Genomic DNA, 118641 nt, shown 5'->3' on the forward strand with positions numbered 1-118641 from the left:
TTGCAACTTTTATCAATAATTATTTCTCGGGGGGCTGCATGTCTAGTGTAAAACTATGATGATGATTCTAATTTTTATTTGGGAGGGGGTTAATTCACAAGTGTTAATGGGTCCCGATCAATATGGCAAGGTAATCCTAACTCGGATGGCCACCAAGTATTTTGTGATAGTTTTCACAAAAGACAACCGGGGTTTAAGGTTTTGCAGCCATTCGAGGTTGGGCTCCTGTCTTACACATGTTGTAAATAAAAGAAATCATTCTGAGCCCTATGGAACACACATTCTTTATAGAATTGGATGGAAATTTTGTTATTTAGCACGATGATTATGTTGTTTTACTATCACTATTTGTTTCTTAGTGACTAGGATTTATTCATGTGATATTCATTTATTTGACACACAACCATCTAGCATTACTTTCATGTGATCTTCGCTCAGTTTTCTTTGTTGGATTAACCCCCTCGGCTGTGATGATGGAAAAGCCTCACGGGGACACAAGAAATGTGGTATATACCTCCATGGCATGATAACTCGGACGGCTAATAAGTAGTGGCAACCAGTTGTTGCAGCCATTCGAGAGTACCAAATTTCCTATATGTTACCATTCGATTCCTGAGCAGGCTAGCAAAATAACGTCTTTATTGTTCTTAATTGCCTAACATGTCTACCAACTGTTGTGTGTCTATAATTTCTTAGAGATGGATTCATAAGATCATAGACATATGTACTTCACCAACCTCCTCAGTCAAGATCCTCAAATCGACCCCACTTACAGTAGTCAAAGTGGACAATCTCTTATAATTGTTGATGACTTTCCACCCCTACCTCATAACGATCCTATTGCCATAAGGAAATCATCCAGGGATGTGAACTTCACCCTCGAAGAAGACAAGTTACTTATCTCAGTATGGCTTAACTGTAGCATTGATACCGTCCAAGGAACAAACCAAAAACACGCCAAATTTCGAGAAAAAAATAGTCAATACTTCAATGAGTTTAAAGAAAGTACAACTAAGCGGAGTATAAAGTCCTTAATATATCGGTGGTTGTCCATGCAAAAGGCGACCAACAAATTATGTGCTAAACTAGCCCGAGTCGAAGGGTTGAGTCAAAGTGGCATGATCAAGTAATAAAGTATGACAAGTTACTTTTATATGCTTTGGCATTTTATTTTTTATAATGATTGTTTCCTTTATCTGCTTTGTCATTAATTTTGTCCTTTTTTCGTTTAAATGCAAGTTTGACAAAGTAAAGATTATGTACCAATCACTAGAGAAAAACTCCTTTCAATTCAAGCATTATTGGCACCTGTTGAAAGACCAACTCAAATGGATTCAACATTGCATAAAGGAGGGTCTAAAGTGAAGGTCGACGATGTCCTTGACCCCGACTTGATGTTTGGGGGCTACTGTAGATTTAGTTTATGATCTCGAGGTTGAGAATGTTCTGGATGATGTCATTGACTTGGAGAGACCAATGGGAAGGAAAGTTGAAAAAAGAAAACGTAAGGCCCAAGGCAGGTCAATAAAGGAGATTATTGTGCTGAGCAAACTCAAGTATACTCTTCTGGAGGAGACATGCACTCAGGAGAAAGAGTTTTTTCGGCTTAAGACTAAGAAGATGGAATATAATCAGGAAAGAGAGGGAAATAAAATTCGATAAGAGAATGAGAGACTAAGGTTAAAGGCCGAGAAACTAGAATTCACCTAGAGGGAAGCAGATGGGAGAACAGATAGAGACCGGTTAGAGAGAGAGATGAGCAAATAATGATGATCGATGTGAGTACTTTGCTTGGACTACAACGGATATATTTCCAAAAACGTCAAAGAGAAATCGTGGCGAGACATAATGCTGAACAAGACTGATTTTTTTTTTTTATGAAATATATTTTTTATTGAGGCAAAGTACAATTTTTATAATTTGTATAATTTCTTACTTAGTCTGAGACTGAGGTTGGCTGTTATTGAGACTGAGACTGAGATTTTTTTACGAGGTTTAACCATCTATTCTAGAAGCTTAAAGATGTTGCTTTATGGATTTTGTGCATGGATAGAATGAAAAAGGAAATTGGGCATTACAACTACTCAAACTATTATAGATAATAAACATATTACAACAATAATTTGCACGTTTTTAAAGAAAACATGTTTAAGGGAATGAAAATTGGAAAAGTAGGAATATGTAGTCACTACTAATTAGAAGATAAAATAATGGATTGCTGTTAGTCTACTTTTGGGAATACAATTTCCATTGATATTCAATTAGATCTGCTTGGAGCTGATGATGTGCCGAGCTGTCTCTAATTTCATGATGACACTGAATGAAGTCCATAATTTCGATTGTAGGATTGCACGAGAGTTATGGAATATCATCGTCAATTTGATCATATTTGATGTTCGGACCTTGATTATCATCACACTCGTCTTCGATGGTCATGTTATGTAGAATAACACATGCTTTCATTATATTTGTTAGGTCCTTGATCTTGAACATCATGAAGGTCTATGAATGATTGCAAATCGTTGTTGAAGGACCCCAAATGCACGCTCTACATCCTTTCGTGCTAATTCTTGTGCTGCTGCAAAATTTTTCTTTCTATTCCCTTGTGGAGATGGAATCATCTTTACAAATGTTGACCACTTCAATAAATATCATCGGCAAGGTAGTACCCTATAGTATAGTCATTACCATTGATTGAGTATTTTATTGAAGGAGCACGACCTTTGGCCAATTTCGTGAAAATAAAAAATCTATCTAGCACATTTATATCATTATGCGAGTCAGGCAATCCAAAAAATGCATGTCATATCCAAAGACCATACGAAGCAACCGCTTCTAAAATAACAATTTGTTTATGACTGTGGCCAAAGTACATACATTTTCAGGTAGCGAGACGGTTTTTCCACTTCTAATACATGCAATCAATACTTCCGAGCATCCTTGAGAATCCACGTTGTTCACTAATCGCGAGCAATCGAGCAATATTATTAACATTTGAAAATCACAAATATTCATTAGAAAAAATATTTACTATCTTTTGCATAGAAGATAAACTCCAGCATTATCTATTCTTTGGATGAAGTAGGACTCATAAGCCTCAACCTGATGTTGAATATGAAGAAATAGCAAACGATTCATACGAAATCTCCTTTAAAAGAGATTCGAGGGATATACTGGTACTTCTGCAAAATAGTCACGAAATAGCTGTTCATGCCCTTGAATATGATCGTGCCAAATATACTTACGACGTTGGCGATTGCCACCACACCTCGAGGTTGATCTGTCATCGTCATTAAAAACAACATCTAACTCATCTTCAAAGGATAAGTTAAGCAACAACTTGCGAAAAATCGAACAAGCCATTTGATGAAGTGAGTGGAAGATGAGGTCGAAATTTGGAAATTTCTCTTTAAGCTGAAATTAGGCTTAGGTTCATGAAAATGTGAATGAAACCAAAAACCATATTTAAACAAAAAAAAAAAAAGTTACCGTTACATTAGGACAAAAAAAAATGTTACCATTGAAGAAAAAACAAAAAATGTTACTGTTGAAAAAATAACAAAAAAATGTTACCGTTAAAGAAATGATAACAAATATTACAGTTGAAGAAAAGACAACAAATGTTACCGTTGGCAGAAGGACAAAAAATGTTATAGTCGTCGTGCAGAGAATGTGTTACGATTAGAAGGGAAAAAATATTACCATTAAATAAAAGGACAAAAATTGTTACCGTTAGACAATGCAAATCAAATATTACCGTTATATATGCGAACAAAAAGATATTCAAAAATATAATCGCATTGGAAATCACACATTTAAAAAAAACTATTCGTAATACTGTAATAATTTAAAAAGTATTGTTGTATCTGGAAAAAAATTCGTATAAAATGTTTACAAAATTAGTAAAATGTGATATTTGAAAACAAGAGAAAAAGACAAGAGTTAGTAGTTAAGAATGAAAATGAAAGTGAGAAAAAACTAATAAAGAAATAATAGAAAAAAGTTATTTTAATAGAATAGGGAAATAATTGAGAATGAAATGTAGGAAGTTTTTGAAATATGGGTAAAATTTAAGATAAAATTTTAGGAATGGTGTTTTAGTTAAAATTTGGAAAATTTTATAGGGAACCGGTTGAGAATGCTCTAAGTAATGCAGATTTTAGATTCTATTCATCGACTCGAGAATATAATAACTCAAGAACAACCCAAAGAGAAGTCGGGATCTAGAAACCACGACAAGGAATGAAGTAACCGAGTGAGGAAGGTTATGGCAAGGAATGGGCAAGGAACAAAGGCCATTGACCGCAAGGCTGGGAGTACAAACGACCTAGTTAGGAACTTGAGCGGAGCATAGCAAGGGGGCAAAAAGGGCTAAAGGGCAATGGAGGTCCCATTAAGAAAGTTAAAGAGCAATCAGAAACAAACATGACGAGATTGGAAGCCATCAACAAGTAAAAGCAATCAACTCCAATGAACCCAACTAAGATCAATTGAACCCCCTGCACGTCTCATTATATGCGCACGGTGAAATGACCTATAATGGATGATAGCATTTGATGACATGAAAAATGATCAAACATTTTGCATTATAGTTCAAAGTTCATCCTATAAACTTGAGCCTCGAAGACTTCTTCCATCACATGACACCTCTTCTATTTCCTTGCAGGCTTGAGACGATGATCGAAAAAGTGATTATTGAGGTTGACAGGAAACTGTTTCAACACAAGCATTTTTTTTATGCCAGTCGATATAATTTCTCTCTATATTTACATGCTAGTGTATGAACATGCTACTCATTGTGAGATCACAATTATAAAAAGTTAAAGATTCAAATACAAAATGCTTTAATATGCCAACCGATGTAACAACTTTACATGTCACAATGTGTTTAACATGTCAATAAGCTGATTTGTAAACAGATTTTCTTTCACTAAAATGAGATGAGAGACAAGTGGCTTTGCTCGGTTTGGATTGAGAGGAGATCTCAACTCATCTCATCAACTTTTACAAATTCTCACACAAAATATAATAAACAATTCAACATTTTCAAATCACAAAACAATAATAATATTAAAAAATAATATTCTAACTATTTTATTCAACTTTTGTCTCATCTCAACTCACTATCCAAACCTAACTTAATGTTTAGGAGGCTGGCAAGTCACGAGGCTTACTATAAGTTGATTTGGCGATCCATGGGGCGATGATAGTGAATCTCTTGCAAGTGATTCGAATCGCCTTTGTCTTGACAGATTTCATACCTGCCTGGACCGGGCTTAGGGACTTCCCATTCCTAGGGACTTAAAACACATAAAAGCACAGTACTCACGCTGCTTGGTAGTGTGAGTCTAACACTGTTATAAAAGCTTTGAATTTTAATATCCCCTCCAGTTTAAGCCAATCCTGTAATAACTTAAACACAGTACCCAGAATACAATCCCTGATTATAGTGACGCCATCTCTATTTTTTAGAAATAAAATCAATGCATTGAGACCAAATTCAGAATCAGTAAGGCCTGCTATTAGCATATTATAATCTTCAACAACAGGCTGAAACTTGATTGACAGGGTAAAACATAATGGAAGCTTAAAATTCTACATTTTTAACGACTTCAAATGAATCCCAGGCTCAAATATAATGCAATCACTTTTTTCTGATCTCCTCAATAAAAACACTATCACACTGTAACACTCATGAGAAAATAAGAAACTTCCAAAGAATTTTCTTTTTAAAAAGAAAATAAAAGAAAAGAGAACTCTTAACTGAGTGTGTCTGGTATGTTTTTGGATAACGGTCATTCTGCTACCCTATTTCTATCTTCACTAACTATCAAACTCATGTCAATGAGTTTGTGTTCACAATGGACAGAGACTACCAACAGAAACCTCAATAAATTGGAAGGATCCCAATTGTGCCTGCATCATCGACCACCTATTTTTTAGGAGATGGCCCACGTTTGAACTTTATGTGAACATTTAATAATTCTACATACCATTACTTCAAACTTAGTCCCACAGTCCGGCGTACTCCAGCCATGTTAGTCTTCAATCACATCTAGAGATGGAAAACATCCAGTGACGAGGTATTCCAGTTGCATAATTACATATATTTATAGAATGAAACCTTCATTTCCTCAAGCCAGATTAAGAATTTTTCCATTGAAACACATGTTTGAGAAGCATAACCTGGATTTCTTTCCAACATTATAACATGGAGAGGCTTTCCAACATCAACTATCTCCAGCCAATTCCTATCTTATACAACACCTAATGAGCAAGCACCTCACAATTTCAAGACGTTTGAAGTATCTGCAAATAAATTCCAAACCTTTACATTACCTTTTTGTATAAAACAAATTTTACTAATACTAAGAAAAAGGGTTAGCCCAAGTACACAGGTAGTACATAAGAGAAAACACGTATTTAGGAGTTAGAGATAAATACAAGGAAATTGTGAAAACTAACACCATTGAACAAACCATTACTAACATCCCTCTTCCATATTAGGGATTTCCATAGTAGAAAAAAGCTTCAAACTTTATTATTGAGATCAGTGAAGATATCCGGCATAAGTAATTTAAATTAATGGTACATGTTGCACTTATACATATTTTTGTTTTTTGCTCCACCGACATTGTAATCATATACAACGAAACCCATCGATGAAGATGAATGCATTTCATACACTTGGACACTCTCCATAACATCCAATGTATGCATCCAATCTTCTCTTCAAGCGAAATAACTGAATTGTGGAAATGAACAACTACGACCCCCCCCCCCCCCCTCTCTCTCTCTCTCTCAATTAACTATTATTAAAACTATAATTGAGATACACCTTAGTTGATCAAATACTAAGACAGCAGCTTAAAGTAAAATGAAAACAAGTCACTCATGAGTATGACTAATGCGTAATAACGAATAATTCCCAAAGTACTCAATCTGCTAAACCTTATACTTAGGTAGACCATATGAGGTTGATCAAGCATTCAAGCCCAACCAAGAATTTGCATTATAGGGGTGTCAAATTTGCTCAGTTCCCAGGATTTCCAAGCTTAATTCAACTCCTAAGTTTCACCAGAATCAGCATCCAAACAGAGAAACCAAAAGTTCCTAAATCTACATACCAGTGGTATTAAATTTATATATAACTATGAAACACAGACATACAACAAAAAAAAAAAAAAAAACACCAAATCAAAAGGAAAAAGCGAATCTGGCAGAATCACCGAGTAGGAAGAAGTTTCTATTTATGGGGCGGAGGGGCGAAGAGGCGGGCGACGTGTTGTTGTTGCTCGCGGAAGCGTCGTTTGAGGTAGGTCTCGAGGATCTCCATGACGGAGACAAAGCGCTTCATCTCCTCGAGGCGGCGGCTGAGCTCGGCTTCGCGAGCCCTGGCGCGGGCGAGCCGAGCCTCGGTCTCGGCCAGCCGGCCCCGCAGTGTGTCCACCGCCACGACGTTGTCGGGGTTTGGCGGCCCGGCGGGTGGCGACTGGGTTAGGCTGTCCCTGGAGAAGGGTCGCTGCTGACCGTAACACATCGTGAAAACGACGACCACGTGATCAGGATGATCGAGAAAATAAATGCGTCGCAGAGAGAGAGAGTGTGTGAGAGAGAGAGTTATTTCTTGGCTTTTGTTCTCAGGAATTAATGGCTGACAACGTAAATAATGGGCGATGAAAATTAATCTGAACCGACGAACCGTAGACATACGGCCTACCCCAATCTTTTAGATATAAATTTAAAAAAAAATTCTTTTTATAAAATATTATTTATTATTTCACACTTTCACATTTTAAGAAAAAATATTAATAATCTATAAAAAAATATCCTCACATCTTATAAAAAATTTATAGATATAAAATATGAAAATAAATAGTGACTGATGCATAAAATTTTTCTAAATTTTATTCTAAAAATATACATGTAACTTAATATATTATATAACATATATTTCATAATAAAAAAATATTTACAATTTGATGGCTCAAGGTAAATTACGTTAGTATGTAAATATTATTTTTATAAAATTTGTGTGCAAACTAAAGATTTTCTTAAGCCTCGTTTGTCTATATAGATGAGATGAGAAAAAAATTGAAAGTTAAATAAAATATTATTATAATATTATTTTTTTCAAAATTTAAAAATTTAAATTATTTATTATATTTTATGTGAGAGTTTAAAAAATTATAATATTTATATGAAATGAGGAAATAATTTAGTTTGTATAACCAAACCAGTTTTATTATCTCAACAATCCTTCTTAATGATATGAAAATACTTCTTAATGTTACAGATTTTAAATAGTTTTATGCACTAACTAGTTAAAATAATTGGCATTTTTTTTTAACAGTGATATTCTCTCTCAAACCCCTGAAAATTTCTTACAAGCCCCACGAAGGAGGAGAGGAGCTTCTCAAGGCCTATGGCCGCAATGCCGCCTCCTTACTCTCACCTCTCTCCTAGGGGTATGCAACTGGATCCGGATCCGGATTCGGATATCCAACCATGACTGGATTTGGATTTGGATTCTAAAAACCAGGCGGTTATTTGCCCGGATTAATCCGGAAATAACCCGGGCGGATAACTGAATTCAATCCAGATATCCGGATTTTTTATCTTTTCTAGCTATTGTGAGATCTTTAGTTTCACTTGATTTTATCCTTATTATTTTAAGTGTTATTTTATTGTATTAATTAAATATGTTATTTGTTTTGGTATTTTATTTTAATTTAGAGAATTTTATTTTAATTATTTGTATTGTTTTTATTTTTGGACTTGTGTTTATTTTTAGGCTTTGCTTGATTTTTATTTTGGGCTTTGTGTGTGTGTTATTCTCTGTGGGCCGTGGGTGTGTGTGTTGGTGACCCGAAATCCGGCCCAGCCCAGCAAGGGGGCCCAGGCCTTGTGCGGAACACGGCCCAGCCGTGCGGCCCGTGAGTGCCCAGCCACTCATTGCGGAACGACGTCGTTTTGGATGGAGCCCTAGCTCCATCTTATTTCCCTTCTCTCGCGCCGCACTCTGCAATCTCCTTCCCGATTCTTCTCCTTCCTTCTCCTTTCTTCTGCATTTCTTCTCCACGCAGCTGCTGCCGATCCCCACGCAGCTATTACCGGAATAAATCCCAGCCGAGAGCCACCTCCACCTACTCGTGTCGTTCGGCATGCACCCCGATGGTTTGCTATCAACCCGTGGCATCGCACGGTCGCTAGCATTTCCGCAAGCATCTCGGTGGCGTTGGGCATGGGCTCCGAAGGTGCTGTCGTCGCCGCCGCTCCACACGTCCGCACGAATGCATCTCAGTCCTCCACGACTTGATGCCGTTTTTATCTTCTCTATCCGTGGAACACGTAGCTCTTCAAAACCGCCATTGTTGGTCTATTTATAGTCCACGGGTTCCTCAGATTTATTTTGGAGATCCTCATCCTCTTTCTCTCGTCCAAAGCCATTTCACCTCTTTCTATTTTGTGTGTTAATTTGTGAATTTTGGGGATGAACCCGAGTGTTGTATGGATTGAATCCGAGAGCTGCAAGTCTGGAATTTGTGAGTTTGGGTGATTGAATCCGTGAGGTGTTATTTGCCGAACTCTTTGTGCTTTCGAATCTTGTATTTTGGTTGGGTTGTAGTTGAGTTTTTCATCTGTGTTGTTCAAACCGTGAGTTGAGAGAAACGGTTTCCGCCGTGAGACGCCGTCGCCACTGTTGGCTGCACTTCCTTTCACGTGATCTTCCAGATTTTTTATCAATTTCATCGTGTGTATGTAATTTTCTCTTTATTTAAATATTATTTGTAATTTCTCCATTTTATAAATAAATTGTTGTATTTATTGGCTTTATAAACTGTTGTTTATTTGTACATTATTGGTTTGATGAAAATGTATTGTATTTGTTGAAGTATTGGGCTTTAATGGTATTGTGAAAAAAAATGGGCCTTGGGCCGTCAAAGTTGTTGGGATTTTAAATGTAATTGGGCTTTGGGCCAGATTAGCGGATGGGACTATGCGTGTATTTATGAAATTGTGTTTCGGCATTTATTGAGAACTTGTAAAATGAATTATTTAAATGTGTATTCTAATAAACTGTTGAAAAGCATAAATTATCATTTTGTTAAAATTATGCGGTAACGTCACGAAGTCTGTTGCATAATGATACTGTTGCGTGAGTGCGTGTGTTTCACGACCCCAAGCCAAGATGGGGCATTATCTCGGTGGAGCTTCTCTGGTCACTCGGAAGCGTAACAGACTGACGTGACATCCCCTGAGTTGTCGCAGGGCGACGACGGGAACGGACGAGACGGTAACGCTCTCGTACCGATTCCGTGACCTTTGGCTGGCGAGGTTAGAGGATGCTTGGCCATGTACGCGCTGGGCGCGGAACTGAGCATCGCTCGTTACGAAGTCTCATGCACGGACGTTACCCGTGATGTGACGAAGAGAGCCAGGATGTGCGGACGGTCCATAGGGGAGACCGTGGTGCATGCGTAAATTCTTAATAAATATGAATGGGACAAAATGGGATTTTCGAGGTATAGTAATACAAATGATATTTTGGGAAAGAAATGTAATTTGTTATTTGTCCGCATGGGAACACGTGTTGTATAGATATGTTTTAAATCTCTTGGATGTTATTTTGGTTAATTACTTGCTGAGATGTCATAATCTCATAGTGGTGTTTACCCTACGGTTCCGTTTTATGGTGCCGTAGAGTTTGACGCAGAGCCCGAGTATGTACCTGAAGGACCGACTCTGCCAGAAGCTTAAGTCGCTGTTTTGTTGTTCAGCGTTTTGGGACTTGTTTCCATTATGTTATTTGCTTTCTTTACATTATCTGACGGAAGACTGTAAAATGTTTGTAAAGTTATTTTGCTGTTTTATGAACAATTCTGGTACTTAATAAAGAAAGACCCTTTAATTTTCACCGCTGCGAAAATTACTGTACATTTTATGTATGTTGTACACTTTGAGCACTGAGAGTTATTGGGGTGCGTGATCCGTGTGGTCATCATTCCGGTGTCACGAACTCCATAAAAATAACATGTGGGGTCGAGGGCGCCACAGCTATAAATCCGGATATCTGGATTGTAACCAGATTTAATCTGAATTTATATGTCCGGATTGTAACCTGATTTAATTTGAATTTATTAATACTTTAAAAAAAACTCTTTTAAACTTTAAAAAAAATTATAGCATTTTTTTTGAAATTATGATATCATGTTTAAATTACCCAGATTTTTTTAAAAAGTAATTTTAACACTTTTAAAAGTTTTTTTTAAAAATAAAATAAATAAATATGTAAAATAAATAATATTGTTGTTACATCACAATGTAAAATATTAATTTACAAAATAAATTATTGTTGATCATCAATTTTATCCACTTTTTTCTTCTGGAAGCCGTTAACACCATGGCGGTAGAGGTAATGTTCATTGTTGGTACTCTTATGCTAAGAAAAGCAAATTTGGTGATTTTCTTGAATTCTTTCTTCTTCTTCTTATTCTTCTACTTTTTTTTCTCTTTTTTTTTTTTTTTTTTTTTTTTTTTTGCGAATGAAAGATCTATTCCTTTAGGGTTTATTACCTTTTCTCTTATGGGTATTACTCTACACATTTGATTTTCATTGTCTGGATTGGATTAACTTGATCGGAAGCAAAAGCTTTGTTTCTCTTGTTTTAGAAGCATGAATTTAAAAAAAAAAAAAGAATCCGATTACAAATACCCTAGTCACAAAACTAGATCCGTAACTTGATCCGTTTATGTTACCTGCCCAGGTTTAGTTCTGGCGGATAACTGCCCAGATGCAACCAGATTTTAGGTTTCGGACCGGACCAGAAAAAATTCAGCCCCTAGACCCCTACTCTCTCCTCCTCCTCTTCTTCTTTTATTCTCCCACAACACTCTTGTACCATTTTCTTCTAGTTTTTTTTTTCCTTCTATCTTTCGTCTCTTTGGATGGTTGATAATTCCACCAAACTTCAACATGCAACATGTGCCTTACTGCCATATTTACCAATAGTTGATCCATCATGATCCATAACCAATGCACCATTCCAAGCCGCACATGGGTTACACACGCCGTTGAAGTCATGCATGTAAACCATGTGCCACCTCATCTCCACTATAACAAAGTCCGCAAGCTACTCATCCCATGTTTTTTGATTGTCTTATCAATCTTTTAAATCCAATCACCAAATCCTTATTCCTCATAGCGAGTGCGCTCCACATACGAGTATAGTCGTGCAACCTCTTTTAAAGTTTTTGGAACCTCGATCCTTCCATTATGCATCCTTCCACTATGTTGTTACTTTAAAAAAAAAACAAAAAAACAAACTAGAAGTCCTCGTGCTCCCATAACTAAAGAGGAAAAAAATGAGTTCTTCCACAATTTTCTTGCTACAATCTATAATAATGCATCCCTTGTTATGATACAAAACGACGATAAACAAGTGAAAGCAAACACAAGTAAATCAATTACACGACATAAAATTAATATGATTCGATAACGTATCTACGTACATAGAATTGTAGATGATTTTATTATACTGAGAAATCACAAAATATACTTTTTGACGAAATCTCACTACTCAAAACACTCAAGGCGTACTGAATTGTTCATTAGAAACATATTTATAGTGTCACACGACAGAACTCCTAATTTTCACTTTTGTGCGTTATTCACTTGAGTAGAGTGTCGAGCATGTTTCAAGGGAGATCTTTGTCTGATGCTTGCTCGAGCTACTTATCGAGTGAGACTCGAGTGACCTCTCTGACTGAGCTTCGCTTAAGGCACCCGTTGCACAAATGTTGAATGAACTTTCTTTTGACGCTTTTTCTATTCGTAAACAATGCCAAATATTTTCCTTGATTAATTTGGCTCCATTTTCTAATTTGTCTTTTAATTTATTTTCTTTTTATTGCACTCTCATGGTATAGTAAGGGAATTATTGTCGTGGCTCTCCATCCTCTATTCTCTCAATTAATTTAAATTTACCTATACAAAATAATAATCACTTAATGTATGTCACATGATAAGTGTTATCGAAGATAATAAAATCAAATATGAAAAGCAATATTTTTCTTTATTTATATTTATGGCAGTGGCTAAATTGAGAGCAATCTTTAGTTATCATGAGTCTCACATTGCTTAAGTATGAAATATGTATTGTCTTGACTTCTTATATAAAGGTTATTAGAGTACACTATAACTTGCACACAAACATGAACTAGTAAATTTAAAAATTGTTATTAATTTTTAAATTATAGTCATATTTACAAATTTAAATTTATAATTTGGATCTAAAAAAATTACTTTTGATCACTTTCAGACCTAAGAATAATTTTTTAGCTTGATGGGCAGAGGGTGGGGCGGATGAAGTGTTCGACCTTGTGTGGGGCTGCAAATCCCGCACCCATGCGGGTAACACCCCTAATTTTTTTTTTTTTTAAAAAGAGTTGGTTTAATTGTTTATAAATAATAAGAAAAGAGGATGAGAGTAAATGAAAGTGTATTAAGTGATATAATTCTTAAAATTATTTGTTTATCAATTAAGGGAATATACATTTGATAAACAGAACTATTAAAAACTAAATGATTCTCATATATTCAAATGATGTTTGAAAGTTTATACTTCAACTCAATTTGAACAATCAAGTTACTTTCAGCCCAATTCAAATTGAAGAGTAGCACGTGCCCTCATTTTTTCCCGTATTTTTCCCTCGTGGAGATCCACTCATTAGAAAATTCTCAAAATTTTTGAAACACTTTTCAAATCTTTTAATTATCAATTATATTTTTACGTTTCTCTCAAATTTTTTTAGGCAAATACAAGTTTGCCTTCTGGCCGCTAATGCATTTTAATATTTTTAAAATTTTAAAGAAAGTTGTTATTAGTAAATTTATGTATTTTTCTTAAATGTTTAAAAAATATTTAAAAAAATGAGATTACACAAGGTGGCACGCCCAACCATAAGAGTTGGCCGGCTCAATAAAATGATCCATTTTTTAATCTCCTTACTAATTACAATTTTTCTAAAACATAAAAAAATCATTTTATTCTCAAGTCGATATGTAGAGCATATCATTCACACCACTTAAATAGTAAGATTTGATTTGTAGGATTCATATTTTAAAATTTATCTTCTGAGTACATGTTTGAGATTGCGGTGAGAAATACAACTTACAATCTTAAGGTTTATAAGTTATAAGCTTAAATAATAAGTTTAACAATTAAAAAACTATTTACTATTTGGTAATTATATGTTTAAAGCATTTTAAAAAAATGTTACATTTATTTGAAAAAAAATTAAAAAAATATATTTTTTAAGGTAAAAATGACAATTATTTGATTTTTTTTAATATTAAGATCATTTTCTTAAAAGTTTGAACGTGTAATTACATGAAAATTGCATCGGTATTTTTGCCTATTGACATTCTTTTTAAAATTTGAACTACATTACAAATTATTTGAAAAAACAAATTTGAGGAAATTCTTAAACATACTTTTTAACTTATTTGGATTTAAAAAGTACATTAATATGTACCACCCAAACAATTTAATTTTTTCATTGAAGAGCTTTTAAAATTATTTAAACATTTTTTTAAGATTCTTAACACCATATCAAGGCAAATTATATTATGTAAGTATTTTATTAGAATTTTTAAAATAAATGAATAAATAGGGGACTGAAAAGACTCCCTTATTTTTTTTAAAAAAATTCTATTTACAATCTTTCACTTAGAAATTATATGTGTAGTCTATTTATTAAATAAATAAAAATATCATTTTAAAAAAAATATTTTTATAATTTTAAAAAAAAATTACCTAAACTTGCATTAGATATACCATTTACTCTTTTTTAAATGTGCGCACAAATCATTATTACTCGACATTCTTATAAATTATCATTCTGAAGTTGTTTGTAAACGACAGCGTTTCATTTGGGGCCCCATGACTCTGAATAACCCGAACATTCATGAAAGCAACAGAAGCTAGCTAGCTAGCTAGTAGCGAAGTGCCCCTCGCGCCGGAGAACATGGCCGCATCGTCGGAATCCGACATCTTGTCAAACCAGAATTCCCGGCTTCCAGACGACACCGTTTTCTACGCAATCTTCCCAGACTTCTCACTGAACTCCAATCCTACCCCTGATCTCTCCTCCTCCCTCCAATCCCTCCACCTCCAAGTCCTCCAAACTATCTCTTCCTTCACCACTGACTACCTATGGCAGCACGAGCCCTTCGCTCTCTCACTCTCTTCCCTCCCTAAACCATCCTGCTTCTGCTCCTCCCATCTCCCCCACCTCCACGGCAAGCTCCGCTTCGGCGACAACCTCGACGACGAGTGGTTCGCCGTGTTCCTCCTCTTCCATATTTCAACGAGCTTCCCCTCCCTCTCGATCCGAGTCTGGGACACCGACGGCGAGTTCTTGCTCATCGAGGCCGCATTCCACCTGCCCCGCTGGCTCAACCCCGAGAACAGCCTCAACCGCGTCTTTATTCGGCAGGGCCATCTCCATATCGTTCCCAAGGACCGGATTCCGAGCCCAACCCTGGAAGACTCCCTGAGATTCATCTTCAATCGCGGCGAAGAATCGAGGGCGTCGGAGACGATTCAGTCCTCGGTGAAGAATAGAATATCAGATTATCCGGAGAGAGCCACGAGGAACATGCATTCCGTTAGGGTTAGGGTTCCAGTGTCCGTGGCGCAGGTCTTGAAGCACGAGCCCTGCTTGATTTCCCTGGCGGTGGAGGGGTTCTACGATCGCGACATCGACGCCATGAAGCACGCGGCGAGAATGGAGAGATTCTTGCCCAAAGGAAGAGAGGAAGAGCTGGTCTGCGTTTCGGTGAAGATGTCAAGGGCAATGTACGCTCAATTGGTGCAACAGACCTTTCAGGCACCCAAGTGTTACCCTATGCCTAATAGGACCGATGCAGCCGCGTATGCAGAGGCCGAATTGGGGCTGAAGATCGCCTGCGGGCTTGAGATGATATATCAGCTGAGAAAGCGGGAGGGTTTGGAGGGGAAGGGGAGCACATGGGAGGCGTATAGGGAGAGTTTGGAGAGCAGTGGTTACTTTCAAGGGTTACTTCCCGGGTCCAAGGAGTATCAGAGGTTGATTGACAATGCGGAGGAGTATTACCGAAACAGTTCTTTGTTTGCGAGGGCCAGGTGCGTGATTTTTCTTTGATTTTCCGTAACCTGTTTCTGATTATTAAATTCTTTAATGGTGGCGGGGTAAGAATTTTGCTTTTAGATTTCAATAGTTCGTTAATTTGAATATTCTACGCAACTTTCTAATTGTGCAAGTTGAAAGTCCCACAAGGATTTTTGAACGACGAATGTAATTTCTTTTTTTTGCTGGCTGCTGTTGTTTTTACCCTTTAGTGACATTTAGTAAGATTTAACTCTTGTTGCAGTGGAATGTTGAGTGCTCCAGTAAGACGAATCGATGAAATTCTTGCTTTACCCCACTCAGCTGATGATTTTAGCAGTCAGGAGGTTCCTCCTTCTGATGATGATACTTGGCTTTACAATGGAGAAGATGAGTTAAACTCTGCTCTTTTTGAGAGACAAAAGGAGATGGACCTCTATAATTCAAAACGTAAAAAGAAACAGAAAGGACAGGAAGATACTGATCCTTCTTCCAGTTCGAATCTAGATGAGGCCGCTCTTGGTGATATAGCAAAAACCATGCAGGCTTTTGTCCATAAGGTGTCAAGTTACAAGGGAGCTGAGGTTCCTGAAAACAGGTTCGGCGAAACTTTATAGTCATCTCATTCATTCATGATTTAGTCACCCATCTTAGTTTTCACAGATGCAAATGCATACATGCATACATTCTCAAAGGCCTCATGGCTAATTTGGGGGCTAGGAGTGGATGTGAAAGCTTCAGCCATGGCCACAGAGTTCAGACCCTGTTCTTTCTTTATTTTACTCAATTTGGATTTCAGCTCATGATCTCGTCACTGAGAAGGTCACTTCAGCACAAATAAGTGGGTGGATCGGAATGTGTCACTGAATCCATTGGCAATATTGTTTGGGTTCGAAGGCCATACAACTCTTTGTTGGCTCAGCCTTGACGAGTTGAGTGGGCTGATCCGTTATGTTCCTTCCCAGGAGAATTAGGAAATTACCAGCATTTAGTATCATTATTTAGAGTTTGCACACTATACACAACATAATATCAATGCAAATAATGGATTCCCAAGTCTCATGTACAGTTAGCTATATATCAAGTATGGAGACCTCAATTTCACTGTCTGTAGGATAAGCAAATTTCTTAAATGTATTTTCTCCTCTTGTAGGAACCTAAAAGAAGTGGACCTTAATGTTGACCGTTTCATTAAAGACATCGAATCAGTAATGAAGCGCCAAGGTTTTGAAAATGCTGGCAGTGATGTTGATGTAGAAGGGTCGTCATCTGACTTTGATTTGGGTAAGTTATGCACAATCTATATTAAAATAAATATGCGTGTGTATATATCTATATCGGTTTCATAAATTGTTTATTTTATTAAGTTCATGAAAAATAGGGAAACCTCTCTCTCTCCATATGGTTTCCCCATGTTATTCTCTACAATAGTTCTCTTTTGAAGAACACAAGTTCCACCATTATGGTTACTTATAAAAAAAAATTGTTCCACCATTATGTTGTTTGGTTGCTTGGTCTCTTTAATAACCTTTGACGTCTAATTTTGAACTTTTACAAAAATCTTAGAAATGAGGCAATTTAATTGAAGCCTCAGCTTAGAATAAATGTATGAAAAATAGTTCAAACAACAACAGAAAATTCTCACTTTTACCAACTTTGTGCCATAAATTGATTGCCAATAGAACCTAGAGAAGTTAATTAATATTTGTTGATTATCTGGATGTGCTGGTTTGCTGTTAATCTATTAAGTGTTTTACTAGTCTATTTTACAATAACGATCGTTGTGGGAGCATGGAGTAGCTTATGGTTGGACAAGATGTGTGAAAGATGTAATTATCTTCATTCTAATATTAGATATGGTGTGCAGAGACTTCGTTATCTGGTACACACTGGTGATGAAATCTGTCTAGGTTGCATGAGTAAAGCTGCATTTGTTTCCTACTTCCATCTTCATTATATATATATATGCATGCCAATAACACTGGCTGTACCTTGTACCTTGTTTTTTAAACAGTATGTTTTCGCTTACCAGAAGTTACTGATGCCTCTAATTCAGTAGTATGTAGAAAGAAGCTAAATTTTAGCCTTAAAAACGTTTGAGCAAGCTGTTAAATTATGAAAACAACATACTTGTATATATAAAAAAAAATTATGAAAACTACATCTTTCATTTCTGTTTTTCTGCTGGTTCTTATGATTACCTTGATGATCTTCACAGATGACTCCGAGGATGAGAGTGATATTGCAGAACCTTCTGAGGATAATAAGGATGGGGAGGATACTTTCATGCATTCCTATTCTGATGTTATGAATGAAGAGTTGAAGACCACCACCCTTGAGAAAAGTTTTGTTCGTGCTAATGAGCAAGCACCAAAGAAAGCTGAGGTATATTTTCCCATCTTGCATGTGAAGAGGCTATGCTGAGTGTTTTTTTCTTCGTTGATAATAACAAAGAGTCTTCTACCATCTCAAACTGCTGCCATGCCCCTATTGGGGGCAAAAAGATGATATCCTTTTATGAAGTCCTTTAGATATTAGGAATGATGCCTCAATTTTTGTCATGGGTGATTGTTTCATCCTGATGTAGGAAAGGTTGATCATGTAATGACCCATGGGAAGCCCAAGGCACATCTGGGTAGGGGTGGGCTCCGACTCCGACGGAGTTGAGTGGCCACCTCCGACCTCTGACTCTGACTGGAGTTGGAGGTCATCGTGTACTTGGACTTTGACTCCTCAGGAGGTCATCGTGTCCAGACAGCTGGTTGACTTTTAGCCAGTAGACATTCCTCAGGATTTGCACAGCCCTACATCTGGGCACCATTTTTTTTTAAAGGACTGGCCAATGTTACTATTGGAGTCCTCGAATAACTATAAAGAGCAAGAACTTATCCCTCTCAAACAATGTGATCCCATTGACAACCTATACTACTGACTCAGTAAAGGGTATTACAAAACCTTCCCCCCACCACACCACCCCCCCCCCCCCCCCCCCCAACCCATATTCCCAACATCCTCGTTGGGCCATTTTATCATAGGTGACACGGCTCAAGTCCTGTACTTCTGATTAGGATTGGCTCTGATACCGTAATGACCTAAGGAAGGCCCAAGCCACATCTTGGCCATATTCCAAATGGACTAGTCAACGGTACAATGGGAGCCCCTTTGAATCATTATGAAGAGGAGAAACTTCTCACAGCCTTCCTTAGGTCGTTACATGTCATCTTCCCTAAGACCTAGATATGGTGGAAATAACTTAGATTCTTATACGTTACATCATTCTTTGTGAATGAACCATTACATGCTGCTACTTTCATTTTGTATGCAGGGAAAATCAAATGCGGCAGAAAATATGGATGAGGATTTCACTCCTGTGGATGTTGATGTGAATCTTGTAAAGAGTTTTCTTGACTCCTTTTCATCCCAACAAGGACTTCCTGGTCCTGCTTCCAATTTGCTTGGGCTCATGGGTGTGAATCTGCCACGCGATAATGACAAGAAGGGTGAATGATTCAGCAGGACTTGTCCAGTTTTGTCTCTCTTCTCATAGTCTATGGTTACATATGTGTTTCGCAACTGTTGTGCTCAACTTCCTTTGCAATGTATATGGTGTTGGCAGGGCTTGTGCATGATGACCACATGCTTATATTAAGTTTGGCTACTTGCTAGTGAATGTCTGTGTACTAGGTGGAGTGTAAAAACCCCTTACTGAGGAATTTTACATATCTGAGTTTTTGAGGTTTTTTTCAGTATGGGTAAAGGATCCACGATGTTTCCTTTGTTGTTTATCACCGAGCACTGGATTAGCGCCATTTGTCGAAATGACCAGTCCTAAAATTTCTCATCAAGTACGGCCTTGTTCTATATCATGTTAAGGAATACCCAGGTCGTATAGCCAGGGTGGAGAGAAACACGTTCTTCTGCATGTATTGACACTTGCGGTGAAGTATCCACCAATTACCCTGATTTGGCTTCCAGATTTTAACTTGGAATTGAGAATGAAAAGAGGTACCAACTCGTCAGAAAAATTTCCTTCTGTCAACCATATGATCAATATCCTTGGCATTTATTTTACTTAAAAACCCCAAATCCAAATTCGAGAGGAACTATCCGTACTGTTTTGATACTTGAGAATACTATAAACATCTAAACTTTAGAAGGAAATCCTTAATCAAGAAAAGAAAAGAAACTCTTCAAAGAAATAAAAACTGAATATGAGCAAACAAATTGGGACAATTTACATATTGAATCCTGGTCTCGGACCGTGGTACTTCCTATTGCATTGCTGGGTTCGTGTTATTATCTCTTGGATGTTGCACAAAGATGTGAATTTGATCTGTAATTCATCTTTTCTTTAGCCAGACAGTTAGCTCAGACTGCTCAGTTTGCCCGTATCTCTCTCAAGTCTCAGGTGCTTGTTCAGCTGCTCCTCTCTAACCAGAATGCTTGTCTATTCAATCTCTCTCTCCCCTCCTAAACAGTAAGAATTTTGATACTTAGAAATTACTGTGTTTATAAATATTTTTCATACTAACTGATGTGATACGATACCTCCATACTGACTTGTCACTATTTTTCATACTAGAAATGCTACTCTTACACATGGGTCCTCCCAACATTTTTTTTTTAAAATTTAATAATTAAGGAAGTGTTTTTTAACGATGTTGTAATTAAGAAAGTGTTTTTGATTAAGGAAGTGTTTTTTTTTTAATTTAATATGCTTGCCGTTTAGATACAATTACAAGAATTTTAAAATAATGTTAGATACACTTCTTGCCGTTTAGGTCGTGCAAGCTCTATAAAATTCCTTTGAAAAATAGTAGATTCTTATATGAAAAAGTTATGACAAAAATTACCTTTTTTTTTTCAAAAAAAAAAGTGGGGTCTTATTTTTTCTAAAAGAATTGTACAAGACTTGCGTATCCTAGATTTGCACAAATCATTTTCCTAACTTTTATAAATACTAGCCGCAAAAGGGTATTAATGTTAGTGCATTTATTTCTAAAATTTGATATAATATAAATCTATATGTACTTATATTTTTACTTAAAACTCTTATTTTGTTAGTTTACTTTTGAAACTCAAATTTTGAAATTTTCAATATATCATTAACTGACATGTGAAAAAGTAAATTTTTTGTAAATTTTTCTTAAATATATTTAGCATTTTTCATATTTATAATTTCTCTTTGTTTTTTTTTTTTTAGAAATATATTCTCACCCTTTATTCTCCTAATTTGTCCCCATATTCTTCACAAACACCTCACAGTCAATGCTTCAGTCAAGAAGGGAATCAAGAGCTTTTTATACTGCCTGTCAAGATAAATCCTGACCATCCAAAGTAATAATATAAAAAAACTTTGATTAATGTTATGAAACTATTGATTACAAAACTAAAAAGATATGGATTGACAAAAAAAAAAAAAAAAAAAAAAAAGCATTAGGAAATTAAAATACACTTACAAATTAAAATGACGAACTTAATTAAACTTTTTTTTTTTTTTTTTCCATTTTAAAGCTTAACCCTAATTCCATATATATTTACTTTTTATTTAAGGACATATAAAATATGGGAGTGAACGATAAAATAAGGAAGCCTAATATATGAGAAATATTTTTTATGAGAATAGAGGAAGTGATTTTTTTCTTTTTACAATTGTGTACATTGGCTTGAATTATATGCGAATGTTTTTAAATTGGCATACAATCTTCTTTAAAAAAAAAAAAATAAATATGAGATTTACATGAAAAAATTAATTTTTTAATAGTGAACTCCACTCTTTTTCAAAATGAATGCGCAGTGCTTGCACAACTCATAATTGTATCTTGCATTACTCATGTCAGAAAAGGCATGTAACAATATGTGCGCACATGCGTCTATATGTATTTGTTGTCTTGATCCAAGAATGCGCTAATCACATTAGTGTAACATGATTTGTAGAAGTTACAATTATACATACATATCATACATTCACCTTATTGGAATAATTCTACACAATAAATAATTAACTTTGGACCAAACACATAAACAACTCCCTCACAATATTATGATAAATCTATGTCGATGATTTAAAATTTTTCTTATTTATGAAGATATAATACTTTCTTTAACCTTTCGTGGAATGTACTTTCCATGATGAGAAGAGACAGCATCATTAAATTAATGTTTCATCATCAGATCTTAATTTGCTACCAAATCTCTTATTATATAATGTTATTGATCGTTTTCCTCTCATATCAAAATCGTTTAAAAAAATATTGCTAAAATATTCAATACTGCATGTTGCCAATCAAATACGAAATGGGTTCATAAAAAATTAAAATAGCAACAGCTCTGATTCTGCCCCCAGATTTCTTGAATTCAACGTGAAAACGAAGAGAGATTTTGGAATCTTCTAAATAATTGAGATATCAGCTGTTCAACAGCCAAAAGTTGTTTAAAAAATAATAGTATTTCTTATTATATTAGCATAGAAAAACATTGCAATCATCAACTTGCTACCACCTATGAATGCTTATAAAACAAAGACTAAGGATACACGTGTAATCTGCTTTATAATCTTTTATACAATTATATTTAACAGAGAAATACTTTAGCAATAAAAAAAATTATACAAAAGAAAATCTACAAAATGATGTAGTTTGATGCAGTACGTCAGATTGTAAAGTTACTTTTATGTAAAGTAGATCTAACACATCACTTAAAGTCACATCAGTGTGTAAATTTATTTTTATAGAATCTTTTTGTATCTGTATTAATTTTCAATTTTAAATTTAAGATATTTCTTTAAAATGATATTATTTTTATAAGTTATTTTATAAAAACACTATTTATTTAAAACGTGATGGAGTAAAAAGTCGTGAAAATGATGGTATTTATATCATTTTCTTAATACAAAATCACAGCAAAAGTTGGGTTTTAATTTTCTCGCCCAAATACTTTTTATAATAATTTATGTCTTATTCACATTATTATCACTGTATATCTTCTCTCAAACTGTAAAAGAAGTTAAATTGAGATATTGCATATGGTCCGAGTGGAGTGACACAGACCATTTGAAATGTTCCTTAAAATATGTGCGTGAGAGAGAGTGCACGCGTGAGACAGCTACAGAGAACATGCCACTAGGCGAAGGGAGGGGACAGGAAGAGTCGTTGATTTTGAGAGATCAGATCACATTTAGCACACAACCACAAACAACAGAAGCCACATGTGATAACTGGACACAATGACTTCATCATTGCAGAGGTTAAACATCTACCCAACTGTCCATTGATGTGGTCCTAATGCAGGTTCTTTAACCACAAACATTGAACAACTTTGGATACCCTATCCAATTTGCAGGGCCTGTACAAAAAATGAGAAAGTGGTGGGGGAGAGAGAGAGATTTTGTCACTCTCATTATTGTCTTAAAACAGCAGAAGCTTGTGTCCACCAGCAGCAGCTTGTGCACCAAACTTCGAGATGAGACAAGAAAATAGATTGTCAAACAAGTCAAATATGCACAACTTTCATCAAACTAAGAGCAAGGATCAAGCAGCTCAGCCTTTCTTGGTGTGCGTATGTGTGCTTGTCTTGAAGGCATTAGGCAGGCAATAAGAAAATCAAGATGGATGCAGATGCAGGTCTTTTTACCCATCTATTTAGTATAAAACATGAGTAATTTAATCATTTCAAGTGATTACACTAAATAACTTGGGTTTTACACTAAATAGATACCATCCATTTCAAGTGAAATGAAAAAAATGTGTCCAGTCTTCTTATGTAAAATCGCATGCTAACAGGCCATTGGCCAGATGGCACTTCCCTCCATCCCACAAGGTTGGTAGGGTTCCAAATTTGGGGTTCAATGAAGAAAAAGGCACTTCAAGGGACTGACAAAACAATGCTTTAAGGTTGGAAAAATAAAAATGAAATAGGAATATTAATGAGAAAATAACAAATAACACCATCATATACAAAAAGAGGAAGCAATGAGATATAAACAGTCTGGGCCTTGATTGACAAAGAAAGGACCAGAATTATTTACATTACTAGTAAGCTTAAGCATAGGCATACTCTCATATTCACATGGAAACATGAACAACAGAACATGACATGCGCCGGAAAGTGTCTTTTTCTCAGTCTGAACAACATGTTTCTCCTGTTTGCTTAACTGGATAATTTACAGTCAAGTTCAATTGGGCATTAATCCTCTGACTCAAGTTCATCTGGGCGTTAATCCTCTGCACTCCTCAGTATGCTGATGTAAAGCCTAACAGATCTTTTATTTTTTTCACAGTTTTGGTACTGTAAAAAGAGGCATTCTGAAAATGATCATCCACTTCTAGATCTCAAAGTTCTGAAGAGAAGAAAGCAACTTTGCCATGCCCTCTGCATGATCAATAAAATTGCAGTGACAAACTGAGCATGGATGACATGAGGCATATATTCATCAGTGCAATGCAATGCATCAGATTTCAACAATTCGAATATACTATTCAAGAAAAAAATTTAGATGGGAAAACAAGGAATCAACATCAACAAATCGTAAAACAGGCTTTCAAGCAATAAAACCAAATGTCAAGTATGTTCATTTAAATGGGAGCTTTCCAAGAACCCAAATCAGTTAAAATTAAGATCTTTCAACAAGTGAAAACATAAAATATGACATCTTTAAACAGATTTAACAACAATTAAATAGGTAACATTCACCCCCGGGATTAATTGGAACGCTATTCCTAGACACCGGTTCCAATAAAAAAAAAAAATTAAATAGGTAACATGCATTAGAATTTGGAAAGCTCTTAAAATTTAACCATCTCATTACATCTGTCCATGGCTAAACACATGAATTATGAGTCATTGAAGTTTTAGCCGCTAACGGGCAGCCAGAGGCCAGGACATGTAGAGAGCATAAACAGGGCAGATAACCACTTTAAGTAAAGCTCTCATCTATAGCCCTATAAGAAGTTGCAAGATTGCACTAAAGTTATGTTTGGATGGAAGAATTTAGATATGGATTTGAATTTCGATTTCGATTTCGATTTCAAATAAACCATAATTTTAAATCCAAGATTTTGAAAAGCTTAAAAGTTTGTTCGGTTTCTGTCCAAATCTAAATCTAAATGTTTTTTATTTTATTTTTTTGTAAATAAGAAGAATTTATTAATCCGCATAAGCAAGGCCCAAGTACACAGGAGTATATGGAGATGAACCTAATTACAAGCTAAGCGCTGTGAAAAACATCAAATCTAAATGTTAAATATGATCCAAAGAAACAATTTGGATTTTAAACACCCAAAAGCACCATTAAGTGAATTGTGTAATGTCCAACTTCTAGTAATACGTGTTGCTCTACCCCCATTGTGTGCATACCGGTGATACATCTCACTGCTCTTTGGACATGAGTTTTGATGATATTAAAATAAAATTTTCAAATGAGTGGAAATGTGCTACTAAAAATAGGGGAGGAGGGAAATTTTAAACTCTTATTGGAGTTCAGATTAGTACACCATACAAGCATAACAAATAAACAAAATGAATGGAAGAACAGGTCAAAGCAATGACTCTTACCAGGAGAAAACTCATGTGAGAGGTTCTTGATGGCACTGAAAAGATGGTTATTTGAGCCCTCCATTACCTTCTTGCAACCCGGTCTATAGCTTGGAACCAGCACGGCTAAACCATCATCACTCTCAAAACCAGGTCCATGAGGCTCAAACCATCCGATGGACCAGTCTGGGTCATCGGATTCAGATCCTGACAGACAGACACCATCAGATGGCACCACCTCCGCGTCAAACTCCCTGTCAATTCTTCTCTGTTCCCTACTCTGCCATTTCCTCTTAACCTTCCTATGAGGGCCGGTTATCTTGGTCCCCTTCACAGAAGGAAACTTTAAGGTCTCAGGTTCCCTCAGACCAAACCCCCATTCAAATGAAGAATTCAGGGAAGACCCATTTGAGACGGGCTCTTTCTCTTTCCCGGACCATAACCGCCACGAAAAACGAGTGAAAGAGACAGCCATAGTTCGAACCCAGGAATAGCTAGAAAGGTAAAACGTTTTTTAAGAGCTCTTCGATGGGAAAGTTTTGTGGAAAAATGAAGAGGAAGCCACAGACAAATGGGAGCAAAAATAATCGGAAGTGATGCCTGCCTGTTGCAGTAACCACTACGTTAGGCAACGATCAAATTCCTCAAAATAGATAGATTAAACAAAGAAAGAAATAACTCAGATCAATCCAACAAGCCCATCAATCTCATATAGAAAAACCAAAGCTTCACAAGACTAGAATCATGATAAAATAGGTGCAAGAGTTTCCCTCTTTTCCCTTTAGATCACAGTATTTTTCATCAGAATTTAACAGTCATATTGAAAAGCACAAAGGGGGAAAAAACAACAGCTAGCTAATTCAAGTCTCGCTAGAAACCAAAGAATTTTGATGAATCAACTGAGTTCTCTTTCATGGCAAAATTTTGTGGGAAATGAAGGCGAAGTCACAGAGACTTGAGAATCGTATGTGGTGCCTGCCTGATGCAGTGACCACTATATTAAGCAATGATCGGATTCCTCAATACAGTTCAATTCAATCCAACACACCCATTAATATCGATCATTAATTTAGAAAAGCCAAAGCTCCTCGAAATCAAAGCAGAATTAAGTGGGCGAAAAGTTGGCATTTCCCATAATTGAAGAGCCGCATGAAAAGCACAAATACAAAAAAGCCAGTCCACTGAATTTGGCCTATATCGTGACCCTTTTCAATCAAGTCGGCAAAAAATTTTCCACAGAATCACCTTGCTCCAAAAAAGGAAGAAATACCTTGATGAACGAAAGAATATGACGCCGAAATCTTGGAACGAGTAATTTTACAATTTTACTTCATTTCACAGTAAAAGACACAATTTATAGGGAAAAAAGCCCAAAATTTCAATCAACATGTAATGGTACAGTCCAAGAACAACCAAATACCAGGTGTTGGTCGTCTTTCAGCCAAAAATGAAAGGAGTAATTTTCTAAGAACAGAAAAAAAGGAAAGTTCCAAGTAAAAAGACTTCAAAAGACGACTTTGAGGACAAAACCGTGATTCCAAAGTGTCAAATGGTCAACCAATCCCCCCATATCACCGGAGCAACGAGACCCCTCACCGGATAAATCCGAACTTACCACCGGAAACCAAAACTTTTGGCAAAATCGGACGGTAAGATCACAAAGCAGAAGCCATAACTTGGCAGTTGGCCCGAGAGAGTTAAAAAAATGAAAGATCAGTTAGATCACAAAAACCAAAAAAGAAGGGCTCGAAACCCTGAAAAACTCTCTCTCTCTCTCTCTCTCTCTATCTTCCTCCCTCTTCTCCTTCTTCTCTCTCCCTCCCTCCCCTCTCTCTCTCTACACTGCAAAACCAACTAGCAGAAAGGGTCTTCCTTTCCCGTACATTTTAAAGACTTCGTTTTGGCGTATTTTATTTTGTGACTTCTCTTTATGTTTTGTGGAAGACGAAGCCAACGGCCCAGATTTGTCCTTCCACTTCCTAATGAAGCGCCACAGAACCAATCATTGAACAGAGTTACTTTTTTAATTTATTATTAAAATGAATGAACAAATATCAGACGTTGATTTGGTCACAAGTGGGAATCACTACCGTCAAAATTTGCTGGCGTGGCTATTTCCTTGCCCAATCATTGCGTGTATGTGAGGTTCTAAGATCGAGTCCTTTTGGACCCCAGCGAAAATAAAATAAATATTAAATAAAGTGTTGAATTATTGAAGTCTACCCCCAGCTTTTGTCTTGCTCTTGGTGCGGCATGAATTCTCTTATATACATTTCATAACTGCATATAATATTACTCATATTTTATTAATATGATTGGTTAAAATAATTATTTTATATTAAAAAAATAATACAGCCAATCACATTAATAAATTACATAAAAAATATGTAAAACTGACTGCACGTAAAATTTTTAATAAAATTAAATATATTTTAAGTAAATTATAAATTACTTCGTTCTCGTCTTTCAACATATGTTGAACCATAAGGTTAGATCGAAATTAGTTTAAGTTAAATTGCTAATTTGAATTTTGAGAATGGGTAAGTACCCCTTATAAGAGCAATGCTACATAAAGTCTTCATTTGGAGACTGTAATGCAAGCCTAAGTAATTTTAGCTTTAAAATTTTTTAAAATTAAAAAAGTATTCCTCTTAAAATAATATTTTCTCTCATTTAATAAAAGACCTGCACATACAGTCCCCAAATAGGGACTGCAAATAAAATTTCTCTCCCTTATAAATGCATCATACTTTTTAATGTTTTTTTGAACAATGGTGAATGGTGCATGTTGATTAAAAGAAATGATTTTATAAAGTATCATGCACCAAAGAAAAAAAAAATTAATAATTAAATGTTTGTATTGCAAAGAAAATCATATCCAATTGCAAAATCTCTCATATTTTGGACCAAATTTTCTCAATGATCAATCACTTCCCTTACCTTACTTTTAAGTCGATCATTAACATATTTCCACTAATGCATGTGCTCCTTCAACCTTCCATGGTCAATCTCCTTGCTTTTATCTTCACCCTATCATGAGTCTCCTTTGTCACCTTTGGCATAGATTTGTCTCGTAATCATCATGAATCTACCCCCCCCCCCCCCCCCCAAACTTTAGCTCAATTCCAAGATTATAAATAGTAATGGAATTCATATTAAAGTACTAAACGTTAAAACTTAGATAATGACATTAAAGTAATGTTATTCTTCATTCTAAATTGTATAGAAATTATATTTGATAATGTGACACGTCTTAAGAAACTGTGCATTTAAGATATAGATATCTGAAATCATATAAAACATAATACGTCAACAAATGTGATTGAAAATGACAAGAATTAAGATGATGAACAATATTTCTCTGGAAACTAACATTTTGACATAACCCTTAAATCACGACACTCTTGATCACTTCTACATTTGGTTGGTCTAGGTAGTCATTATACTCATAATCTTGCAATCTTTAGCTCAATTCCAAGATTATAATTAGTAGTGGGATCCATATCAAAGTACTAAATGTTAGAACTTAAATGGGTGACACTTTTGTGCTGACATTAAGCCCTGGTTTGGATTCAGGAGTGAGATCTCATCTCACACCGTACAGACAACTCATCTCTTAATCAAACGGTCAAAACAAGTTTTCTCATCAGATTTTAATTTACTTTTAGAAGACGATAAACAAGGGCAAACAGTCAGTACTTTTCAGAAGGAATTGATTCTATTTAGCTTTCCCAGGAAAAAATGAGGAAACTTTCAAAAAATAAAATAAAATAAAAATAAATTTTATGTTTGTAATAATATATAAAATAAACTGAATTTATAAATATTTCATAATTATTTAAAAATGTTGTAAATAAAATATATTTTTATTTGATATTTTTTATATAATTTGATTTTATAAAAATATTGTCATCTTATAATATTATTATGAATTATTTATAATAAATAAAACAAAATCATTACAAATATTATGTAATTATTTGTGAGACTCACATTTATCAATTCTTCAACAACTTAAAATCATTTAATCTCACTTTCAATCTAAATACTCAAAATTTTTAAAAACTAGACTCATAAATTTTACTATTATTTATAAATTATTTTAATTTATTTTATCTCATTTTTCAATCCAAACGGACCTAAGGTGTAAACCTCTCTTTCTTTTTACTTTATGCGTCTGTACTGTTATGGAATCAATGCTAGTGGACAACTGTTTTTTGGTCACTTTCTTTGCAATTTGAAGAAAGGGACGCATGCATTAGTGGAGTTAATTTTGCTCATTTCAAAAGACTTTTGTCCAGCTAAAAGCACACACAGACAGCTTATTGTAAAAAAATCTTTGCTCATCTTAAATACAATATCTCTTACAATAAATTTTATGGCAATGTCACTTCATAAAAGATATTAACTTTTTTTAATGTCAAGTCTTTTATCTAATTTAAAATTCAAATTTTATATAACCAAATTCCCATTTTACACATAAGTTATAAAACAATAACTATTAAGGTAATAGACCAGTTGGTACGAGTTAGTATTTCATGACTTCGAGATCAAGAATTAGAGTCAAGACATAAGTTGAAATCACTTGTGGTAGTAAAGCCTGACATTTGAGCCATGTGATAGGCTTTAGACCAATTGGATATTTTGGTAGTGCAGTGGTGACGGGCTTACTTTTGAGGCAATAATTATGGCTCAAATCGGACATTCTGCAGTGGAGAGGGACTCCTATAGTCACGACCAAGAAGAATTGTTATACTGGTCGCCCTCGCCTCCCCTTTCACCTAAGAAAAAAAAAAGTTATAAAATAAGAATTGTGTATGGGATTGGACATTATTCCATCTCCAAAGAATAACTCATACTTGAAGAACAAGGAAGATGAGAATGGGGTTGAAGGGGGTGAAATTGGTGTTGAGATATACCACACACTGAATGTGGAAAAACTAAGAAGTGCCAAAAAATTCAGCATTCTTCTTCTTCTTCTTTCTTCTTTCTTTTCCACTTTTCTCTTTTTCACGTCCTTTTGGGAATCTCACTCTCACCCATGTCTCGAATCTATCTCTTTAGTTATGCTTCGGTTAGATTGCTTTTAAAGGAAATAAACACAATATTTTTACTTTCTCCTTTTTATTTTTCTTTTACCCATTTTGGCTTTTTTTTTCTTACTTAAAAAAAAAAAAAAAATTCATTTTAAGTGAAATCAACTCTCATTTTTTTTTTCTCAAAGGTAAGCATAACATAGATTAACTAAGTAGTTATAAAAATACAAGATTCAATAGAGTGAGAGTCCCCAACAATCGTCCCAAAACAAGTAAAAACAATACAGAAAAAATAAAAAAACAAAATCTGGAGTCAAAAGTTTGACTCCCACCTATGTCCCACTAAGAGCATCCTTATTGGCTTAGCTAAATGCATCTTCAAAATTTAGCTAATATCACACTTTTTTACATTTGTCAATTCCATTTAAATTCAATCTCCACGTTGAATTAGCTATTCACTTTCTATATAATAATAAAATATTATTTAATTAATAATTTTTTTATTTAATTTATTTGTATCACATTTTATAATTCTACCAATTTAATATTAATAATAATTATATTCTAATTAAATTAATATTTAAAAAATCATATTTTCAAATGTCATTTAACGCTAATAACCAAAAATTGAGATTAAACTTATCTAAAATTTTATCTAAATTTCATATTCACTAACCAAATATCTAGCAATATGCCCATTTCAATGTCAATAAAAAATCTGCACCTACATAAATACATACAAGTGGTTGGAGTGAGAAATTAGTATCTAATGTTTGGTGAATCAATTGTGATTCTCCATCTTTGGCCAACCACTGTAGCAGAAGTCTAAATTATTTTAGAGATGCCTAATCCAATGTGAGGTCTTTTTGGCTCAAATTATCTAAATTTTAGCCATCCTTTAACTTTAACCAAGCCAATGAGGATGTTTTAAGGGAAAGCAACTTAAAAACGATTTTAATATAATCTCATAAATAGATTATAAAACTACGACTAAAAGCCGCAGCAACTCTTATTCAATTGTGTGTGTGTGTGTTTTTTTTTTCTTTTAAAATGTGGATAATCATTCCTCTCCTTGGATCGTCCTAGCATATCTCATGATATCACCATAGTATCCTATGCATTCTGGTCCACTATTGACCATAGTTTTTATACAACAGAAAAATAGTAACTTTTTGCAAGCAATTTAAATATATCAACCTACCTTGCGACCTTCTTTCTTGGTATCCAAACACGTCCATTTTCTTTTCTTCCTTTTTCTTCTTATTTTGAGAAAATAAAGTCAAAAGGATAACTCCTCCAATAAATAAGTAAGTGTTCTTTAGATCATGCCATGCGCCTAATAACTGCAGAGCCAAACAGAGAATGCGGTGTTGGACTTAGAATTTTAGGTTAAATGTTTGGAACCTCAGGAATTCTGAGTAAAAAGAGTCAATTAGTGGAGGAAAAAATTTAGTATGTCAACCTTTCTGCCTTTTTTAAGACAATAAATGGAAAACAAAGGTAAAGCTTGCTTTCCCATTTCAAATCTATTTCAGTTTTAACAGTGGGAGATGCCATATTATCTCAGTTATGGGTATAATATGGAATAATGTTACTATATCGCTCTATTTTATCCTCTCATTTTGACCGCTCATGCATTCAATTTTTTTTTTTTTTTTACATTTTTTTCTTTTACTTATTTCCTTACTAATTAAGGAAGTGACTATTAGTGTATCGGTATTTTTTTTTATATTTTTTAAAAATGTTTAAAATTTTTTAAAAAATATGAATAAGAAAAATGAAAAAAATTGAAAATGAGAATTTTGCCTAGTGGGCATGCCGAGCGGTCAATGCTGGGCTGCACCGACTCTATAATATGATACACTTGAGGTGGAATTTAATACTAGGAAGATGAAATCCCATTTTAAGAACAATAGAATAAACTGTAGGAGGGATACTTTTAGAACAGATATTCACATCAGATGAAAGCCATTTAGAACATTGAGAGGTTAGCTTGACATTTTATGGCTTGTGACCTTTTGGTATATCCACAACTTCTGATTACATAATCTACCTCTGTATGTATCTAATGTTACTCAAATCCACTTCAACTTGTTTTGGTTACAAATAGGCATATTTCTGAATTTTGTGGGGGAGGAAAGCTAAGAATGAGAAGTTAAGTGCAGAGTACAAAACCAAAGTATAATTATGTGAGAACTTAAAGAAAGCCCACACCGAACTGCTCATTAAGCCAATGAGGAAGTCTGAAAATTGAGGATCAATCAAAAGAACTAAATGGAAAGCAGAAGAAAACTCTGAGGCAAAACATAGGAGTGAGGAACTTAAATGTGGATTGAATGAAAAAGAGTAAAAACTTAAACATATTACGGTTGCAAATGATGAGCTTCGAGTTGAGTATGATGAGAAGCCCCTTAAATGAGAAAGGAATCAGAGATTTTGATATCAGCTTTAGTTAAGGACAATGAAAAGATCATTGATTAAGAGCAAAATATTCGTGGACATGAGAAGAGATAGAAGGCCTCAAGGGATGCCTGTTGGTTTCATAGAAGAAGTAGTTGGAAGTGGAGAAAAGAGCTAAAGCATCAAAAGAACTGAGAGAAAAGAGATGATATGTTGCTCAATGTAGGAGCAGAGGAAGCTTGAACATTAGATAAAATGGAAAAGGGAGCAATTTACACATCTAGTAGAAGCACATGAAAAGCTACACAATCAGTTCAAGGTCGGTAATGACTGGGAGCAGGAGAGATCTACATTGCTTAACGAAATCAGTGCAACCAAGCCCTGACTCATGAAGAAAGCTGAGAAAGCATCTGGAAACTATAGTTTCTGAATTCCAGATACGGTTTAAGAATGCTTCTGCAGAGTGCCAGGACGCAAAATCCATTTCTGTTTTCACAGTGTTATACACTTTAGTATACTTTTCTGCAAAATATAGAATAACTCTTCCTCACTTATTCTGGGCGCAGAAAAATTGTAATAAAGAACAAAAAAGCATCCCTTAGGAAATAACAAGAGACAGGAGAGGGGATTTCCTGCAAACTAGAAATCAGGTCAACCATTGACAATAGACCATAATAACACCATGATTCCTTAAAGAATTCCATTGGCTTAGAAATACTGTCATGCCAGTAAACAACACATGCACACAAAAGCTATATACACTATCACAATATTTAAATTTCGAGCATATATCTTATTCAATAGTTTTATTAGCAAATAAATTTACCCCAATAGGTCATCAGACGAATGTGGTGTAGTTATGAAATGGTTATTTGATGGTATAGATATAATGTGCAATACAACATGTGTATCACAAAGTTGCAGTACATTTGATGGTTTGAGTAAAAAAACTACAACAATCACATTTGAAATACCAAGCATCATTCCACTTTCAAGGCCATACATGACTCCACACCAGAGGAAGATTCAATTCTGCTTGCCCCTGCTAGATGATTTTGAGTCCTTGACATCTGAGAAAATTCTGATAGTCCATGCCTCAAAACTCCAAGGTTTACCCCATCGCCGACCAATATGCTTGTTACGCCCATTTTTGATACCTATCAATGCCATTGTAGAATTCAAACTATTTGCTGAAGGTTCACCTAACTAGAGACACCAACATTTTTCTGGATAGTTACTTGAGATGTATGAAATGCTCTAAAGATTTCTATGAACCTAATGCTCTGCATGCTTAAAGAAGGAACATGGTAAACAGTTTCAAAAACTAAAATGGCAGGCAAGGGGCAATATTACCGCTTGAATATTCCTATCCTCATCGTCAAAGAAGAGCATTGAAGTGAAAGGTACCCCGGTACTTCTTTGAATTCTTTGGAAATGATCTGTTTTGTGAGTCGGACTGGCAAAAATTTCCTGCATAATATCCGTTATATTCTTTAGAAGAGAGAACGGAAAAACCTTCTTAATACTTTTTCCTTAACATCCAGAAATTGAAAAGAGGTGGAGAAAATGCTTCCTTGAGGCTCACCAGGGCCACAAACATGGATTGGATACCCAATTTATCTAGAAAATTTTTGGCTATATCAGGAGTTGGCGATCTAGAAGCAATAGCCACGTTCATTCCACTATCCTTGAGTGCATAGAATATGCCTCTGGCCTGTGGATACAGCTATGGCTCGTCATCCCCATAGCAGCCCTCACTGTTGATTTACCATGAAAGTTGTTAGCATCAATAATCAGGTCACCTTTGCAATTTAGCAAGAAATCAAGCACTGCATTTGTTTGTATGATATAGATTTGGTGAAAGATAGTCTATCAATTAACCACGAAAGTTGTTTAGCCTCAAGACCACTTCACATTTTCAATTTGGCAGGAAATTGAGCAGTGTCTACATGTAGTACCTCATATGATAAAGATAAGGGTAGGTGGTGTATAGGATCCCACATTATTTGGGAAGGAGAAGTTCTTGCTCTTTATAATGTTCCAATTGAGCTCCAAGTGTATCATTGACTAGTCCGGCCTAGTGGTTTGGGCCTTCCATTTGGACGTTACAGTACAATATGTAGAATAGAGGTTCCATAACACAGTCAATATACTACCACAACAAAGGTTTACAATATGATCATAGTATATATTTCTAGATATTCTTGTACATTATGATAATTTGTTGAGTCACCTGAACACCGTACTACAACCAAGGCTCTAATAGAGAAGAACTAAAACATGGTAGATATGGAACCACAACACAAATTTTCAGCTTTTAACAGATTAATCGAGTCAGTGCAATATTTTAGGAAGAAAAAAGTGCAAGCTCTTTTGAGGAAAAAGACAATCACGCTTCCCATAACCCAATGAACAACGATTTGATTTCACTCTTGCTCTCCAATCAATAGGATGACCACAAGGTTCACAAACTAAACAAGCAATTATTAGGTAGTCTTACAGACACGTGGTGCTCCTTTGCTATAATAGAATGCGATGTCAGTTAAAATTAGTGTTTATGTAGGCAATTTTAATTATATGGCATATTGTAATAAGATAGTAGTGTGTAAATGTTGTGTAGTCGTTTTGAAAAAGAATAGAGTTTATTATTAAAAAAAATTTTTTTTTTACGTGGATCATTCACTTTTTCAAAATGATTGCGCGACGCTTGTACACTCACGACTGCCACCAACATTTCTGTTGTCATCTACACATACTGCATTAAAAAACCAACACTCTCAATGCAAAAATAGAACCCATTCGTTGTTCTTACAAACCCACTATGAGTTATGATAATGGTCATGATCGAAAGTCAAAGCTGCATGAATTCTTACCAAAATAAAGGACGATAAAAAAAAAAAAAAATGGAAAATAGAGAGGGAGTGAGTATGCAGTGATCTGCATCTATAATTTACCAATAGAAAGGCCAGAAAGTATGATCGAGATCGAAGACAACTAGGCGAGGAAGATTTTGGTGGAGACTGATTATCTGCAGTGCCTCGTTCTTCACCTTATCGTCTTCCTCCATAGCAAGGTCGTTCGTCAATATCTTGCAGGTCGTCACAGCTTCGGTGAACGGAATGCATGCACCTACTTTGGATTGAATTAAGTATGTAAGACGTGGGAATGGTCGTCGTTTCACATTCTTTTTCAATACACGCAACCTCTGTTCATTACGGTCGTTTCAGAACTTCTGCGCAACTTACGTTAATTGGTAATACGTCAACCCATAACGCGTCTAGAAAATAAATTACACGTGTGACTAATTTTTTTAATTTTTAAGTAATTATACTCGACATTTCCGAGCACTTTACAAACCCCGAAGCATTACGGAACAGATATATTCAGCTTTTTCGAGTATTTACAAATCCGACGCGACACTGACAAATGGCCACGTGAGTATTTAACTCAATTTTAGCGGGGAGTATTTTTTGAAGATAAATATTGAAGCACAAATTTTTTTTTATAAAAATAAATTTATAAATTAAAGTAGTTTGATGTATTAAGTTAAATTGTAAAATTATTTTTATTATTAAATAAATATAATATATCATATAAAATCATGTCAATTTATAAATTTTTTTATTGTGAAGTGATACTGATGATAACTTTCAGTCCGATCCAGTCTCTATGGATGTTCAGTTTGGTCCGGTTTGGAAAAAATGATAAACAAACAATTACTGGATCGGACTGGACCGAACGAATTTAGACCCCTAGCTATCGGTCATGTCCAGTCCGGTCGATTTGTTCGGTCCGACCATTTATTTTATTTATTTTTCTTTTTTCCAAATAAATTAATTAAAAAATTATTTAAATTACTAAATTAAAGTTAAGTGAATTATTAATTAATACTGTATTTTTTTTTATATTTTATATGGTCAATGATAATAAATTAGATAAAAATTACATCATTAACTTATATAATTACTATATAAAAACAATATATTAAAATATTAAAAATATATATATATAGAGTTTAAGTCCGATTCGGTCTGGTCCAAAATTTGAAGACCTCAGGATCGAACCGAATTTCATCGGTCCACATATTTTAGGACCAAGATCAACCGATTCCAAAATTCGGTCAACTCGGTTCAGATCTAAAATTTCAGTTCAGTTTAGTCCGGATCGAAAATTTTAGTTTGGTCAGTTTTGCTAGTCCAAACCAAATTATTTATAGCTCTATTGATGAGTGATCGACACAACTTCTTTCGTGACATCCCATATGATAAGGATAATAGTATGTAGTGTATGAGATCTCATATTGTTTAGAAATGAGAAATTTTTGCTCTTTATAAGATTTCAAATGAGGTCTAATTATATCAATGACAAAGTGACGACAATGAACTAAGAGTAAAACAGCGAAATTAGGCAAGAGAGGAAGGGGAGGGAGGGCGTTGATGGTTGAAGTCCTAATCCAAACAAACAATATTTTTTTTTGTAATTGCATAGTGATAAAACAACTCCGTTTAAATTACTTAAGTTAAATGATGTCGTTTTATATAAAAATAAAATATACATAATCGATCAATCCTTTGATTTTGAACATGATTCAAAATGGAATCGAGCCGACTCGATTTTCCTCAATTTAAATCGTTGACTGATCGATTCTCCACCGATTTCAGTCGATTCCAGAATTTGACAGTTGTTTCATCAATTCCTGTTCACTCCTACTAACAATTTAGATTTTTTAGAATTCTTCCTACATCTAACTATATATTTAACTCGTTAATAACCAGTTTATAAAATTTATCAGCACAATTGAGTTCATTAGCGTTCATATTTGATTATTTTCTTATTATATAGGTAATAAAGAGGAATTTTACTCGTCAGTCACTATTTATTTTCACACTTAACACTTACAGTTTTTTTTATAGGGTGTAAGAGTTTTTTTATAGAGTGTGAAGATTTTTTTACAGGATGTAAGATTTAAAATAATAACTAATAACTTATGAGAATAATTTTTTCAAATAATAAAATAAAATATGACTCCAAAACTCATAGTCAAATAAAATACAAAATTTATGCGAATAGAATATAATATAAAAGATATAACGTGACGAAAAAAGAATGGTCCAAAATAAACAGCGTTCAACATTCATTCTCAGCTACAGCGCGGAAGCAACATATATATTCCCTATCAATAATGGGCCCATCAACGACAAAAAGAGCGCCACGTGGGGCTTAAACAATATAGATATTATTTGATTCGGGGAGCATCGTTTCCTCGCGCCTCTATATCCACCACAAAACCATCTTTCCATTTCTCTTTCTACAATACTTTCTACCTCGTCCGTCGGAAATTCGGAAAACATTCAACTAATTTTCTCAAAGAATCGGTCTCGAAATTGCGGAGGGGCCGCCACAGGAAGCCTGTAATTTTTCTGATTTTTCCTCGTCGCGAGGTAATTCTCCGGAATTTTATAAATTTTGTACTGTTCATAGAATAGGGAAACTGTTAACAGCTTTCATTTTTTTTTTTTTTTTAAATTGTGCTAACTTTAAACCCAGGGATTTTCTGACCTCTACGTTTTACGAGCATGAAGCCGATATTTTTTGGCTCGCATTTCATGCTATTTATGCTTTTCCTTCGGAATTTTGATTTGAAATTGTGTGTTTTTTTTTTTTTTAATCTTTTGAGGATTGAGATTCGTGCAATATGGGGACTTTTTTTTTTTTTTTTTTTTTCAAATTGTGGAGTTTTAATGTCTTCTATGTTGGTATGCTTGAATGGTGAGCTCTCAGGAATTTATATTTTTTAGGGTTTTAAAAGTGCGTGTTAGGCTTGGCGGTGGTATATATATCAGCGAGTTATGGAAACTATCTATACTTTGTTTTTTAATTTGCTTTTCACCATAGCTCATTCATTTTATATGGGCAGATCACATTTTCTTATTGTTGTTGTTCATCTTTTTTCCTAAAAAGATGTAGTGTCTTAATTCCTGATTGATGCAATAAATGTGTTGTTTCCTTATTTTTTAGGACAATTTATGCTACCCTGATTCTTTGACTATTTTCCGTTTATGGGTTGATGAACGAAAATTTAGTTGGCATTGTTTGGTGTGCAGATGGGTTCATAGTCTTTGACCTTTTGATGCTGACTGAAAGCGTGGATCTGCTATATCGGGTTCTTGGGTTGTGAAGTCCTCGAAGTCTATCTGGATTACAGAGCCTTGATCAGTATCAATTTGTGGTCTAGAGGCTAGCAGGAACCAAGTAGCTTATGATCTAGGCTACTAGCCCGTGCCTTGACCTATAATTTCCAATCCAATAATGGCTCTTGCTGGTTCTTTGCACTTGTCCCATGAATGGGGACTCTGCAGGAACCGGGGTTGCAGTAAACAATACAGGGTACTTTATTTTTTTCATTTTTTCCCTTTTGTGTTCAGCATTTTTTTTAAATTCTTATGTTTTTTTGTTTGTTTAAACTTTACAGAGTGTAACCGGCAGAGGGAAGTTGCATTTGTTGAGTGCTACTCTTTCATCACGTGTGTCGGTATGTTTTTCTGGTTTTGAACTTTGGATCCACTCTTTTTTCCCCTTCCAAGATTGTTTTCCCCTAAATGAAACATGAAGTATGTTGAAGCATGTATAACATGAACTCTAAAATATGAACAAACGATAGGCATTTGACATCAGTTATGCATCTACTACATGCTAAGTTGTTAGGTGCTTGATTTTATTCGTGCTTATTCTGGAAATGTTTGAGACTAATTGCTTACTGCCATTGTGATCATATGCTAACATTATATGCTATTCTTTTGTAAATATTAAAACTTTCTTTACCGTATTCCCACTCAAATTGCTTTTCCCATTTCATCATTTCAATTGTTAACAGTACTCTTGCTGTTCTTATAATATCTGATTTATTGATGGCACCTGGATTTATTTTCTTTTAAGAGTTAATGACCAATAATGTGTGTTTTAGCACCTAGATGTTGAATTAGTTAGTTTGGATTGTACTCTGTTACTTTGTTACATCACTGCTATTTTGTCTGGCTTGATATATGTTATCTTCAAGGAAACCCAAATTCTTATTTCAAAAGATGAAATTAAGTATATTTTGTTATACTAAATTTGAAATTCTGATTCTGTGCTTGTTGTTGTGTTTCCACCCTTAAAGTGTTTCCTAGATATATACTTCTAAGTGATGCTATTGGCATCGATGAAACTGTATGTAGTGTGACTTCGAGTATATCTTTTCTATTACAGTTTCAGCAACAGCTATGTTGGAGCTTTTGCCCTTTGAACACTGCATACAGACCAATGCATTCTTTACCTAAAAGATGCAAGGCTTTTAAGTGTCATTCTTTTCTAAGGCCAGGCCTACCATTTCAGCTCCCTAATATTAAAACAGCTGCCATGGCATTGACTAGGTAATTTTGTACAATCTATTACCTTTAAATAATAATTATATATGAATAATGAAATCAACAGGTCCTCATATAATTATTATTATTTTCATCAAAAAAATATTTATATATGAGGACCTGTTGATTTCATTATTTGATGTCTGTTATCTTTAGATTTCCATCTAGTATAAAAAGATATTTGGACTTCTTGCGGTTATGTGGACATAAAAGAAACTATTCAAAAATGTGAGTGAAAGTATGAACTAGACGGATATTGAGTTTGACTATGATCTTATTTTTAAGTGTCGAATGCATTTTAAAAGATAATATCATCTGCTATAATATGAAGAAATCTAGTAACCATTTATTTTTTTGCATTATGCAGGTCGTATAATGTTCTAGAAGGGAGTCCTCTTGTAATTAAGTTGGTTCCTGCAGTTGGTATTATTATTTTTGCTGTATGGGGTATTGGGCCACTTTTGTGTCTGAGCAGGAACATTCTTCTTCATGTATGTGCTCTAAATTTAGGTTTTCATTTTCATGTCATTTATCATGGAACAATTTATATTTGTCTTCTGTTTCCAAATTGAGATGATGCACTGTTTATGTAAGTAAGTTTTTTAATCTATGCTGCAGAAAAATGATAGTAGTTGGAAAAAGAGTAGAACGTATTATATCATGACCTCATTTCTTCAACCTTTGCTGCTATGGACTGGAGCAACATTAATTTGCAGGTAAATCTATCAGAGCACTAGTCATTTCGTTGTTGAACTAGAATAGTTTTAGATTCTTATCCTTTACTGTTAAATATATTTTCTAAATTCACTGATAACAGTTCTGTTTCTTTTAGAGCAATGGATCCAGTAGTTCTATCTAATGAAGCTAGCCAGATTGTTAAGCAACGCCTTCTGAATTTTGTAAGATCGTTGTCGACTGTGCTGGCCTTTGCCTTTTGTTTGTCAAGGTGAGTCTGTTTTCTATCTGCATGCATACATACATCTATTTTCTGTCTATCTATCTATATACACACACACACCGCTATATTCAGTATATGTGTATATATATAGTATTTGAAAACCTTGATGAGTTGCCACTCAACAACACACTAAAACCACAGAGCTGTAGGAGGGGTTTTGGGATTTACATGGTTGAACGGTGACTTGAAATTACCATTACTTGAAATATGTAATGGGGAAGCATTTCGCATATCCTTACTTTCTTTTTAGTAGAGATCTTTCCACTTATTTCTAAAAGGATGCTGCCACCATTTGTTTGTCATTGTTCTTTTATCAAAAGAATTATTTGTCATTGTTGCTTCATTGAAGCCAAATATATAATTGGAGATGCAGATTTCATATCTCGCCTTCCTTCTAGTAGAGGTCTTTCTTCTTATTTTTAAGTTGCATCAATCTCAACCACTATTTGTTTGTCATTGCTGCTTCACTGGAGCTATATATATTATGGTGAACCAGTTTGCAAATCATCACTTTCTGTTTGGTTGAAATCTTTCTATTTATTTTAAGTAACATCAAATTCTGCTATTAGTTGTTTATTTGTTTGTCGTTGCTGCTTAATTGGTGCCATCAATCATTAATGCCTGAGGTAAAATGGATGATGTTTTCCCAGTTAGGGTGTTTAAACAGTTTTTATCATAATGAAATGCAATTTCATGTTGCTTTTTGTGCAGCATGATTCAGCAAGCACAGAAATTCTTCATTGAGACTAATGACTCTAGTGACACAAGAAATGTAAGTGTCAAGGCTTCATTGTAAACACATCTTGCTCAGATCATGTAATTAGATGGGGTAATGATGCAGTGTTATACTGTAAGAACTTCAAGAATCAACCAATAAAATTTGATTATGCATCCAAACTCTATGCTACCGTTTCCTGTATTTTTTTCTCTGTTTTTTGTGGCTATTTGAGTTGACCTTTATGTTTTTAAAGTTCTACTTCTAGTTTGTGTCATATGAGAGTATTATAGAAATGTTTTTTTAATTATTTTCCTATGATATATGGATGAGACACAAATTTTTAGCAATTTTCTGTAGAAATTGTGATGACATGTAAGATGTGCAGTGCATTCACTTAACTGCACCTTAGGTGCTATGTGATCAATTAATCTGTGCTTAAAATTGTTTGACTCTGTTAGCACTGTTCATCACACAGACCATAATCAAGTCTGAAATATTTTAATTTCAGATCTTCAAGGCTATTAGATAATTGATTATCAATTTGTAATTGATGTCTATTTTTTTTTTATAAGTAAGAGATAAATATTATTGATATGAATGAAATAGGCATAGCCCATGTACATAGGAAGTATACAGAAGAACACCTAAATACATTCTAAGAGCAATAAATTAAAGACAAGAAATAATGAACATTGTCCCCATTTAGTACAATAGCAGAAAACCAAAGCAGTTTGTGGAGAAAAAAAATTTTCAGCTCCACAATTGTGCGTTCCTTGTCTTCAAAGCAACGCGCATTCCTTTCCGACTAAATAAACAACATGATACACAACGGGATCATCTTCCACACTGCTGCCACTTGATGAAAACCTTGCATCTTCCTCCAACAACCCAACAAATCCACCACCCTCAAAGGCATAACCCAAACAACACCAACCCTTTGAAAGATCTCATCCCACAAAACCCTTGTTACCTCACAATGCAGTAAGAGATGATCTACAGATTCTCCATTCTTTTTACACATATAACACCAATCCATCACTATACATCCCCTCTTCGTCATATTGTCCGTGGTCAAGATCTTCCCAAGAGCGGCATTCCATACAAAATATAATAAATATAATTGATGTCTATATTGTTAGTATCTTTATAATAAATATAATTGTTTTCTATATTATAATTATTTGTTTAGACTTACTTATGGAAATGTATATTCTAGAATTAAATATTTTTTTTTTTGATGAGTAAGAAATTTATTAAAACCACGTAATTAAGGATAGCCCAAGTACACAGGAAGGTATTCTAGAATTAAAATTACCTTCTCTTTGGGCAGATGGGATTCCAATTTGCAGGAAAAGCTGTGTACTCTGGAGTATGGGTTGCAGCTGTTTCATTGTTCATGGAGTTGCTGGGTTTTTCTACCCAGAAATGGTTGACTGCTGGAGGTCTCGGGACCGTCTTGTTGACTCTTGCCGGTCGTGAGGTGCAACTCTAATCACTTGACTTTTTGCTTTATAATATTTATTATCATTAGTAATCTTTTTTTTTTTTTTTACAAGTGTTATCGTTAGTAATCTATAATAACCTACTTGCAAATTATGATTTTTTTTTTTTTACTTTATCTAGATATTCACAAATTTCCTTTCAAGTGCTATGATACATGCAACTCGGCCTTTTGTCGTGAACGAATGGATTCAAACAAAGATTGAAGGCTATGAAGTTTCTGGTACTGTTGAGGTTTGTATCTGAACACCAAACATGTACTCAAAAGAACAAGTGGCTACAAGAAAAGGACAAATGATAAAATATCATATCTATGTACATATTTTGATGTTTTCCCCTTTAGTAATGACTACACATAATTAAGTGCATTAACATGGGTTACTTCTGTGAGTTGAAACAGCATATTTTATTCAGAGGGTTTCTCAAGTTTGATTATTTTTTATTTCCTACAGCACGTGGGTTGGTGGTCACCAACGATTGTGAGAGGCGAAGATCGTGAAGCAGTTCACATTCCGAACCATAAGTTCACAGTGAATGTTGTGAGGAATCTCAGTCAAAAAACTCATTGGCGTATCAAAACGCACCTAGCCATTAGTCACTTAGATGTCAATAAGATCAACGTGAGGAGTAATCCAGATTATCCATCCTTTCATATGTGATAGCTGCTCATTTTCCGCCATTAAATATTTATTTGATTGTCTCTCTTATTAGTCAGTTTGTCGACCTCTGTGCAGAATATTGTTGCCGACATGCGCAAAGTATTGGCCAAGAATCCTCAAGTCGAGCAGCAGAGGTTGCACAGAAGAGTGTTTCTGGACAATGTTAATCATGAAAGCCAGGCTCTTTTGGTAAGTGCCGAACATCTAAATTATCTTACAGTTTTATGTCTTTTTTTTCTTAACTCTCAATTATCATCTGAGTCATCATTTCTATAATACTACAACAATAATTGAATTCTTTGGATAGATTTAAAATGATTTTTTAAGTCGATTAAAAATGAGCGGAGGGCATCTATATTCTATCTTCCTTTTTTTTTTTTTAATAAGTATCCATATTCTATCTACACCCCCCCCCCCCCCCCCCCCCCCCCCCCCCCCCCCCCCCCCCCTTTTCCTCTGTTTATTTCTTTGTTGTTATTAGTGAATTTTGAAGTCATGATGTAACCATTAGATTGTGGTGTGAATCAAGGGCAGGAAAACAAAAATCTGAGAGAAACCTCAAAACTTTCTTGAATGAATGAAAATATTTATCAATTGATTATAATTATATATTTTTTTTCAGATTATAATACTAGTTTTACATATTATACTTTTTAATATTTAGATAGTTGTGATTTTTTTTTTTCATTTTTGTTTATTAATATTCCACTTGTTTTGACATAAGAATGTTGTCATTGTCCTTGGAAAAACTGTTTTTAGTCAAGTATACTTTCAGGAAAAGTTACTTATCATAAAAATATTTTCAAGAAAAGTGACTTGTTTTCTGGTTTTTGGTTGATACTCTAGAAATATTTTTTAGTGTATGGTTACATAAAATATCTTCATTAAAATAATTAAAACCCACCCACACAAAGTTGAAAGACAGTGGTGGTGGTGGTGGTGGTGGTGGTGGTGGGATTGACAAGGAGAGCCCTGAAGTGACTAGCGACACTACGGAGGAGTGGGGGAGGGGGTGATGCTGGCATCGGGGGTGCTGGTTTGAGAAGGAGGTTGTACTGACAGTGTGTGGGAGTTGAACCAAACACAGGAAAATACAAAAAACACTTGCTGGAAAATATTTTGCTCTGAAATAAATGGAGCCTAAGGTTTTTCCATGTGATTCCCTTTCTAAATTGATGATATTGGTATATTCTCATTTCTCATGCTGCTTCCATGTTTAGTATTACAACTGTATATTACACTTAATGGTGAACAAGCTGTATTATAAGATTGACCAATTAAGATTTATGAGTAAAGAGATATGCCAGTAATTTTTTTTACTATTAAAATGCTCTAGTGCACAATGCTCTTGTATCAGCTTTATGCACATATATTTCTCAAATTGACACTTGATTTTTGTTTGCATATTTACAGATCTTGATTTCCTGTTTTGTGAAGACTTCACATTATGAAGAGTATCTGTGTGTTAAGGTAAGAGACTTTTCACCAGTACTTTTTAACCAGTAGTGCATTTGGTCTGCTTTGTAGGATTTCATTTTGACTTTAGTGCATAGTGGTATTTGGTGGGCGTAACAAGATGTCCTCACATTAAGAGTTCAAAAAGCTTTGCCAGATGTATGAGTTTATTTTTTATTTTTATGTGAGGCATGGTTCAATATTTAATGTTGCCTAGTAAGAGTGGCTTGGGGCATCTTCACATAATATATCATACTTGTGGGTCAAGAGAAAATTGAAGAATTGTAAATAAAGCGTAACTTTTGGATAGTAATTATTAAATAAACTTAAGGGTGTCTTCTTTGGTATCAGTGAATCTTCTTTGGTATCAGTGAATATCCAATCATATGTTTGTTAAATGGAAAAAAAGCAAGGGGTGCTGGAGAGCTGTTCCATGGTTTGGTGGGAGGATAAAAGGAGTAGGGATAAAATGAAATGAGGACGGATGAGTATTTCTTTAAGCCACAAATCCATCCAAAGCTGGACACACCGATGGAGGGAGATGTAGCTTTTAAAAATTTGCGTAATTACACTTTTATGGTTACTGCACACCATGGAAACCAGGGTGTGATGGTTAAGAATTTTCACTTTTTTTTTTTTTTTTTGGGGTAAATTTGGTTATACACCCCTTGTACTATACCCGACTTAGGATTAGCTCCTTGTGCTATTTTTATTTAGGAATAACACCTCGTTGTTTCAGCTATTTAGATATAGGTCCCTCCATCAGTTTTGCGGAAAGACATGTTTAAAAGAATTAAAAACTGCCACAGGCCGGGGTGCCACCCCCGGGTGGCTCCCATAGTGGCTGTTTCTGGCCAACATGAAGGTCGGCCAGTTCTGGCTGCCGGTGGTGGCTGGGGTGGTAGCCACCACTGGCGGCTGTCCTTAGTTTTTTTTTTTTTTTTTTTTTTTTTAATTTCTTATTTTTTAACATTAAAACTGTTTTTTATTATAAAGTCTTTTTTTTTTATTCTTTTAAAAGACAAGTTATGGTGCTTAGAAATAAAGAAACACCTATTTGATGATTAAATAAACTAGGAGGGTTCATTCATCTTATTGAACTTCAGGAATAACACTGTCAACTCTTTTGCCATACCTGACTTAGGATTGGCTCCCTATACTCTTTTTTCAGGAATAACACCATGTGGTTTCAATTATTTAGAAATAGGTCCCTCCATCAATTTTTCCGTCCATCAACATTAATGGGAAGCATGTGACCCAATCACAAATTGCCATGTGTCCACCTTTTTAAAAAAAAAAAATCAATATTCTTCCAAATCAATCAATTTATTGACTTCACTCAATATTCTTACTGTGGTCTGTGACGCCTACAAACTCTTAGTACGAATGGTATGAGAAGCCAGATTAACATGCATGCATATCCACACCCTGCGATCTTTCATGGTTTGTCATTTGGTTATTGTGATCTTGTTAGTTGCTATATCCAACACCATGCACCAATCATGTCCATTGGTCAGTTCATTCTACTGTCTTTTATTTTTCTTGGCATTTCATTCTACAGTCAGTTCCCGTTAATGTTTGTGAGTCATAAGAATGCTTCATGAGGTCTCTATTTGGAAGGAATTGTTTAGGTCTTGTTTTGGTAGATATTACTTCACCTTTTCTGCCTATGTTTGTTAGATTCCAAGCTTTACTCTCTTTTTTCCAGCAAAATAGCTTTTGAGAGAATGCAACTGATGGAAAATTATTTTTAGAGCATTGTAGTCATTTTAAGTTTGACTTTGGCAAAACAGGAAGCTATTCTATTGGATCTTCTTAGAGTCATCAGCCATCACCGGGCTCGCCTTGCCACACCAATCCGTACAGTGCAGAAAGTATATAGTGACACAGATTTGGAAAATATACCATTTGCAGAGACAATATATAGCCGTGATGGGGTGGCATCCAACCGTCCATTGCTAATGATTGAACCGTCTTATAGAATTAATGGAGAAGATAAGACGAGAACTCAAAGTCGTTCAGCTCGTGCATCTGGAGAACAAGATAGTAAGTCCAGTGGACGGCCTGTACCTGACAAGGGTGACGCTAAGGTTGGAGCAACATCAGTTTCTGACTACAAGGCCAGAGAAACCCCGCCTTCAAATGCTAAGGCAGATGCTAAGATTGGAGAGACGCCAAACCCTGATACAAAGGAGGACCCCAAGGCTGCAGCAGCATCTGTATCGGATCCAAAAGGGGGTGAGCACACAATAGTGAAGCCAACATCAAAATCCATCTCCAAGACAGATTCTAAGGTAGCAGATATGCCCTTCTCCGACCCCAAAGGGGTAGCTTCAGTAGCTGATAATTCAACTCAAAAGGTATCCAATGGAAAACAACCTAAGAGTGACAGTTTTGGGAATATCACGCAGAAGTTCAACAATCCATCAGTTTCCTCACCAGAAAGCATCGTTGAGAAAGCAGGCGGATTTACAACAACTCAGTCTAGACAGGAAAGTGAAAGAATGCCAACGATGCCAAGGCCTAGATTGGAAGATAACATAGTACTTGGTGTTGCTTTGGAGGGCTCAAAAAGAACCCTTCCTATAGATGAGGGAATGGTTTCCCCTTCAAGTCAGGCAGAAGGAAAGGAAATGGCTGCAAGCCGGAATGGCAACGGGTCTCCTACTCCCGAGAAGGATAAGAAAGATGGTCAGGTTCCAACCACTCCCAGTTCAACATCTGGCAATCAGTGATATAGATTAGGTTGATTGATGAAGATGTCCAAGTTCCTTGCTCCAGCTCCTCCTAACTCTTCTCCAGTACATCAAAGCTGTCTTTTTTCAAGCTGATATACGCCGTACATTCCTTTTCCAACTTTCTTCACTAATCTTTCTGTGATCTATTGTACCATTCTTCCGTGAAAATTTAACAATATATCAAACAAAAATGTACACCATTCTGCCAGATTTGAATGGTGTTACAACACAAATCTTGCCCTGCCTTTGCTCATAGAAATATAGAGTTTATAATTGTTACATTTTTTAATGTGTAAAGCTTAGGCTCTGAATTCCACAAAGAGTAATGCTATGTAAAGTCGTGAAATGTGCAAGCGTTGTGTAGTCGCTTTGAAAAAGAGTATGATTCACTATTAAAAAATTAGTTTATTTTCAATTGGGTTCAATTGTTTTGGGGGGGGGGGGGGAATAGGCCCTGCTAGTTGCTACTAATGAGAGCCATTGCAAAACCTTTAGTTGGGTTTGATGCAACGATGAAATTCAAAGGAATAAAACATAATATTGATAAGCGAAAATATATTTGCAATCGTAAATTGTACAATTGTTATATAATCGTTTTGACAAAAATAAGTAAAATTTAGAATCTATATAAAAAAAATTAATTTTTTAATAATAGACTCAATTCATTTTCAAAGTGATTACGTAATGTTTATGCACTTCACAATTATATATAAATTGAGCTTAGGCAAAAATTTAATACATTCTGAAATTAATTTGTTTACCACAAATACATTCTGAGAAAACTAATAGCTGGTTTGATTATACAAAATTAAATTATTTCATCTTATGTAATTATTATAATTTTATAAAACTCTCATACAAAATATAATAAATAATTTTTTCAAATTTCAAAATAAAAATTATATTAAAAAATTATATTATAACAATATTTTTTTTAACTTTTAATAAAACATATAATCTTATCTCATCTGAACTGTGTAACCAAATAATAACCTTCGCATTCCAACTTATTACGGGATTTATTATAATTTTAAAAAATAAAAAAAAAATCTTCACATTAACAACGCAATGAGCATTAACAGTAGGATTTAAAATATAATTTTTCGCTTGCTGGATTTAGGCATGACTCGCGAAAACAATCGAAGAAAAGTCATAGATATACAGAGATTTTATAAAATCATTTGTCTGGACAGAACAGCGCAACAGATCGGTGTGCCTTTGGAGTTTGGGGTGTTCTTTGGTGGCCCTCCAGCTGAAAACGCAGGCTTAGCAAATTCATCTTTTAGATTCGTACCCTGTCGGACGGTGCGTTATTGCACTCACCCTACTCTGAAACCACAGATAGAGAGAAAGTGAGGAGGAGTCGTCTGTAACGCTATAGTACTCAATGTATAGGTTTTTATCTGTAAAATGATGGTCTGTAATTGATATTTTGCTCACTTAGAAGGTGAGAACCTCCATTGATAGAATAGAGAAGAAAAAGTGCGACAGAACTGCAGAGAAGGAATAACAAACTTCTCATATGATCAAATAGGTCTGACACAGCCGACGTAACAAACTAAATTCTTTCTAGAAGATTACAGTTAAAATGACATGCATCAATACAGGAAACGACACGATTATAAAAGATAAAAGGCCTCAAGGCCTTAACTCCCTGCTGCAAATGGGCCTTATTTTCTACTTAAAATAACCCAACACCTCTCAACAAGGCTCATGGTCCATGACTCCCGTTGAAACGATGCACTTAACTCACAGCCCCTAGGCACTTCAAAGTTCAAACGCTCGAATCTCTTCTGAAAGTCCCGCATCCTTCGTGCTTCTCTCTGGGCGTGTGACTGAGGCCGGGGGCTCCAATCAGCTTAATAGCGACACCTTCCATCTCAAAACTCAATCCAGGTAACCATTGATTCAGCCTTTTCCGTAATCAAATCAAATGTTTCATCTAATCTGCATAAAGCTGCCCCAACAATTAAGGCGCAGAGCTTCACCAATCTGTCATGGCTACTTGTTCTCAACTTCATCTCTCGGACCCGTCTCAGAACTCCCTAATATCACGGATCCAAAATCTCTTACTGTTTCCTTCCTCCGAAACTCATGTGGGCTGTCCTTGGAGCTGGCTGCTTCAGCTTCCAAGAAGCTCAACATTGAGAACATAGAGAATACCAATTTCGTTCTGGACCTGTTGAGAACGCACGGTTTGACGCAGAACCAAATCAGACACTTAATTAGTAGTCGTCCCTTATTGCTTTCGGCCGATTTAGGCAAAACCATTAGGCCCAACATGGAGCTGTTTAAATCCTTAGGGTTTTCAGGCGCTAGCCTCGCCAAAATGCTCAGCAAAGATCCACGTGTGCTTCAGAGTGATGCATACACTGTGGTTGAATTTTTTAGAGCACATGCTTTCAGTGACGAGCAAATATCGACTTTGACCATGAAGCGTCCGACATTGTATGTACTCAATACACAGAAGATCCTTAAGCCAAAGTTAGAGTTTTTTAAATCTTTGGGCTTTTCATACCTCGAAATTGCAAAGCTTTTATCCGCAGAGCCCTATATTTTAGAAAGGAGTCTCGAGAACCAAATCATTCCTTGTGTTCAAGAGCTTAGGCGGATTCTTGGCACTGACGAGAATGTTTTAAAGGCGGTAAAGGCATGCTTCTCGTTGATTGAAATTAATGTGGAAAGGGTGTTACAGGCCAACATATCAATATTGCTAAGCCATGGTGTTCCCAATTCATTAGTTGTTAAGATCTTTTTGATGCAACCAAGATCGCTGCTTGTGAGGACTTGTCGATTTAGTAAGATTGTTAATGAGGTTATGAAATTGGGTTTTGATCCCAATAGTCTGCTATTTGTTCTAGCCATCCGTTCAATGGCAGTGATGAGTGAAGCACTGTGGGAGAAAAAGGTGGAAGCTTTAAGAAGTTTTGGTTTGTCAAAGGATGAAATTGATTCAGCATTCAAGCAGCAACCAATGTGTATGATTACTTCAGAGAAGAAGATCATGAAAGTGATGGGGTTCTTTGTGAACAATCTGAAGATGAAGCCTTCGATGATATCCAAGAATCCGAATCTTCTACTGCTTAGCCTGGAGAAGCGGATTATTCCGAGGTGCTCAGTTCTGCAACTTTTGATGTCTAAGGGGTTGATTGAGGAAGATACTAGCATACTTCATACGTTTAAAATGACTGAGAAAACATTCGTCGAGAAGTTAGTGGAAAAGTATCAGAATGAGGTTCCTGATGTGATTAGAGCGCACCAAGGCAAGATAGAATTTCAAGGGTTCCCCATTGATTTAAGATTTTGACTACTTATGAGATCATTGAATACTTTGGGCCTTTCCAAAAGACCATGAGTTCAGATTGTTGCCAAAAGACAGTATATACAGTTTTCAAGTTCTAACATTTTCTAAGAGATGTAACCGAAAGAATTTAATGCCAGGGTTTTGCTGCAGCTGCGTTTAGTTTAATCAATCTACATTGTGCACAACATGCAAGGAATAAAAACTAAGTCAAACTTGAGTCGAACCTTTTATCTACACAGCAGACCTTATGTACCTCTCTTACAACGATCGCTGATGCTTACGCTCTGGCCATTTTTCAAACATGACCTTTTTGCTAAAAGAAACATTTTGGGTACAAAGAAATCTCACAAAAGTAAACCCACAAACTAACGTAGTTTGATATGATACGTTAGATTATAAAACTACTTTTATTATAAAGTAGATATAACATATCATATGAAGTCATTTCATTTTGTGGGTAATTTTTTTGTGTCTATAGCACTTTTCGTTTGTTAATTATAGCTTTCTTTTGTAATGAGATCTAGTGCCCGGGGGGGGGGGGGGGGGGGGGGGGGGGGGGGGGGGGGGGGAGCGGAGGATTCTCTCTATTTTCTCTGCGGAGCAACGTAGGGCCAATTACATGGCATTATATGTTTAGTCTAATCCGGTAAAGTTTTGTTGAAGACTCAGATTGTCAGCTGGAATAAGTGTGGTTAATAGGTTTAAGAGTTTGATCTATTGGAATGTTAGGGCTTGTTGTTTGGTAGGTAGGGCACGACTTCAGTTAGTTGCTTGTCGTATAATGTAGCACCTATTCCTGCAGCCTTATTATAACCCAGAAAGCTATCGCTTAGTTCTCTATGCTTTTGTTGTTTAAAGGACCGGAATTCAGATCCTCTACTGGTTGGGAAGTTGGAACTCTGTTAAGTTTATAGTGGCCTGAAGGTGTAAGTTTCATTTGATGATTTTCATTACATTTTTTAGTATCTTTTGCAGAGCAGTGTTACCCCAATCGGCTGGCTCACAACAAACAGTGCAGACTTTTACTAAAGAGTAGTACCTGAGCTTTACCGTTCCTCCAAGATTCTGTAAGAAAGGCAATTGCAATATTTAGTTTTCGAAAGTGACTTCCTGAATTTTTGTTAGGTGTATAAGCTCTTGCTTCATCCAAGAATATCAGTAAGTGCCAACAAATTAATTCCTGACAGTGTTAGTTGCCAATCTGTGGGTGCGGTGCACGGGACCGGGGTTTATCCTGCAGGGATGGTCCGAAGGGCTTTGCCTTGGAAGGGTTCCCTGACATAAAAAAAAAAAAGTTGCCAGTCTGTGTGTTGCTTCCTATATATGTCAGCAAAATCCTAAGAACCCAAGGTAAAATGCTTTAAATGGCTGAACAAGTGTGGTGATAACCTTTCAAAATCACTCCTGAGAACACCTTCATCCTTGAACGAGATAGAATCAGTAATGGGAAAAAGCAGCGGTGGCACTTTTTTTAAGCTTTGTTCTTCGTTCTCTTCTGCCATTTATGTTTACTTCTCATTTTTCAAATCTTCTGCTTTCATCCTTTCGATTGAACTCTTAAGGTGGACACCATATTTAGTGCAATATATGTACTTGCATTCACTCATTATTCTGCATTTGTTTCCGTGTCTGTTGATTCTGCAAGTTTTTCAATTTATTTATTATATTCTGGAAAACCAGGAAGGCAAAGAACCTCACCAAGCCTGAGGGGAGACCGCAGATTAGCAATTGACTGGAAACAACATTATGTCAGTCGAAGGACAGACTGTAGAGGAACGTTTCTCTGACCAATTGCTTATATTTGGACCTCTAAATTCATATTTTTAGAATTTCTTGACAGGCATAGAATTCCTAAAACATCCCAAAACTCAACTATTGGGACTCATCCTCTGTACCCGACTAGGGCTTGTTTGTTTTAAAAACACATCTCATCTCATTTAATAATTACAATTTTTTCAACTTTCAATATAAAATAAAATAAACAATTCAACTTTTTCAAATCTTAAAATAAAAATAATATTAAAAAATATATTCTAACAATATTTTATTCAACTTTTTAATTAAATCTCAATTTATTTCGTCTCATCTCATTTGTGAAAACAAACGAAGCCTAGTCTTGTTGTTTAACTTCACCTGGCCAAGCTGAAAATTTAAAATTAAAAAATTTGTGTTTAAATGATGTTTAAATGTTAAGATGAGATGTGATGAGTTGAAATCAATTGTAAAACCAAATGAGCTAATTTAAAAAAAATAATTGTATGAAAAATTAAAAAATAATAATTACAATATTTATACAATTCATAACAATATCTAACATTATTATCTTCCTTTCGAATTGTGCTAGATATAATATTTTTTGTATATTTTTTATATATTCTATTAATGTGATTGATAAAAATAATTATTTTATATTAAAAAAAGAAAGTGAAATGATTGTATACAAGTTTTTATTTCTTAAATTTCCCTTATGCAAATTGCAAAGACAGCGAATCATAGAGGAGAGATATGGTGCTAGCCTGAGCCATGCAAATCCCTTTGCTATCTGACCTAAAACTACAAAGTCATAAAGGTTTCAACGAGTGTCTGCTGACATGTCCGACTGCTTAAACATACAGAAGCCGGACTGTATGAGCTAACAGCACTCCAATGATGCTGTAAAATACAATTTTTTAAAAAAATATAAAGAAATTTATTTAAAAGTGCCCTCTAAATTTAATTTCTCTTCTCTGTTGCTGATTTTTCTTCCGGTTGCTGCATAATAATGTTCTTTGAACCGCTCAACCAAAAAAAAAAAAAAAATGTTCTTTGAACCATCCAAAGCCGCAGTGCTTAATTAATCTCTCTAAAAAGTTTACAATTTCTGTACTTTGATTATATTTTCATTATATAATCTCTTCTTTTTATTTTTTAAATTAATTTATATTTTAATTTAACTTATAAATTTAGATTAATTTAAAATAGAACATAATTATATAACATTGTATGAAGAGATATTACAAATATCAAAAGATATGAGAATATTATTGATAGTTAAAGAAAATATTTAAAATGAATAAAAATATTAAAAGTATAATATTTAAATAATATGAAAAAAATAGATAAAATGATGTATGATATATGATATATTATAAAAATTAATCTATAAAATAAAAATAAATAAATTTTGATTATATATTTTAAAAGATAAGATGAAGAATTCATTGATAATGTTAGCCTATTTCATTTTAAGACGTTGTTATATCCATAGATTGTTTTTACCGAAATTCTCTACATATAAGTTAAATTTTTTTTTTTTTTTACTTTTTCTTTCACCATTTTCTAAAACTATTTAAATATTTTTTAAAAATAAAAAAATCGCGTATTCATTTAAAAACATTTACTCAATCATGAAGTAAAAAAAAATTTAAAAAAAAATTCGGTGGAGGATTTCGGTAGAAATCCCATGTGAAACTGTTTTCCTTCATTTTATTATTAGACTGCCTGTCAAATTATAATAAAGATGCGGCTATGCCATTCCATTTTGACCGTAAAATCTTTTTTTTTTATATTTTTTTAACATATTTAAATATATTTAAAAAATTAAAAAAATATATTAATACATTTAAAATCACTTTCTTAATTATTAAATAAAAAAAAAAGAATAAAGAAAGAATTTTGACCAACGAATAAATAGAAGTGTCAAATAGAGAGGTAAAGTAGACTTCCTTTTATAATAATTCAGCATCCTCGAGTTCCAAGGACATGCATTGCTATTACCATTCTGTCCTTCCAACTCGTTATCCTTCATTGATTGGATTATCTAATTCAAGTTAAAAAAAAAAAAAAAAAAAAAAAACAAACGTTTGAGAATTTAATCGAGTAAACTATATACATCATTTAAGCTCGTTTTCTTTTCCCTGCTTCATTACGCAATGCATCAACGTCGCCGACATTTCCCTCGTAGATTTTCACTCCCTTTCTACCATCTCCCGAAATATCTCTTTTCATTAGTTCTGTTATTGATCGAGGACTAAAAATACATGAATCTGAAAATACCGACTTGAAAATATCAAATTAATGAAAAATACCAACTACGTGAAAGTTTAAGGAGATGGATTCCTACCACTTACAGAGTAATGAAAGTTAATGAAAATACTTAATAGAGATTAGGGAGACGGGTTCCTGCCACTTACAGAGATTAGGGAGATGGTTCCAAATCGATTTCTTGCTCTGGCTCCAATTGCGACCCGTTGAGAGGGGGGAACCACCGGAGAGAGAACCACCGAAGACTTCTAGAATTTGCTACTATGTTAAAGACCTAACTATTGATCCAAAGTTCTAGGTCTTTTTGTATATTAATTTGGTTAAACTTTTAATCATAACATTTTACTATGCTTTCAAATCCGACGTCCATGGCAGGACGGCCCACTTTATTGACATTAACGCGGTGGTAACTTTTTTCTTTTTGGTAACCCTCTGTGACTTGAACCCGTGACGTGATCTCTGCTCTGATACCAATTGTTAAAAACTCAACCATGAATTCAAAAATCTTAAGACTGTTAGATACTAATTTGGTTAAATCTTTAAACCTCAAGATCATAACACAAGTGTTTGAAGCCTAAACTCTTTCTCTCTCTCTCTCTCTATATATATATATGACTCTTAGGATTTCCACTTCAAGAAATCAACACAGTTTTATGTTCGTTACTTTCCGGCTATCTCGGTCAAGCAAAGGAGAAAGGTCAAATATCTCTAGATGGTTATAATACTCGATAACAAATATGAAAAGTGACAATCTAGGGCTTTTGTAAACCAAGAAATCATAATCTTGCACCATAATTAGAAGTACTGTCAATTTACCTTAATCATTCAGAAGGAATTGATGATTACAAACCCATCATTAACATCACCCCTCCCATCCTCATTAAATACCTCAAACATTTACTTGGATCGTTACATGAACAGGAGTCAGGACTATGAATTTTGAGATATGGGATTGTGACTTATTTTACCAATATACAAGCCAGTAAGTAGACACAAACAATAGTGGAAGTACCAAATCATGTGATACAGATAGCAGCCTCAAATCCTTGACTAGATAAATAACTTCAAGCATTGCACATGCAATCAGGTGCAGGATATGTGTATATGGACTGCTTTGGTTTTCTAACTCTGATCTGCCCTTGTCTGTTTTCATGCCCTTCTATCACTGCCTGCTGGAAATCTGACCAAACAATGCTTTTATTTAGGAAGAGTTGGCCCAATAATGCCATGTTCGGCCTAATAGTCTTCAGGTTCTCATAAGTTCTATGTCCCACCTGTTGACATCACAAAATTTGTCAAAATTTGATGGAATCTGCAGAATACTGCATATGAATATCTGCACATAAAAGTTTTGGAAAAAATAATCTCCACCTCTAGAATAAGTCAATAAATTATAGGAAAAGAACCCTTGAGAGCACGTAACTTCCATTCTTACAGAGGTTTATTCATTTTTAAAGTAGTTAAGTTAGCTCGAGCAATTTCTCTTTCCATATTAGTCAACGATTGAAAAAATCTGTATTTTCGAAGAGTAATGTTACAAATCACACTCTTATCCCCCCACTTTCATCTTCCTTTCTATTTTTTTTTTAAAAAAAAGAAAAATTCAAAGGTTGATGAGCCATGCCACCTCATCATAGTTGGAAAGGAGTAAGATGAGGGTGTAGGTTTGTAGAGTTTCCCATTATCGAAACATTCATCTCTTTTTCCTCAAATTAGAAAGGAAAAAAATATCCAAAATTAAAGAAAAAAGAAAGGTGCTCATTAGTTCTCGTGACCATTTCATTAAATTTCCCAACTGATCTGATGTGGATGAGCCACAACTTTTAAGTTGATCAAGGACAGGGGAAGAAGCATAACCTCCATCAAATTGAAATTCATGTTTAGATCCATGATGCTACTACGTAGAAAACTTACCAATGCATTGTGCATATTTCCTGGAGAAGCAGATATAAAGATGTCGCTATGCATGCTAACATAGTAATCAACTGCAGCTAACAAGGATGCCTTTCCTTTGATCTGGGCGCGTTCCAATGCAGAAGCTAGACTCTTTTTGCCTTCCATTAGTGGAAACAGTGTTCGTAAAGTTGAAATCCTAGCTTCTCCACCATATACCTGAAAAACATAACCATTTTACAGATCAAACTCTGGGAGCAAAAAAGTAAATGTCAATTCTCCATAATTAGATAACACAAGTTAAGACATAACAAACCTTGTGGGAGGCAAGATATAACCGAGTACTGTTGTCAAAGCCCAAAGCTGCGAGAAGCAATCCAATCTCTTCCGGTGTCAATGGGCAACGCCCTTGATTTCTCAACTCTTCATCAGTGAACTGGGAGTTAAGAACCCTTCCCTGCCAGATCGCTTGCCTATACTTGGCTAGAGCCAGTTTCTCAGCTTTGCCCCCACCAAAATCACAGGCTGAGTGAGCTGCCATATCCTGCACAATGACAAGGTTAATGAATGAGCACCTGGAATCGTGTAGCAAAACCTTTAGAACATAGACACAGAAAATTTTGACAGTCCCAAGTATCAGAAAACAGAGGGCATGGGATTCCTTAAAATCAAACAACCACTCAATGACTTTACAAGCTCAAAGATCTACATGTCCAATGATATTCTGATTTGTCTCAGATGTTTGACATCACATTTTGGCTGTCACAAAAAGCATAAAATCTTGTGGTGTGATAGCTTGAACAGTATGTAGTTATCATTTTTTTGTAACTGCACATGACTAGAACACGCCTATCCAAGTGACTTCATGCCTGCCACAGGTATGGACACTGGAAGGTGGACAGTACACGTGGTTTACAAGAGAGATGACTTGTTAGGTATCTTGAAAATAGAGCAGGCTAAAACCTGCAGTGACTAGTCAGGAAACCCATGCTTACTGAAGTAAATTGAGCAAGTTACCCTTCACAATAATGTCAAATATGTTGTCGCCCAAACCTTCAGACCATAGTCTTAGAAAATTCTCAAAAGGCAGAGATACAATATATGTGCATGGTATGTAGAAATGGGCATACTTTATCAAACCGAAGATGTAGCACCGCAAACTTCCCTGCCCCTTCTGTGCTCTCCTGGAGATAGTTGGTGCCAAGTGCTCCCCTTTTGTCAGAAGGATAGCGCAGGCGGCTGACAAGAGCATCACCAAGTGCTCTAACATGAGGAACAAAAACTAAAGCTTGGAAGTTAACTTTACAACGTAGCCGTTGAATGTCCACAGGTAAGTTGTCAAAAGCCAGACGATGAGAGAATGGGGCAATCGCAGCAATTCCATAACTGACCATCCAAACACATTTCAAATCTCAGCAAACACACAGATTAAGAGACCAAACTAATTCCATAAAAACCTATAAGCCAATCCCTAAGTAATTTTAAGGCGTTGAAGGGTACAAATCAAACAAATCAATAAACTATTTGGCAGTATCCACTTGGCTCCTTTTTGATGTAATTACATATCCAGAAAAAATATATAAACAAGAGCTCCAGGAGCATCCACAGACAAAAAAAACAGGCAACCTTCTTCCATTCTTAATGTAGGAAGTTACTTCATACGCATAAACTAACAAGTAGCAATCATCTAAGATTATCAATCAAATATGTGCTAAAATGTTCGAGTAATTTGCATTAGAGATTCCACTGAATGGTGTTTAAGTGTACGAGAGATCTAAGAACTAGAAAATTCTAGGTAATTTCTGAAGGCCATTCATTCTATGTAAATGTTACACTGAGACATAAAAATACTAACTTAAAAGCCACGCACCTTGTCATTCAGTCGCATATTGGAACTATAACTTTTGGGCAATGTAAATTAGTAGCTATGCCTCCACATGTATACAACACAACTAGACATGGCCTATCTAAGATAGTCTGTTCTATGAATAAGCATGAAGAAATTTGGAACACAGAGTAATCTCAAATAGTTCAAATCCATTTATCCCCATGTGTTTATATCTCATAGTCTATTTCTGCTTACTTCTTAAGCTTTCTTGTATGCATATAATAATCATAACATTCTAGATCTTCCATTGAAAGAATCCATCTCAGCTCACCAATAAATTGTGGTTTATACGAAAAACATACTATCTTTTAGGCTTTAATTAGCCATATAAATCATACTTCTATTACCTTTGGACTATACATTTGAAAAAAGATTTTGCCTTATATCTAATAAAAGACTTGAGAAGCAACCAACCTTTGTAGTACAGGCAGCACATTCTCTAGATACCAGTTAGCTGAAGCATGAACTGGTGCTGTCTTAATCCGTGTAGTTCGGATTGCCGTAGCATAGTACTCCCTTGTGCTCCAGAAGAACTCATACGGCAGCTCTTTCACAATAGAAATATCGTCCTTCAATGTATCGATAAAATGATCCACATCAAATATATCCATGAATGAGCTGCAAAGGAATATAAACATGCAACTTCAGTACAAAGCCCCAAGGGATAAAGAAATAGGCAAAACACAGCCTTTGTAAATACAGATCCTGCAGCTACCTTGAATCTTGCCAAACAGGATTCACTTCAAGATGTGGGATCACCAGTGTGGCATTCAGTATTTTAGCAACAGCAACTGCATCACATATCTTTTAAGGGGAAAAAACAAACAAACAAAAGACTTGAGCTACTGACAGTACTTCTTGAAACAGACAAGTTACTTTTTTTAATCGGTAAACAAATTTATAATGATCAAAAGAGTAGGCAAGAGCCCCAAGTATACGGTACATATACAAAAGCAACGCCTAAGTGTGCAAAACAGACAAGTTACTTAAGCTTTTATCAGGAAAATGATTGCTATTCAAGAACCAAATATTCTGATCACCTATTGACATTCACATTTAGAATAGTTAGGTACCTACCCCATTCTCTGCTGGTTCAATCCTCCATCAAGAAATACCTGAATGTATCCTTGAGATTTCTCGGGTAATGCTGCTAAAAATAAAGTGTCAATCCACTAAAAGTAAATGCTTGATCATGATTAATAAATATCAATACTTAATGTAGCATATAGTAGGTTTAAGATAAAGCAGAATTCTTTATTGTTAGCCTGATTTCTCATCACTTACAAGGGGTTTTTGTTGATTCAACACAAGGTCTCAATCCTTGGTTGGCCAGAGGAATCCAGAGATCTGACTGCTGTGCATTTGTCTGATAAAAAAACATTTATCATGAAGAAAATTTTACTCGGAGAACTAAAAATTCATTCAAAAAGCATGTTTGCTGCTCTCTTACAGTTTCGCTTTGTAAAGCACTCTTGAGAAGACGAAAATGCCTCGGTTTTGGAGCATTCCATTCCTGTAAATGTCATACTGTGATTTAATGTTTTTCTTTTTATAAATAAATTCAACTGTAAATTTAGGCCCACCAAAAGATAAAATTCGTGTAAATGGAACCAGGTTTAGAACAAGCGGATCAAACCACATACCCGTTTCACTTCCATTTTTATCTTTATTTATGTGTTTTTTTGTGAATATTCGTTCCATCATCGTGCTACACCCACAAACTGTAATATAATCAATTCCTACTTTATCTCCGAGAGATAAGGTCATTTTTGGAATCTAAGGTTAATGCTCAACTGGTCGGCAATCGGAGTAAAATCAACTGATTCAACTCAAGAAAACCAAACACTTCATAGTCAACATTTTAAAGTTAGCATAAGTTCCTACCAAAATTGACCCTAGTGTATAACCTATTTCAACCTAATCAGCTTAAAGTAACCTTATTCATCCAAAATTTAATCGATCCAAGCCGTCCTTTTCTTTATTCGTTAATACTTCTCCAAAACATTACAAATTACCAAAGATGGCCAACCAAAAAACACAGAATATTCGATCTCATTTTTTACAAGAAAAAGAGACTCAAGAAAAAGAAAAAAGAAAAAAGAAAAAAGGAAAAAAAAAAAAAAGCCTTTTTCCGGGAAACATCCATTGACCCATTTAGTGAAGTAGGAAGGAAGATGATTCCAAGTAAATAATGCGAACATTACCGAGAACATGGAAGGCGAGGCATGGCCTAAAGGGCTGAACAAACTGGGCAAGAACACCGGAAAGAGCAGCACCAAAAGCCCAGCCAGTGCTCCTCCTCCTCCTCCTCCTATATGTGGCCGGTACTGAAGCCTCACCATCCTCAATCGGTTTCTGACTAAGATCAGATCAGAAACTGGGTTTTCTTTGCTTCACTGTAAAACTAAAAACCCTAAAGCCCGCTCCACAAAAATGAATGGAGGAAGTGAACGGATCAGAGCTGTAAGGGCATTAATAGCTACTTATGTAACCCAGCGGCTGTCTGTCTACAGCTTGGGAAGAAGGAGAGAGAGAGAGAGAGAGAGAGTAAAGCTTCACAGACACGTGGCCTCTTCCACCAAATGCATTATGAGAGAGGGGTTGCGTGTCGTTTGTATGGAACAAAGGAAGTGATGGATTGAGGAAGGATTTATGCTGGTTTTGTAAAAGAGAAGGAAAAAATAAAAATAAAAAAAGGAATCCGACAGTGCTGTGTTTTCCTGTGAGTTTTACGAAGTCACAGGGTGTTCTCTCTCTCTCTTTTGGTGGCAAAAGATTCGCGGAAAGATAAAAAGGACCGTTGGAGTGGGTTTCGGACTTTATTGGATTCATTTCTACCTTTATGTGAGCACCGACACTACAGTTCTGAGACAGCAAAGTTTAATATAGGATCGGTGAGATCCATGATGAATGGGCCTCCCTCCCTCCCTCCCTCCCTCCGTCACTCCCTCCTGGCGGGCGATTCGGACATTAACGTTAACTTGTTTGGCCGCACTCGCACAGAGCCATTGTGTTGGAAGATGAACTACTTGTGGTTTATCAAGTTGGATTCCGTCATCTCGCCCTACTCTTGCTCACTTTTTAAGTACCATTTGTCATGGCGGCATCACCAGTCGTGATCCCACGTAAAACAGGTAACATATAAGAAGGATTCACGAGAGTATCACGTATTTGTATTCAGTAAAAAAAAAAAAAAAAAAAAATTCTATTTACCAATCCTACGCCACATATATTTGAGGAAAAAAATATAAACGTTCTTCTACTCAATATGCATATAGTATAAATCTGCTGAATAAAATAACTCTTTCAGTAATATGTAATAATTATTCAACCAGACAGGTATAAAAATAGTAGGAATCGACTCAAGTCTTGTGAATTTACTTCTTTTTTTTTTTTTTTTCTTTCAAACATTTTTAAACATTCTTAACCATTAAGAAAAATTACAATTTTACTAATATTTATTTTCTTAATAATTGAAAAAAACAAATTGAAATATCCGAGCTATAACTTTAAGGGGGCAAAATTCATGGGGCATGGCCTAATTTATATTTTCTTTTCCTTTCATGGAAAATCATTTCTTTTATTTTTTTATTTTTTGTTTTCAGATATCTTTATTTTAAGGTGTAAAAAAAAAAAATTCGTAACTCATGACATAATGAAAATAGATGGTAATTTGAGGTACAAAATGATTTGTGTAAGTCTATTATAAATTCTTTAAAAAAAGTTGGATCCATCCAAAATAAATAAATAAATAACTTTTTATGGCGAGTCTCAATTTTTCCAAAGGGTTTGTAATGAGTTTACACACTCTAAACTTGTATCGGACATTATTTTTATTACAAATTGAGGCAATCTTAAAAATATCCTAACGATCAATAAAAATTTTATTTGAATTCTCAATAAATAAATAAATAAAGCGAGCCTCGAAATATCTATATTATTATTCTTATAAGTTTTTTAGGTGGTCTTAAATATTCAATCAATATTAAATATAAGATATACTTTATATATCTATCTCAATCTAGATTTTGGAATAAGGACAAAAAGAAATATTTAATTATGTGCAATATCTTAGACAACTTAGAAGTCACATGGATAGGTATCTTTTGTCACACAAGACAAAGACACGTGAAGATCATCTCAAAGTTTTAATTAAAAGTATTTTATGAGGTGTATTTACTTATATCTTAATCTATTATTTAAACTCATTCCATCATAGAACAATAGAATGGTAAGTGGCATGTGCATAATGTTACTAATTGGATTTAAATATCTTTTTTATTTTTCAATAAAAATTTTATGATCAGATCATTTTATAGCTTTTCCTAACCAATGGCTTATAACACGTTTGTTTTCATAATTATTTTCATTTCATTTTATTTAATTATTATAATTTTTTTAATTTTTATATAAAATAAAATAAATAATTTAATTTTTTTAAATTTAAAAATAATAATAATAATATAAATTATAAATTTTAACAATATTTTATTTAATTTTTAACTTTTATTTTAATTCATTTGATTTAATCTCATTAAAACAAACAAATGAAAAAATTCTAGGTATAAGTCTTACTCCCCACAATCTCCTCCTAATAAAATGTGAGATCCGTTGAATTATTCTAATAAAGGACTCGGAGTCGGAGATGATAATGTAAAACCGGCTAGAGTGATCGGACATCAAACAGTTTAGATAGCGAAAATACTTTATCTTATTTTATTATTATAAATTTTTTAAATTTTTATATTAAATTAATAAATAATTTAATTTTTTAAATTTTAAAATAATAATAATATTAAAAATAATATTTTATTCAGTTTTTTATAAACCATCTTACTGTACAAATCGCACCTAATACTCATCGCCTCGCCCCAGGGACAAGAAGAAGTTGGTCGTCACCAGCAGTCAAAACCTCCGATGGTACCCTCTGCGTAGTCGGTCGGCATTCAGTAATTATTCGGTTGTGCGTTGGGAGTTAAGAGAAAATTAAAGACATTCCCAGGGGCCAGACTCTCTCCTCCTCCCTGTAATCTCTCTCTCTCTCTCTCTGTCTTTCTCTGTCTTTCTGAGAATTCTGGTTGAGCCACTTCACCTACACGCTACACCTATTAAATTCTTCACCCCCATCTCTCCATTCCTACATTGTAATTGACAATAAAAATCTTGCCTCTCTATAGGCTTTTTAGCCTAAACTACCTCTCTCTCTCTCTCTCTCTCTCTCCAATGGCTGCTCAGTTTTTGTTGCTCCTCAGACGCCTATACCTCACTCTTTACAATTGGACCGTCCTCTTCGGATGGTATGCCAACAATCACATCTGTCTGGATGTGATCCTTCCACCCTCTTCCTTCTTTTATTCACAATGCCCGAAGAAATTCATTCTCTACCCTTTATCTATTTCAGGCTTAAAGTCTTGTTCCTTGCTGTCCAGACACTCAGGGAGTCCGGCCATGAACACGTTTACGATGCCGTCCAACGAACGCTTCAGCTCGCTCAAACCGCCGCCCTCTTGGAGGTACGAATACCTCCATCACTTTTTTCCAGTCTTCTATGGATAAATGTTTCCTGGGAAATTATTTCTTAAACCCCCCCAAATCAGATCAAAGTCTCAGATCTGTTCGGTTCTATTTTTTTTTTTTTTCTGTTTCTTTTTCTAATATTTTCTTTTCCTTTGTCTAACAGATTATTCATGGTCTAGTGGGTGAGTAATCTTTTTTTTCTCCGTAATTTAGAAAAAGAAAGGTTTTGTTTTGAAACAGAATTAATAACTCTGTGTTCTTAATTAATACAAAGGCCTGGTGAGATCTCCGATATCAGCAACACTGCCACAGATTGGTTCCAGGTTGTATTTGACGTGGGGTATCTTGTGGAGTTTCCCTCAGGTCTCAACCGAAGCTATTCTTACGTAATACCCAACTATCAAATTATTGTTCATTTCATTTCTAAATCTTTATATGACGGATGGGGCTCATGATTGGCAGACTCAGAGTCACGTACTTGTGACCTCCCTGGTGATCAGCTGGTCCATCACCGAGGCAAGTATTGCATGATTTTCAGTTTTACTTGCTATATACATCAACTGCATTTTCGCTTCGTATTTTGTTCTGTATTTATGTTAAATGAGTGGTTATGTGGTAAACAGTGGACACTGCATGCACACCATGTGTACGAAAAAATTACCGAACCTAGCCTTGTGAGTGTGTATTTCTAAATTTGGTCATTTGGATTTCTTCAAGTACTTCTAAAAATTTAGAGTTTGAAGTAACATCTTGAATCCATGGAGAATCAATTGCAATGATTAAGTTTGAATAGAAGTTAAAAATGCAGTTCCTAGCTTAAGATTTCGTGAACATGTGAGATGTCAACCCTATTGTGCTTCAAGGTACTCTTCATATACCAGAATAGATTAAAGAACCAGGGATTTTATTTTTGATCCTCAAAATGTCCTGGAGCCTGATATCAGTTATAATCATGTTGATTTATTTTTATTGCAGAACATAGGGTAGAAAAGAATTCGTCCAAGAAAAAAATATAGTTTGGAAAAGAATACGAGAAGTCATTTTTGAGCCAATATTTTGTTACTACAGATTATTCGGTATTCTTTCTTTGGGATGAAGGAGGCGCTTGGTTTTGCACCTTCATGGCTCTTGTGGCTCAGGTATAAACTGTGATTTGTGCCCACTGGTTGGAACAAGAATGATGGGTTTCCCCCATTAAAATTATACATGCAATGCAGGTATAGCACCTTTTTGTTGTTGTATCCGACTGGTATTGCTAGTGAAGTTGGTCTAATATATGTTGCCCTGCCTTACATCAAGGTAAGAATTTTAATGATGCTGAATCAAGACTTAATCTGTAATACGTATGTTTTGGTGGACACTAATACCTCTTAAACTGATCACCTGATGTCTACACAAAATTTAAAATTGGTGTGTTGTTGTGTATAATTAAATTGAAGTTGCAATAGTGGAGCTTTGTTAGTAGCATAATGGCCAAGTGTCCAAATGCTTTCCTTGCATCATTATTTTCATGGAGCTAGGAAGTTTCTCTTGATGTAAAATTGCCGCAACTGTTTATTGTCTTTATTTCATCTCTCTCTCTGGCCCTATCTTCAGGTCATTAATGAAAGAATTGTTCAAATTCAGACTCTAGAAAGCAATCTCTTAGCCTTTAGATCTGCATACTAGATTCTACAGAGATAACAATTTCATGAATTTTTTTCTCAATCTCTTGGTAAGGATTGAACTGGTTTATATGCTGAATCCATCATCTCCGTCATTCGTTTTGCAAAAGGTGATATACAAAGGAAAAAAAAAAATTGGTCAATATGAGTTTTAGTTTGTGGAAGCCAAGTTAAGGTGACTGTCCAATACTCATCTTCCGCTCTTTGCTCACAATGCTTTGAAATGCAGTTTGTTCATTATCTTGTATTTTGCCCCAAGCTTGAAAAGCATTTCATTTCAACAAATAGCTTGCAATACATATGAAACTAAATGTTAAAAATGAGTTAACTGACCAAACTGAGGTGCTTGTAGGCATCTGAAAAGTACTGTATAAGGATGCCAAACCAGTGGAACTTCGCTTTTGATTACTTCTATGGCACAATTGTTGCCCTCGGAATTTATGTGCCAGGCAGGACTCAGCATTCTTCTTTGAAAGATAACACCTCATTTTTCTAGTTGGTCAGTATTTTGTTAGCACCTCAATTGATGATTGATAAAATAGCATGATATGTTGCAGGCAGTCCTCACATGTACAGCTATATGCTTGCGCAGAGAAAGAGAGCTCTCTCAAAATCCAAAAGGGAGTAGAATGGCAGCAAAGTTTTTTAACTTTATTCTTATTGTTTGTGTAAATTTTTTTGTAGAAAGGTGGTAAGGCTATCATTATTCAATTTAAATATCAAGACACATTAGTACAGCTTAGTGACAATAAATATCGTTATTCAATTTAAAAAGAGTAGAAATATCACTAAGCTGTACTAAGAGTAGTAATGCGGTGGTAAAAGGGTTGTAAGTTTATAATTACCCATTTAAATTTCATGACACATTAGTACAGCTTAGTGACAATAATTTTGTAACAAAGTTCGTTGGATGTCATTGCCATAGGTAAGCAGGAAAGTGATCCCCCTATGCACTGCGTCTGGACATTCTGCTAATAACTATAATACAGGATATTCTTCACTTTGAAGTGATTTCCCCCCCATTTTTGACGAGAAACATATCATCATCTTTCTGGCTGTAGCGTCTGTTTTTTGCCTTTGTTCCACGACAGTCACACGTCTGTTCTTTTAATGAAAATTGATGTTTGAACCTAGCACAGCAGCAGCCATGTCCAAACCTCTATTGTTAACTGCGACCAGTTCGCACGTAATTAATATTCCGCACAATCTGAGAGGAAAATATCTTTGACTCAGATTTAAAACTCAAAAGAGTTTAGAAATAACCCACAGGTCACGGGATCGAAAACTGTCTTTGATACTAATCATGCGGAATAACATTTTAGAAACAAAAATCGACAAGTTTTAATATCAAGAATAGTACTTCTAGCTATTGATGTTCTTCACTGATTTGTTGCGTTTCTCACTGGTGTTTGGCACTTCTAAACTTTACTCCATTCTATTTAGATGGTGTAAGACTGAAGGAAATTCAGTGAGTGAGTCTGGAGACCAAACACAGTATTTATAGCTGAAGCTTCCATCAAGCTTCGGTGCTATGTGTCCCACGTGCTCAGTTTTTCATGGGATCAGTTTCTACGTTTTATGAACGTGATGAATAAATCAGAGTGAACCACTTCAAGGACTCTTAAACTCAAGGAAGCGAGAGACTCGTTCTCACGAACGGCCTCCGTGAGAAACGGTCAACAGGAACTTCACAAGAGTGAATTTCTCTCACAACATGAAATGCTCGGGGCATGTTTTAAGACTCTGTTTGGATAGTAAGATAAAATTAGATAGTTTTAGATGAAAGTTTAAAATTGAATAAAATATTATTATAATATTAATTTTTAATATTATTATTGATTTGAAATTTAAAAAATTGAATTGTTTATTATATTGTGTAAATTTGGAAAAATTATAATGATAATTGAGATGAAATGAAATCGTTTTTATATTCAAACGAATCATAAGAGAGTCAGTTTGGATTGAGAGAATTTCGCTACTATTCATAAATTTTAACTCATAAATTTTATTACTATTCATAAATTATCTTAACTCATCTCATCTTTGAATCCAAATCACCTAGTGTTAATATCTCTGGACACTAAATTTCGATATTGGGGGTATTAGGTTAATTTCCATGTTTGGTGAACTGTCGAGCAACGGAGGACCATGTAATTCCAGAGAATACGTACGGTTAGACTGGGAACTAATACGTGACCGTTCTGCTCACTCTTGCCTTATTGAAAAGGTAATAATTCTAGCATCGCCAATTTTTGTTGAAAACATTACATTTTCCTTCTTCCAAAATATGACAAATTTACAATTATCACTTTACAGTAAAGTTCGAAATATAAGATCATGATGTTCCATATTTATTTTTTACTCATCTAACAGTAAGATATTCATAAATGAGGAGACAAAATGCAAGTGAAGTCATGGGTAGCATGAGAATTAAAACGATATTTTTGACAATTTGTGATCACTGATCATTGTGTAAAAATAGAGTAGTTTGAAAGGATAAAGTACTTTTCATTTTTGTTTTTCTGGGTTTTCTTAGATTAAGGAAAAGGCCAATAAGATAAAGTTATTGGGATGATGCTATGACGGCAACATGCCAAGAGGATATAATGACAACTCAGGCATAGATGATAGAACAGTGATGTTTCAGTTTCAACCTCAGTACACTGTGCTGCCAACCTCATGGCCCTTTACATAAAGACCACGACGGTGGAGAGAGAGAGAGAGAGAGAGAGATCAGACAACTCCCATCGACATGAAATATCTTGATAAGACTATCATAAATCCAAAGCCGTTCAAGTAGATTCAATAAATTGGCATGCCTTTTATTTTTCTCAACTTATTTATGTAATTAATATTTCTAATTCTACTTAAGCAGCATAACCTGTACTGTACTGTGTGAGAATCACAGGTGTCTGTTATTGATGCGTTTTTTAATTAATGATGAATGTTACCACGGTGGTTCTTTGACGGTGGTGCGTTGATCCGAGTGTTTATTTTACACTTAGAATTTTTGTGGGAAAGATTACTACTATTTTTAGTGATTTTATCTCTCGTAACCTTATTTTCATATCTTTTTATAATGATAAAAATAGAGGACAAGAGGTTAGGGAAGATGAAGTCCAATCATCTTAGAGCATTAGCATTAGATTGGTCATTATATTCTTTAAAGTTTGACTAATATGTAGATTTTTTACTTTTAGCTAATCATTCAAAACTTGAAGTCTACATTGGATTAGTCATCACACTCTCTATAATAATAAAATATTATTATATTTTATTATTTATATTTTTTTAATTAATTTTTATTTTATTTTCATAATCTTCAATGACCTCCAACAATCATACTCATTTTTATTTTCACAATCCAACAATCTATAATATAATAATCTCATATGTATATAGATGGTAAAATCTCATATGAATAAAAATCTCAAATCTATAATATAATAATCTCAAAAAATACTTTTAAACTTGTTATAGTTCTTTTCATATTTGAAAAGAAGAATAGATTTACTATAACTTATATTTTGGATGAAAACAATTTATCTAATTCAATGTGGAGCAAATATGAATGATATTTGCTAAATTTGAAGATGAAAAAGCATTTAGCTAATCTAATGTCAATGCTCTTAGTTTTTGAAGTCCCTTTCTCTATCTTGTTGCCTCTTGCCTTATATAGCTGCCCCTTACTTTAAGGTGTAATTTGGATAGTGAGTTGATATGAGATGAGTTAAGATAAAAGTTAAAAGTTAAAAGTTAAATAAAATATGGTTAGAATATTATTTTTTAATATTATTATTATTTTAGGAATTGAAAAAGTTAAATTATTTATTATATTTTGTGTGTGAATTTAAAAAAATTTTAATGATGAGATAAAACAATTTCACTATATAAGCGGGCCTGTCACTTCCCTTTTTCTAGCTGTTATTCTTTCTCTATATGTTACTTCCTTGCCAATCTTTAGTCCTTTGAGGTTGGAGTGTGGCTCTCACGTGCCACTGCGAGAGCTTTTTGCCGACGCCATGCACGACATTTTTGGGGCCTGCGACTCCAGGACTTTCCAGATCTGTCATCGGTCTTCCTCCCACAGTGGCGCGTGTCCTGCACGCGCCACTACAACCCCTTCTCCTGTGTTTTCTTTCAGTCCAAGTTTTTATTTTGTTCGCAAATCCGGTTTTTCCAGTTCTTCTATGTATTTTGCAGTTCTGTTGTTTTTTTTAGTGATTGAGCTGAATTATTGCATATTTTATACATTTAGAACCAATATAGTTTATTTATTTCATTACATTATTATTGGTTTTAGATGGAGAAATGGTTAAGATGAATAAATCTGAGTTGTGATTTAAATTGGTTAATAGCATGATTTATGCTTAATTTTATAACTTGTGATTTAATTGGACAATGTTCATTCACATGCACAATATATTTTTGATATTCTATTATTCTTTATTTTATTTTATTTTATTTCTAATTTCTATTATTTTTATAGGTCAAGAAATACAAAAGTGAAAAGTCAAGAAATACAAAAGAGAAAAGTAAAAAAGGCAAGCTCTTGGTCTCTCACATGCAGCTAACTCACACGGAAGTAAAGCAAAGAAAAAAAAAATAGAAAAACTCACATGCAAATGCAAGAGGGGAAATTCAAAAATGCACACGGCTCCTTCAGGGCCGAAACTCACGCAAGCACGTTGGGTATTATTTTCTTTTTCATATGGACACAAACGAAAAGAGATACAACACACATAGCGCCGCACGCAATTGAATAGCTCCTCTAGGGGTCTAACTACCGCAGCCCAACCTTCCTCCTCTACTGCCGCCATCCATCTCCATTTATTTGGCTTATTTTTTTCACTCTCTATTATTTATTTAATTTTAGTTTAAAGTTTGTGATGTATTTTTGAGATATTTAGCTTAGACCTTTGGGCATTTTATTTGCTGTTTATTTATTTCGTGTTATTTATTTTTCTCGCTTCTTTAAGCTTTCATTTAACAGTGATTACAATTGCTACGGATTGATTTTGAGAATTTGTGATTTGAATACAAGGATAAACTCTAGAATCTTGATTTTGGGACTTTTTAATTCTCAATTCATATTTTGTCAATTACTTTCTAATCTAGTTTAATTCTTAGCTTAGTTTTATTAATCTCTTAGTTCCATTGCATACTAGATTAATTAAAGTTTAATTAGGACTTAAATAATTTCATTTTTGTTATTTAATTTTTAGATTAATTAAGATTGTTTAGTTTAGTTGATTCATTGATTGTTAATTTCAATTTGTTAGTCTTTTACATTTTATTTGTACATTCAAAAATTTAAAAATATGAATCTAGTCCATGACTAGTGCCCTTTTCATTCCTGTTACACTCTTCCATTCATTGCACATACCACTACTTTTATTTTCTCTTTGTAAATATTTTCATCATTGTAAACGAGTTTGATTTTAAGTAACTTTTCTTGAGGAGACGATTTAAGAATTTATTCCTAATTATTAAGTGACACCCTCCTGCACTTGGGATAACTTTTGTGCTACTCATTTTTGAGTGAGTCAGTAAAAATAATAAGGAATAGGTTATTGGACTTGATGTCCATAGCAGCAGAGTCTCATTCCTCTTTTGGGAAGAGTTGGAGAGATAATAATCCTCATCTTTAGGAGGATGGAGATAGTACTTCTCTTCTTTTGGAAGAGGTGTCATTTAGTTATGTTTTTACAAAGTGTTCTTCTCTATTTAGAAAATAGTTTATAAAAGTTAAGATAATGTTCGTCACAAAAAAATTTGTGTGCGGGGATGCCCCAGAACAGATGCGTAGTTTGACTTATAATCTAGATTTTTTTCTGTATTGATAAATCACAACTATAACTTCAATTTCATTGAATGAAATGAAATCTATTTCTTAAAAAAAAAAAAAAAAAATCTGTACTCCTTCGATTTTATGTCATGTTAGGTCACTTTTGTCTCTCCCTTATTCCCTAGTTTTATGCTTTACATGCACTATAGTCTATGGGCTCTTGGTTGGGCTGTACAATGGGCTTTTTAACGAGTTTTATACCCAACAATTACTATCAACATTCTTAAGATTAACTTGGGGATAATTCGCATTGAGATTTATTTTAAAAAAGAAATTTTAATTATGAAAATTACTCATGCTTTTAGTTGTTAGGTGATGTTAAGGGGCTCAGATGAGTCTTGAGGAGGCGCACCCTTTGTGACTGTGGAAATCCATAACTCATGATTGACAAGAAGTATTTGTGCAGTGCAAAAATATATAACTCGTAGTAGACAAGGAGTTAGGGGATCAATTAGTGATCGCATCACTTAAAAGGGTAAATTTTGTTTTTGTTTTCATGTAGTGACCATTCGACAATGGCAGTGTAATGGTCTCAACCCTCTATGGTGAGCACAAAGAGGGTTATGATTATAGATGGAGTTAAAGTTGTTTGTTGTTAGTAATTACCTATGCTAGTTGGTTAGGGAATATGTTGGCTCTAAAACCATTCTAGACGGTTAGGGAGCCCGTTGGCTAATACTCAAAGCGGACCTATATGAGGCAATGGTGGAGCTAAAAAGCGAATATCATAAAAAATGAAAGGGTTTTACATCCTCAAATGAGAAGCTAACTCAATTCAAGATTATTATAGCTAGCCCAAGTTTTTCGTCCTAAAACACTGATAAAACACATTTTAAACCAAAATCACTAAGCTTTGTCTCCCACGATTGCATTGTTGCATGCCTCTCTCTTTCGTCGTTGTCATACTGCATCAAGCATCCCTTACAACTAGGGGTGAATTTGGTCCGGTCCGGTTGATCCATAGGGAGTTTTTTCGACCGGACCAAAAGTTTCGATCCAACATTTTTCCACCCCAAACCAGATTGTTAGCCATCAGTCCATTTGGTCTGTTTGGTCCGGCCCAATACCAAATGGGCCAATTTCACGTTTTTCAACCCAATGACATTTTATCCCATTTTCAACCCAAAATTTATTTGCATTCAAAAAAATAAAAAATAAAATAGATAAAAATTATCCATATGGACCACATCTATCCAAAAAAGATTATCAATCATACTAATAAAATTAAAAACAAAAAATAAAGAAAAAGAAGTTTAAAAAAAAAATTCCTAATCATCCGAACTCCAAAAAAAAGAAAAAAAAAAGGAAGGACAACTAATACATAAAAATTATTACAATCCATGCATCTAGCTAGCTATAATCCACTTACTTATAAAACAATATTACAAATTACAAATATTACAAATGACTGAATGGTAGTTACATCTTCACTTGGGGGACTTGTGCGCTGCTATTGTTGACCGGAATTGTTCCCTACTTCAATTTTAATGTATGCATCATACATATGGGTTAAAGCACTTTTCACCTTTAAACTCAAATCAACCACTTTTTTTGAATCACAGACATACATTGATTCTAATGAAAACTCAATATATCTCATCTTATACTGAGGATTAAGAATAAACCCAACATACAAAACATATTCATATTATCAAAGTTGCCCAAATATTTGTCAATTTGTTGTCATTAATCACACCACGGGGCTTCCTTCTTCACACTCAATTTCAATCGCATCTTGAATTGTAATTAATTTCGTATAAAAGAGTTGTAAGTTACATATTGACCTCCCAAGAAACGTAAAGTTGCATCATGAAATAGTTGAATAAAACTCATAAACAACCTTAGCTTCTCTCAATCATTATTGCCCTAAATTTTTTTATATTTTCCTCCTCATCATATCATCATCATCTTCATCATCTCCAATACTAGAAAGGAATCCTGAATCTTCTTCCTCTGACCATTCAAAAGCATTTCAAAACTTTCCAGCCATCTTTAACATAAGATAGGTGGAGCTCTACCTAGTTGGTACATCTAGGCAAACATAACTTTTGCACATAATCTATTTTAATTGTATACACGACTTAAATATATTTCACATTTGAGATAATGATTTAACGTATTTCACAATACTTCTCACCTTGGCAATGAATCATCATATTCTTTTAACTCCTCGTAGACAATCAAGTTTAAGATGTGGGCACAACATCGAACATGCACAAATTCATGTTCCAAGACAGTTTTTCTTTTTCAAAAAAGAAATTGTTCCATTATTAGAATTTGCATTATCAAGAGTGATTGCAAATATTTTCGGTCGCTCCCAATCAAACAAGCACATCTCTATGACCCTACCAAGTGCATCACCCTTGTGATATTCAACTAAAAAAAAGATAGGATCCTCTTGTATAGATTTCAATCATTATCAATAAAATATGTAGTGAGACACACATAGTTGAGATTTTGCATAGATGTCCATGTATCCATGGCAAGGAAAATCAGCTACCCTTGAAGAGCACTTCTCAGCTTTTTTTTTTTTTTCTCTCAAATACATATAATAACAATCATTGACAACTGTAACACGAGATGAAATCCCTACCCACTTAAGTCCTTTTTTTTTTTTTTTAACATGGGGAGGGGGGATTTGACCATTAGTTCTCTTAATGAGAAATCAATGTGTTGCTAATTGATCCAAAGGATCTTGGCCACTTAGCTTAAACAACAAGCATAGACTTTTTAAAACTTTCCTTTCAACGAACTTAAAGGGCAACTCATCAAGAATAATCATTTCGGCTATGGCTTGTCTGCAAGCTTCAACACTAAATGTTATAGGAACAAGACCCCTACTACCACTTCCTCCATGCTTGATCTTCCAACCTAAAGTAGTTTGAGACTTATCTGTCGTATTAAATGGACATATCTTACATTGTTTTTCAATGTGATACTTCATAGATTTGTACTGTTGACCTTTGTATCACATGCATACGAAGCACCGCAGTAATTACATGCAACCCTAAGTTTAGTTGGATTATCTTTTGGTATTCTTGTGAAGTGGTCCTAAACCGTTGATCTAGTTCTACCCTTACTAGGTCTACTAGCACTCGATTAAGTACTTATATTGGGTGGGAGTGGAGGAATGCATTGCCTTTGTGTTGAGTCGTCAGCATCATTTGTGGGAGTTCTACCACTACGACATCGTTTCAGCAACTCAGTTTATATTTTGATTGTCATTCACAGATTAAACGGCATTGTTTTTTTTTTCATATGAGTTGGTGACTTTTTTTTTCCTCTTTTCTCTTTTTAGCACATAAATTAATAAAAGAGTTATTTAAATTAGTAAAATTAAAATTAAGTGAATTCTTTAATGTGGATTATGTAATTAATTCATTAAAAATAATTATTTATATTTATATTTATGATGTTAATAGTTACTAACGGCTGGTTTGGATACACAAAACATCTCATCTCATCTCATTTCATCATTATAACTTTTTCAAATTTTCATACAAAAATATAATAAACAATTCAACTTTTTCAAATTCTAAAATAAAAATAATACTAAAAAATTATATTCTAATAATATTTTATTTAACTTTGAACAAAACATCTCATCTCATCTGAACTATCTATCCAAACCCACCATAAGTTAGAGTATGTAAATGTATTATGATAGCTCATGCATAATGGGCTATACAATTAATAAAAAATTATTAAATTAGTAAAATTAAAATTAAGTGAACTTTTTAATGTTGATTATGTAACTAACTTATTAAAAAAATAATTAATTAAAATTATATTTATGATGTTAATGGTTACTAACTGAGTATGCAAATTTGTTATGATGGTTAATATATTGACACTTTATATTGTCAATAGTAATAGGTTAGATGAAAATTACATAATTAATTATACAATTAAATAATATATATATAAATATTTAAAAACATGTATATTTATATTCAATCTGTCCGGTCCTAGATGAAAAAGCCCCACCTCGAGACTAGACCAAAAATCAAAAATTTTACAATGGGAAGATCGAAATCGACCGGTCTTCCCATCGGTCCGGTCGGTTTTTCTAATCCGAATCATAAGAGCCTTACTTACAACAATTCATAGGAAACCAGGATGCCTACCATTTATTATAGGCTAAGTAATATATGAAACTCCACACAAATAGGGTGCATAAATGAAATAAGACTTTCAACAAGCTCATTGTGGAGTGGATTGGATTTCTACAAGTTGGTGCAACAAGTTCAACAAGCTCCATTTTTTTTTTCTCTTTTCTAAGCTATGGATCACTCGGGCATAATAATTGAAAAATGTTGTAAACTTCAAATGGCTCATAATCATTTTAGGTTGTATCTAATATTATTTATTCTAAAAGTCCGAGAGTGTTTAATAAAAAAGAAAAAAATTAAGAGAAAAAAAAAAGAAAGTTAGGGTCGGGATCAATCCGATCAAAATAATTAAAACTACTCTTCATGCTAAATAATCACACGTGATACATTTACAAAACTTGTATATCAATTACTTAATAAAAAATACTTAAAGGCATCACATCAATTAATCATGTATTTGATATGAAAAATAACATTGCTCAATCAAAAATATGTTTCAAACTAACAAATTAAAGACTAGCTAGACGGTGATTTTATATGCAATTCAAATTTTTTTTTTAGGTAACGAGTATCCTTTATTGAATAAAAGTTTAAACTAAAGCTTGGATACATTGAGGAATAACATCCAAAGAAATGTTAGAGTCACTAATGCTAAGTGCATTTCTATTTAAGGCATGGGCTACAGAATTATTAGCTCTCACAGTATGCCTAACATACCATGAAATGAAGGAATCTAAAGTAGTCATTGTGTCATTGATCAGTGTTTCAACATAGGAATATGTCTCTAAACTTGATTGAAAACACTTAACAACTTGCAGTGAGTCTCCTTCCAGTATAACATCCTGACATCCTAGTGACTTGCAGAAGATAAAAGCTTGTAGAGCTGCAAAAGCTTCGGCTAACAAAGGATCAGGAAATAAATAATGCTTCATTCTCATAGTAGCCTTCACCTTCTCTTTCCAATCTCGAATTACAGCACCCACTCAAACTTTACAATTAATCTTGTCAAGAGTTGCATCCTAGTTCATTTTCAATCTACCTCGAGGAAGGGCTTTCCAAGAGTTATGTGCATTCAGGCTAGGGGGAGGTCTTCTTTGTTTAATGTTGAAACCGCATAACTTCCTCAAGCAGCTGCTTAGCTTGTAGGATAAGAGCATTTGGATGTAGAAAAGCATTCCTGAAAACTAGATCATTCTTTCTCTTCCAAATCTTCCATGAGGTTATGACAAATTCCATCATCTCCTCATCCTCTAAAATCTCAAACAAGCCATCCACTAGGTCTTTAAAATTTTGAAACTAAAGGCTAGCTTTTTGGATCTTCCTCACACTCTATCCCCAAACATCTCGAGCTGATATGCAGTCCCATAGTGCATGTTCAACTGTTTCTGGATACCGCTTGCAGATTGGGCAAGTGTCATCTTCAAGAACCCTTCTCTTTTGCAGGTTAGCTCTAGTTGGAAGGGCATTGCCCTCCACAAGAAAGTTTTAGAAGCATTCAGTATGCCTAAATGCCATACCTTAGTCCAAGAGTCCTTTATTCTTGATGGTTCAGAAGGTTGGCCCAGCCTTAAGCCATCCAGTTCTGATTTTAGGTGGTATGCACTCTTAACACTAAATGCTCTTGAAGTTGCGTATCTCCAAATTAGTCTATCAGGTTTAGGATAAGGGCTAAGAGGGATTTCCTTAATAAGAGTTGCTTCTTCCCTCAAGAAAATTGCTTCAACCAATGCCTGATTCCATTAATGTGAGGTCTTGTCAATGAGAGCAGCAACCTTTGTATCTGTTTGAAGGAATCTAACTGTACTTTGAGGCTTGAAAGTGGACTGTTGAGGAATCCACTTGTCATTCTAGATCTCAATTGATTCTCCATCACCAATTCTCCAAACCAATCCCTCCTTGAGCAATGGTTTAACTGACATGAAACTCTGCCACAGGTAAAAGGAGTTGTGACCAACCTTTGCATCCATAAAATAACTTCTTTTAAAATACTTCTCTTTAAACACCTTGGCAGCAAGTGAGTCTGGAGATGAAATGATTCTCCAGCACTGCTTGGCTAGTAAAGCAATGTTAAAATGCTGAAAGTCTCTTAGACTCAAGCCACCAGTCCTTTTAGATTTATTCATCTAATGCCAGGGAACCTAGTGATTTTTTTTTTGTTCTTGAGCCTGTTGCCCCCACCAATAGTTCTTCACAAGCTTATTGGACCAACTACTTTAGCATCTTGAAAACCCCCATGCTATACGTGGGAATGGATTGGATTACAGCTTTAATTAAGATTTCTTTTCCTGCTTAAGAAAGCAGTTTAGTCTTCCAATTGTTCAGCCTTGTTTGCACCTTGTACAGGATTCCTTTGAAAGAATGTGCCCTCGACTGCCAATGAGTGTTGGGAGGCCCAAGTATTTTTCATAGGAGCTAGTGCCTTTGATCCCAGCTATACTTGTAATTATCTCCCTTGTATCTTCCTTGGTATTCCTGCTGAAGTATATGGAGGTCTTCTTTTTCTTCAATCTTTGACCTGAAGCTCTTTCATAAGAATCCAGAAGAGAGAAGCTGACTCCACTCAATTAAATTTGCCTTGCAAAATAAATGGTTAATGTGCAAATGATTCCTTCTAATTGGCAAGGTCGTGATAAGATCAGTTTGCTTAGCCTTGTTGAGAAGGCAATTGAGAGCCTTTGTGCCCAGAATAAAAAGATATGGGGAGAAGGGATCCCCTTGCCTAATGCCTTAAGTTGGACAGAAAAATTATTGAGGCACCTCATTGATAATAAGACAGTAGGATATTGAGGTGACACATAGTATGATGAGTTCAATCCAAGCTATTGGAAAGCCTAATTTCTGCATGACTGGTCTCAAAAAAACCCACTCAATTATGTCATTGGCCTTACTCATGTCAAGATTAAGAGCCATAAACCCCTCCCTTCCTTTTTAATCTGGCATTCATGGAGTGCAAAGATTCAAAAGCCACAATCATGTTGTCTGTGATGAGCCTTCTTGGTACAAAAGCTGTCTGAGTTGGAGAAATAATGGCAGGTAGTATGAGCTTCAACCTATTAGCCATAATTTTAGCAATGATTTTATAAAATAACATTGCATAAGCTGATTAGCCTTAAATCAATTACCTGGGAGGGTGATGACTTCTTAGGAATAAGGGCTATGCAAAGTCTCATTTAGTTTCCCAGATCACTTTCCTCCATTGAGCACCTCAAGTGCTGCCTCACACACTCTTATTGCCACTATTTCCCAATGCTCTTGGAAGAACACTGTTGGAAATCCATCAGGCCCAGGAGAACCTAAATGATTCATACTAAATAGGGCCTCCTTCACTTCTACAGCCATAAAAGGCTTGGTAAGGATAGAATTCATATCCTCGTTGACAACCTAAGTCATGGAAGCAATGCATTCTTCAATGTCAACTGGATTGGAGGTAGAAACAACTACTGAAAAACATTTTGAAACACATGGCTGACTTCTTGTAGATCTTTGATTTCCTAGCCTAAGTCAGTTTTGATCCTGCTGATTGTGTTGGTGGTCTTCCTCCTTTGGCTAACACACTTGTGAAAATATTTGGTATATATATCCCTATCTTTTAATCATGCATGTTTAGCCATTTGCTACCACTAGAGTTTTCTGCATCAAGGATATATTCTATCTCTTTATGTAAAGATTTAATGTCATCATTTATGTTACCCGCATTTGTCTCTAGTAGAAAGTTCAGTAACTCAAGTTTGGATTTTAGAAGCTTCCATTGATTCTTATACCTGTTTCTACTCCAAAGCTTCAAATCTTCTTGGCAATTGTGGAAGCCTTGTTAAGCCCTTTGTAAGGAATCAGGCTTACCTCTTGTGTTTTTCCATGCATTTTTAATTAAGCCTTCACACCCCTCCTGCTTACTCTAGTTTGATTCATACCTAAAGACCCTTTCTTGCTTTTGTAATGGTACCTAGTCCTTTATCTGAATGAAAATAGGCCTATGGTCTGATTTATTGGCAGATAAATGCAACACTAAGGCCTTGTTTGTATTCAAAACTCACCTCAACTCATCTCAACTCATCTCATCATTACAACTTTTTCAAATTCTCACACAAAATGTAATAAATAATTCAACTTTTTCAAATCCCAAAACAACTCTCCCAAATTCTCACATAAAATATAATAAATAATTTAACTTTTATTCTACTATTCACAAACCATCTCAACTCATCTCTTAATCCAAACCACTCTTAAATGATCTTCAAACATATTAAGCCATGCCATATTTCCAAAGGCCCAGTCAAGTTTTTCCTTTGTGAAATGTCTCCCCTCTCTGTTGTTGGCCCATGTAAATTTATCTCCACTACATCCAAGGTCATTAAGATCACAATGGGCCAGTGTATCTCTAATAAGTTCTATCTGTCTGTAAGGCCTACTGGAAGCCCCAAACCTCTCCCTTTAGCGAGTAATTTCATTGAAATCACAAAAACAAAGCCAAAAGATATTCACAACAGGCCTGAGGGCTTTAAGCAAGTTTCAGCTCTCAGGTCGTCTCTTAACTGTCATGGGATGGCCATAAAAATCAATAATTTACCAATGGGGCCCATCTGATGAAAGCTTAAGCATGGCAGAAACATGTCGATTTGTGTATGTCACCACTTCAACATTAACGGCAGATCTCCGCATGAAAGCCAACCCCCCCACTTCTTCATCTACTATCCACACTAAAATCAAAATCAAAACCCAATTTTACTCCTCTATTATATCACAACCACACTTTCTCTACAAGAAAAACCAAATTAGGAGACTATTTTCACCAAAAAGTAAAGTTCATGAACTATCCAAGGGTTCTCAAGCTCTTGGCAGTTCCAACTCAAGTAATTCATAACTATTAGTGGGACTGCTCAGCAACTTCCACCAATATGGCCTCAGTTTGGCTCCTTCCAAGTTTGAGCTTGTTCTTTAATTTCCTAGTGGCATTATTGGTACTCAGATTCTCCACATCATTAACATTAACAGGTCTTTTAATGTGCGTCACTATGAGGATCTCTAAATCTATTGCTCACATATGTAAGGGCAGTAGATTGCCCTCTTGCTCTCCTATTCCACGTATTAGCATTCAAGTTTTTAACAGGAGTAGAATTAGACAACTCATTGTGCATGACATAAATGTGAGCAAAAGCAATCTTCTTTGAATTTAAGAGCTCATTTAGTGGGATATTATCAGTTTCTACAAAATTATCATCCGCGTTAAGGGGAATACCAGAGGATTGAAGACTTGCCAAGTTGGTATTAGGAACGTAATCAGTAGGGATCTCCTCAATTTCCATAGCAAGTATTCCATGATCTTGGGAAGTATTGATAGTGAAACTACACCTCTCAGGATCCTCACTAATGGTAAGATTGTAGTCAATTGAATTCTCCTCCCTTTTCTTATCAGTCTCTCCTTTACAATGAGGTTGATTAGTGTCATCACATTGATACTTGTTGCTTATCCCATAATAGATGCCTCATTTTCCGCCGATGATGAAGACTTTTCAAAACTAGGACCGTTGCGACCCTCCTCAAAATTCTATCAACGAGGGGAGCCATGATAGGCCTACTCCAAGGAACTACCATATATTTTTTAAAGCCAAAACATGAGGAAAAGAAGTTGCACGTAACCACTGGTCATACTGCTCGAGACTGAGTACCTCGATTCAACTCTGAACACTTCCCATTGTCATGCGTCAATAAACTACATTTAAAACAAAAATTTGAAAGTCTCTCGTACTTGAAAGTGAGCCAACATTGTCTGCATCCAATCTTTAGGATACAAACTTGAGGCAGAGGCTTAGTGACATTAATTTCTACTCTTGTTCTTGAAAAGCTTTCCCAGCTATACTCTTCATTGTCAACCTCCACAAGAACCTTTCCTAGTACAGAATCAATTTTGACACTCATCTCCCTAGTCATACCTACAAAAGGTGCATTGTGAATTGAATTCAGAATGGCTCTACTTTGAACTACGCCTCAGTAGGAGATAAAACTCCTTGAAGCTCGTTCATGCAAATCAGGTAACGATCAAAAGATTATAGCCTCCCTTGCATAACCTTTTTCTTGCTTGAGTATAGTTGAAACTCCAAAAGAAATCTCTTCAGACCAAATTCCTTGAACATGGTCCAACCCTCAGTGTTCCAAACTTTGGCCATAGTTGTCTTAAGGCTTCTCTATTTGCTGCTCTATCATTAAAAATCATAGCAAGAAGGCAATGTTTGCCTCTGATATTTGTGGACAACACTGCATCCTTTGAAAGTACAATCTGCTCTTGCTCTTCATCCGTCAACTTCAAAGATTCCCAACGTCAAGTAATGTCTTCCGTCATTTCACCAAACATCTACGATTCCCAACGTCAAGTAATGTCTTCCGTCATTTCACCAAACATCTACAGACTCAAGGTCTAAGAGACAACCAGCATTGTCAAAGACAAAGCATAAGCACCCGACCCTTCAGAAGGAGAGGACCCATATGCAATGCAAATTAAAAGGCAGGGAAAGAAAAAGAAGCTAGGGAGGGGCTATTTTATGTAAGTCAATATAAAAGCTTTAGTAAGAAAACATCTGACTAACAACTAAAAAAGGGTACTTAAATTCAAAGTACCTCTAGCTAGCTAGGCACTAACACAGCATGAGTCAGGTTCACATTCCATTAATAGTACATCTCAAATGGACCCAAACTATACATGAGATATTTTTGTTTTCCTTTAATTAATTAGCTCCTGATCCGAGAATACTTCCCATTCACCCAGCATAGGGTAGCCTGCAACAATGAAGAACGAATCCATATTGAAGAAAGAGTATGTGGGGGAAGGAAGATATTTATTTATTTATAGAGAGCATGCAGGTGAAAAGCATTTTCGAAATCAAAATGATTTCCTAACAAGTGTGGTCAGGTTCACAACCAAACTCTAGCTATCAATCTCGTTGGAAATATGTTGCACGTGAAAATAATATTTGTCGTCCTTTTAATCATTCTCTTTTCATCATTTCTTGATGAAGAATCATACGATTGTAAAAGATAACGGTTAGTTTTTCAATCAGTTAGTTCGATGAAAAGATACCAGATTAAAAGATGATGAATATAATTTCTCATTTATGCATACACTCGGGAATGTATAGTTGGTGATTAAAGAAAATGTAATTAGCTGATCAAAATTTCCAGAAGGTTGTCTAGATGAAGTCTGAATATGAATAGGCTAAGTTCAAAACCAAAACTCTAGAACATTGAATATGGTGGGTTCAAAACTCACCCTAGCTTGAGGGAGGTGTCAGAGCTCTCGTAATCATGAGGAGGAGCACCGGTAGAGTTGCAGACATTTGTGACGGATTCCGATGACTGACCTTCTTCAGCAATTACATTCTCCGAGTTGGCACCAATGTGCCTTCGGCCATTAGATATCTCTGCCACCTTCACTCAAACATATTCTATTCTTGGCAACCATAGAAACAGGCAGGAGAGAGAGAGAGAGAAAGAGAGAGAGAACGTACTTGCAGTCGTAATCGTTCGTTCTCTTCCATCAGCTGCATTCCCTGCATGATTCATAAAATTCCAATTTGCAACAAAGATGCAACAAGGGTGAATGAAGAGAGAAGTAAGAAATTGCCATAATCTAAATTACACCTTAATTACGCTATTTGTAAACATTCTAATTATCATTTTTTGATTATCTCTTGACATGAGAAGTACTCGGAAAATTATTGGCTATTTTTCACTTATATCATTTAAACATATAGTTTCTAACCTTTTTTTGAAGGTCGCTTATCTCTGTCATAATCTTCTCACCCTGATGCAGAAAGAGCTTGTATTAGATACCAACACAGGCTATAATCAATTAGCCCCTGAATGCACTTAAAAGGTGAAAAAAAAAAGGAAATAATAAAATACTTTATACACCTTTTTTTCGATAACACGGCTTAATCCAGCCTCAAGTGACTTCTCCAGCTGCTGCAGTTCTTCGATATTTAATCCTTGAAGCTCCTCTCCTCTCATCTGCCTATTTTACAAGGCATTCAGTGTCTGAGCAACATGCCTGTACAAACTGTAATTCCCAAGTCGTGTTTTTGAAGACAATATTATATATACCTCAGTTGATGGCTTTTCTCTGCAATTTCCTTGCTCAATCTGGAGTAGTTGCTGTTCTCTACTAGCTAAAATACACATTTAATTATCCTTTTAGTACAACATTTTAGGATTTCAGTTTTTTTTTTTTAATTTTTTAGAAAAAAACAAAAAAAAAAAACAAAAACAGCAACTTAAAGGTACTCATTTAGTCTCCAATTTTGGGCCAACTCTGTATTTTTCAGAATTTTGGTCGAAGATGATGAATATTAGAAACAAAGGGTTCGGAGGGGAGGATAACCGGCAACGTTGAATTCAGAAGCATAGCTCATGGATAGTTCCCAACACATCCATAGACAAAGGGCTTTAAAAAAAATAAAAAATAAAAGATCAGAATCTTCAGTTGCATGGGATAGTTTTGTTCAACCAGGAGAGAAACTACATTTCAAATATCAGGAAAAACCTCATTAATTTTCCCCTTCAAACTTCAACATATTTGTTTTTAAAAAAATTATATCATACCCTAACCCTATAGTACCAGAACCATCAATATGCAACCCAAAATACAACATTTATTAAATTTGCAACCTTTACAATAAAACCTTATATATATTTTCCCAAGTAAGTTCACTAAGGCCACGTTTGAATAGTGAAGGTGTTTCATCTCATCTCATCATTACAATTTTACCAAATTTTCACACAAAATATAATAAACAATTTAACATTTTCAAATCTAAAAACAATAATAATATTCTAATAATATTTTATTTAACTTTTAACTTTTATCTCAACTCACTATCCAAACGACACCTAAAATAAACCAGTAGCGGATAAGTAACCTTATGTTAGGATAAAATAATTTAAAAAAAAAAAAAAGAACATAGCAAGATTAATAAATAGTTAATAAATAATAAAAAAAAGAAGCAATCATAAAAATAATGACAATAAAACTAACAAATATAAGATTAATTATGAGTAAAAGTAAAAATAGAATAATAAATGAGAGAAATAAAAATAAAAAAAGGTGACCGACAGTGGAAACCCATGGCCCATACGGGTCATCCTATGGTGGCCTAGACCAGGTTACCAAGGTACAAGCCACCTCATGGTGACCAGTGTAACCTCATGGAAAATTTTGGTGTTAATTTTTTTTTTCGTTTTATCTTTTATCATTCTATATAGTCTCAGCTACACCATATTCTAGAAAATGTAATTTGAGATGCAAAATGGGGAATTTGATAGTTTGGATTGCAATTTGATGATTCGATAATTTGGGTGGAATCTGAAAAAAATTGTTGGAGAAATGTTATTTTTCTCAAATATTTTTTATGATAAGAAAAAAAAATTTGCATAAAATAGAAATAAAACAAGTAATTACCTGCAACTCAAGAGACGGTTGATCCAGTTTCCCCAGATTCTTGGAGTGCAAATGATGTCTTTCGAGTATTTCTTTAATGCTTCAAAAGGGTAAAGAATTATAAAGTCACTTAATTGTGAGAATGCACTCAATTCTCTCTCTCTACACACATATTAATTGATTAATTAATTAAAGGTTGGATACATCAATAAAAATTACATTATATAGCATATAATATAATGTAATGTGATGATGCTATATATACTACATTATACATAATGCTCTATACCCTTATCTAACTCATATCTTAACATGATAATGTGCCGTTATCCATCAATCTTTGAACGTGTTATTTTAAAAAGGGAAATACTCTAACCACAAAGAGATTACACAAAAATAATCTCACAAATTGACGTGACTTGATGTTGTTCGTCAGATTATAAAATTACTTTTATTGTAAAGTAGATCTAAGGGATCAGATGAACCCATGTCAGTTTGTGAAATTGTTTTTGCGTAATTCTTTTGTGGATATAACAGTACTCTTTTAAAAAATAAAATTCAATAGATCGGTTAATAGACAATATCAAATCGGCACAGTAGAACGGAAGAATCATAGTATTGGTTAAGTTCTCCTCTTACGTACACTGGTTATAAGTTCCACTAAAACATCCATAATATACTTCTCATATGATATTAAGGATACATCTCCTAATTACTAAAACAAGAACCATAATATATAGTTAATTACCCAAAAAGCAAGGCATTATAATATACTAAGTGTGGTGAGTTGTGACACCAGAACGTCCAATTAGGTCGCTGCAAACAAGTCTGTTTGTCTAGGAAATGTGAACGACCAACCATTCCATGCCCTACAACAGACTATCGACCTAGCTACACATTGGGATGTACGGATGAACTATGAGGAAATGCCACGAGTGCTCTTTGGACCACAAACAAATTTATAAGGCCAAGAGGAAAAGGGAAAGATGCGCAGCAACCAATCTTTGAACGATATCATGCCACTGAATGGTTCAAGATTCGTAGCTGCTAACTAGCTCTAATTACCAATGATCGAGATATATGTATAATAAGCTGCTTTAGTATATTAACCATTGAACTGCTACAAACCAACCTTTCCTTTATTGATATCCAGCCATTCCACCAGTCTTTTAAAGTTCATGACTCCTATATATGGATATTCAAAAAGATAACTATCACCTCTTTCATGTTCATGCCATTTGAAGCCCCTTTGTAATTTTCAATTTTGATCTAGAATTGATACTGGCCATTATATATGGACAGGTCACATTACGACGAAGGAGGGCATATCAAGTATATTTAACCCATGGGTGGAGGGTTATATATCGATCAGTTTTCTTTTCTTCTTATCATTTCCTAAGGAATTAAACAAGCTTTGTATGCCAAACAATACACCAAACCAAGGATGGCATATCAAGTATATTTAACCCAAGGACTGAGGGTTAAAACTCGATCATTTTTCTTTTCTTCTAATCATTTTCTATCGAATTAAACAAAACTTAAAACAAGATTCGGACACCAAACAATACATCAAACCATGCAACAACATAAGATTTGACAAGATAATTCTTCATTTTTTCTCCACCAAATTACTAATAATCCAAATATCCACCATACTAACTTATAAAAAGAAAGGAAGCAAACCCATCCGACCAAATGTAAAACAAGTCCCCATTTTCCTTAGAAAATCTATTAACAGTCATATCAATGCCATTAAAATTCTAAACCACTACGTCTCTCGATTGCATCACCTAGTTACTCAAATCCTTTCCGGCTTTGTGTAGAGGTGGAGAGCGCTAGTTCAAGAACAACCAATGATGTGGCAAAAGCTAGGGCTGGAGGGTTGGTTGATTTCAACATTGAAGTCACAAGTGATGAATTAGTGATTTGAGGTCTTGGTGAGGGTGAAGATGTAGGGCGAGAAGCTTAGGGTTTTTGGTTTTTCATAGCAAAGCATCTATGCTTGGGCCACGTTTTCTAGGGTTTAGAGAGAATTGAGGTAGCTAAAAACTAGTCGCAAATAAAATAGTCGTGTTTGGGTTCTATGACAAGGGAGGGTGGTGTTTACGGTGGCAACAACACCATTGCAACAAGAAAGAGAGACTGAGGATAGGGTTATAAGAACACATGAAATATGAAACACAAGGTTTTTTTTTAAGATTTTACTTCTTCAGAAATCTATAAATCACAATTTGTGTTAATTACAGGCAACTGTTGATGGACAGATTTTTATCCAATCTATTATCTGCCAGCATTTTGGCAAATTGTTAAAATGTTAAATCACCACTTGTTGCTAGAACTACCCACATGGAGTAATAGGAAAACATTTACCATAACAAATCACCACTTGTTGCTAGAATTACCCACATGGAGTAATAGGAAAACATGCACCATGACCCTGCATAGATGAGGATTTTAGCAGTCTAGAATTTCTTTGAGGTAAATTTGGCAAATTTGAAGAAGACTTTAGATAAGATTAGTCATATGATCTTAACTAATCTTTTTCTTGAAAAAATGGATCTAAGGAGAGGTTTGGATAGTGAGTTGAGATCATATGAAATGAAGTGAAAATTAAATAAAGTATTATTAGAATATTATTTTTGTTTTGAGATTTGAAAAAAATGAATTTTATTTTATTGTATCATGTGGAAGTTTGAAAAAATTGTAATAATGAGATGAGATGAGTTGGGAGGCTTCTTGTATCCAAACAACCCCTAACTATCTATCTTCTAATTAGTTTTCAAGTCATCACCTACATTTACTTATCCATTGATACTCTCATAGATAATTTAGGTCTCGTTTGTTTTGATAACTTCTCTCAACTCAACTCATCTAATTATTACAACTTTCTCAAACTCACACATAAAATAAAATAAACAATTCAACTTTTTCAAATCACAAAACAAAAATAATATTAAAAAAATATATTCTAATAATATTTTATTTAACTTTTAACTTTAATCTCAACTCATCTCATTACATCTTATCTGCAAAAACAAACGAGACCTTAGCCTTTCCTGTTTCATTATATCTTCGTTACATAACAACATTACTCCTCTAGTTCTCAAATCCTTATATCCCATTGTCAAACAAGATGATGCATCCATGCCCTTCTCAAGGAGGGATGCAAGAAAATTTACGTTCATAAGCCAATGTGAAACATTCCACAATGTTAGCATGACAAGATGTGATTTGCAAGAGTACTTAATTTGGGCATCCCTAGGTTGTATTTGGATGTTGAACTGAGTTGAGTTGAGTTGAAAGTTGAAAATTGAATAAAATATTGTTAGAATATTATTTTTTAATATTATTATTATTTTAAAATTTAAAAAAATTGAATTATTTATTATATTTTGTGTGAAAATTTGAAAAAATTATAATGATGAGATGGCATGAGTTGAAAACTCACTCCTATTACGTCGACCTTCCAAACGCACCGCTCAAAGTTATCGCTAGTGCATTTGTGTGAAAAAGACACAAATGCACTAGGGTAACTTTGAGTGGTACATTTGGGAGGGCAACATAGCATTTTCCATTTAATTTTAAACTTCATTTACAAATCAAATCCTATCATGCCAACCATGTGAAAGACATAGTCTCCACCAACTTGCAAGCAAGACTCAAAATGCAAACGTATCAAAAACAAATAATAATGACAACATTAATTAATATTCAAACTGGCCACACAATAATTCATGAAAGAAAACAACTGAACTAAGCAGCACGCATGTATACAATGCCATGTACCTGGCGGCACAAAAATCATGAAAGTCCCCTATTTTTGAGTGGTGGGGGCCGGGGAATGCTATATATATAGTTGGACTTCTTTTCTTAGACTAAATATTTTGTGAAAGCCTCTCAAAACTTCCCATATATATCAGTTGCAGCTAACAAGAGCAAGCCCTTTTTTCTATGCTAAACATCTCACGAAACCCTCTCAACATTCCCATCATGTAAGTCGCAACTTATAAGTTAGACTGTTTCAAGCAAAAATTATGATGCAAAAGCAATATGATCTCACAAGATCAAGCACCACTCTGATATGCACGCAGTCTACTATCTGCTGTAATACATAGTTTCAAAGTCTGTCCAAACACTCCAACCTAACAGTGTACCTTGATCACAAAAGTATTGTTGGATTCTACGCATTCTCAGACGTCGAATTCCAACAACTGCAACATCCAAGTTGCAGGCTGTTCACAACCCCCATATTTTAATATCTTTTTATTTTTCTGCAGATTTATTACTTCCATCTACGTGGGTCTTCTGCTCTTCTTACTTCTTCCTTTTTCTTCAGGAATTTCAGCAAAAATAAAAAATAAAAAAAGTCTTTAAAGCGGAAAGATGGAGCTAAAACTATTATTCGTGTTCAAGCTTAAAGTGTCAAACTGATCTGAATATCTTGAGTTTACAGTGGAAATAAAATAGAAAGGGTGTCTATAACGAAGAGAAACAGACCTTGAGCTGGAGTACTCGAAGAGCTTTCCAGTAGAAGAAAAGATAATAAGAGCAACATCAGCATCACAAAGCACAGATAGCTCCTCAGCTTTCTTGAAAAGCCCTCTTCGCCGCTTCGAGAAAGTGACTTGCCTAGCCGTGGCGTTATCAATCTTCTTGATCTGAATCTTCTCCCTCACCATCTTTGATCTTCTTCTTCTTCTTCTTCGTCTTGCTCTTCTTCTTCTTCCTCTCTCCCTCCTCCTTTCACCTACATCGACAAGAAGAGAGCCGTACGGTAAGAATCTTCATCTTTTAAACATTTGTGAAAAAAACAGAGAGAGGTGTAACAATAATCGTCTTTTTAGTTCCAGGGCATCGAATAAACCAGAATATAATCAGCAGAACCCACCACAAACGGCAAGGGTGGTTGCTATATATATATATATGGAGCTTGGGTGAGGGAAAAGCAAAGGCTAAGAGAGGGACTAGTCCGCTGTTAAAAATGGCGGCATTTTGCCAAATCTACCCAAGAAAGTTAGAACAAACCCTAGTTAGGAAAAAAAAATGAAAAAAGATAAAGAGACCCATCTCAGATCCAGACAGGCCATAACTGCTAGAAAATCCAACCAATAACAGAACACGGAACGTGCAGAATAAGGTGGAATGGTATGGGAATTTCTTGTGTGTTAATTTTATCGCTTATACTTACCAGTTTGGGGTTGTCGGTATTGGTGCTGTTGGGTTTGGAGGAGTTCTAAGCTGTGAAAAGTCACCAATGAAAGGTTGAGAGAGAGAGAGAGAGAGAGAGAGACAATGTACTTTTTCTGGTGAAGCAAGCTCTTCGCTTTTTTTCACCACTCTGGCTTTGGTTGCTGTAAAAGGTTAAGATTTAGGAAGGAATTTTCTAAGAAATGTCATAATGCAAGGGGAAACTACCGATCCTTCTATTTAAAAATCATTAATTGTAGAACAATTACTTCCCTCTCTATCATGTGTTGTGTGTTGTATCAAACGTCTCCAACTCAGTCGACCAAATACTAAAATAGTAAAAAATATTATTATATATTATTATTATTATTAATAATAAAGCTAGCTTCAACAAATTTTCAACCTTCGAGCTCTCTGTCGTCTTTCATGGATAATAACAAATGAATAGGGTAAGAAGCTGCTAATTTGAATGAAATAGGTGTAATCATAAACTGCTTTAAGCGATGGGACCGATGCGATGACTTCAATTACCCAATTAAAGCAATAGTGAACTCCACAACCTATTTGGTAATATCTCCTCATTTTGCCTTTGACGGTTTATATATTTAATTTTTTAAAAAAAATATTTTAATTAAAAAATACTATTAGTGTATTAATTTTTTTAAAAAAAATAATTAAAAATAAATAAATTTTACCTAGAAAACACGCCTACAGTCATTACTGAACGGCACCTAATAAGAGGCATATTTGGTAATTATATTTTTGAGCTTATAAGTTTTGTTGAGAAATTATATTCTCAAGCTTGTGTGTATAGTACATTTTATACACCATTATTTAATTTATAACATATAAACCTTTTAAATCAAATATTATAATTAAATGACGTGGATTGTATGGTTTATGCCCTACATACTAGATGTAGGATAGAATAGTACTATTTTTTAGATGTGTTAACTTCATAACTTTTTTCTAACTAGATGATGCTATTTATAATTTTTTTATTATCATCTTTTCATCATTTTATGATATGGTATTAAATTATATATTAAAGATTATTTATTATATTTTACTTGTAAACTTATTATTTAATGTCACATCAAAAAATATTAAAATAATGATGATAAATATATTTTTTCTAACTTCAATAATATTATTTGTTAAAAAAGTTTTTTTATGATAATTGGTAATATTTTATTTATTTATTTAGGGCTCGCCAATCCCACTAACACATTATTTGTAGAAAAGTATGTTTTCAAAATGGTGATTCTTGTTAGCCTAATCATAAAAAATGGAGGCAAACCCTTGTTATGAACAAAGCATTTTTCATTCTTCTCTTTCATGTTAATGGCGAATTTGAAAGAGAAGCAGCAGCGGGAACCGGGAGGTAGACTGTGCAAACCGTGTTGGGGCATTTAGAGCACCGGATTCCTTATAGCATTTTCATTAGCTTGACTAAATTTATTTTTAAAATTTAATCAATATCACATTTTTTTTATATTTATCTATTCTATTTAAATTTAATAGAAAAATCTAATTGTAAACAATTTTACGTACTAATATGCGCACTCATTCAATATAATTTGGTCAGAAAGTATATTTTATTGAAAACAGTGTTCATTTAAATTTAGAATATAAAGGCAACAATATTAATACGCAGATTAGTACGTAAACTTACTTGTACATAGTAAAATTCAAACTTAATCTCCACATTAAATTAGTCATTTACTCTCTATATAATAAAAAAATATTATTATTTTAATAATTTTTTTATTTAATTTATTTGTATCACATTTTATAATTCTATCAATTTAATATTAATAACAATTATATTTTAATTAAATTAAATTAATATTTATTACATTTATGAAATATTAATAAATTTGATAAATATTAATATTAATAATAATTATATTATAATTAACTTATCATTATAATTAACTTAATAATTAATATTCTAATTAATATTAACTAATTAATTTATTTTTATCACATTTTATATTTAATAATAATAAATCGAACCAAATTTCTTAATTACAAAAAAATACCTACATATTTTGTGAGAGAAGTGAGAATTGAATATTTTAATGTTTGGCTAACCTACTGTTCACCTAAAAATTTGGAGAATCATTGTAGTAAAAGTCTAAAATTTTATAGAGATGCTCAATCCAATGTGGTGGTTTTTTGGCACGTATTGACTAAAATTTAACTATCATGAGAGTTTAGTCAAGCCAATGAGGATGTTCTTAGTCAAATGTCAATGCATTTTTTAATTTTGACTAAATATCAATAGAATAGTCTGTATTGAAATAGTCAAAATGAGAAAGCTCTATATATGAATTACAATACTACTAAAGTTTCTTTTAAATTTAGAGATATTTATCTTCAAAAGAATTATTTTATTCTAAAAATACACACCAACAGAATTATTTCATTTTTTATATATGAAAAACAAATACATTGCACAAGTAAAAAACTATTAAAATTAATATACAACAATTAGGTGAGGTAAGGTTCCTTACATGTGCAGCAGGAACATGTACATTTTTGTGCAATATACAAGCACGAGATCCTGAACATTTTTCATGTACATATACATTTTTTTTGTATATTAGTTTTGTGCAAACTAATATACAACCAGGAGGTAAGGTTTCTGCATATTTTTTGTAAATTAAAAATAATAAGTTGAGGAAAAATAATAGTTGAAAAACAAATAATTTAAGTAAAAACTAAATTATTAATTAATATGGTTAGTATAGTTGCATAAGATGAAATAAATAAATAAAAATATTATAATTAAAAAAATTATATTATATTATTATTTTGGTTAATATAAGTGGAGTTATATCTTGAAAGTTTTTAATTTTATAAAAAATATGTACTTTTAATTAAATTTTGAGAATGACTTCCTTAATAAATGTTATGAGATAAAACATAATGCTTGGTTACAGTCCAACATTGACTTTTGGGCGTGTTGTCCTGTAAAATTCATCTTTTTATTTTTTTATTATTTTTAAAAAATATAAAAATATATCAATATATTAATAATTATTTTCTTAATTATTAAATAAAAAAATAAAATATAAAAGATTTAATTAGGTGTCAAAATAACATTTTAAGTTAAGAAAAATGATCTCTACACAATATTTTGTATACATATTATATAATAATATGTTAAATATTGAGTATTTTTATAAAATATATTATAAAAATAATATAATTTTATAAAAATACTTTTTTTTATAATATTGTTATACAATATATTATATAATTTATTATATATATATTATTACTTTTAAGATAAATAAGGGAGAATGAAGAGGCAGAACTGAGAGCGTAAGAAAAGGCAGGCCTCTCTCATAAAAATTTTATGGGGAAGCTCTCCACTGCCGTACAGATATAAACAGCCTTGCTGCTTACTGATCATGCATGCACTGCTCTACTGCCGCCGCTCCCGCTCCCGCTCCCCTACAGAACATCAACTATTGTGTCCTTGTTTGCAGTTTCCTATTATCTCCAACTCCTCAGCCAAATTATCAATAAAATGCACAGCATTGATTATTTATTTTAAAAAAGTGAGTATATATATCAGATTTATATAAAAATAATAACGTTTTTAATAATAAATTTAATTTTTTTCTTAAAAAAATATATAATATTTATATAATTTATAATTATATATTATGTTACTCTATAATAAAACACACATGATTTTGAAGGAATTAGATGGATATATAAATGAAAAATGACGTAGCTATCGAAATTTTGTCAATTTTTTTTAAATGGGTTTTTTTTTTACCTAATGGTTAAAAGAAGTATATTTTTAATAATTTTATAATTTTTTTAAAATATTTAAAAAGATATTAAAAAGTTTGAAATAAAAGAAAAAAACTATACCATTTGATGGAAAAAAATGGATAGAAGCTTTGGTGTAGCATCACCCTATATAAATATTTGGGCTGTCCCAATATGTTTTAAGTACATATATAATAAACACATGCATCTATATATGATTCCATGGTTCAACAACTCGTGATAAACACATTATTATAATAAAAAATATTTAGGTAGTGTTTGGATATTGAATTGAATTGAATTTAATTAAATTGAGATAATAAAATATTAAAATATTATTTTTTAATATTATTATTATTTTAAAATTTAAAAAAAAATTAAATTATTTATTATATTTTATATTAAAATTTAAAAAAATTATAATTATAAATCGAGACGAGTTTGAAATAGATTTACTAACCAAATTAAGCCTAAATTCTGATCAACTTATAAATACATTAATTGGTGTCCTGAAACGGCACCAGACTAGCTGCTAGTTCTTAGACATTTCAAGTGGATTTCAGGAGGCTCCTGGAATATCCCTTTTGGAGTTAAAGATGATCTGTTGTAATTAGATGATCTGTGTCTTTTGTACGTACGTACGTGTGGTAGATTCAATCTAGTTTCTGGATGGAAAATGCTACTCTCACGTATACTTCTTACCCAAAACCTCAACGGACTGACCTGGCTCCTGCCACCTGGAATTAAAAAAAAAAAAAAAAAGTTAAAGATTGAAAAAGAACCCCCGCAACAAAATAAAGATTAATTCTGATGATTAGTTAAATAACAAAAGTTAGAGATTAAAATTGAGAAAACTTACAAATAAAAAGAAATTCTGAGATTAAGGTTTTAAATACATAAATCAATCATCATTTATGAAACCTACAAATCGGACTTAAATAACTAACGAAAAATGACAAATCTGTAATTAAGGTCAAACAATAGAATACGAAATAAGATAATTACGACTAAGATCTAGGTTAAGAATCCGGAATAAATTATTACTAAAGATAAACATTAACATAAAAGAGAATTAACTAAAAATAAAAAAGTTGACTAAAGTTGACGTTTTGGAGGTAAAAAGGCTGATTTTGGGATCAAGGGTCCTACTAAGTGAAGCATGGTGACTATGACGTGCACGCCGAAGAGATCATTTCGAATTGGGGTCATGTGCCCGATTCTGACACTTGTAACCAAATTTATAGTTAAAATATGGATGTCGCAACTTCTCTCTCAATCAAAAGACAAGTCTCATCTGTCAACCAAAAGATAAATCTCCTCACCCATCTGAGGAATAAGTCTCATCGCCCATCCTAGAAATAAGTCTCATTGCCCAAATTTTTATCTCTTCACATCTACTTAAGTCTCATTTTCCAAATCTTTATCTCTTCCCACTTATTTTGCGATGGTCTACTTTTTATAAGTAGTCAAGTGTTTTTAATGTCGCATCTGTCAGCTGAGCCTCATTGGCCTCGAATTCAAATTCGGATCCCCCTCCATCATCTTCCTACAAACCCTCTCCTTGAAGATGTTGAACTCATCTCCCTGAACCACACGAACCCTCATCTCCCTCGTTGGATTTTGTAATTTGTGTTTGAGGTGGTTGATAATGGGGGCAAAAGTGAAAAAAACTCGTGGCTAAGTTTCATTGAGTTCACCTACGAGCAATTCAAGGCTGCAACGCATGGGTTCTTCTCCGACAACATTGTCTCGAAGCATGGTCTCAAAGCTCCCAACGTTGTGTTTACAAAGGAAAGCTCGATAACAGTCGTTGGGTCGCCGTTAAGTGCTTCAACAAATTGGCCTGGCCCAATTCTCACCAACTCTTTGCTTCATCTCCTTATATTGAACGTTTTAGCTTCGATCCCTTGATGATGAGGATCCTGTAACTTCTTCTAGGCCAACTCTAAAATCTACCATATATTTACTTAAAGGGTTCATATTTTGATGGTTAAGTAAGAAAGTTCTACAAAAAATGGTTAGGAATTTGAGAATCTGAAGATCTTGATCCTCTGACCACCTGTAGTAGTAGAACTAATGTACCAGCATTTAGTTATTTTTTCATGGTAAGTTGTTACTAAAAGTGGTTCGTTCTGTTTGATTTGAGTAAAAATGGAGAAAAAGATGGAGGAAAAACTATTGCTCGGAAGAGGAGGAGAGCAAAATAGATGTCAGCAGGTGAGGACTTGAAGATGGCGGGAGAGGCATGATTTCCCTATAGCAATATTAGCAATAAGGCAGAGACTGGAGAGGGATGATGGCCCAATGGCTATTTTCTCTGTTTTTGTTTTTATTTTTGCTTTAATTCACGTGGCATGCCACATTGAGGGACATGTCAGTCAGTACGATGTGTCTATGCCTAGCTTCGGTGACTGTAGCATGATCCTTTTTGAATTGCAGCCTGAATTATATATGTTTGTACAGAGTAGTGCTATTATATCATCCAAGTTTGCCCACTTAGTGTGCCTCTGGTACAAATTGCACTTTTATTTTTTTTTTATTTTTTGCTCTTTATTTCGAATATTTTTTAAATATTTTTAAAAATAAAAAAACACACCAATACACTAATAGTCATTTATTAAATCATTAAATACAAAAATATTAAAAAATAAAATAAATTATATGAGCGGTGAAATTGAAGAGGCAAACTCAGAGAATATAATATCAATTTGGGTATAAAGATCTTGATCCTCTAACCACCTGTAGCAGTAGAACTAAGGTACCCAGCATTTGGTTATTTTTTCATGATAAGTTGTTGCTCAAAGTGGTTTGTTCTGTTCGCTTTGAGTAAAAATGGAGAAAAAGATTTAGAAAAAAATACCGCTCGAAAGAGGAGAGCGAAATAGAGGTCAGCCGGTGAGGACTTGAAGATGGCTGGAGAGGCATGATTTCCCTATAGCAATATTAGAAATAAGCTGGCAGAGACCGGAGAAGGACGATGGCCCAACGGCTATTTTCTTTGTTTTTGTTTTTATTTTTGCTTTAATTCACCATGTTGAGGGACATGTCAGTCCTATCTGTGCCCAGCTTCGGTAACTGTAGCACAATCTTTTTTGGATTGTAGCCTGAATTATATATATGTCTGCACATGTTAGTGCTATTATATCATTTAAGTTTATCTATTTGGTATGCCTTTAATACAAATTGTACTTTTTTTTCTTATTTTTTATTTTAAATATTTTTTAAACATATTTAAATATTTTTTAAAAATAAAAAAACATACTAATACACTAATAATTATTTCTTTAATTAACAAATAAAAAAATATTAAAAATTAAAATAAATAATATGAATGGTCAAATTGAAGAGACAAATTCAAGGAACATGATATCAATTCGGTTTGTATAATAGATAGCATATATATATATATATATAGCGTAGTCCTGTGTCCTGTCCTTCAAGAGACATATATAGGTAAGTGCAATTAGGTTATTTCGATGCCATGCATTCTCTTTAGCTCATCTGGACTTTTGATATGTGTCCATGCATTGAAAATGAAAAGAACCCTATTCTTGCAAGAAACTTGGATGCGTCATTTCTAATTCTAATTAATTTATATATATGTAGAGTAACTTAGAAAAGAAAATAGATTACTAGTTTTCTTTTCTACTTGCAAAAATGGTGCAATCGGCCGGCTGAGGTTAAAATTTTTTGTAATCCTTGAAATTTGGGGATGAAACGTTTTGCAATCCTTGAAACTTGTTTAATCAGATGGAAATAGAAACCTTTACTGAAAAACATATAATTCCTCTTTTTTTATCCAAACCTACAGATCATAACCTAAAAAGAAAGCATCCTAGCATTAGCATCGAACTCTTTAAAACACCTAGCTATGCAAAATATACATACGATGGAGTAAAAAATACCTGAATTAAAACAGTTAAAAATTGGATAAATACTTTGGTGCCATTTGGATTATGAGTTGAAATGAAAATTGAATAAAATATTATTTTTTAATATTATTATTATTTTGATATTTGAAAAAGTTAAATTATTTATTATATTTTAAGTGAAAATTTAAAAAAAATATAATATTGAGATGAGATGATGAAATACTTTCACTATCCAAACGGAGCGAAAACTTTCTACTATATTAGTATCATTTTGATAATTTGTTAGTTACTGTAATACTTGAGCTAAAAAATAATTAAGCTTTTGTATTTTACCTTCTATCTCTTTTTGATCTGGTAGTTAAAATATTTTATTTGAATTATTAATTCATCTCAACTCATCTCAATTTATCATTATAATTTTTTTAAATTTTAATATAAAATATAATAAATAATTTAACTTTTTTAAATTTTAAATTAATAATATTAAAAAATAATATTTTAATAATATTTTATCATCTTAACTTAACTTAATTCAACTGACTTTAATATCTAAATTAATGATACTGAACTTGAATTCTATCGTAATCATGAGTCTCGACTCTCAGATTTTGAGCTGAAGTTTTGTTAATTTGTTTTCTGGTTTCATTCCTCAACAAGCAAACTGGACCTCTTGCTAGCGTGCACGGAAGAAACTAGAAAGTGGGAGAGGGAAAAGAGACAGTTTGAAATGCAGGAAAGTGTAGAGACTCCTGGAGGAGTAGTCAGTCACCAGTCAGTCAGTGAGTGGTGTTGCTGTTAGATGGATGATTGATGAGAGCAGGCTGCAGACGTAGCAGTCGTGTGGATTGTGAAGTTTGGATAATGTTTTGCTTTTTAGCTTTTTTATTTTCCGAGTGATGATGATGTTGACGGGGGCCCAACAACACTTCCAGCTTCTGCCCAAAATCTAGCCGTATCCCACTTTATTTGTCTCACATAACCTTTTTTTTTTTTTTTAAATCTTATTATTACTCAAATTTTATATAATTATTTAATAAAATATTAATTTTGTGAATATTTTCTTTGACTTGTCTTTGATTTGTTTGAATTAAAAAATTTTATTTAATCATAGAGTTTTTTTTTCCATATTTTATTAGGGAGTTGTTAAATAATTGTAACTCTTTTTTTATTATTATTGGTACAGATAGCATCTCGACTTATCTTAGATCGTATAAATTCTTGTCAATGAGTTTCTTATAAGTACAACTCAAATAATTGAATGAGAAAATTCTTCAATTTAATAACTCCTAAAAATTGTTTATACTTATAGGGCCACGAGGGCTCGAATCTTAGACTTAAAAGAAAGATACAACTAAGGCTAAAATATTTACCATTTAAGTCAATCCTTAAGATTTTGTTAAATAATTGTAACTCAAACCTATTTTGGAAAACTTTTTGTTGAAGTGTAGTACAGTAAATGGCCCATAGTTATTCTATACTGTAATTGGAGTGGCAATTTGTATTTGCGGATCGTGTTTATGTCGTGTCAAATTATAGAAATTCAACTATATAGGTCAACCTGAAATCAACTCGTTTAACTAAACATGTCAAACTTTCAAACTTAACCCAACACATTTAAATAATAGATCGTATAGTGTTACCCATTTTGTCAAGTTTAATAATTAATTAAATAAGTCAACATGGCATAACTTATTTCAACTTATTTCATGTAAATGAGTTAAACTAACATGCATAATCTATTTGATCTGATTAACATAATTTCACATAAAAGTTAAAATTTATATTTATTAATAGCCATAATATCTAAAAACAACAATAAGATTGTCTATTAACAAAAAGAGAGCTGCTCTCAGCCGGTCGGGTGAAAACTTAGTTTTAACACCGGCCAATAAAATTTTGCCACGTAGGGTTTAGGGTTTAGGGAGAGTGCGGAGATTGTATTTGAGAGAGAGAGAGAGAGAGAGAGAGAGAGAGAGAGTTTAAGAAAGAGAGGGGTGAAGTTGCTGCCAGGTGAGGGAGAAAGAAAGGGAAAAGGGAAAGAGATAGAAAATAAAGAAGAAATCTAGTGTATGTGAGTGTAGATGAAGATTTGTTGCATGTCATACATGGCAAAATGCTATTGGCCGGTGTTAAAACTAGTTTTGCACTAGGGTTGTACAAAAAACCGGTCAACCGATCGGAACTGACTCAGACCGGCCGAAACCAACAGAGAATCGATCGGTCGTTGGTGGTAAATTAACAAAACCGGCGTCAGCCAGTTTGGCCCCAGTTTGAACTAGCCAAAAATCGATAAACCGACCGACGTCAGCAACTTTTTTTTTAAAATATATATATACAATTATTAAACGATGCCGTTTCACTTAAATAAGTGAAATGACATCGTTCTGTTTCTTAAGTTTAGAAAAAAAAAATAAAAAGAACGACGTTGTTTCTACTAGGGCTTATTTTCATTTCCCCTCCCTCTTCTTCTGTTCTCATTCGAGCCCTCAACCCTTCACCCTCAGCGAGTCAAAGCCATTTCACTTCCGTGCTTCGCATTTCGCCATACAGCCTCTCACCAGCTTCAACCTTTCGTAGCTCTCCAATGGCAGCGGCGCAGCCTCCACCGCTCCACATTCCTCCGAAAAACGGCGCAGCCTCCACCGCTCCAAGCCTCCACGTTTTTGTTAGGTATGATTTTGAAATTTGAAGAATGAAAATTTTGAGATTTTGTTTTAATTTTAATGATGACTGTCAACTGATGAGTATGATTTTGTTGAAATTTATTTTTTGATAAGAGCCTAAGAGGTTGTGCCGTTGTGGTACTTGCCATTTGGGTCTAGGGTTAGGGATGGTGAATCAATGATGAACATTGATGATTGAACACCATGTTGATGAGAATTTATAATTCCCGTCAATATTCCTAAGGCTCAGTGTCTCAGTCAGTGCATTCACGGGTTTTTAATTTTAATAGATTTTGTACAATCGGTGGTTTTTAATTTATAATTTGATAAATGTTCATAAGACTCAATCAGTGCATTCACGGGTTTTCTAATTTTGATAGATTTTCATAAACGTTCATAAGACTTAGAGTCTTAGTCAGTGGAGATCCTCATTGATAGAAATTTCAAATTAATTGATCGACAGTTTTGTTATAAATTTATTTTAATTCTTAAAATAATTTGTGAGATTTATGAGCGATCTAAAATGTAGATTAGACTCTTAGATTTGTGATGTTTGCCACGTTGCAAACTAGCTACTGTGTAATTGATAGTTGTGTTATTTTTGTGTTCTTTCTTGATTTTACATGTTAGATGGATTATTTGTTAAGTCCAATTGATCTTGATTCGAACTCACAAATACAAAAAACCCTAGCCTCAAGTGCCCCTAATGGTAGTAATTGTCCACTTCCTAAGAAATAGAAGAGGAATGATTCGTCAATTGTTTGGGACCATTCTACAAAAGTTGAGGGTTGTTCCGTAGATGATCCTAAGGCTAAGTGTAATTATTGTAGCAAGATATACGCTTGCCACTCGAAGAGGAACGAAACTTCAACCATGCAAAACCATCTACCTTTATATCCCAAAAATCCTCATAAACGTGGGCCTTTAGATAAATACCATTCAATATTGGCAGGTGAGGTATCCTCAGAAGGGTTTAGAGAGAGTGATAGTTCTTTAAGAAATCTTGTAACCCATAAATATAGTGAAGAGGCTGTGAGGTTGGCGCTTGCGGAGATGGTAATCCTCGATAAATTACTATTTAGAATTGTTGAAGGGCAATGATTTAAGAAGATGGTTTGGTTGCTTGAGCCTAGATTTAAAATGTCATGTCGAGTGACGGTTGCAAGAGATTGTATGAAACTATTTGCACCTGAGAAAACCAAATTTAAAAAGTTATTTAAAGATGGAGGAATGAGGATTTCATTAACTACTGATACGTGGACATCGGTACAAAATCTTAATTATATGTGCCTAACTGCCCATTTCATTGATAGTGATTGGAAATTGCGAAAGAAAATCATTAATTTTTGTTTAATCCCTAATCATCGAGGGGATATTATTGAAAAATATGCTGAATTGTGCCTCCTTCATTTAGGGCATTGATAAGATATTTACTGTTACTATTGATAATGCTAGCTCAAATGATACTGCAATTGCATATTTGAGGTATTTTTTGACAGAGAATGTGTTGGAGGGAAAGTATATGCACATGAGATGTTGTGCTCATATTCTGAACCTTGGTTAGAAATGTTGTTTAATCCCTATCCAATGCCATTACAATGGTTAGGAAGAAAGGAACGAAGAAAGAAGAGTTAGGATTTCACAAAGAAAAAGAAGGCATAGAGAAAAAGGAGTTGGGGATTTTCGTAGAAAAGAGAAAATGAGAAAGGCATAGTAGAGAATAAGAGATGAAGGCCAAGACTCCGGGTTTAAATAGAGGGTTGATGTCGATTGGACTACTTCGAGTAAGAAGGTGACAAGTGTCATTGGAGAGGGAATGTCGGGAATAGATATCGTGATTCCCGCTACACAATGAAACATGGGCACCGAGCCGTCACATGTTACTCCAGGCATGAGGAAGTGTACCGGTGTAGAAAATGATCATGAACCGAGCCATTATAAGTTACAAGTCAATGAAGCATCGAGGGCAATGTTTTGAATATCGTGCCGGACGCCGTACCGGTCAAGGCACTGGAACGAAATGCGGTTAGATATGCGCGCTCCTCCCCTGCAAGATTAGACAAGTTTAAGATATGTACAGAAAAAGAGAAAATTGATTGTAAAAGAATCTTGTGCTTTGATGTGCAAACCCGATGGAATTCAACTAACATGACGTTGGAAGTTGTTGAGAAATTTGAGAAAGTTTTTAGGCGAATAGAGAAAAAGGACTACAATTTTCTCTTTTACTTTAAAGATGGAAACATTAGGCCTCCTAGAGTTGACGAGTGAGAGTCAGTGCGGGTTTTTGTGAAATTTTTGAAGATGTTTTATGATGCTACTTGTCAATTTTCTGGATCTTTACATGTCACGGCAAACACAAATTTTTTAGAGATTTGTATGCTCAAAAAATAGTTGGTTAGACTGAGTGAGAGTGAGAATACTTATTTGATAAGCATGACCATAAGCATGAGAATGAAATTTGATAAGTATTTGGGTTCATTGTATAGGATGAATTTGTTGATGTTGATTGTAGTTTTCCTTGATCCACGTAGTAAGTTTAAGCTTCTTACTTTTCACCTGAAAAAAATTTATTATGAGAAATTGGGCTGAAGATTTGTTGTCGAGGGTGAGACATTTATTATCAGACATGTATGCAGAGTATAATGCTATATTTGGTTCTACCTTGACTAGTAGAGAATATGTTCCCCCTCTGGCATCTGCACTTTCAAATAATGCTGAAGACAATCGTGAGTCACAATATTTTTATGAGTGGTTGCTAGCATTGATTGTCTCTGGATCTACCGCTACCAAAACAGAGATAGTCCGGTATTTATTAGATCGTTGTGAGGCATTCAACCAATCTTTTGACTTGTTGAATTAGTGGAAAGTGAATGAGCCTAATTATCCTATACTTGCGAGGATTGCACGAGACGTGTTAGCTATGTCTGTTTCCACGGTTGTATTAGAGTCAGCATTTAGTACGGGAGATCGTGTACGTGATCCTTTTTGGAATTCCTTGGCTCTGAGAACTGTTGAGACACTTATTTCTACTTAGAATTGATTGCGACATCCGTCAACTCCAATTGATATTCGAGACTCTATAGATAATGTTGAGAGCTTTGTAGTAGAATTTGGTAATGTGTTTTTCTCATTCAATTTTCACATTCATTTACTTTTATAATTTAATTTTTTTTTCATTATCATAATTTATTAATATTGATTATTTGAGTTTTTCTATATAGAATTAGGAGTATCATTCATCACAACTATTGATGACGAAGATCAAAGACTGCATTGGCAATTGGGAATCTATTTGGAATCTAGAATAATGAAGATTTGTGAAATTTTATTCAAGAACAGTTGTTATTTGTTGTTTACTTGCTTAAGATAATTTGGTTTTGTTTGTAATGTGTATTAAACATCTAGTGGAGCTTTTTAAAAAAAAAAATTTATTTATCTAGTAATTATTATATAAGATTATAGGACTATAAAGTATGAGTAGTATATATGTACTAGGTATTAGTTACTACTAGTCTAATAATATATCCATGACATTAAGATTAAAAAGAAATTGAATATATAAAATTAATTTTAAAAATACTGCAAAAAAAAAAGTATAAAATGTAGATGATCTTGAATAATAAATTAAGCCTAAAAGGAGGTTGAATTGGGTCTTAAAATGGCCCAAACTGACCTAAAAAGTGTTGCCCAAACTGGCCCAAATCGGTAAACCAAGCGTAAACCGGCCGGTATTACCCCTTTACATGGTCGGTTTCGACCGATTTTTCCCATCCAAAACACCTTATCGATTGGTTTCGGTTTAGGCTTAAAACTGAATCAATAGGTCAGTTTTTCAGCCTTATTTTACACCCGACCCGTTGGAAGGTTTTTCCTAGCAAAAAATATTAATATTGTTCAAATTTTAACATATAATAAAACCAATATTACAATTCCTACAATAACCAATATGAGTATAGATCCAGAATTGCATGTTAATTTCGAGTTAAGTGAGTTGACCAGTTATTGACCTGTTCATTAATCGCGTCTAAATGGGTCAGCCTGTTTTGACCCAAGTCCATTTACATCAAACTCAAATTCGCTAATTTATGTCTTGTTTGTGTTGATTCACAGATCATGTTATATATTGACACTCCTTGATTATTCTATACAAAAGCCTCCACTTCTCACACTTGGTGAGATGGTCAGCCACGTGTGTACATAATTTTTTTTTCTAAATAAACATAAAAATTTCTGCATGTTTGATGTTCGTGTTCGAAACATTATTACTCGAACATTTCTCCCCAAATCTTCCTTTCGTTGTTGTTGTCCCTTGTGTGTATATAAATTACTTGTAGAGAAGGTAATGCGAGAGAGAAAACGTAGAAAAATAGAAAATAAAAAGAATAGAAACATGGATAGTTTACGTTGGTTTGACAATTTGTACTTCTTTCCTATCAAATTAATTTCCACCATGATGGAGAAAAATTTCATTTTCTCGTCTTTCCTATAAATAAATTTGCCTTATTTTCTTTTACCATCAGCATGAGTTCAACCCAGTACCTGAAGTGGAAGTCCCAACACCAACCCATAATTCTAGTGAATCAAAGAGGCAGAGCAGATTTTAAGAGAGACTATGTGCATAACGTGAATTAAAGTAGTTTTTTTTACAGCAGGCAGTAGCAAATTGGTGGGCTTGATGTGGAGGAGGAATAGAAACTTACAGAACCAGATGACTCTTGGGTTGAAGCGAGAGAAGAACATATCTCAGGAAAAATGGGCCTTCAAAAGAATGGAGTTTCAAACTTGAAAAAAAAATCTACTTTAGAGCTGGAAGAAAGAACAAGGGGGAACAACGTAACCCAGAGAGACTTTCTTTCGTTTATTAATTTTCTCCAAATCGTCAAATTTTTTGCTTTTTCTTTAGACCGATTTTCCACGTACGAGGTTGCGTATCGTGTGGGGGTAGTAAATGGGCTTCATTGTAATTTTTCCAATAGCCTTGCATTAACTACTTTATGTATCGTATAACGAACAAACTTTTTTTTTTTAAAGGAAACTTTATTGATCATTTCCATTATAACAAATATGAAATACATGGAGGAGATTCTTCCATAATAATTACATCAGAAATGGTTAATGCTTCTTTTGCCAAGATATGTGCTATTACATTGATATTTCTTCTAACATGAAGAACCTCTCACTTGGCAAAATTCTTTAGAATTTTCTCTACTTCAATCGCAAACATCCCTGCACTAGTCCAAGCACAATCTTCATTCTTCAAAGCCTTAGGTTGCGTTTGAATATTGAGCTGAGTTTAGCTGAGCTCAGTTCTGTATTAATAGTAGTGAGTTGAGTAGTTAAGGGAGTTACGTGGGACCCATCTAAACTGAGTTTAAAGTGTGTTTGAATGTTAAGATGAGTTTAATACTTTTATAGGAAGTTGAAAAAGGTTGTGGGTCCCACGTATAAAAATTTGTTAGGTTGAAAAAATTTGTGGCTGTCACGTGTAAGGAGATTTTGAGTTGTGATGAATTTAGTAATTTGAAAGTTGGGTGTTGGATGTTAGACTTAGCTTAAAATTAGATTGAACTCAGCTGAGTCTTTCAACCAAATGCAGCCTTAATGATATGAAGGGAGTCACCTTCAATTTGAACCTTTCACAGTTCCAATTTCAAACCAAAAATTGTTGCTTGAAGTGCCCCATAAGCTTCAACCAGCAATGGATCTAGGAAAATGCTCTTGTTCTTTCTAATGTTAGCAATAACCTTCCTTTTATAATCTCGAACAACAATCTCTATGCTAATTCTGATGTGAGCCTTATCTATTGCAACATCCCAATTTGGTTTGTAAGTATTCAAAGGAGGGGGTTCCGACTTATCAATTATATTGCTTCCTGGCCTTGAGGTATTAGTCTTCGACTCTTTCACTACATGTAGCAGCTACAAGGTTTCTTAAGCTTCCCTCACCACTTTGTTGGGATGGTTAAATTCTTTATTGAAAATGAGTTCATTCCTTTTCAGGCAAATCTTCCTGGCTACCATTGCAAATTCCTACATCAGTTCAATATCCATAGAGCTCAACATTGCCTCTAATAGTTCTAGCATATTCCTGTGATTGAAGTAACTCTTTTGGAGCATTTTCGAGTACTGACTCCATACATCTTTAGCAGATTCACACTCTCATATTTCATGAACAGCAGTCTCTTCTACATTGAAACATATAGGACATTTTGGATGCTCCAATATTTTCCTCTTAAACAAATTAGCTTGGGTTGGTAATGCTTCAAGGCAAGCTCTCCATAGGAAGACCTTATCATTTAGGTTATCTTTAATTTTCAAATAAACTGCCACACCCTTTGAAGAATATTATTGCTTTAGGCCTAGCCCTTTGCTGCCAATAACAATTCCTTTTATATGTGGTAAGCACTCTTTAAGTGAAAAGACCATTAGAGATATCTTTCAAAATTAGTTTATCAAAGCTATTAGAGAAGCTAATAGGAATCTGTGCTATCATCTATGCTTCTTCCTTTGCAGAAATCTTCTCCACCTGATCAATTCTCCATTTCTTTTCACTTGCATCAATCAACTCCTGGACGTTGGCCTTACAATTTAGTATCAAAACAGGACTCTGAACCTTCGATGGTGCTAGCTTTGGAAGCCATTTGTCATCTCATATACTAACTTTGTCACCAGTGCCTATTCTCTACTAGGTTCCTGCTTCAAGTAAATGCATGGCTGCCATAATACTCATCCATATATAAGAAGGCTTTTGTGCCAATCTAGTATTTAGAAAAGAAGATCCTTGAAAGTACTTTACTTTTAAGACTTGAGAGGCTAGAGATTAAGGGTGTTGAATCAGTCTCCAACCTTGTTTAGCAAGCATAACAAGATTGAGATTCTCCAAATATCTAAACCTCATACCTCTTGCTGATTTAGCCTTCTGCATGGTGCTCCATGAAACCCAGTGAATTTTCTTCTCAATTTTTTGTTGGCCCCACCAAAAATTCTACATTACATTATTTATATTTTTGAGCAATCTACTTAATTGACAGCTTAAAAACACTCATACAATATGTTGAGAGGGCTTGCATTACTGCTTTAATAAAAATTTCATTTCCAGCTTGAGATAGTATTTTTACCATATGACTATTGATTCTCATTCTCACTTTATCCAAAATACTTCCAAGTGATTGGTCTCGAGCTCTTTCCACCACTCTTGGCAGTCCAAGGTATTTCTCATATGACATTGTTGATCTCACACCAGCAATACTTAGAATGAAATCTTGAGTTTCCTAAGCTGTGTTTTTACTAAACTGGATCAAGGTCTTTTCTAACATAACCATGCTCCATACTGAGACTGACCAACTTCTTCACTTGTATTGGTTTTCATGTTGGGGCAAAACTTCTTAAGATGTTTAATCACACCACATTTAAGATAAAAATTTGGAAGTCTCTTGTACTTAAAGTATACCCAAGTTTGCTTGCCATCAATGGTTAGAAAAGTGCCTTTCATAAGAGATTTTGTAATATCAACTTCCACTCTCAGCCTTAAGAACTTCCCCCAACCAAGTCCTCGGTTATTTGCATTAACTTCCAGTACTTTCCCAACACATTCACCAATCTGAATTCCCTTTCTTGTGTCATTCATGCCAAAGGCTTGTTATGGGCTTTAGCCGGAAAACTTCCTTGTTGAATGGTATTTCATTTAGTGGTATATTGCCCTCAAATTCCTGCAAACACGCTAACCATCGATCGAATGACCACGGCCTCCCTGTGATCACCCTTTGCCTGTCTTCTTCATTTTGAAACCCAACCAAATACCTTGTTCTCTCCCACCTCAATGTATTGAATCCATCCTTCAGTTTTCTAGATCCTTGACATAGTCGATTTGAAAAATTTTCTGTCAACTATCTTATCTGCTATTATCATTGCAAAAAGGCAGCATCTCCCTTGTTCTGCTGCCTTGTCTAGGATAGAAAAGGCAATATCACCTCTCTTTTTTTCTTGGTCTGTAAGGCTATGGCCTTCCCACTGTTTTGTCAACTCCTCCTCCATGAAACCCTCTTCAAACCAGAAATAGTCTAAGAGACACTCCTCTATGCAGAAAGAAAAACCTCACCCTTCAAATAATGAGATGACTGCAAAAATCGGCATACATATGACTTGTATAACGAACAAACTTAGATGTGTGTTTCCTAATGAGAAAAATATATAATGTATTAATAATATAGTATTTTTTAAAGTATATCAATAACGGTATAGGCGACTATAAGGAACATGATAAGTACACCGACAAAGTGTATCATTTTTTTTTTTTAGCATTCGTGTTTGTTTATTTTTTAGTATTGTATTTTTTTTTCTTTAAAAATTATTAATAATATTGATCAGTACCATTTTCAATACCAATGATCGGCAGATGTAGCATCATCCATAAATATAATTTGCCTTGGAATAAGATTTTTAAAAACAAAGACTCAAGAGATTGTAATAAGAGGGAAAGTATCCATAATTTAAGATGTAAAACTAGGGCTACACAAAAAATGAAAGCCCGACCCAACCTATTTTCTGAATTAACTCGACCTGAAAAGTAGACTCGTTTACAGTTAAAATCGAAAAAAAATTAAAGTATTACCCGTTACTCAATTTTAACCGATTTCCATTTTAGAACGTATGTACGTGTGGAGCCAAATCAGAAAGCATTTTTAAACCCAAAATTAATGCGAGCTTCGGTGAGTGTCCTTCTAACAATATTATTTTCATTATAATATGGCATTTGACCCTTGAGGAATATTATTATATTGAGCTATACCTTTCAGAATTCTTCCAGAAAGTGAGTCTCTTTCTCTGCTGTCTCTACTATGTATGATTCTTATATTGAGCTCTCTCTGTCTTAGTCCCGTGAGTCTCTCTCTCTCTACTGTGTAAACACCATCAGTCATCTACCACTCTCCGGCTCTCTCTCTCTCTCTCGAAACACAGCCGGGCTTGCTTTCTGAAATTAGTTATGTTTCTCTTTGTTTCTACACTCATTTTGGGAAGGAAAATTTCAAGAACGAAACAGAGCATTCTTCAAGCTGGCGATCGAGAATCAAGAAATCACCATTCGGGAAATCAAGCCCAAGAATAAGAGAATCATGGTACAATACCATCTTCCCTGTTTCTTTCATTTTGTATAAGAGTCTTTCTTATTTTGCTTTTCTGGGTTTTTCTTCTGGGTCTAGTCAATGTGCTCTTTTTTTTCAATGCTAATATCATCTTTGGCATACGGGTTCCATCCGATTTCGATTTTAATATGATTATCGTGTGAGTTTGATTGTGATTTGGAACTAAATTAGTGAGAGCAATCTCCTAAAAAAAAAGTTAAGTAATCGGTTAACGGGTTATTGATAATGAAGCAGATTTGAGTTGGGTCGGAAATTGGTTTTCTTGGATCAGGTCGATGAACAACCCTATGTAAAACTACAAAGAAGAACATGGATTGCTTTTGGTTATGAAGAACATGGGCAACATTTGATAATTTTGAAAGTTACAATCCATTTCCACCTTGTACAAGAACATTAATAATTTAAGGTTCCGAGAGCATGTTGTTGCTTCCCTTGGTACTTAAATTACCAAATGCTACTTACACCTAACATATAAAAAAATAGAGAAAGACAAAAATGAAACTGATTTTTCTTTTGTCTGGCTTTAAAATAAAATCCACGTGAATTAATTAGTAATCATATATACCACTAGAAACAGTTGTTGGGATTAATTTATAACCCTTGAGATTGAATGCTATTTATATGGACCGTTCAAGTATGTGACAGCCAGCCTAGCTATGTGACATGTGGGTCCAATTTTTTTTTTTTGGGTCCAATATTCAGTCCACTCACACTGACGTTAATAATTCCAACCATTAGTCAGGCTGTACGGACACTTACATTATTACTATTTATGAAATATTAACATCATTTTCTGGGCAAGGCTTGGATTTCCGATCTTTGGGCTTGGCTCATGAACCAAACAAGACTGTTGGATCTTTAGATCTGTATAGTAATTGGGTAGGGCCCAATCTCTTAATGAATTTAGAATCATTGTAAACTACGGCATTTTATTATGTTCTAAGCAACGCGGGATTTTATTTACCACATTTTTATATTCAGTTTGAAATATCACAAATTATTGAAAATGTACCACATCAGTAGGTGTGATTGAAGAAGACGGGATCGAAGATAAATAATAATAATAATGATGATGATGATGATAATAATAAAAATATCTCGAAAATTTTAACCTTTCAATCCAAGTAAAATGATACTTGTACTTATAAGCCGGTGTGAAGAACACCCTTTTTACATCGTTGATATTGTAGGATTTAATTTATAAGAAATTTGAATTATAAACTTCTCTTACAAACTAGATTTTGACATGTAAACGACGTTTTACGAATATAAGTTTTTTAAATAAAAAAAAGGAAATAAAAGAATGGTATTTATAAAGGACGACGAGTAGCTAAATCTCATAATTGGAAAGACAGGAGGTTTTAATGCCCGAAACAATTTAAGATTGAACCAACAAACCCATTTGTTATGATTTAATTGGCACCTCTTGAATTGCATCTTTTTGGTAACTACTTGTACTCCAATATCTATAATTGAAGAAACTATGTTAGTTGAGATTGAGGTCCTGTTTAGTTGATAGATTCAATTGAGATTAATTTAGTTCAGTTTAATTTTAAATCGAGTCTAACATTCAAATACTAAACTCTCAAATTACTAAACTCTTCTTAATTCAAAACATATTTACACATAGAACTCACAACCTTTTTTTAACTTTTCATAAATATATCTAAACTCATCTTAACATTCAAATATATTTAAACTCATCTTAGGTGAACTCCACAAAATTCACTCCACCATCTCAACTCACTATTATTTATAAAGAACTCAACTCAATTCAACTCAACATCCAAATATAGCCTGAGCTTGGCCGATGTTAGCATGCAGCCTAAATTTGACCATCGGGTGTGCCTTCTAGGATTAATTACATTATTTATTTGTTTTTATTTTTTAAAACTTTTTTTTTAAAAAAGAAAAAAATACATCAATACATTAATAGTTATTTCTTTAATTATTATGTAAAAAAAATTAATTAATAAATAAATAAATACATGAACGCATTATGGTCATAGAGTTTTTGGGATTGGGTCACGCATGCATTGTTTTCTTTTTTCTTTAATTGAAGAGTAAGCTGGTCGAGTTTGACTGTGGATGGAGTACTATGGAAAATGCCAAATATCATGAAAATACTGTTAGTGTATATAATATAGCATGACGCAACACCAACACTTTCCTATCTCTCTTGACATTTTTGTCGCGGAGAAAAAATGGAAAAGTTGAAATTTGTCTTTAGTTTCAACCCCAAAAAATAACATGTCCTTGGGTTTTACATTCTTGACCAGCATCAACAGCATACGTGTCACATATCAGATAATAGACTAACAAAAAAATATAAATATTTTGAAAAATAAGATAAAACTTTTGAAATAAAGGCATAAAAGTAAAAAATATATTAAGAAAATGGAACGTAAATTTAGGAATCTTCCCCCTTTATCCATGTTAACATGGATAATGGGGGAAGATTCGCCTTCCTATTACCATGCACGGTGGTTGGTGGGATTAGGAACGTTACTGAGCGTATATACCCAAGGAAACTTAGAAAGTCATGGCTCCTTGCCCTTGTGTTGGCCGTGTCCCTTTAGGCAAACAATCCTCTGGTTTAGGCCATCTAGAGTTGTTTTAACTTTTTGGCAATGGAGCCCTTGGTTCATTCTTTAAGCTGGTGAAAGCGAGATTAACCTATCATCGCATATGATGGTTATCGGCGTTCTTATCCTAACATGCTATAGTGGCATGGCTTGGATATCGTAGAGACACTCAAACCCATTATTGTACAATGAGTGGGTGAGAGAGTCCTGTTGTGAAAACAATGACAGACAAAGTAAAAACAAACATAAGAAAATCAATCACACGACACAAAATTAACGTGGTTCGGCAATATGCTTACGTTCATAGAGATACAAAGGATTTTATTGTACTGACGAATCACAAAATACAGTTTAGGGCAAAATTCATTGTTCATAAGCGGTTATACTGTTCACTAAGCACATATTTATAGTGTCACACGATGGAAACTATAAGTCTCACTTTTCTTCGTTATTCGCTCGAACGGAGTGTCGAGTGCACCTCGAACGAACTCTCTGTCTGATATTCACTCGAACGACCTGTCGAGTGAGCCTCGAGTAAACTCTCTGCCTGAGCTTAGCTCAAGCTAAGTGTCGCGCAAAAGTCGAGCGAATTTTATGTATGGCGCTTCGCTTCGGCTCGAGCCTGCACTCCATGGCCCAACCCTCCTTGAAAATTTTCCAAGAAACCATAACGCATCCTTGTTGTGTCGGGTCATCAAATTAGACTGACACACCAACAAATCAGGCTCCACAAACCCAACAATCTCCCACTTGGAGACTAGTACAACCAACACATCACCATCGCCACCCAAACCTGTAATCCTCCACTTCTACAACTCACAACCCTTGTCTTCAAGCTAGAAGACTAACTAAAATTGTGCACAACTTCAGTTTCTCACGTGTAGTGCCCTCAGTCAACACATCTGCAAGATAACTCTCAACTCTCACTGCACTGGGAATATTTGGTCTCGTACTGACCCTGACACACATTATAGAACCTGTAGCTGAGGCCTCCATCTCTGATCTGGGCAACTGATCACATCTCTTGCTGCCAACCTGTTATGTCTTTGGCTGACGTACCCATCTCTTGTGTAGTCTCTGCCTCATCCCTGGAAGTCTAGTCAGCAGCTTCTCAACTAATTACTCTCACTTGGTTGATCTCCCATCTCACAAGATTTTCTCTTTGTACTGTGGCTCACCATCTTAAGTCAGTATGATATCATTCAAGATGGGTGACCACCATGGAGGTTTGGTTGACCTGGTAACTTTTCAAGCATCAACTGTAGGTGTAAATGTACCTGGAACAACAGACGCTTTGTCCCAGACTTCAGTCTCTCACACCTTTGCTCTACATCTTGGTCTTGGGAGATTTCCTCAGACTTACACGAGGAACAACAAAATTAACTCCATTTTACTTCCATATCTAATTCGCGTGACCAAGCCTGCTCTGCTGCAATCGTGTATTTTTCTACACATGACTGGAACTTGATGTCAAATATAAAATGTCAGTTCTCTTACCACGTGCCAAGACTAGTGCACCCTTTGTGACCTTCAACGCTCATTCAGAAAATCCTATTGTATGACCGTTGTCGTCAATCTATCCCACATATATAAGACCTTTCTTTAGATATAGAACGTGGATGACTTGCTGCAAAGTCCACATGCTTCTGTTTAGGAGTGCAATGCGCACATCACCCACTCCCATTGAATCTAGTGCCTCTCCATGAGCCGTATACATCTTTCCAAAATCACTAGCAGTATAGTTTTGCATGATGTCTTAGTGTGAGGTGCTATGGAACGAAACCATTAAATCTAACACCTAATCATCAATCGAATTATGCACTACAAGAAATTGAGCATCCTGTATTTCTTCAACCACTGCGTTCTCAACATCATCCTCAGTATGTTTCTGATTCTAATAGTCTCTTTTGATGTGCTCGGCTTGCCACAATTCCAGCAAGTGATTTGCTATCCAGATCTCGACTTGCTCCTACCCTTGTTCCTGGAGCTTGACTTGTCATGTCCCCTTGCCTGATTGTCAACATTCAGGGCCAAACCCTGACCCGAGATCTCATCAGAATCTCTCATGCGCACCTCCTCAACAAGGATAAGATATCTGATGTCGTCATACTTCAACTTCATTTTACTGGTAGAACGTTTCACAACCATTCTCATGGCCTCCTAACTATTCGGTAATGACGCCAACATGATCAATGCCTGAATCTCATTATCAAACTCAATTTCTATAGATGACAATTGCTTTGTGATAGTGTTAAACTCATTCAGCTGTTGGACAACATACGTACTTTCTGTCATCTTTAAGTTGAACAGTTTTTTCATCAAGTGCACCTTATTATTTGCCAACGACTTTCCATACATGCCAGATAAAACTGCCATGAGATCCGTTGAGGTCTTCTCCTTGATAACATTGTATGCAACCGATCTTGATAGTGTCAGTTGAATAATCATCAAAACTTGTCGATCTAACAGGTTCCAATTAGCATTGTTCATGCTCTTCAGCTTCTTGCGCAACAGTGAAAGATAAAGTCTCTTCCCATAGAGGTAGTCCTATATCTGCATCCTCCAATATCTGAAGCCTGTGCCGTCAAACTTCTTAATTCCAACCTTCACTTTGTCTCCTGCCATTGTTCTCCCTCAGACATGAACCTTGACTCTTGATGCCAGTTATTATGCAAACAATGACAGACAAAGCAAAAGCAAACACAAGCAAATCAATCACACGATACAAAATTAACGTGGTTCGGCAACGTGCTTATGCCCACAAAGCAATAAAATATTTTATTGTACTGAAGAATCACAAAATACACTTTGGGGATGAAATTCACTATTCAAAAGCGACTATACTGTTCATTAAGTATATATTTATAATGTCACACGGTGAAAATCTTCATTTTCACTTTTCTATGTTATTTTTCAAGCGGATTATCGAGTGCACTTCATGTTTACTTAAGCAACATGTTGAGTGAGCCTTGAGCAAACTCTTTGACTGAGTTTCACTTAAACCATGTGTCACGTGAATGTCGAGCGAACTTTCTGTTTGGTGCTTCGCTTCGGCTTAGGCCTATCGGCCCAAGCCCCCTTGAAAATTCGCTAAAAAACCATAACGCAACCTTATTGGGTCAGGTTATCAAATTTGATCAACACACCAACAAACCAGACTCCATAAACCCAACTGGCCCCCTCCCATTATCTTATCATAAGAAGCAGAAGTGAAAAATGGAGTCGATCCCACTCACAAGTGTGAGAATAGGGGTGTCAATATGTGACACGACTTGTGAACTCAACACGAACATGATACGAAATTAGTGATTTTAGGTTTGATATAAACGTGTTTGGGTCAAAACGGTTTGACTTGTTAAGACATGATTAATAAACGGGTCAATAATTGATCAACTCGCTTAACATGAAATCAACCTGCAATAATTCGTTTAGATTTTATTTCAAAATTACAATTTTATTACTGTTGTGTTGTAATATTGGTATCACACAATATGCTTATGTTCTTATTGTTTGGATTGTAATTTTGGACTTATGCTTATATTTGTTATTGCTGTGTTTGTAATATTAGTTTTATTTTAGATTAAAATTTGAAAATATTGATATATTTTGTTAGTAGGTTGTCTTATTCTTTTTCTTTTTAATATATTGTGGCTACTACTAAATATAGATTTTAACTTTTATATAAAATTATGTTAATCAGGTCAAATGAGTTATATGATTATTTCAACCCATTTACATGAAATGAGTTGAAATGAGTCATGTCGTGTTTACCAATTTCTATTTAAATATTAAATAAGTCAAAACGTGTGACACGATACGATCTATTATTTAAATGGGTCATATTAGGATTTGAAGGTTTGACTTGTTTAACTTAATGTGCCATATTTGGGTTGACTTATAAGTCAAATATCCATGATTTGACACGAATATGAACATGACCCGCGAATACGAATTGCCACATCCAGGTGAGAGAGACCCCTCCCTCGATTTATGTTTCTTTGTACTCATTTTTTTAAAAAAATTTCTCTTATAATTTTAACTAATTCTTTTATATATTTTATGTTAATCAAAGTGTTTTGACGAATTATGTTGTAATAGTATTTTCATTTGATTTTTTTAGAAAATGATTTTTTTCTTAATGGATTAATGATCTCATGGTCTTTTAATTTTTAATTGGTATTTGAGGATTTTTTCTCGTCTAAGTTAAAACCAAAAGATGAAAAATTCTAATTAAAAAATAAGAAGTTCCCGAAAGTGGGGTAGACAGGATTGAAATAACTCAATATGCATTCCATGCACTCTCGCAAACACTTCCAATCCCAAGCAAATAAAGTCACTGGAACTGGAAGTCGGCCATTGGAGGAAGGGAGGGAAGTCTCTTACTCCATTTCCCGACTAAAAATCCAGCATTTTCTTATGGTTTTTCTCCCCATATTTTAATGTTTTTTTTTTTTTTTTCATTTTCTCTTCATCTATTTTGATGCTTCGAAGCTAGATCTTCGGCTTCCCACTTATGAAAATTCTACATACACTAGTCTACCATTGGAACTGATGTACTTCAAGCTGCCAGCCACCGCACCCTCGATTCAAAAGCATTAGCTCGTGGCTGTCACGTGTGGCCACCATGCACTATCGTGAACCTCTTTTCATCGAATTTTTTTTTTTCCATCTTTGGCCGGGTAGCCTTCGACTCACTTTTGGCCTTTTTTTTTTTTTTTTGGCATGGAAGTCAAAATTAGTGGTCTTCCACCCTCTAGTAGCCATGCACTACGATACGCGCCCTTTCTCCAATATCTTGCCTCTCTCATATAGAAATACTTGATTGTTTTTATAAAAGATTTAATAGAAAGAGTGATGTAACTCTTTATAAAAATTAAAATAAATTTGTTTTTAAGCCGTGTGAGACTTCTCAACGCGCTCCTTCACGTGTAGGTTGGTATTTCTGGAACCATCATTGTGAATAGGTCGCAGGAGCCTATTATCGATCATAGGTTAATCTGACTCTAATACTATATCGAAATACCTATTTCTCCCTATAAAAAGTTTAGTAGGAGGAGTGAGGTAACTTCTTATAAAAATCAAGATGAGTTTATTTATAAGCCGTGTGAAACTTCTCAACATCCCATCCATGACATAAGACAGTTTAATTTTGTATAATCAAATCAACTCTA

General features: G+C 34.4%; 9 protein-coding genes across 18 annotated transcripts; 4 read left to right on the forward strand and 5 right to left on the reverse strand.

The window, feature by feature from the left end:
- Nucleotides 1-6109: 6109 nt before the first annotated feature.
- LOC121259338 (protein SKIP34) lies at nucleotides 6110-7671 on the reverse strand. The gene is made up of 2 exons (XM_041160886.1): nucleotides 7230-7671; nucleotides 6110-6309 (listed from the first exon to the last, which is right to left on the reverse strand). Exon 1 carries the CDS (start codon nucleotides 7538-7540, stop codon nucleotides 7247-7249), a length of 294 nt encoding a protein of 97 aa, XP_041016820.1. The 5' UTR covers nucleotides 7541-7671; the 3' UTR covers nucleotides 6110-6309; nucleotides 7230-7246.
- A 7286-nt stretch (nucleotides 7672-14957) lies between these two features.
- On the forward strand, nucleotides 14958-19898 carry LOC121259760 (protein ecdysoneless homolog). Its single transcript, XM_041161495.1, has 5 exons — nucleotides 14958-16169; nucleotides 16418-16750; nucleotides 17306-17436; nucleotides 18371-18537; nucleotides 19478-19898. Exons 1-5 carry the CDS (start codon nucleotides 15031-15033, stop codon nucleotides 19658-19660), a joined length of 1953 nt encoding a protein of 650 aa, XP_041017429.1. The 5' UTR covers nucleotides 14958-15030; the 3' UTR covers nucleotides 19661-19898.
- Nucleotides 19899-24105: 4207 nt separating this feature from the next.
- On the reverse strand, nucleotides 24106-27565 carry LOC121259811. 2 transcript variants are annotated; one of them, XM_041161577.1, is made up of 3 exons: nucleotides 27299-27565; nucleotides 25705-26287; nucleotides 24106-24522 (listed from the first exon to the last, which is right to left on the reverse strand). In XM_041161577.1, exons 2-3 carry the CDS (start codon nucleotides 26156-26158, stop codon nucleotides 24476-24478), a joined length of 501 nt encoding a protein of 166 aa, XP_041017511.1. In that variant the 5' UTR covers nucleotides 26159-26287; nucleotides 27299-27565; the 3' UTR covers nucleotides 24106-24475. The 2 variants fall into 2 exon arrangements, with proteins under 2 accessions (XP_041017511.1, XP_041017510.1); XM_041161576.1 differs by having other exon boundaries at nucleotides 25705-27565.
- Nucleotides 27566-33986: 6421 nt separating this feature from the next.
- LOC121258979 (magnesium-dependent phosphatase 1-like) lies at nucleotides 33987-36410 on the reverse strand. The gene is made up of 4 exons (XM_041160440.1): nucleotides 36074-36410; nucleotides 34705-34876; nucleotides 34473-34589; nucleotides 33987-34276 (listed from the first exon to the last, which is right to left on the reverse strand). Exons 2-4 carry the CDS (start codon nucleotides 34795-34797, stop codon nucleotides 34100-34102), a joined length of 387 nt encoding a protein of 128 aa, XP_041016374.1. The 5' UTR covers nucleotides 34798-34876; nucleotides 36074-36410; the 3' UTR covers nucleotides 33987-34099.
- Nucleotides 36411-38472: 2062 nt separating this feature from the next.
- On the forward strand, nucleotides 38473-48834 carry LOC121259684 (mechanosensitive ion channel protein 2, chloroplastic). Of its 4 annotated transcripts, none has more exons than XM_041161370.1 (14): nucleotides 38473-38560; nucleotides 39224-39506; nucleotides 39592-39651; nucleotides 40368-40531; nucleotides 40893-41016; nucleotides 41144-41241; nucleotides 41358-41471; nucleotides 42195-42255; nucleotides 43532-43681; nucleotides 43825-43935; nucleotides 44154-44321; nucleotides 44436-44549; nucleotides 45774-45830; nucleotides 47609-48834. In XM_041161370.1, exons 2-14 carry the CDS (start codon nucleotides 39429-39431, stop codon nucleotides 48548-48550), a joined length of 2241 nt encoding a protein of 746 aa, XP_041017304.1. In that variant the 5' UTR covers nucleotides 38473-38560; nucleotides 39224-39428; the 3' UTR covers nucleotides 48551-48834. The 4 variants fall into 4 exon arrangements, with proteins under 4 accessions (XP_041017304.1, XP_041017306.1, XP_041017307.1 ...); XM_041161372.1 differs by having other exon boundaries at nucleotides 38546-38560; nucleotides 39203-39506; XM_041161373.1 differs by lacking the exon at nucleotides 38473-38560 and adding an exon at nucleotides 38609-38888.
- Nucleotides 48835-49726: 892 nt separating this feature from the next.
- Nucleotides 49727-53043, forward strand: LOC121260671. Of its 2 annotated transcripts, none has more exons than XM_041162619.1 (2): nucleotides 49727-49915; nucleotides 50394-51993. In XM_041162619.1, the coding sequence occupies exon 2, from the start codon at nucleotides 50487-50489 to the stop codon at nucleotides 51858-51860; it is 1374 nt and encodes a 457-aa protein (XP_041018553.1). In that variant the 5' UTR covers nucleotides 49727-49915; nucleotides 50394-50486; the 3' UTR covers nucleotides 51861-51993. The 2 variants fall into 2 exon arrangements, with proteins under 2 accessions (XP_041018553.1, XP_041018554.1); XM_041162620.1 differs by lacking the exon at nucleotides 49727-49915 and adding an exon at nucleotides 52879-53043 and having other exon boundaries at nucleotides 50312-51827.
- Nucleotides 53044-56675: 3632 nt separating this feature from the next.
- On the reverse strand, nucleotides 56676-62291 carry LOC121259652 (O-fucosyltransferase 31). 2 transcript variants are annotated; one of them, XM_041161310.1, is made up of 10 exons: nucleotides 61866-62291; nucleotides 61112-61174; nucleotides 60946-61027; nucleotides 60739-60811; nucleotides 60377-60466; nucleotides 60076-60279; nucleotides 58904-59159; nucleotides 58090-58317; nucleotides 57795-57992; nucleotides 56676-57154 (listed from the first exon to the last, which is right to left on the reverse strand). In XM_041161310.1, exons 1-10 carry the CDS (start codon nucleotides 62001-62003, stop codon nucleotides 56945-56947), a joined length of 1542 nt encoding a protein of 513 aa, XP_041017244.1. In that variant the 5' UTR covers nucleotides 62004-62291; the 3' UTR covers nucleotides 56676-56944. The 2 variants fall into 2 exon arrangements, with proteins under 2 accessions (XP_041017244.1, XP_041017245.1); XM_041161311.1 differs by having other exon boundaries at nucleotides 60739-60808; nucleotides 61866-62274.
- Nucleotides 62292-64742: 2451 nt separating this feature from the next.
- Nucleotides 64743-67728, forward strand: LOC121260800 (very-long-chain (3R)-3-hydroxyacyl-CoA dehydratase PASTICCINO 2A-like). Its single transcript, XM_041162829.1, has 9 exons — nucleotides 64743-64958; nucleotides 65063-65174; nucleotides 65342-65360; nucleotides 65453-65541; nucleotides 65641-65694; nucleotides 66247-66317; nucleotides 66396-66477; nucleotides 67195-67291; nucleotides 67400-67728. The coding sequence occupies exons 1-9, from the start codon at nucleotides 64885-64887 to the stop codon at nucleotides 67468-67470; spliced, it is 669 nt and encodes a 222-aa protein (XP_041018763.1). The 5' UTR covers nucleotides 64743-64884; the 3' UTR covers nucleotides 67471-67728.
- A 15615-nt stretch (nucleotides 67729-83343) lies between these two features.
- Nucleotides 83344-91538, reverse strand: LOC121260886 (MADS-box protein JOINTLESS). 4 transcript variants are annotated; one of them, XM_041162951.1, is made up of 9 exons: nucleotides 91418-91538; nucleotides 90727-90976; nucleotides 86251-86329; nucleotides 84897-84961; nucleotides 84708-84807; nucleotides 84556-84597; nucleotides 84302-84343; nucleotides 84064-84221; nucleotides 83344-83573 (listed from the first exon to the last, which is right to left on the reverse strand). In XM_041162951.1, exons 2-9 carry the CDS (start codon nucleotides 90906-90908, stop codon nucleotides 83555-83557), a joined length of 687 nt encoding a protein of 228 aa, XP_041018885.1. In that variant the 5' UTR covers nucleotides 90909-90976; nucleotides 91418-91538; the 3' UTR covers nucleotides 83344-83554. The 4 variants fall into 4 exon arrangements, with proteins under 4 accessions (XP_041018885.1, XP_041018886.1, XP_041018888.1 ...); XM_041162952.1 differs by lacking the exon at nucleotides 91418-91538 and adding an exon at nucleotides 91118-91279; XM_041162954.1 differs by lacking the exon at nucleotides 91418-91538 and adding an exon at nucleotides 91094-91279.
- Nucleotides 91539-118641: the final 27103 nt, after the last annotated feature.

The sequence above is a fragment of the Juglans microcarpa x Juglans regia genome, chromosome 4D, assembly GCF_004785595.1.
Source record: "Juglans microcarpa x Juglans regia isolate MS1-56 chromosome 4D, Jm3101_v1.0, whole genome shotgun sequence".
In the NCBI taxonomy this organism is placed as follows: domain Eukaryota; kingdom Viridiplantae; phylum Streptophyta; class Magnoliopsida; order Fagales; family Juglandaceae; genus Juglans; species Juglans microcarpa x Juglans regia.

Bases quoted from the DNA above. Each gene is read 5' to 3' on its own strand.
- LOC121259338 (XM_041160886.1), bottom strand. From the start codon at position 7,540: ATGTGTTACGGTCAGCAGCGACCCTTCTCCAGGGACAGCCTAACCCAG.
- LOC121259760 (XM_041161495.1), top strand. From the start codon at position 15,031: ATGGCCGCATCGTCGGAATCCGACATCTTGTCAAACCAGAATTCCCGG. The intron at 16,751-17,305 runs GTTCGGCGAAAC...CTCCTCTTGTAG, and splicing joins GCTGAGGTTCCTGAAAACAG to GAACCTAAAAGAAGTGGACC. The intron at 18,538-19,477 runs GTATATTTTCCC...TTTTGTATGCAG, and splicing joins AAGCACCAAAGAAAGCTGAG to GGAAAATCAAATGCGGCAGA.
- LOC121259811 (XM_041161577.1), bottom strand. From the start codon at position 26,158: ATGGCTGTCTCTTTCACTCGTTTTTCGTGGCGGTTATGGTCCGGGAAA. The intron at 24,523-25,704 runs GTAAGAGTCATT...TTGATCATGCAG, and splicing joins CTCACATGAGTTTTCTCCTG to AGGGCATGGCAAAGTTGCTT.
- LOC121258979 (XM_041160440.1), bottom strand. From the start codon at position 34,797: ATGAACGTGGCTATTGCTTCTAGATCGCCAACTCCTGATATAGCCAAA. The intron at 34,590-34,704 runs GTGAGCCTCAAG...GATATTATGCAG, and splicing joins AATCCATGTTTGTGGCCCTG to GAAATTTTTGCCAGTCCGAC. The intron at 34,277-34,472 runs GTAATATTGCCC...TGGCATTGATAG, and splicing joins AGGATAGGAATATTCAAGCG to GTATCAAAAATGGGCGTAAC.
- LOC121259684 (XM_041161370.1), top strand. From the start codon at position 39,429: ATGGCTCTTGCTGGTTCTTTGCACTTGTCCCATGAATGGGGACTCTGC. The intron at 39,507-39,591 runs GTACTTTATTTT...TAAACTTTACAG, and splicing joins GTTGCAGTAAACAATACAGG to AGTGTAACCGGCAGAGGGAA. The intron at 44,550-45,773 runs GTAAGTGCCGAA...GCATATTTACAG, and splicing joins ATGAAAGCCAGGCTCTTTTG to ATCTTGATTTCCTGTTTTGT.
- LOC121260671 (XM_041162619.1), top strand. From the start codon at position 50,487: ATGTTTCATCTAATCTGCATAAAGCTGCCCCAACAATTAAGGCGCAGA.
- LOC121259652 (XM_041161310.1), bottom strand. From the start codon at position 62,003: ATGGTGAGGCTTCAGTACCGGCCACATATAGGAGGAGGAGGAGGAGGA. The intron at 57,993-58,089 runs GTTTGTTATGTC...TATGTTTTTCAG, and splicing joins TATATCTTGCCTCCCACAAG to GTATATGGTGGAGAAGCTAG. The intron at 57,155-57,794 runs GTAAGTTTTCTA...TGATGTCAACAG, and splicing joins GAAATATGCACAATGCATTG to GTGGGACATAGAACTTATGA.
- LOC121260800 (XM_041162829.1), top strand. From the start codon at position 64,885: ATGGCTGCTCAGTTTTTGTTGCTCCTCAGACGCCTATACCTCACTCTT. The intron at 66,318-66,395 runs GTATAAACTGTG...CATGCAATGCAG, and splicing joins TCATGGCTCTTGTGGCTCAG to GTATAGCACCTTTTTGTTGT. The intron at 67,292-67,399 runs GCAGGACTCAGC...GATATGTTGCAG, and splicing joins CCTCGGAATTTATGTGCCAG to GCAGTCCTCACATGTACAGC.
- LOC121260886 (XM_041162951.1), bottom strand. From the start codon at position 90,908: ATGGTGAGGGAGAAGATTCAGATCAAGAAGATTGATAACGCCACGGCT. The intron at 86,330-90,726 runs GTCTGTTTCTCT...ACCCTTTTGAAG, and splicing joins TTCGAGTACTCCAGCTCAAG to CATTAAAGAAATACTCGAAA. The intron at 84,598-84,707 runs GTGTATAAAGTA...TTTCTGCATCAG, and splicing joins GCCGTGTTATCGAAAAAAAG to GGTGAGAAGATTATGACAGA.